General features: G+C 33.3%; 8 protein-coding genes and 1 pseudogene across 15 annotated transcripts; 5 read left to right on the top strand and 4 right to left on the bottom strand.

The window, feature by feature from the left end:
• The first annotated feature begins 6,366 nt into the window (after positions 1-6,366).
• Positions 6,367-38,372, top strand: LOC130629136 (rap guanine nucleotide exchange factor 6-like). 2 transcript variants are annotated; one of them, XM_057442242.1, is made up of 36 exons: positions 6,367-6,598; positions 13,369-13,496; positions 17,749-17,832; positions 18,350-18,422; positions 20,489-20,611; positions 21,118-21,304; positions 23,547-23,590; positions 23,759-23,831; positions 24,123-24,154; positions 24,285-24,389; positions 25,367-25,525; positions 25,652-25,801; positions 26,019-26,183; positions 26,695-27,300; positions 27,486-27,589; positions 28,131-28,344; positions 28,471-28,535; positions 29,325-29,435; positions 29,715-29,769; positions 30,388-30,462; positions 30,545-30,646; positions 31,468-31,567; positions 31,961-32,009; positions 32,087-32,165; positions 32,723-32,806; positions 33,023-33,097; positions 33,227-33,298; positions 33,719-33,868; positions 34,510-34,624; positions 34,804-34,932; positions 35,144-35,230; positions 35,583-35,642; positions 36,143-36,181; positions 36,367-36,423; positions 36,914-36,982; positions 37,578-38,372. In XM_057442242.1, the coding sequence occupies exons 1-36, from the start codon at positions 6,512-6,514 to the stop codon at positions 37,604-37,606; spliced, it is 3,936 nt and encodes a 1,311-aa protein (XP_057298225.1). In that variant the 5' UTR covers positions 6,367-6,511; the 3' UTR covers positions 37,607-38,372. The 2 variants fall into 2 exon arrangements, with proteins under 2 accessions (XP_057298225.1, XP_057298226.1); XM_057442243.1 differs by lacking the exon at positions 36,143-36,181.
• Positions 38,373-42,452: 4,080 nt separating this feature from the next.
• Positions 42,453-45,066, top strand: LOC130629197 (uncharacterized). Of its 3 annotated transcripts, XM_057442330.1 has the most exons (6): positions 42,454-43,367; positions 43,524-43,674; positions 43,751-44,108; positions 44,194-44,361; positions 44,465-44,637; positions 44,717-45,066. In XM_057442330.1, exons 2-5 carry the CDS (start codon positions 43,543-43,545, stop codon positions 44,479-44,481), a joined length of 675 nt encoding a protein of 224 aa, XP_057298313.1. In that variant the 5' UTR covers positions 42,454-43,367; positions 43,524-43,542; the 3' UTR covers positions 44,482-44,637; positions 44,717-45,066. The 3 variants fall into 3 exon arrangements, with proteins under 3 accessions (XP_057298311.1, XP_057298312.1, XP_057298313.1); XM_057442328.1 differs by having other exon boundaries at positions 42,453-43,367; positions 44,194-44,637; XM_057442329.1 differs by having other exon boundaries at positions 42,453-43,367; positions 44,194-45,066.
• A 27-nt stretch (positions 45,067-45,093) lies between these two features.
• On the top strand, positions 45,094-47,570 carry LOC130629196 (uncharacterized; annotated as a pseudogene).
• Positions 47,571-53,600: 6,030 nt separating this feature from the next.
• LOC130628820 (uncharacterized) lies at positions 53,601-56,605 on the bottom strand. The gene is made up of 5 exons (XM_057441835.1): positions 56,445-56,605; positions 55,087-55,286; positions 54,577-54,756; positions 54,401-54,492; positions 53,601-54,099 (listed from the first exon to the last, which is right to left on the bottom strand). The coding sequence occupies exons 1-5, from the start codon at positions 56,564-56,566 to the stop codon at positions 53,926-53,928; spliced, it is 768 nt and encodes a 255-aa protein (XP_057297818.1). The 5' UTR covers positions 56,567-56,605; the 3' UTR covers positions 53,601-53,925.
• Positions 56,606-56,894: 289 nt separating this feature from the next.
• LOC130628819 (serine/threonine-protein kinase PLK1-like) lies at positions 56,895-67,683 on the top strand. Its single transcript, XM_057441834.1, has 12 exons — positions 56,895-57,227; positions 61,253-61,360; positions 61,730-61,846; positions 61,943-62,160; positions 63,274-63,369; positions 63,561-63,732; positions 64,524-64,791; positions 65,047-65,139; positions 65,352-65,505; positions 65,875-66,004; positions 66,342-66,449; positions 66,992-67,683. Exons 1-12 carry the CDS (start codon positions 57,060-57,062, stop codon positions 67,211-67,213), a joined length of 1,854 nt encoding a protein of 617 aa, XP_057297817.1. The 5' UTR covers positions 56,895-57,059; the 3' UTR covers positions 67,214-67,683.
• Positions 67,684-70,621: 2,938 nt separating this feature from the next.
• Positions 70,622-80,043, bottom strand: LOC130628929 (synaptotagmin-15-like). Of its 5 annotated transcripts, none has more exons than XM_057441990.1 (7): positions 79,716-80,043; positions 76,811-77,073; positions 74,298-74,343; positions 74,080-74,154; positions 72,137-72,660; positions 71,887-72,010; positions 70,622-71,254 (listed from the first exon to the last, which is right to left on the bottom strand). In XM_057441990.1, exons 2-7 carry the CDS (start codon positions 77,027-77,029, stop codon positions 70,932-70,934), a joined length of 1,311 nt encoding a protein of 436 aa, XP_057297973.1. In that variant the 5' UTR covers positions 77,030-77,073; positions 79,716-80,043; the 3' UTR covers positions 70,622-70,931. The 5 variants fall into 5 exon arrangements, with proteins under 5 accessions (XP_057297973.1, XP_057297972.1, XP_057297971.1 ...); XM_057441989.1 differs by having other exon boundaries at positions 79,751-80,042; XM_057441988.1 differs by lacking the exon at positions 79,716-80,043 and adding an exon at positions 78,628-78,704.
• Positions 80,044-88,637: 8,594 nt separating this feature from the next.
• On the top strand, positions 88,638-90,606 carry LOC130628952 (NPC intracellular cholesterol transporter 2 homolog a-like). The gene is made up of 3 exons (XM_057442017.1): positions 88,638-88,806; positions 88,895-89,166; positions 90,503-90,606. Exons 1-3 carry the CDS (start codon positions 88,653-88,655, stop codon positions 90,584-90,586), a joined length of 510 nt encoding a protein of 169 aa, XP_057298000.1. The 5' UTR covers positions 88,638-88,652; the 3' UTR covers positions 90,587-90,606.
• A 2,439-nt stretch (positions 90,607-93,045) lies between these two features.
• Positions 93,046-99,890, bottom strand: LOC130628885 (uncharacterized). Its single transcript, XM_057441926.1, has 2 exons — positions 96,700-99,890; positions 93,046-93,608 (listed from the first exon to the last, which is right to left on the bottom strand). Exons 1-2 carry the CDS (start codon positions 97,698-97,700, stop codon positions 93,059-93,061), a joined length of 1,551 nt encoding a protein of 516 aa, XP_057297909.1. The 5' UTR covers positions 97,701-99,890; the 3' UTR covers positions 93,046-93,058.
• A 343-nt stretch (positions 99,891-100,233) lies between these two features.
• On the bottom strand, positions 100,234-102,307 carry LOC130628886 (NPC intracellular cholesterol transporter 2-like). Its single transcript, XM_057441927.1, has 3 exons — positions 102,149-102,307; positions 101,361-101,641; positions 100,234-100,398 (listed from the first exon to the last, which is right to left on the bottom strand). The coding sequence occupies exons 1-3, from the start codon at positions 102,225-102,227 to the stop codon at positions 100,315-100,317; spliced, it is 444 nt and encodes a 147-aa protein (XP_057297910.1). The 5' UTR covers positions 102,228-102,307; the 3' UTR covers positions 100,234-100,314.
• Positions 102,308-106,620: the final 4,313 nt, after the last annotated feature.

Raw genomic sequence — 106,620 nt, 5'->3', positions numbered from 1 at the left:
TTAAAACATTTTTCATAGACTACTTAGGAGACGAGGGTGCCGATAAGCCACATACGCCGTAAAAGGTGCGGGCGTTTTCGGGCGAGTTCGGCGTTTTGAAAAAAAATCAAGTATTTGCCTGAAAGCCCCCAAATAGACCCAAACAATGCCCGAAAAAGAAAAGAAAAACAGACACTAATGATTCAAAAAGCTATAAAAATTAAAATAAACTTACTATGTGGTAGCAAAGTTCTTAAAAGAACTGTTTTTGATAGTTTAAAATAAGATTTACTTGATAAATAACTTATATATAAACTTTATAAGTCCTTTATCTTCAGGCGCCTTCTTCCAACTATCGTCCTCATGGTATGTTTACAAGGAATTGCATTTCGGGAATGTTCCGGGCGAGTTCGGGAAATTGCGGGTGGTTTCCGGGCGACAACCGCCAATTTAATTTGAAAAGTCGCCCAAACTCGCCCTTATATATGCGCGCGTTTGCGGCTTATCGGCACCCTCTTCTTGGGAGATCATCTCCTATTTAGGGGCCTTCGAAAAAAAAATTTCGGACTCTGTTGTGGGATATCGACGCTAAGATTTGGACCCCATCCCCCCTCTACACGCATTTGGATAAATCTTGGAAGGCTCAGGGGCGTGTTTTGTAGATAAAAGTTATTGGAACTGATGACGAGGAATTATGGTCACGAACGACGAAGAATTTTCAGGCCACAAACAAATTTTGAAATTTCTCAATCCTTAGCGGATTTTTTTTTCAAACTTCAGACCCCCTCTCCCTTTAGCGGCAATATCCCGCTAACAGGGCCCAAAATAGAAGATTTATTTTCTTCATGTATGACTATCTTGACCACCACATCTAGTTGCGTATCTAGTTGAGTTTATTTGCTCATTAGGTAATCCATGTTCGAGCAAAATTTTGTACAGTGTGCTTTGTGGGATTAATTTTTTTTTGTCAAACGTCTCCAGACCGGGTTACCATAGGTGAGGTAAAGACGATTTAGGTTATGAGCAGCATGTTAAAAATATCCTGCAGGAAATTTAGCCCTTTTTCAGAAGCAATCTTGGCAAAAGGAAGGAGATACATTCTAACATACATTCTATATTAAAACAAACTAAGCACTAAATCTTTTGACAGTGCAAATAACAAAGAAAAATATATTTGGGCCATCAAAAGATAGTTTTATAGAATGTTGTTTAGAAAAAACAGATTGAATGTTGTTTAGAAAAGCCAGTAAAACGCTTCATAAAAGACATGCTCTGGCAAAGTTTGTGAAATACATGTGAATTAGTTTTTAATGTTAAAAAACGGGATAGAGATTCTACTTTTGGATTGCACACCATAGGTTTCATCTCTATTATCAGCAAATGTGCAATTAGGTGGAATGGAGGGTTGCTGAAGACATATTTCATGAATTTTCATGGAAGAAGTTGACAATGCAGATCATATTAAATGACAAATTGACAAGTTAAAAGGAAAAACACACTACAAATCCTGCCATTCTATAATTTATCAAAAGGAAGTCCACAATATACTCCCCAAAGTTCTCATCTGCACGACACAGCAGCAAGACTTGAGTTTCCTGATGGTTTTGATTCTTGTGAAACTGTGTCCGTGACAAGTTTTTTTAAAGCTTGCCTATAAAGGTGCGATGTACAACTCCAAGTAAAGAATTATAGTGCCTATAAGAATTGTAATGCCATTGTGTAAATTGAAAACATGATTTTGATTTTTCTGCCATTGCAAATAATGTTTTCCCTCTATAAATCAAGTTTACAATAGGAACTTCTAAAAATATTTTTTTGCCAAATTTTTTAGATTCCTCATGCTAGTGTCAGTTCTTTCCGCCTGTTTCCAAGTTATTTGGTCTTAAAATTATGTATAAGTGAACTACAATATCTCCACTAACCTTAAAAATACTATTGACGTCAATCTTTCAGAATAATTATTAAATGTGCTTGCTTAGTCACATGGAGTTACTGGAACTTTACGTTGTGCTCTGATTCTCAGGCCATTAGTTTTTGTTGCGAGTGTTGCAAATTGCATAACTAAAAGTGCGATTTGTTCCTCATTGTTTTAAAGCCTCTATACTTACTTTTTCCTTCCATCTTTATTTCCATTGTCAGATATTAATAAAAAATTAACAATTTTTACTGATTCTATGCATTACTTTGTGCAACACACAAAGCAACAGCTAAGGGAAGTTTACAAAGCAAGCTCCATGAGTACTACCTGTAAAGATAAAAAATCAAAACTAAATCCATGCACAATGAACAAAATCTTTTTGTAACATTTAAAAAATAAGCATAATGGAGAAGGGTGTTACAACAAGGACGTGTTTTTCAGTAATGAAAGTGTAATAAAAAATACATAAAATCTATTTAATAAGAATTGTTTTTTATGCAGTCAATATATTTTGCAATTAGTTAGAATTATCATAACAGAGTAGGTTTTTACGACAAGTGAGAAATAGATGGAAAACACAGCAGCAGTATTGATGAAATATCAAAGTGAGAATTGCCTAGCTATCTTGACTAGCTACCCTGTTCTTTGGCAATTTTTGGTATGTAATTTATCTTTTCTTTTAGTGGGCTTAAAATTAAGATTAAAAGATATAAATGCAGTGTATATAAATAAAGAAATGCTAGCTATACCAGGCTGCGTCATATTAGGTGCGCAATTGCGTGCACGCACTTGGTATGCTCCTCAAATGTGTTAGACGAGTGAAAAATAACTCGCCTAAAATATCAATTCATATCTTAGGTGCATGAACAATCACGTTCCTAAATAAAACTAGCGAGTAATAATTCTTAGATTTCACATTATGGAAAGAAAAAATAAAAAAAAAATGCGAGACTGCAAAATTTTTCTTTTATATAAGGTCACTCGAGGTCTAGAATATTAAAGAAGAAAAAGATTTGCGTGTTCCAAAGTAAATCGGGAAAACTCATTGATGACATTTTGAATAAACAGGTAAAACCCATTGTCATTTTTTTGAATAAAAAGGTAAAACCGGTAAAACTTCAAAAGAAAGGAAGCAGGAATAAATTTCTTTAGAGTACAGAATTGCGAGTAGCGTGGAGAGATGGAAACTGTAAAGGGAAATGGCCTTAAAAACCTTTTTAAATTATAACGTGTCAGATGTAATTGGCTATAAAACCGTTGAAAAAGACAGCGCAAAATTTTGTGTGGTTTAAGATCTGTGCCAAATTTAAAAAGGAGATACAAAATTGTTCTACGATAAAAGGGACAGCAAAAACCGCAATGCAGGCATATATCGATGGAACAAGTTTTGTGATGAAGTATCAGGTATGCATTATTTTTTTATTGGTATGATTACGTCGCAAAAAATTTGCAGACGTGACTTTGTTGTGAAATTTGAATGCCACAATAAAAAACGGTCGGTGCTATTATGAAGAACGTAAGGTACAGAGGACATTAAAGTCGGCCCCTGTCCTTCATGCTGACACTCTTATGCCGGCTGGTGCATTACACTGAGACTCGAATAAAAGACGGAAGACCATTTGGAACCATGCCACAAGTCAGTCCGACCTTCATCGTCACAGAGAATACTGCGAGAAGAGTGCGCACAAGTTAAAAATAACAAGAATATGGGAGAGGTTAGGTGTCCTGTAACTTAATACAGCTTTCGGAAAAATGTTCTCGTGATGTAATGCCAAAGAAAAAACATGTTAAATAAAGTTTTTAAAAGGGGGAAGAGAAATCAAATATTTTAGTAATAATAATAGAAGAAATTGTATATCATATTAAAAAGAAGTCCAGAAGTTCTGTCTCCCACACGACACAGTAGGCAATAAGTCAGCCCTGCCCTCGGTTTTGTGAGAAGAGATATTCTGCGAAGACTCAAACAATTGAGTCTCCTGTACAGTTTTGCTTCATGTTAAGCTGTGCCAGTGACAAGCATTTTCGAAGCATGCCACTGGCGACTTCTGCGATATACAACTTAATGATGCCCTAAACTAATGAATAAATAATTCATTTTTAAACGCGCATGTTTTTCATTCAAATTCTGGACTGTAAGTCATTTTTTTCTTTGGTTATTAGTATAGTAAATAATTACTTTATACCAAAGACATTTCAGGTCCGCATTATTGAAGTGACTAAGGTGTTTTTGGTGCGTGATTGAAAATGCTGCTCCATTGTTGCAGAAGCATGCAGAGGTGCGGGCGCACCTCAAAAGACCAGGACTGCTCAGGCGAGTGATAAATCACACACCAAAATCTCTAAAAACATTTTTTTGGAGCGCGACGTACCACACGCCTGTGTTTTTTATATGATGCAGCCTGCTATACATTTTATACGATTTTGTATGTGCAGTTACCCAGAATAATTGATAATCCCCAGTTACCCAGAATTACATATAGGTGGTAGATTTGTACAGTTACCTTGTCCTATGTTGGTTAACATAATGAAATTTTCCCATGAGTTTTTAATTAAGAAACTGTGATGTAATTCCCTTGACCTAATTTAAAAGGAATTGTATATACACAATTTCAAATAAGGATATGCCATTTTTTGCTGCAAGGTGGTGCATTCCCAAAGAACCTGTCTTGAGACATTTAGATTTAAAGATTTCCATCTGACCTTATGATATAATTGCTGATAATGTAATAAGATAGTAATATAAAATTTACTTTGGACTTTACTTCATATCTTGACAGAAAAGCTATCATATTTCATTCTGCAATGTGGAAAGCATAGCTGTATGAAGCTTTTAAATTGCTGAAGTTTAAAAGTAGAGCAACTAAAACCACTATATATTTTTAAGCACAGGAATTGAGTATCAAACAAATTATCAAATAATTTTTCTTCATTTATTTTAAAAGATACATACATTTCATTACAGTTGTATGTTTTTAAAATAGACAGCAGTTCTCACCTTAAAATAAGAAAATGTTCTGAAATCTCTACATTTTTTGTGTGAAAATATTATTATCTTTCAAAAAAGGTTAAGAATTCTCATCACAAATCTCAATTTGAATCTATAAAAAGAGTGGCAGCCTAGCAGGGTGGCCACTCTCCTAAATTACCTAAAACACTTTCTAAAATCTTTTAAATACCTAAAATTTGGACCCAAATTATTGATTTTTTCTAAAATGTCTTAAAATTGTTAATGATGACACTCATTTTTATTTTCGAATAGTAACTGTTTGTTATTGTTTTTTTTTCAAAGAATTTTTACTTACAGCGAAAAGAAGCTTAAGGGACGACATTTAATTTTAACAACATTTCGACAAGTAATTTCTCCTTATTTTGACCAATATCCACAATAAATTGCAACCCAACATTCAGCTACTTGGTATTTTATTACCCAGAGTAAGATAAATTGTGTCTTGTGTCTTTTTGAAGAGTAAAAGCAGCGTCTAGAAGTGTTCAGCATACCAGTGAGGCGAAATTCTGCCTTTTCTTTTCATGTAAGCAATTGTCGATGTGAAAATAACATATCAAGTAGCAATTTTTTGCTGATGTAAATAAATCTGAATCAGAGAGGCTGAAATTATATATCAGATTTGAGAACTGTTTTCTATTTTGTTGTCTGCCATACTCCATAATTTAGATTTTTGTCTGCCTCAAGATATACATATATAGATATATGTAAGATATATGTATATTTTTAATAACTACCCATACTACCCATTTTTAACTCAGGATTCCTTTAAATACTTCATTGTGAATATTTTCCTGTACACAAAGAGTGTAATATTTAAATGTTGCAGCATTCTCTTAAATAAGCACAATGATTAATTATGAATGTGAGGTCATCTGTTCTTCCTGTTTGCTTGTTTATATCCTCAATGAAAGTATAGTAGAAACATGTAATGTAACGTTCAGTGGACTTGTATATCCAAAACTTATAATGTATTGTTTTTGTTCTGTAAAGTAAACAATATTCAACTTGTGCTCCTTGCGGGAGTGCTTGTAATACTTTTAATATCATAATAATTTCTGTGTAGGAGGACTTTGTGTACTTTGTGATTATAGATATGTTTTTAATTCATGAACATGTAGAAACCTTTTTTTAAAGTGCTCCTATGGAAGTTTAATAATGTTTTGTATATCCAAAAAAACTTTAAATAATTTTTTAATCTAAAGAAATTTTAAAAACATTTTTAATACCCATCTTTCAAATGAAAACTAGGATTACTTGATTATTTTTAGTTTCTTTCATTTATTTTTGGTTCTTTATTTCTTTGTGGAAAGAGAATATGTGGCAGTTATTTATTTATGCTAACGTTGTTCTTTTATCTAACATTTACGTGTTTTATTTCTTCAAAGTTGTGTCAAACTGACATGACAAAAGTATTTAATGAATGTGAAAAAGCTTCTTTGTTTGTTGACAGGATATCAAGTTGAATTTATTTTTGTTTTTTTAGAATTAGAGTAATAGTAAAGCAACATTATGATCGTGTCCATCGTCATCATGAAGTAAAAAACGAAATGGAAAGTTTAATTTCACAGTGAGTTATATATATATACACAAATAAAACCGTGGATAAGATGTCCACCTACGAAACACCACCACCTGATTTGGCGACACAGTTTCGAAGAATTTTATCCATACACAAAGAACGTAGAAGCCCTGTTGTAAGTTTTCTTTTCTTCAATTTGCTTCTCTTCGTGTAGTTTACTTGAAATTATTTGTGGCTATTACGGCTATTTTTCCAAAACTATGCAGCTCTTTAGTTTGACTCGCTGAATAATTTTTTCTATAGTGTGAAATCTTTCAAGTTATGAACATGAGTCCTATCATATGACTTTCATGATAAAATAATATCAAATGACCTTTATGATAATAAAATTGACTTCTATAGTCACTTACTAAACTGATTTGTGATCTGTTTTGGTTTTAAGGGTAATTTTCATTTTGCAGGGTTTAAAATACTTTGAAATATACCTAAAAAAGGGACAGAAAAATGCTGTCAGATTTCAGTTCTTTCAATCATCATCATCATTCTCGGCTTAACGTCCGTTTTCCATGCTAGCATGGGTTGGACGGGGTATATTAATGACCCTCTTCCAATCTGATTTAGACTGTGTTAGATCTAAACTCAACTTCCTCTGTATCAAGTCTGTCCCCCTCCATTCTTTCCAAGTGTCCCAGTCAATTCAATCTTCTTATCTGGAGAACATCTTTATTTCTACGGATACTTAGCCTGCTTCTTAGCTCATCTGAACTCTTTCTGTCTCTCAGACTGGCGTTACACATCTACCTAACCATTCTCATATCATTCCTTTCTAAACGGTCAAGATCCTCCTGCTTCACTGCCCATGTCTCACTACCATACAACATAACACTTCTTACACAGGCTTTATACAACCTACCTTTTAACTCAATTGACAAGGCTCTGCTCTCTCCTCTTTCCTGCATCTCCACAAGGCCACTTTCCAACTACAAGGTCACACTTGGCTGCAATGCAACTAATCATGACTTTAGACTTTGCTGTGTTCACCCTTAGCCCTTTCTCTTCTAGTCCTTTCTTCCACTTCTCAAACTTTTCAACTAATTCTTCCATTGACTCTGCTATGAGAAGCAAATCATCTGCATACAATAACTCCCATGGACAGAATTAGAGAAAGCTTTTGATAGAGTGCAACTTAAAGTTGTTTGGTGGGCTATGAGAAAATTAAGTGTGGATGAGTGGATACGAAGGTACAGTCTATGTACAGCAATATTTGCTCAAATTTTTTGGTAACACGTCAGCAATTGCTAAGTCTTCACACTAGTTAGAAAGGCTGACCATTCATAACCACTTTTGTTGTAACTAGTTTTATTTGCCGTATCCTAACTGACCCAAACAAAATGTAATCAACCATAAAAATTGTACTTCAGAAAAAATGATTAATGAATTTTACCAAACTTTACCAAAGAATGGCCTTTGTACTTCACTTTTTCCTATTTTTTATAACTTGGAAATGCATGGGCAGACTCTTTTTCCTTCTAACTTGATCATAAAAATCTGCTCATCAAGCAATCCAAATTCTTCTTCATAACTCGAATAACTGCAAACGAGTAATTACATAAGGGTGGTTTAAATGTTTTGTTTGCTATCAGTTTATTAATTGTAGGATATTGTTATAAGTTATAAGTGAAGATGAGCAAAATGTATTTTGGATATGTTTTAATTTTATTTTAAATAAGTTTTTAATAAGATTTAAAGTTAAACTATAATGTGAATGTGTTTGTGTTTAAAAATGTTTGACATACAATCTCAAGAAATTTTAATATTGACATTTAAAATAAATAGCCGCTGATAAATGTTGATTGAGTTTTCAATGATTTTAGAACACATTTTGTTCATTTTCTGGTTTAGAGAAGAAAAAGGAAATGTTTTAATCTACCAGCTTTTATTCAAAAAAAAACTTTGCAAAAAATGTTTTAGTATTCACTTATCTTTGTTTAAGGAATATAAAGATAAACACACTTGAATCACAAATTTAATTTGTATAACGCACCTAAAATTTTTTTGGTTATATATTTAAACCACAAATAAACCACAGTGGAACCTAAGCTTTAATAGGCTAGTTTACAGGATAATGTCAAATTTTTAAATCATCTTGGTCGAGAAAAAATGAGCCCATCCTCCCATCCTCCATAAAAACATACAGAAAAACCATGATTATGTTTGCAGTAAAAATAGGCAGGCAGAGCTGTTCCATTTTTTATATTTCAATTTTATATTTCAATCATTAGTATTTCTGGTTTAGTTATGAGTTTTTTTTTAATTAAGATTATTTTGTCCATCAATGGTAGAGCAGATATCTGTACGATTTGTTTGTAAAGAATAAAGAATTTCGACAAAAGGAAATTATCAACACATTTTCTTTCACAAAAGTTGAAGTACACTTTGTCATAGCTTTTTGATATAGCTTCGTATGTATTACGTCTTCGTATTACGTTGTATGTAATTAATTCAAGCCTAGTACAGGCCTGTAAGGGGCAAGCGATTGCTCTCGCTCGTGCAAAGGCACGCCCAATTCTAAGAAATGAGATAATAGATGAACCAATAATTGCTTCCCCAGTTCTACAAGAAAAATTAGCTAGCTGAGCAATGATGAAGGAAGAGAAAAAAACAACTTAATGGGTTCTTATTATGGACCACCACCCATGTGTGCAGGAGCTTATGAACTGTCTCCTGCCCATTTAAACTTTTTTAAGAACATATTTTTAGTTACACTCGTTATTATGTCGACGATTTCACGTAAAAAAGTTGAAGCTGCAAAACACTTTTTTCATTTTTTGTTTCTTTGTTTTGTACTCTGTATTTATTTGAAACTAAAGTTGTGTTATGTTGCGTAAAAAGTACATTAAAAGCGAGTCAACATAAGTACACCAGACATTTCTTCAACTTATTTCAGCTGAGATAAAGGTTGTTAACCCTATTATCCCTTGGGGGGGGCAAAGTGCGTGCCGCAATTTTAATTGAGCAGATCCTTTTTGTGCATGGCATTGAATGTTGAAATTTTGTGACTTTTCCTAGCTTTTATTATTGATTAAAAGAAATTTGTAATAAATTTTCCTCCATTTTTGAACACATTGTCTGTGCTTCTTAGATTTTTTTTTCAGCAAGTCAATATAAAACAGTTTTGATGCATTGTTTTGTTCTAAAATAGTTTTATATATGCTAATGAATGTTTTTGTGTTACCAAGGATACTTACCACAACATGTATATAATGCAGACCAGAATTTTTTTATTATCAGGACCAGAAAATTTTATTTTTCAAAAAATCTATATCACATCATTTCTAATTCCTATGATGTGATCAATTTTTTTTTTTTACCTGGTATGAGTTCGTACTAAGACATTCTACAATTGTGCCAAGTTTCATCACTTAAGCTGAGCTATAATAGGGTTAAACCTTCAGCCTTGGGACTTTAGCACTTAAATCTTGCCCTGACTTTATTTTTTCGAAATTTTTCGTAATTTTTGTATATTAGGATCGCTCGCGCAAACAAAGTTATTAAAGCTTGGAGCATGCAATTTATTGCGCAACTCCTTTTTTCTTATTGATAGGCCTGCTAGTATCAAAAACTCTGCCTAGATGAATTACCAATGTTGACAAATGTGTATTGAACTTTCCTGATTTTGTTACATGCACACACATTCTTGTAGGGTAAAAAGTAGGACCATATAGGGTAAGATGGCTATTATTGAAATTCATAATTATGTTTTTATAATTAGATATTTTGGAAGAACAAAAGGTATGGAAATTAATTATTTTAAACTCAATTCTTAATTCTTTTTAAAAAAAGTTCCACCAATTTTAAGTGAACATTCGTTTTTAATAAATAAATTTAGTTGACTTCTGTTATCTGTTGTGTACATTTTCATACCTACAGGAATGAGTGAGCCATGTCCACTGTTCTCATTGCAAAATGAAAACATTACATCACATGAAAAGGGTTTTATACTTAAAAGTTAGCCTTCATCTTTTCCATCACCCCTTTTACTTTGGTATATAACAATTTTTTTTCTGTTCAGGAAAAAAAGAGTTGATCTATAATGTTTGGAGCTGATAGTGTTCGAGTATTTCTACAATACGAATTGAAATGATTTTGTCAATATTATAGACATATACTTTCTTATTGCCATGTACGTTTACTTACTATGATGAATTTCAATTTAACCAATACTGTCATTTTTGTTTATTATGTCAATGATATTCCAACTTAGGTATAAGTTTTCACAAAAATAAGTCAAATTAAATTCCCATCACGTTTTATTAATTTAACCATCTACAAAATTAAGTTCCTTCAAATCACCCTGTCGTGAAATTAAATTCTCACAAAATATTTCAAATTCGGGCATCCATGAAGATTAAAGTGATCATCATCATCATCATCATTCTCGGCTTAACGTCCGTTTTCCATGCTAGCATGGGTTGGACGGGGTATATTAATGACCCTCTTCCAATCTGATCTAGACTGTGTTAGATCTAAACTCAACTTCCTCTCTATCAAGTCTGTCCTTATAACCTCCTGCCAAGTCTTTCTCGGTCTGCCTCTGGGCTTTGCCCCAGGAACTATCAAGTCTCTACACTTTCTTACCCAATTATCCTCCTCCATTCTTTCCAAGTGCCCCAGCCAATTCAATCTTCTTATCTGGATAACATCTTTAATTCTACGGAGACTAAGCCTGCTTCTTAGCTCATCTGAACTCTTTCTGTCTCTCAGACTGGCATTACACATCCACCTAACCATTCTCATATCATTCCTTTCTAAACGGTCAAGATCTTCCTGCTTCACTGCCCATGTCTCACTACCGTACAACATAACACTTCTTACACAGGCCTCATACAACCTACCTTTTACCTCAATTGACAGGACTCTGCTAGTCAATAAAGGAAGTAACTCTCTAAACCTTTTTCAAGCAGAACCTATCCTGCAAGTAACACTTATTCCAACACCCCCTTCACTGCCCAACATATCACCTAAGTAACAGAAGTTCTTAACTATCTCTAACGAGCCACTGTTGTACATCATTAAAGCTGGAAATACTTCATTCTCTATAATCTCACCTTTGCAACGCTTGCATACAAACTGTATGTCAGCTCTTAACCTTCCACTAATACTACTGCACTTCTTATGTACCCAATGCTTGCAAGTCTGACAAAAAATTGAGTTACTACCAACCCCTTTCCTGCAAACTCCACAAGGCCACTTTCCAACTACAAGGTCACACTTGGCTGCAATGCTACTTATCATGACTTTAGACTTTGCTGTGTTTACCTTCAGCCCTTTCTCTTCTAGTCCTTTCTTCCACTTCTCAAACTTTTCAACTAATTCTTCCATCGGCTCTGCTATGAGAACCAAATTATCTGCATACAATAACTCCCATGGACAACCTGTTCTGAACTCCATCGACAGCGCTTCTAAGACTAGAATAAACAACAAAGGACTAAGTACAGAACCCTGATGTACACCAACATTTACACTAAATTCATCACTAAGTGAATCGTTAATCCTGACACGACTTCTAGCATTGCTGTACATAGACTGAACCATCGTAACTAGCCACTCTTCCACACCTAATTTTCTCATAGCCCACCAAATAACTTTACGTGGCACTCTATCAAAAGCTTTCTCTAAATCTACAAAGGCAAAATAGAGATTCTTTCTCTTTCCTAAATACTTTTTCTGAAGCTGTCTGAGTAAAAATATTGCATCTGTAGTGCCACGCCCTGGAACAAAACCAAATTGCATCTTATCTATATCAATTCTTTCTCTAAGTAACTTATCAATCACTCTTTCAATAACTTTCATTACTTGATCAACCAACTTCAAACCTCTATAGTTACCCCTTTCTAATGCATCACCCTTGCCCTTGAAACAGTTCACTATTACACTCGACTGCCACTCACTCGGAATAGCACCATCCTTTATAATCTGGTTAGCAAGACTTGTAATAAGCTCAACTCCAATATATCCAGATGCTTTTACCATCTCTGCAACAATACCTGATACTCCTGCAGCCTTGCCAATCTTCAATTTCCTAATAGCCTCCACTACCCATTCTGTCTTGATCTGCATAGCTGGCCCTTCTACGACATCATCATCAGACAAATTATTCTCGTCCCATTCAAACTCAGTGTTAAGCAACCTCTGATAATGATTCTTCCAAGCTACCCTTTTCTCCTCCTCTGTGCTAGCTAAAACACCTTCATCATTACGTATACACTTCTCACCTACAATATCTTGATTAGTCTTGATGTTATCATTAATTTTTGTGTCTTAATCAAAAAATATGCACAGACAAGTCAGCTACTATAAATGAAGCAGAAATTGGATTCACGCTTACTAATACAGCTTTTTGTCAAACAATAGTTTCTCTGAGAAAACATTTTTTGCCACCTGCTCCTATCTACAAAATTATTGGCTGCAATTTTTTTAACAAGTTATCAAGTTAAATACCTCAGACATTCGTTCTATTACTTCAGTTTTCCAGATTCAAGGTGTTGTTGTTGTTTTTAAGATTTATAAAGTTTTTTAAGTTGTCCATTATAGCTGCACCTGTATTTGTTTAAAGTTACAAAATGTAATTTTGTGGTTTATTTTAAAAAGTTCCTGGTTGGTTATTAAACACAATTCTAGAGTTTGTTTTTTATTTTTTGTTGGTTTTAACCTGATTTTAGTGACGTTTAATCTGTGCATAGAGATTTGTGATTTCTTTTGCTGATATCTTCAGTAGCAAAAGATTTCAAATCTTTTATAAAATTTTTATTTATCTTAGTGTTGGTCAATTTTAATTAATGTTGAATATCAACCTTCTATTTTTGGTATAAACTTCTGTGTTTGTATGCAACAGTTCTAAATCATTGTCAAGTGTTTGCGGAGATTAAATACGTCTTTATCTAGGATGTCGACATTATCTATGGCCATTTACGCGAAATACAAGCTATTTCACAATTACCTGAGTCATCTGTTCGGCAAATGGCAGAGAATGCTCGTTATCAGATCCATGAATCAAATGAAACCATGTATATGTAAGTTGTTTTTTTTTGTTGTTCCAATAGACACAACAAAAAGATTGTTACATTAGGTGTTTAAAGGAAATAGCATGTAAATTCTTGGTTATAAGCTACTGCAGTGAAATAATTAGTTTATGTGAGATTTCTGCCCAATAGATTCAAGATTTATTTTTTAATTCAACAAACTCATTTCAACTTGATCAATTGAAACAGAGATCCTAATAATTTGGTGTTGTTGGAAAAATAAATCAAAGAAGAAAAGAATATTCAGTTTAAAAATAATACCCCCTTTTAGTGTGGACTTTGCACGCCCTTATTATATGCCTGCCCTAAGTTGATGTGTTCCCTTTTACCCCAGTATTGACATCTAGACAGGTCTAGTAGGCCTGTTGTTTTTAAATTCAACGAGGCCACACAAAACATTATAGTCATATGTTTACAATTAAGCAAATGCAGCCTATGAACAGCCAGGTTGTAAAATAGAATATGATGTAAATGTATTTCCTGAGTATTAATTTGACTTTTCTTATATTGTTATGTATGGAATAAAAACCTAAAAATACAAAACACATGTTTTCCATTTTTTTTATTTGCCCAAAATATTGTTGTGTAATTAATGTAAAGTATTTTCATGTTATAATGGGTTGCGAAAAAGTTGTAAAAATTGCAACAATGGATTCACTAAAATTATACAGTTAAGGTATGGTGGAGGGGATATAATTTTGTCTTAATTTTCATGAGACCAGTTAAATACATGGAGAACAGATAGTCAGTGATTTCACTAACAGTAAAAATTTTAAGTACCTTAGCTTTGTACCTTAGCAACTAAATTCAAATCAGAGTTTTTCAATAAAAAAGAGTGAAATTTTAGTAAAGCGGTGTGATAAACGATTTTTTTTTACAACCCTGAATCTGGTTTAGTATAAGCCTGCTAAACATTTTTTTGCTTTAAATGAGTTGCTATAACTTGAAAAACCATGCCTAACGTTTTATATGTGAAAGTGGTACTCCATTTAAAAAACAATTAGCTTTATTTTCAAAATTTATATTTTTCAATTCATTGCCAGCTATTGCAATGTTGCAGTGATGAAAATTGATGCAGATAACAGTGAAGCTAAAAATCAAAGTCAATAGTGCAAAATAGATGTGTGAACTACAAGCGAGTATAAACTTTTCTCCCAAAAACAGTACAAAACTTGACTTGGATCTTGCGTATTTGTGGAACTGTATTTACTTCATTTAATACTTAAAGAAGAAACAAAAAGCATTTGAGAAAAATGAGTGGCAAGTTTAAAGTTTTTAAATTTGACAAGAGTTTGACTGTACAGTAATATTTAACTTCATAGAATATTAAAACTTGGATGCTAATAAAGGCAGTTGTACTTAGTATATAAACTCGAAAAATTTGCATGTGTCTATAAATTTTGATGCTGAATTCAAATATGTTGGTCATTTTTGTTAAAATTGATTATAAAATTTCAAACATGTTAACCTGGTTCCGAGAAGATAAGCTAACTTTGTGGCAAGTTTAACAATTTGAAGGATTTTTAATAATAAACAAAATTTGATGTCCTTGCTAATGTCCTAATGTTAAATCTAGTGGATTGAATTTGATTTTTTGACCAATATCATATTTCGCTATAATTTTCTTATTGTTAAAACTCTTGCGGTGTAAATATGACACAAAAATTATGTTGTTGCTATGTAATAAAATAAAATTTTTATTAATCAGTTTTTGTAGCATGTGCTGTGTGAATAACATTGTCGGTTTTAATTAGCTAATTAAGTGAAATTACAACTGGCGATGTATAGCAACATTTTTTCTACTTCACTCCTTCCTTTCATTTTGACAAACTTAATAAGTACTTTGTAATATGCTTTCAATGTGTCATTATTATTTTGATTCTTGAAAAAATATGAAAAAAAGATTTGTACCTTAGTACTGCTAATTGCTGGTAATTTAGTAACATTTATTATTGTTCTGAAGTCTTTAAGCAAAAAAAACTATGGCATATCAATTGAATTGTTAGTTGCGTGAGCACATCACACAAAACTGACACAGGGTTATGAATCAGTGGATCAGTTATTTTAATGAACATCATTAATTTTTTTTTAATTACTGATATTAATGTTAATTAGCATGTCATTTTTTAAAATTTTTATGTTTATGTTTACGTTCATAGACAGCTGGCTACTTTGTGTTTTGGTAAACTTTTTTCTTGCATTTTTTAATGATTATTAAATATATTTCCTTATTTTTATATTTTCTTTAATAATAAAAGTTTGCTGTGCATGTTTTAGGTAACAATCTACATCTTTCTTATTTTTCTATAATATCAATTTTGTGTGCACATATTTTGTTACATATTTCAAATAGTACATATTTTGTTGTCCGCCATTGTAGAGCCATTACAGTGGTAGTAATATACTTAGAAAATATTATCCAAACACAAATAAATTGAACTAAAAAAGATTGTAAATTTTTGCTTATGCTGAAGTTGAACTGGAAGGCAGTTATGATAAAAATTAGGTCTTGTTGCTAGTGAACATAATTTGATATTGATTATTTAGTATTTTAGGGTTACCATTTTTGAAAAAAACCCTTTAAATACTTAGTGATATATCATTAAAAGGAACCAAGTTTCATTACATTCTGTTTGGTAGTTTTGCTATGTTACCACTAAGAACAATATCAACAACTTCACTTTGCTTTCTAAATATAACCGATTCACTAAAAGAAGACTAAAAGAATTCATTAGCATAGTATTTGAATTTGTCAACATTTTGATAATATGAGCTAAAAAAAACTGAAATTTTAGTCTTCATACCAATTCATCAAGGGCATGCAACCAAATTTTATTTTTTTCCATTTGGGCAAACTACTATATCTGCTTGCTTTGTAACTCCCACAGCCTGAAAATATTAAGAGAGTTAATAAATACTGAGCAATAGATAATATGGTAGTTTGTAAGGTTTCTTGTGGTTTTGATTTTAGTATTTAAAGTAAAGTAAGCAAAGGTCTCTAGTTTGTATTCATTCAACCGCATGATCCTGCAAAGTCATTTTACTTTGAAAAAAGAATTAGTCTTTGTCACCAATGATTTGAAAATTTTGAAATGTCAACAACTAGAGATGAAGAGTAAAACTGTAGAAACTCACATGATTATATACATACGTAAAGTTTCCTGGATACACAAATGCGATTAAAAGTATGAACTCGTAAATTCGATCATTAGCCCGGTACCCTGAAACAAACATTTGCAAATAGTATTTTTCTCACATCATTCGTAGAATGGTTTTATATTAATTTTTGTAATTCAAAATGACAGCAATTTAGTTGTGATAGCTAAAAAGACCCACCCATATTTCAAATCTGTATATTTACTGAACAACTGGTACAAAAAACAAACAAAACCAATGATACGAGTTGAATTCATGATATATCAGTTGCAGTTAAAAATATATTTGGATATGGAATGAGTCCCTTGTAAAATATATACGAAAACAACTAAAGTGACTTTCCTGAATTCAGTTGTTCATTTTTTGGTAAAATTATTAAAAAATAATAAACACCAGGAAAAATTAAGATAAAAATATGCTAGTGTTAGAGTTAAAGAGTTATTAGCTGAGGTATTGGTTTAATTTTAACACATCGAACAGAAAAGCTTAAGTAGAGCACTCATTTAGAGCAAACAGAATTATTTGGAAAGAAAAAACAATTTTGTTAAGTAGGAAAACTTTTTTCCTCAAAAGATAACATTGGAGTTGCATCAGATTCGCATCAGATTTTATGAAGAGACACTTCATAAAACTATAATGGTAGCAAAATTAAAAATTTTCCGAAGTGACTCATATACGTTTTTATTATATTGAAATTCACAACTTTCAAAATAGGCGCTCGGAGGATTATTTTGACATTGCATTTCTTTTAAAAACGTATTTTCATTTTTTAAGGGGTGGTCTTATTTTACTTTAATCCTTATAAACAAGTCACACCTCACCACTTTGAATTCGCTATGATGCATAAAAATTTTCAATTAATCATACGTAAATTAAACACTTTCTTAGTTTATAATATCAAAATTTAATAATATTACAACCTATTACATATATTTGATACAGCATGCAGTTGTAAATGCAATGTTTTTAAATTGTGAAAGTGTTATGCACATTCCAATTAAAAAAAATTGTCTTTAAATTAGTAGCATAAGAACATAACATTACATAATTTCCTTAAATAAATTGTTTTTGTTTTTATTACGTCTAGGGAAGGAGATTTAGCTACATGTTGGTATATTTTGTTGTCTGGTTCTGTTTATCTCGAAGGATGTATGTACTTGCCAGGTAGCAGGTGAGTAGTCTTTTTTTAACGTTTCACACTCTTGTTGTTATATAACTTAAACTAGTTGTTAGCCTGTGGAAAATTCCACAAAAGTTTTCCAGTCGTAAAAATTTCCAGCATCATTTTCGTGCATTTTTGCTTGCCTGTTGATATGAACTTATGGAATTGACTTAGACAGGGGTTAACACTATGATTATAAATGTGATTATAATGGCGTTTTCAATTACAAAAACTCGCGTGTTTTGAACTGGCTCACAGATAGCAAGTATTATAATAATATGTTCCTATGTCCTAAGCCTGCTCTGAACATTAACAAGTTCAAAATGCGAGCGTCTCGCAGCCTATATATATAAATTACTTATGAGGCAGATCTTAATAATTTGTCAACACATGTTTTTACCAGGTTTATTCGATCACAATTGGATTATTTGGATTATTACTAAGGCTTGAGTTTTTTTTGAAAAGTTCTGTAAAATCTTTGTAATGTAATTTATCTCCACATATTTTTATTATTCTTTTTCATCAGCTTTGGAAAGCAAACAAAGTCTGGTAGAAGGGCATCAGATTGTCTCATTCTTGAAAGATCAGAAATGATTGTGGTAAGAGCAATTTTATTAGCTGTTTTAAGTACTGCTGTTCATTTGAACTGAAAAATGCAACAAATTCGAAATTATATAATTCTTTTTAGTTCTTGTTAATTCTTTAATAATTGTTTTTGTTGCTAAACATTTGTTACAACCATTGCATTGCTATGAAACAAAAACTGATCAGCTTTGATGTTATACTGTGAAAAACAAAGCCAGATATAAGGAACGTTAATAAAAAAGCCTAAACACGAAGCTGCAAAAATCTTGTTGTGTTTTTTTAATCCATTTTCAAAAAATTACTTGATTAAATGATGTAATTTGATAATCTTTAGTTTAAAGATCTTTAATATGCAATACTTCGGTTCTGTAAGCATAGATCATGTGTAAAAGTAAAAATTAAAATTAAAGTAACTGCCCATTTTTTTTAACATGATTATTCAAAACTAAACCTGATATACATTTATGTTTTTGATTTTAACAGTGGAAACTTGTAATGTATTTTTTAAAACTCTGAACACGTTGTGTACTTGATTAGTTTTATTAGCATTAATTATCCAATATGCAATGTGTGAATAAAAGAGAACGAACTTAGATATCAGTTCAAAAAATTATATCACTAGATTTTGCCATCTTATACGTTTTGTGGCTGTTTGCATTATTTTGATTCTAAACAATCGTGATAAATTTTCGTTTTCAGGCACATTTTAAAGCAAATTTTAAAAAATTGGAATAATTAAATTTTAGTTTTTTCTTATTTTGTTCATTTATTATTTATATTCTTGTTCATAAATAGAAAAGAAAAAAATTTATTAGTGAATAATTAATTGGGAGCTATTATTATGACTGAATCCCCACTGTTAATGTATACTTTGGTCTCCTCATTAATTATTTATAAAATGGTGGGTTATCTAGTAAATATTGGAGGGTTTGATCAGGCGAGAATCGTGTTGTGGAATGCATGAATTACTTACGTGTATGATCGTATCCAACGACATTGTACAATGTTTTCTATTTTTCTAACAAAAAAGATAGAATCGTGTCCAGTCTTCTATACATCAAGATTTAAATTTTTCACAAGCAACAATATCGAATGGTTTAGATAATGTTGCTAGGGGCATATATAGTTCAACATAAAGCACAAAACAAAAAGGTAGATTATGCATTGTGTAGTTAACATATTCAAAACACTGCACTCTGCCAACCAATGAAATTTTATTACTAGAAAATTTTTAATTATTTTCTTGATTCTTGAGTTTGGTACCTGCAAACATTTTTTTATTATATTATTTTATTATTATTTTTACTTTGCAATAAAAATTAGCTTCTAGTTATTTAGCCAAACAAAGCTGAATTTGGTACCTGTAATTGTTTGCTGTGTTTTTTTAAAATAAATTTCTTGGAAGCTGTAACACTTGCAAAATTAAATGGATGTTGCAAGATTTTTACTGTATTCAGTGTGAACTTTTTTAGCTATATCTGAAAATAAAATTCTAAAAAAAACTTTTTACACCTTGTTATCACTAGTATCTGCAAGATTCACAACATGTATCAACATTGATTCCAGAATCCAAGTTGTTTAAATTGATTGTTTTCAAAGTTCATTAATATTGTTAGAATTTTACCAGTAGCCTTTGCCAGGATAAGATCCTCTCTCGGTTCAAAAATATTGATTTTCCCTTTTCCTGTAAAGTGGCCAAGTTTAGCCATCAAGAGGATAGTTTTGCAGCAAAGACAACACAATCATAGGTGTAAAACAACGTATCAGACAAATGTGGCATGTTTGTCTACTTCTTGGAACAGTAAAGTATCCTTGTATCGACCCCCAAATATAGATGGTCTTAGAAAGATATTCTGAGGTCCCCTAATAAATACTTTTTACTGTCATTTGTGTTTTTAAAATTTGAGGTGCAATGCTTAGAAACTAGTTATTACTGATGTTAAAACGAACCGTGCAATATTAAAAAAGTTTGATCTATGTATCTTATGATAAAATATTGTTATTCATAAAGGGTTGATGTTTATTGTGAATCTACAGACACGTATATTGATGTATTTATACAGACATTTTATTCTTTTAGATTGACTACCCAAATGACAATGTTGTATCTGTCAAACAGCGTTCATATTCAAGTGATAACTTGGACGAATTGATTTCATACGGCTCTGTTCAAAAGCAATATCAAGACCGAAGTAGCGAAGAGGTATGTTTTGTAGCGGACTGATCATACAATCTATATACTTTGTTATTTTTTTACACCTGGATGTAAAAACCAACCAACTATTTTTGTTGTTTAGCTTATCTTGTACTTGTTTGTCCCACATAAGACTTTTTCTGAGAAAGCATTTCAAGTGTTTCAGGCATGTTTTTGGATGTACTGCATTCGCCAACATCCTATAAAAACTGGTGTTTGTTACGTGCTATCAATGACTTGTCTAAATCATTCTGCGTTCTGTCCTAATAATCATCCATGGTTTTTTGAAAAAAGTTTAGGTATAAACATTAATAAGGCATTGATTTTTACTATTCTTCTCTGCACATAAAATCAGCTAAAAAAGTGGGTCTGTATTTCTCCCATAACTGATCAAATTTGCCTGATGCCATGCTTATCTTATATTAGAACTGATATTTTTATGGAAATAATAATTTGACTTTGATAAAAAGTTAATTTATTTGATGGTTGACTATAAATTTATTTTCTTTAAACAGGAGTTGCCTCATCAGTTACGTCAAATGAAAGACATGCTGCAAAAAAGCGAGCCCTATCTTGATCAGATGGGTAGGCAAGACAAACATGACACAAATAAGAAAAATATGTACAACGCACGTAATAGCAAAGGAGGAAGTTCGTTAGATGATTTCGACTTGGATTTATCTGGTTTAAAGGAGACAGTGGGTAGGTTGATATTTTCTCCATCAATTTTTAGAATACCTTTTTTGGTTGTGTTAACCATGGTATAAAGCAGAAAACAGGATGTTAGTAAGAGCAAAGAGAAACCACTGTTTTGTATGCTTCACTGTCAAGTATTTAAAGTATCAAAAGTCAAACCTGGTCCACCACAAAAATAATTTAAAGTAGTATCCCAACTCTGAAATTGTTTTTTGACATGTTCAGCAAATATTGTCATGGTGCTAATATGATAATCATCAGAGGGAAAATTTTCTTTTTTAAATACTGTAAATTACATCTAGTAACTTTTTTGTTTCTTTTTTTTTTATTATGACAAGATAATACACAGAAATGTTGTGGTCTAATTCTTTTCATTGTTATCATGCCAGTCATTCATTTTTTTTGTTTTAACTTTTTTATTTGTTTTTGTTTAAGAGCAGGAACTAATTTTGTTGCCTTAGGTGTATCAACTACTTAAAGAAATAATAAAATTCAACTCCTGTGATATTTTTATTGTTTGTAACAAATCATGTAGTTAAATTGAAATAATTTCATTAGCTAAGAACTAGGTTTCCTTAGCTATTGTATTCTACTTTTTAGAGACTTTTTTTTAAAACACAGGGACTGCTTTGTTATAAATTAAAGTACAGCCAATGTCATGGGCATATTATGAACATTGTTATTGTTGCTGCCAATTTATTTTGCATTTTATTCAATGAAATTAACAGCCAACCGTTTTGTGATAAACACAATAAATTGTTTTGAGTAGATACTTTTATGAATTTAAATAACTGTTTAATTATTATTATTGCAGTTTGTATCACAAAACTCATAACACCTTGTCACTCAGTTGAAAAGACCCTAGTTAAATTAATGCATGATAAACATTACCTCCAGCCTAAAAATTATATTTATTTATTTGATAGTTGTTATACTCTTTATGATTTCATCTTAGGACTTTAGATGATAAATGAAAGTAAATAAATGAATGGCCAACACAATACTTTACTCCTCACTCCTGCATAAAACATGGTTTCAAGGTTTTTTAAAAGATAAATAAACCTTAATGAGCGCATCTTTAAACATTAAATGTTTATGTTAAATAATTCTCTAATAAATCAATACACAGTCAATGCAAAACTTTTCCTTGTCTTCTGCATAAAAAAATAAGTTTTTTAAAACCCATATAAATCTTACATAATCTTATCGTAGACATCAGATGTTTAAATGCTTACACAACTTACTATGGTTGCTTTAATTGACATTTTAATCCTGTTTAACATTCAGTTTTAACCACAAACTCTTAAAATTATGAAGTAGTTTTTTTATACTCAAGTGTGTTAAAGCAAGAATGAAAACTCTTTGCGTGCGTGTACAACAAACATTGTGAAGTTTTGAAAATTATTTTTAAATAGACAAAAATAAAATTGGTATAAGCATTCATGAGACATTGCAGAAATAACAAACTGGTGTATGTATCTGTCAAAAAAGGGTTATGTTTATATGTCTTTGTTTATGACAAGAACAAGTTTACGGTGGAGAAGAACAAAATGATAATATTTTTTTTTGTTATCAAAGACGCTGACAAAAATAACTAATAGAGGAAAAAAAATCGATTGATGCTGTTTTTTTCAAATATATCATTGTTGTAAACAAACGTTGTAAATAATTGAGATGGATGATGTGAAAAAACCATCATTACGAAGATTCAAATCACAATCTTTTCGACGTGCAGCAAACTTAAACACTCGAGCAGTGAAACGGATTAAAAGTTTATCCTCATTTGATGCTGCAAATACAGGACTGCATAATATATATCCTTCCTTAATTAACCTTCAAGTTAAAGTTTTAAAAACATTACATTTGCGACAAGCTAGAAGTGTGTTTAATGTTTATTCTAATGAATCCAGTACGTTTCATGGTGTATTCCTACAACTTTATATTTGTTTTACAAGTGGTTTTAATTCTTTGTCATTGTCATTGGTTGTTGTTTTTGTTGGTGTTGTTTTTAGCTGTTTAATGAATTTTGTAATAGTTTCATTGAAAATGAACTATTACAAATTTTATTCATAAACAAGTTCTTACTGATTGATCAGTTTGCATTTTACTTCATGTATTCTGCAATCAGATTGCTCTTCTCTTTCTTAGTGTAGGACCTCTTACGTTCGTGTATGGCCCAAAGTTTTTAGCTATTCGTTGTATTGGAGAACTAACATAGATAACGCCAAATATATAATTTTTTTTTTAGTTGATTTGGACTCAGAAGATGATGATGAGATTGAACCAAGTGAGGTAAGAACTGCTGTCTTATAATACAAATAACTTTATGTTATCAATCAGTTAAATCTGAACACGAATTGATAAAAAAAATTTTGGTGGGAATAAGGATTTCTTCAGGTCATTTATAATTTTTTTTGTAAACAAATGATTTATAAAGTGTTTCACATTGGTTTCGTTTAGTCTGCCGTTGTCCGGGATATTGTTAGGGATTGTTTGGAAAAGGAACCGTCTGGAAGAACTGAAAATGATATAAGTAAGTTAGTTAGTTTTCACCCAAACCAAACAAGTAGTTACGGGTAAATTTCTCTGCAATTTTTCTTAGGCTAAACACTAGCATAAATGTTAAAAATTGTTTTTTTTATTATAGTTCATGCATTTATGTATGCTCTTTATAGAAAACACGCACTTTGCGCCAGCTCTCTAAGTTGCAAACCGTTTTTTTCCGAGGACTGTTTGTTTTGTGTTTTGTTAAGTCTTGTTTTCTTAAGTAAGGAACAATCCTTGGAATTAAAACTTACATTTTCATCACATTTTTCATTTGTAGACATATTGATGGATTTCATGCAACATTTACCAGTGAGTAATCTTCTTTATTTGTACTATTGGTCATTTTTTCCCCTTAAATTGATTGAGTTATAAGAAGCAATCCTAAATAGTGTATTTTGTTGTCAAAAATGATTATAGTGTTATTGTTTTTTACGTATAGGCTTTTAGCAAATTAACACACAACATTAAAGTGGAGATGTGTAAAGTAATGGTATTTGCAGTTGTTGATAAGGCAGGAGCTGTTGTTATGTCTGATGGAGAGGAGGTAAGCTGTGTGTTTCTATACCAGTTCTTTACATGTTTTGTGCTATAGTGTCTATGATTAAGCCAAAGCATAGAATTCAAGGTGACTTTGAACATGATGACTGCAGTTTATAATGTTCCCCAATTTTTATGCACAACACAGAAAATTTAAAACATTTGAAATCATCATCCTCGGCTTAAAGTCTGTTTTCCATGCTAACATGTGTTGGATGGGGTATATTAATGACCCTCTTCCAATCTGATCTAGACTGTGTTAGATCTAAACTCAACTTCCTTTGTATCAAGTCTGTCCTTATAACCTGCCAAGTCTTTCTCGGTCTGCCTCTGGGCTTTGCCCCAGGAACTATCAAGTCTCTACACTTTCTTACCCAGTTATCCCCCTCCATTCTTTCCAAGTGCCCCAGTCAATTCAATCTTCTTATCTGGATAACATCTTTAATTCTACGGATACTTAGCCTGCTTCTTAGCTCATCTGAACTCTTTCTGTCTCTCAGACTGGCGTTACACATCCACCTAACCATTCTCATATCATTCCTTTCTAAACGGTCAAGATCTTCCTGCTTCACTGCCCATGTCTCATACAACTTACCTTTTAACTCAATTGACAAGACTCTGCTAGTCAACAAAGGAAGTAAATCTCTGAACTTTTTCCAGGCAGAACCTATCCTACAAGCAAAAACATTTGTTAAGTTACCCTTGTGACTAATTCAAATTCTCCTAAAATCTCCCAATTTTTTCTATAGCTTTTCCCCTTGAAAAAATCTCCTAAAAAAAGCTAAAATCCTCCTCAATATCATAAAAAAGTTACTTGCAAAATGAGTGGAAACCCTGGGGAAGGAAGGTGTAGTGGCATTGGTAGAAGGATTTTAAGAAAGAAGTGAGAATAGGACAATTTGAGCGATCATCTAGAAATATGAGAACACAAGCTCTCTCCACACTATGCTGATAAAAATGTAGAAAAAAAATTATTCTTTGCAGATGGATTCATGGTCTGTCATTTTGAACGGTTCAGTGGAAATTGTATTTGAAGACCAGTCAACACAAACGCTGCATCTTGGTGACCCATTTGGAGTGGAAACAACACCTGAAACAATGTTTCACAAAGGAACAATGAAAACACGCGTAGATGACTGCCAGGTAACAAGACTGCCTAATTAGACATACTAGAAGTGTGTTTTTTAGCAACTATAACATGCATTATTGCAAATGTCTTCGTAAATATGCTACAATGAACTGCATAGTAATGATCTGTTTTTTTTTTAGTTTGTATGTATTGCACAAAATGACTACTGGCGAATCTTTTCACAAGGAGAAGCCAGTTGTCATACAGTTGAAGAAGAAGGCGAGGTAGTCATGGTTACAGAACACCGTGTCACTGATGGTGGCAGTAGGCAGGGACAAGTTGTTATCAAGGTAGGTTTTGTGAACTGACTAAAAATATTTTAATTCACTGTTTGGGTTCTGACTTAAGCAATGATGAAAATATTAAAAACCAGGACTGTATGTGAACGTCATAAAAAGTAATTGTACGATGGTGATAATTAAAAATCAAAACACATTCACTATCATTTCTTTTTCTGTATTTTGATGGACCAACCTAATCATGGAATTTTATCTCCATCTATTTTAGGGAACACCAGACAGACTACTGGATCATTTGATGGAAGATCATTCAGTTATCGATCCAACTTATGTTGAAGACTTTCTCCTCACTTTCGTTGTGTTCTTCAACAAGCCTCATGATATTGCATCCAAGTTATTAAAATGGTTCGAACGACCTCAACTAAAGGACAAGGTGGGCAATTACTTTTTATTGGTATAAAAAGTTGAAAGATGTCCATCGGAAAACTTATAGGGTGTGAATTTTAGTAATTGAAGACTACAAATAGAAATTGAGTTTGCAGATCCTGTCTTCATTTTATGGGTTTGGCTGTATACACTCTGCAAATTATCTATATTATGATAACTGCCATGCGTTTAAAGTCGTGGATCTTCCCACTGGCTTAAAACTAGTCTCTTACTATCAATACTATTGTTTTTTGTATGTGTGTTCAAAGTTGCTTCAAAGCTGCTTAAGCTGCATAAAATAGCATACAATGTGAGAACCGCGGATCTTTCCAGGGGCTAATAACTAGTAAACATAATTAAAATTTGGTCACCTGACTCACAAAAATGGTAGTATTGTTATCGACTTAAAATCAATTAAGATATTGTATGTGTCAACAATTTTTTTTTCTGTTTGTTTTTTAAGGCGATAATTTTTTTTTTAATTATTATAATCTTTTTTTTCTTTTTTTTTCAAACAGGTCACCAGAGTCATGTTGTTGTGGGTAAATAACCATTTCTCAGACTTTGAAGGCGATGGTTTCATGGAGGCTTCCATGGAACGATTTGAATATTTACTTGAAGCGCGAAAGATGGTGGGACAGTTACGGTTATTAAATATGGCATGTTCAGCCAAATCAAAACCACGAATTATTACGTTGCAACGGCCGTCCAAAGAAAGTAGACTTGATTTCTCCATATGCGGAGGAAAAGATAGAGGTTTTGCGATTTTTATATCCAAAGTTGATTACGACTCCAGAGCATCGGACCTCGGTTTAAAACGAGGTGACCAAGTACTAGAGGTCAACGGACAATCATTTGAAAATATTACAGGACCTAAAGCGATAGACGTTCTAATGTCACACGCCCATCTATGTTTAATTGTTAAAACGAACACGATTGGCTTTAAAGAAGTCATACAGCCAAGTGTACGAAAAAGTCGCAGCAACAATAGTTTGGATGACAGCCACAAGTCTTCTGGTCGGTTATCACTTAATGAATTGTTGCCAGGCAAGAAGAGTGGTGGTATCAGTAGAAGCGCGTCTGACGTCAATTATAATAAAGGAAAAAAGGGTTTAGAAGTCCCAGTAAGTAGTATTATATTGATATTTGCAATTGCAGTTTTTTAATTATTTCTTCATACCTGATGGCAATGAAAGTTTAAATTTAATTGTCTTGTATAATCCATTATGTGTGTATTTCAATGACGTCTATAATCTCTTTTCACCTTCTTTCTCTTTGATATAAAAATTCAGAGTATGCTTTTTTTCAGCACGACACATCAACACATTCGTCAATATCTGGCAGCTTGACGCTACCCAGAAATAGCAAGCTGCGGAAAGCAATCTTAAAACTAACTCATTTACCTAGGTCGTCGTAAGTTTTGTTTTGTCTTGTTTATTTCTGGGTTTATTTTCAATATTCCTTCCTTCGTAACGAAGATAGTACGAGAAAAGATGTTGTCTCAGATGTTTTACTTGGTAACAATTACTATCAGTTTGTTTTGTTTAAGCAGAGTTTTTCAGGAAAGCTGACAGTAAATAAAGGCCTGTTGCTAGATCTGGATGGTAGTCCTTACCCGATCAATAAGTCGCACCTGACTGATAAGGAGTTTTAAGCAGGAAATTAAGACCCCGTTTTAAGGGGAAAAAATACAGTATCAACTTACTATTGTGAAGACCAAACTATGATTTTCACAATAAGTACTGCCATCTCGCTGTCTGTCTGTCCATGAGCCAATTTTAAATCGGATTTTGTAATCAAAAACGCCATTATAATCGCACCGCATAATCATAGCGATAGCCCCTGTCTATGTAAATTTTATTACTTTATTTTACCAAGTGGACAAGGCTGCACGAAATAGTGATCCAGAGGATGGACAGCAGTCGGGCTAACTACTACTATTTTTGTTACGTAGGAGCGAGAAGGAGATTAACAAGATAGACATGCAAAACGATAATGGTCAGCAATTCACACGTTACTTCACGAGGCCTGCTTCTGATAAAATTAACCAACACACTTCAAACGATTCTAACTCACACAATGCTGGGGATGACACTATGGATTTAAACAGCCACGTTATAAAATGCTATAGAGGAGACCACACTAGTCGCTTCTTCGTACTGACCAAGGTATGAATCTCCTCATTATTAGCCTGTGAAATTATTGCAACTTGTATTAGCGTGAAGGAGTTAGAATTGGAGTCAGATTATTTTTTCCTTATTTCGTCATCATGTGCTTTTCTTATGCTATTTCAGGATACCATAGCCAGAGAGGTTGTTGCCACTGCTATCGACGCGTTTGGTATCACAGATTACGCAAGGTAGGAATTGTCCCAACACAATGTATTTGTGATGACTGAAGATGAGAGGAAGACAACCTACCTTAAGAGAACAAATTACCTAGGGAAGAAATTTTTGTGGCAGTTGTTTTTTGCGTATGGGTGGTCTTAAAGTGCTTCATTTTGTGAAATATTTTTTTGCGAATGACTCACGTTTCTTCAGAAACGTGTGGAATTAATTTTAACACAAATTATTTCGCCCAATATAGCATTCAGAAGTAAAGGTATTTTTAAAATGACCAACAAAGAACTCAATGGCTTAAGGCTGTTTTCCACTTCGAAAAAATTTTCTGCGGAAAGCAACGGGCAGGGACAGAACAGAATAAAAAAATTGCACTTTATATTGTTGCGCACATTTCAACACAGAATGTAAACACACTTTGCGCAATTCTCACGAAATAAAATAATCTAATTGGCTAATAATTTTCCGACTGTCGTTTCCGCACAGAACATAAAGAAAAAGTTGAACTCGATTCTACTTTGTTCGGAACGGAACTTACAAGAAAGTTTTCCGTTCACGTGATGTAAACATTTTAAGTACGCATGCTCAAAAGCTTGAAATTGTTGCGAATACAAGAAATATTTACGAATAACCGATTTGCGGAAGGTATTTTCGGGAATTTGAGTCAAGTATCCGCCAAGAAAACACAGCAAAAATCTTTTTCGTAGATAATTTGTTCCCTTTGAATCCTATCTGACGTGGAGTTCTTGGAGTCACTTTCTTTCTTTTTTGTCTGTTTATTAGTTATTTAAATATACTTCCAATTTCAGCAAAGCATACTTTCTCTGCGAAGTGACTGTAACAGAGGACGGATTAATCAAACAAAAACGGTTACCCGATGTTGCCAACAACTTGGCTAATCGAATTTCGTTAAACGGCAGGTAAAAATATCTTTAAAGAGACTGAACGTGTTATTTTTACTTACCTATCATATAAGTTGGATGACCAAGCATTTTTATCCCTCGCTTTAACCCTTATTGTTATGGAAGTCAATATAATCAACACCTGTTTCTACAAATTCATTCGAATATACGGTTTAACTAAAAAACAAAATTGGCGGCTATTTCTGTGCTATTTTTTGTTTCTCAAATGTATATTCATGAGATGCTTTCCTTCTTTTGTGTCCCGTCTATTTTAAACCAAATAATTCATGCGTTTAGATATTATATTAAGTCCAGTATATCAGAAGGGCCGATATCAGATGAAGTGGCACTGGTGAGTGTGTTCTTTCTAGTTTGCATTTTTTGTTGGTGAAAGCGATGCGATATTTTAGGGGAATATATCAATAGATAAATAAACATCATATGAACTTAGATTAAAATCCAGCGTGTGATGAAGGAGGAAGAGAGTGTGATAATTTTGTTAGCAATAATTTTGGACCAAAGGAGATGCTGTGGATAATATCTTTCAAGAAAGTTTTTTACATAAAAAGTGGACTGGAAAAGAAAAATTTAACTAATTTTTTTTTCTATTTATTGTACGGTGGAAGGTCTTTTTAAATTTTCATTTGAATGCAGTATTCTCAACCAAGGGATGTTTGTTTTACCATAAGTATTTACCTGAGGACTCATGTTAAACATGAGAAGGAGATGTTTAAGAAAGCTGTTGAATAAATAAGCATCCACCTTTTTTAACCAAAACTAAAACCTTACAAAAACAAAAAAGCAAGAATTAAAGAATGAAGTTATAATAAAAGGATAAATATAAGAAAAAAAGTATGTATCACAAAAAATATCTCCAATCGCTTTTCTACAAACGCAAGGTCGCCAGCTGAAACTAATGATATGTTTACACAAAATAATTTTGTTAAACATGTTTATTCTTTTTTTCTAGGAAATATCAAGAGAAGCTAATTTGACATTGTTTCAGCTGTCTCCATTAGATATCGCCAAAGAATTGACACTCCAGGTTCGCTAACTTTGTGGAATTCGTTTCCATTGTGGCATGCTAGAAGCTGATAACACATTCACAAAAATTATTTATCTTTCAGGATTTCGAACTTTTTCGCAACGTGGATTCAAGAGAATACATATACAATTTGTTCGAATCGAAAAACGAACGAAAATCGAAAAACTTGCGATGTGTAGAACAGGTATAGAAACTTCTAGATAAAAAAACAATTTGTCGAGAAAAAGTGACGAATTTTTCTTGACTAATTCATTTTCTGACAAATAATTTAGTCCAACGAATGTACTGATAGCTTATATAGCCTAATGAAAACAGGCTTTTTCTTATAAATTGACAAAGTAGTAAAATTGTAGTGATTAATGACTGAATAAAAAATTAAAAAAAAATTGAAAAATCGCAAACTTAGATGCTTCCCTGGAAAAATTTTCGTTGGGAAAAAGTCACACAATAATTTCCTCGCGACAAAAATTTACCCAGATAAAATATTGAACAGGCTGACTTATTAGGTGACGCGGAATAATACTATTTCGTTTCACCCAATAACAAGAGAAAAATATCGTTGGTTTAACTACTGTATTTTTTCCAACACCCACATCCTGGTCGTTTAATATTCTTAAGATTTTTGGGGGGCGTTTAACAACGAGGGGCGTTCATATAATATTTTCACTTTTAAAGGGGGCGTTTATTAGAGAGGGGTGTTTGAAAGAGAGGGGCGTTTATCAGAGAAAATACGGTATTTTGTTTAAAACACGATAAAATCATCACAAAGTAAACATATGAACCAGAACAGTGCATGGACAGGGAGGGTATAGATGCATGTCTTTCCCATCCCGTAATTTCTAGTACAGAACTTACAAGACGCTTGATTAGGTGAAGCAAGCAGCTTTGTTGTCTCACTTAACTGTAATCTTCTTATAAGGGTTTACACCGATAACTTTGCCGATTGAAGCGATATTATATTAACCAATGACATACATTTATGTTTTTATATTTTTTGTATTATAGACAACCAACACAGAAATGTTTTGGGTTATTAGCGAGATATGTTCCGAAATGAATATTACTAAACGAGTTAAACTGTTAAAGTACTTCATAAAAGTGGCCAGTAAGTATTGTTTTTTTTTAATGTGTGCACTTACGAAAGCGCTAACCATTATAAAATCTCATATAATTATTTTTTTATACTACCTTATTTGCACTATTTTTGCATAAAAAGATAACTCCACAGTTTGCATAAAAGAAATCCCCTTTTAACTGTCTTTTCCTTTTAACTTGTGGGAGATTTTAAACTTGCGCGAAAATAAATACACGCGAAATATGTTCAAATTTCCATCGCGCGAAAATTAAGGCGCGCGGGATTAATTTTTATGCTGCGCGAAGATTTGTACGAATAAGGTTATTTAAAGTGTGCAATGAAGCGATTACATTCGGAACAAAAGTATGCCACATATTACAATGGACTGCGCCGTTCTTTACCTAAATTTATATTTTTTTACAGAATTCTGCAAAGACTTTAAGAACTACAATTCCATGTACGCCATTATAAGGTATGTATTCGCATTTACTACAATTTCTTCCTTTTGTAGCTGTATTAAATTGAAGATCATGTTTTATTTTGTTTCAGTGGACTCGAAAACTCGTCTGTAACTCGATTAAAAAACACATGGGAAAAGTTGCCACAAAAATACGATAAAATATTGCAGGTAGGTTGTTGGTGCTGAGACCAAACAACTCCTTATAGCTTTCTCATAAGTCGTGATGTATGATTCTATCCTTTTCTTGGTGTTAAATAATAAAACTTCAACTAACAAAACCTTAAACTGTCTCAAACTCTCTTTAAAAATCTGAAAAATTATCTGGGAAAAATTATCCCATTTTTTTTTCTTTACTATTTCTTGTTAACCAGGAAAAGTTTCAAGAAACAGAATTTGGTTTGTTTTGTGCGTAGTATTGGTAGAGTTGAATATATATTCTGCATGTTAGTAGTTGTGTTTAACTCACCCCTAGGTTCTTTTTTTATTTTCACTGTCGAAGTATATACTTGGACTCGTGAAATGACCCTGTTAAAATTGTATTCATTTAAGGAAAAACCTCAGGAAAACTGTCTGTTAAAATTTTAGTACAACTGCTTAGTTTAGCTCATCACAATCAACTCGAACCACCATACCTGAAAACTCATTGAAAAAAACAGTACAAGTTTAACGCTCGTTGGGTGTTTCTTTTGTATATATTTTCATTATTCCCTTTTGTTATATATTAGGACTTGAAAGAGTTAATGGATCCGTCACGAAACATGTCAAAATACAGAAATTTATTTAATGGAGATAAATGTTACCCACCATTGGTAAGTTTTTTTTATCTGCTGTTTCGCCCAGCACCCCTTCTCACTCTTTTGCCCAACGCCCTCTTTCACTCTTTTTCCAACGCCACTGGTCTTCTGGTCGTGCGATGTGCTCGACGTTCCATTTCAGCTGGTGTATTGAGTTTTGTATCTCGCTTGTTCATTATTTTCTTCTTAATAATTGACAAATTATATAAAGCAAATGATCGTCTTTTATAGATCCCTTGGTTTCCTATTGTAAAAAAAGACATCACATTCTTACATCTTGGTAATGATACCAAAGTTGATGGTCTGGTAAGGCTTTCTATCTTTTTTTTTCTGTTTTCTGGTTTGTTTTTTTGTTTGTTTGTGTGTTTATTTTGATATTTTTATTCTTCTTGAAGTAGTGATAATTTGTATAGCAATGAGTTCTCTTTGTTATAGATCAACTTCGAGAAACTTCGAATGATAGCTCGAGAAGTACGAAGAATATGTAAATTCTGTGCGATCGGCTATGTGAGTTGGTTTCTATTTCTAACTGGTTCGATACTTCAAAGTAGAAAATTCAAACATCTTAAGGGCGAATAATTTTTATGTGAATTAAATTCTGATCATTGTCTCTAATTTTTAAAATTAAAACTGTATGAAATCCCAGACAGGAAAATTGGACTTCAAAAATTTCTCACCTCAATGTAATTAATTCGTGACGCTATTCATTAAATTTGTTAGGAACTTTGGTGTTATCTCTTCCTTTTTATCTTGTTTTAGTGAGACGTTTTCTAAACTATTTGCTACGTCGATATTATAGTACTTCATGTTCAAAAAAGCCATTATAATCGCACCCATAATCATAGCGATAGCCCCCGTCCAAGCAATTTCGTCACCTAACGGGATTACGACTAGTTTACTATACTTTTTGTACTCTCACTCTTGTAGGACCCTTACAAAATGGACACCCTACAGGACAACCAGGGCGATGGCTCAAACGTTGCTTTATCTGTTGTAAGCATCATGTCTGGTGCTCCCAACAGAAGAAGTGGACGTGGTAGTATAGCAATGAATAATCCAAAGAAAGCATATGAAGAGGTAAGATGGGTTTTAATCAGTTTTGTAAGGTTGCCACTGGGATTGAAAGATGGAGTTTAATCAGTTTTGTAAGGTTGCCACTGGGATTGAAAGATGGGGTTTTATCAGTTTTGTAAGGTTGCTACTGGGATTGAAAGATGGGGTTTAATCAGTTTTGTAAGGTTGCCACTGGGATTGGAAAGGCTAAAAAGCGTATACCGGTTTAATAATCTTCAGGCTCGTCATTTTCGTTTCAACTAAAGTTCACCTAAACAGCTGTCCAATTTCAGAATGAATAACTTGACGTATAAATATAAGTTTTTGCAAACATACATTTTACTTTTTTACTTTTTATGTTTACGGTTTTACAGAGGAGTTGCAAGTACCTCTATTGTGAGGTTGTATAGTGCAGTATTTTTTGGAAACCAGTGTGCCGCTTAAAAAGGCTGTTTATAAAGCGTGTGAATGTTTCTTGTCTTGGCACCTGTCTGAATTTTTCTTTTCTGTTACTTTTTTTCTTTAGCTTTCTTCTTTTTCTTTAACTGATTAGGACTGCTCAAACCATGTTGTTCTTACTAGATCATATTACTAAAGCAATTATCAACTAGCAGTATAAGCTACTATAGGACGAGATACTTAAAACGTTCTTCGTTTGTTTCTAGTTTCAAACAAGTCGTCGCATTCGCCAGTACTTGGAGAAGTTGTCGTTCAAAGAGTACAACGAAAAAGAACTGCAAGAACTCTCCTATAATTGTGAGCCACCTCCGTCCTTAAACAGTGAGTGAAATTTCCATTTTCATTATTTACACGAAGTACCTACCTAGTACATGTTTGTAAATTAATTAAATGAAATTATTACAACAAGTATCTTCGTAGCATTTTTTTGTAAAAAAAATTCTTATAGTTACTACGATGAATTCCTTACTCAGCCGTCCTTAACCCTGTTTTCTTTTCAGCGCCTGTTAATTCACAAAAACGAAAACCCATGTCACCACTACCGTCGCCAGCAGATCATAAACGTAAAGAAGAAAAACTAACGAGCAAATCATCGAACGCTTCCATCAGCAGTAGAGACAGCCGAGATTGTAATTTTTTATTCTATGTTGTCTTCTCTTCGCAGAGTGAATTTAGTATCGTGTTGGAATTTCCATAAGAGCTTCATTCTTATTTGATTTAGTTGGTTAAAAAAGAGGTCATTGAATACATAAAAAACCTGAAAACAGTAATTTCCCCAAAAAACTTTTAGCTGTTGTGATTTCATGGAAAACATTGATGTTTTGGTTCTTATATTTTCAGCTGACCGTATGTCAATCATATCAGCTTCTGCGCCTGCGCCAATGTCACATGCTTTACATACACCACCCACACCACGTGCTGCTTTCGGTGAGTCGTTTCTATTTTCTTCTATTTTAATTTTCTGTTGATTTATTATTTTGATTATTTAACCAGATAACTCTTTAGTTCCTATTGGTATTTTTATCAATAGCGGCCCTGTGAAGAGGTTTCCAGTGCTTGAAAGCCTCGAATTGAGAAAAGAAAAGCTATAAAATGAGTGCAATAACAGCAACCGCTAAACTAAATAACCGTTAAGGATATCAATCCTATCCTCATGCCGAATACACCAAGCTTATGATTCATTGATTCACACTTCCTTTTTTTATATTTTGGCAAATAATTCCTTGCTTACTCTAAAATTGAAATGTGGTGTGGGATTTATAGTGAATTGTTGTTTTAGGCGAGGATGATCATAAACACGATAGTTTCTCGCCACGAAAGAAGCCACTTCCAAACTCTAGTAAGTAACTACTGAACAGCAACACTTCGTAACTACATCACTTACGTACAACGGGTTTACTTACAATTCGGACAAATGTACAGACAAATTTTATTAGGAGAATATTTTTTAATATTTCGCGGGGATTTGATTTTGCGGATTGGCCCACTTTGATTTTATATTTTTTCTTGTTTTAACGACATTTTTCTTTTAACATATTGTTTAGCAGTAATAAAAATATTTTTGTGCGAATTTTTTTTCACGGTTGGAGCCAAAAGATTTTTTATGGGACTGTTTTTCGCGCATTTTTAGAATATTCACAAGTTTTTTAGTTTTGTTTGCCAAAAATTTGTATTAATTCTACTGTTAATCGAGACTATTAAAAATAGCTTAACTTAACTAATTTGTTACCTGGCGTTCTCGCTTATTAATTGTACACCACTAACCACTACTAGTTAACTCGATTACCTGGAGTTCTCGCTTATTAATTGTACACCTCTTATCACTACTAATATTTCTAGTTGACGACACAGCAGCGCATAGACCGTTTCTTTACTCAGGTAAGTACGAACAAACTCTAATTGTCAACTCGTGACTAACATTAATTTTGTTAAAGTTTTACTTTATTGTGGGGAAAAGTTTACTTTAGCCTATTGTGGAAAATTAATTGACCCTGGGGTTAGCAGTGAGTTTGCCCCTCTGTGGTTTATGAGAATGAAAATAAATTGAGAAACTTTTTTTACAGATTCTTCAAGTACCTTATCGTCAAGAAATGGTTCAGTGAAATCAATCGCTTCTTCAGGTACTTTCAACTTTTTCTCTCCCTCATATTTATTTTAATTTTGATTGGAGTACTGATCCACTCGAATTAAGACCATATTCTTTAAATGCAAATCTGCATGCTCCAAATGTGGATAAACAATAGCACTAATCTGAATTTATATTCTATAATTTGTTGCATGGTTTAAATATGTCGCTAGAAGTCACGTTAATACTACGTCACATCATAACAATACTACATAAAAATTTAACCATCGTAATTGCAATTTCCTAGTTGCTTTTTAAATTCATCCATAATCGTATAGGTTTTCCGAAATAACCAAATTAATTGTGAATGGAGTGGTTAACGCATTCAGATTTGAATTTTGGGTACCAAAGAAATCGCCTCTTAGTCTCTAAAGAGATTTGTTAAATGTAAGAAGGACTATCGTCGCATTACATAGCCCTGTCTTTTTCGGACATTTCAAAACAAAACAAAAAGCTCAGGTTAAAAAGTTATTTATTTTTTCTAGGATATCATCCTTATCCAGAATTTGTCGTCGATACAGACCAAATGGAATCTCCGACACATTTTGACGATGGTACGTTAATATGTTGAGCTACCTCTGTCGACACAAACTGCTTCCTTCTTTTGCATTTCAAGAAGCAGCAAAAATATATGCAACTATCCTTTGTTAGTGTGTTGCATGATAAAGACATTGAAAATTGATGGTTGGCGCATATAAAATTCGATTAACCGAAGTTCTACTTTGTTACAAATTATAGTGTCGTTTCTCAACGAAATACGATAATTCCTTTGTTCTTAGATGGCTCTAAGAAAAACAAGCACGGTGTCCTCTTTATACAAGTGATAAGCTGTTTCAAATCAGGACCGACGGACTGATTTTAGTTTTCGGATATAATGACTAAGAAGAGCCCGACTATAGTTAGGGCTGTATTATAAATAACTTTTTTAAAAGTTTAAGACCTTAAGATTGGCTGAAACGCTATTTCAGTTCTTAAATTTTACTGTTTTAGAATGGTGAAAACAGTGCTTTAAAAGCTATCTAAGATAAGGCCGTAGCCGTCCGACCTTATCTGTTTTTTTTTTTATCTTGCAAGCGTCCTGCTCGTGTACTTTTTGCTTACGATCGTAAAGTTTGTTTTTTCTAAATTTATCCTTAACTTTCTTTTTAGATGATCACGGACAAGTATCGATGGTGTAAAACGTATCTGGGGCACAAATCTTTCTACTGAATGCTGGAAGCGTTGCCCAAGATCAGCTGGAGCCGCCCACTGGTTCTGTTACGCAAAAAAAATAAGAAATTTGACTTGTGCGACTCTAATGCTACGCTACTCGGAGATGGTCTTTCAAATGAAAACATATTGTATATATCGAGACAAAACAATTTAAGAAAATAAACTCGATTAACCAAACAGTAAATATGATTTTTAATTACGCGCCAATTTTTTTGTTTACAAAGCTGTGAAGATGTGTGCGACAGTCAAAACACGAATTATATTTCTTGAAGATGACGTTTTTATTGTTGGAATATTAGATTTATATTTTAAATGAGATTATCAACATTGCCGTCTTTTTTAACCCATAAAACCCATGCTTAACCGTTATGCTTAGATGACTACAAAATCTAGGAACCTTTCGTACCGAAATCCTAATCTTTTGTTTGCTCTTTTTATTAACGGTGAGAGGCATAAACGAAGTTGTATTGTCTTATAGTTTTTTATGGTGTGATTGCTAACTCTACAATCTAAACACAGTGTAGCTGCTAACTTTGTTTGAAGTAGTTTCCTGGGTAACGCCAGCATCACACACTTAATTAACATCTGATGTGTTGAAAGTTGTGAAACGAGTGACGCGTACAAATAACAATATATAAATAGCTAAATTTCATTATATGTGTATCATATGTTTTAGCAAAATGGAGTTGGTTTTATTGTTGACTTGGCAAATATATTTTTGTATAGAAATAATCAATTTGTTTTTTCAATTTTTTATCTTTTCCATTTTTTATGTCCAAATCTTGCCCCCCAAAACGATAATTACATAAACGGTCGCCAACATTAACGAACAAAAGCCGCCTTGGTTCGCACATATTTTGTTCCTTTGTGACGTCACACTGCGTACATAGCTTAACAGGACTTGTGAAGATACTCTCACTTTTGGTCTTTCCTAGAGTGACTAAAATTTATCGCGAGGTTCGAGCTATTAAGAAGACAAGCTAGATTCCAGTAGAACAACATTGGAAAAACAATTTTCAAAAATTTAACAACATGAAAAACTTTGAGATTGTTTTTGTTTTGTTTTGCTATCACAAATACGCTTTTTCCTTTAATAGATACGTCATTTTCTTCTGTACAATTTTGCAAGCACGTAGACTAAAGGACCTGATACACTTAATATCATTGAAATATACCTGATAATATCATTATAATTTCTTAAAATATGTTCAAAATATGTTTAAAATATTGTTATAATTTCAACACCTGGCATGTGCGTCATAACCTCATAGTTTGCTGCATGGCTATAATATCTGAATAAACTCAAATATATATGGCAGTTATATTCTTGCGAAAAAGTTTTATTTGTTGATTGAAAATTTTAGTGCCCCAAAAAATTATGTGTAAGGTGGTCTGGCACAGCTGCAAAAGAGCAGCCATTTTAGCAAAAAATGCAATAAATGCCTCCCATTGGTTTGATTTTATAGCCATAATATGTTGCAGAAAAAAATGATTGCTGCAACATAAATTTTTGTGAATAAAAGAATGCTTTTGAGACATTGCGAATTAAGACTTAACAACATGCATTTGCCACACGTTATTCCAGTTTGAGGTTGTTATGTAATGTATTATGCGGTGTAAACTATTTTGATTTCTCTCAGATTGTCACAGGTTTAAGCTTTTAGAAGTTCTCATTCTCCAAATGTTTTGTAAAATATTTTTTATTCAATATTCCACTAAGACAATATTTCAATAACATGCAGGTTTTTTTTCTATGTAAAAAGGTAACTTAAGTCTAGGAGTCATTTGAGTTTCTTGACAAATGTTGAAAAATATAACATACTATAAAATTCTAATAAATGCGTGTGGCGTTTATTCAATTTTCAGAATTTCTAGGCAGCGTTTACTGGAGACAGCCGTTACAATAATATTCCTCTTTAACACAAACCTATATTTTTATCATAAATTCACATAAAATAAATTTAAATGCACCTTTTTGAATAAAGAAATGGTCTGTTTATTAGAGCCTCAACGTTGGGGGAGTGGGTGTTTATTGAAGACAGGCATAAATAAAGATTGGTTGTTTAATTAAGCATTTACTGTTTTCTATCTTTTCAAACTCATAAGTTGGTGCCCCAAAGTTCTTTTATATTTCTTTATTCGCAACAGTTTATGCCTCACAACATGCCTCGACATACTAAAAACAGGTATCCAAGAAATAGCTAAAGGCTGGTTTCCATACAACTGCATTTTGCGCCCAGTCGTAAAAAGCGCCGTGACTTTTGATCTACGTATGCGCATTATCAGAATAATGCCGCTGACCTCGCGCTTTTGCATGCGCTGGGGCGATTTAAAAAAAGTTGAACAGGCTCTACTTTTTGCGAGCTACATTTTGCGCTTCAGCTTAACAGCCAATCAAAAGGTAGCAATCTACATGAATTACGAAAGAATTTTTAATTAGATCATTTCAAGATGGCTAGCAACATCTCGTTTCTGTGTTAAATTTTTGTCAAAGCCAAATGAATGTAGAGAATCAGAATATATATCAATCAAGTGAAGTAGATGAAAAACAAAATAACATTAATGAGTCTGTGAGGCACAAAGAAACAAGATTGTAAACAAACTTAAAAAGACTACTCGTGATCTGACGACATAAAATCCATAAGCAAAACGTTGTATAGTCCTTTGATTCTTTTTTCTATGGAAAGTCGTATCATCCACATGTTTTTCTTACGTATTTTACAACGTTGTTTATTTCTACGCCATAAAAATATTGCTAGGACTACTCTCAAATTTTGCAGCAACAAATATCGTCTGTTTACATCAGCCATGTTTTGCAAAAAACACGTGAGCAAAAATCGCTTAATGGAAATGGTTCGGTATATGTGATAAAAGTTGCGGCGCATTTTACGACTGGGCGAAAATGTAGCTGTATGAAAACCGGCCTTAAGTGTGGGACAAAATTTTGTTCCCCAACTTTTTTTGTGCAAAAAAAACTAATTTTCTGAAGTTCTTTGAACATGTAGAACGTTTTTCCTATCAAGGCTAGGTGAAATTCTATAGTGGCCATGTTAAATTTAACAAAATATTTTTTAAAAAAACGTGTTTTATCACAGACCATAATTTTTTCTAAAGAACTGATACACTTCAAATTTATATCTTATCGGTTTCACGTAAGCCTCAACTACCTTTTTTAACTAAATTTATTGCCAGGATAACTTCGTGTTTACAAGAATTTAACAGGATTGAGAGGGTATCTGTTTTCATTAAAAAAGCACATAAAATCTAAGCTTGTTGTGGTAGCTGATAAACAAATGAAACTTAATAATTTTTTAAAAATTTTATTGATAAATGAATAAATTTTTATTATCAAATCTCAGTTTTAAGGTTTCAGTGTGTTTAATGGGTATAAAGCTGTATTTAAATAAAGGTTAGCTAGCCTAAGATATGTTTAAATTTTAACGGATCTCGCCCCAGTCCTAATTCAAAAAAATGTTTAGACATGCGCAGTCTGAGTTTCCGAAATTTTGCCCGCTAAAACAGCCGTGACTTGAAAATGGGTGTATGACACCCGAAACGTCGTAAAATGTTGTTTTAATTTGTACACATACACATGGATGTCTAAGTTTAACATAAAATATTATCAATCGAATTTCTAATGTCTCGTGTAAAAACAACAAGATCTGAAGCGGTTTGAACACTCACACAGAACTATGATGATAAATAATAACAATGTATTTATTAAAATATAAAATATACAATGATTGAAAAGTATTAAAAGTTGTGACTATTTTTTGATAACTAAGATATGGCTGGAGAGCACACAACTCGAGTCAATTTCGAACATTATAACATTGTCAACATACAGTAAATCAAAACAATCATTTCAAGACAATGAAACCCTCATTTGATGCTAGATTTCTCGAAATTCAAATAGAATAAATATCTACAGGTTTTATTATTTTGGGTATACTATATAAAGCTACACGATAATAAGAAAACAATAACAAAACGCTGCTATACGCGAAAAAAACAATACATAAACTAAAACTTTTGGTCAATATAGCGCACTATTTGTACACATGACAGACCGCAGCCCATACCAAATCACACATTTCTACGAATGTGTGAAATTATAAGTATATTGTAGAAAAATTATAACTGTATTATTGCCGCCCCATAAGGGGCGGCTCTTAGTCCGCTAGCGTGAATAAAACAATTTTTTTGCTGAGCGAAATCTTACGTTTCGTGCTGTGCTACTTGATTTCGTGTAAACAAACTACTTAAGTAGTACTGCTTCGAAGTAGCACAAACCTTAAAATAAACGAATAGAGCCTAAGAAAAATTAATTGTGAAGCTGTACTTAAAAGCCAGGTTTGTGACATCAAACTGTCATGGCGGCGACCATACCATAGAACATGCCGTTAAATACCGCAGCTGCTCCGACCAAAAATACTATACCAAAATATATGTATCATATAGTACTTGACTGATAGCGTGTGTATATATATACACTACCCCGCATTTAATAATGCGGGTGAGATGTTCAGGTGTTTGTTTCCATTTAATCTCCGCGGGAAAGTTCCAAAGCGCACGTGTTTTCATCGTTCATAGAAACTTTTTTATCAGAAAAAAATGTATTATATTTATTTTATTTATTGCGACAATCGCCTGGAATTCATTTTCCAAGATCAAAGAAGTAAACATGGTAAGAGACTATTAATTCTTTGTATAAATAAATAAAATTAAATTGTCTTTAAATTTAAAAGCTTAGTAGGAGTACAACGATTTGTTTCATAATATTAATTATTAAACAGCGAAACAGGTGAGTCAAATTAAAACCAAAACAAGATTTAATTAATTATAGTATTCTCAACACAATTCAAGGCATCTAAACCACAAAGAATTAATGCTATGTAACTCCATTCCTAAATAATAAATAACATAACAAGCTATATAATATAGATTTTTATTTACACAATCGCCTGTTTTTATTCTCTGTTCCCGTGGGCAATTAGTTTTTATTTTATTTTATTTTATTTTTACACATGGTGATTTTGCACATTTTCTTTCTTTTGTTTCGCTTGTCCATGATTTTTACTTGTATTCCCTTGGGTAGAACATTTTAATTAAATCAATTAATTATTTTATTGTAGATATTTTGTATAAAGGTTTTTAGCTTAGGATATTTTTATCACTTGAAAATGTAACTCAGTTACGAAAAGCTTCGTGCTACTTTATAAATTAAAAATAAAATTTTAACATGTGTTTTTAAAACTTTTCTTATTAGCTTCCAACACGCATTGCATTTCTTTTAAACGTTGGAAGTAATCCACGCAACGGGGAGACTTACATTGAAACCTGTGAAAAGCCTGGAAATCACTTTGCAATTGCAATAGTTTCTGACAGAACTACCTGCACATATGGTGATTCGTTGGGTTGGATGGCCCCAATTGAATTAAAGGATCTCGTTGACCAATACTGCAAAGTTCTTTACGGCGAAGGTGATGTTAACATCGTGGAATGTCACAAGCCACATTCTGGTAATGGGAAACACAAATGCAATACTGGCTGTTCTGTATTTTATCCTCTTCAGAACGATGGAAACATTTGTGGTGTGGTAGCTATCGTAATTCTATCTATAGCTGTTTTATGACCAGCATATTTCAGAACTTTACTTGGATTCGATAAGAAGTCTGGATCAAAACTTCCCTTCATTTTTCTATGCGATCCAACTAAATACCGTCGGTACTGTTAACCTTTTTTTCAATTTTACTTTTATATACTGGCAAATATCTATTATCTATGTTCTTGCGATGAAATATTACGTGCAGTTAAATATTGTAAGGTTTGCGCAAATTAATTCGATTTTTTTATTTCGTATTTGATTTACTTTTATTTCAGTTATTTTCGCTCTGTAATAATGACTTGGTTTAGCGAAGAGAATATGGATGTGTCTTTTGTATTGCCGAATTACGAGGATGATGAAGCAATATCAGATTCAGTTTTGGACAGCGAAATTCATCGCGTTGATTTAGGGCAACAGGTAGCCGAGGTGAGTAGTTATATTTTACTAACCATAAAAAAGGCCAGAGTAATAATTTTTTACATTCCCCATGTTGTATCTCTAGATTAAAGAAATTGATCCAAATAAGACCACGCAACAAACAAAATCAAATGGGAATGATTCAATAAGCGATACAAAGAATAAAACTAAAAACGCTGTAAAAAGTGGAACGAAAAACCAAGCGAACCTTAATGAGTACAAATGGCATGTTTGCGGCGTAGCTGCATCAACTCGATTCAACTTAAAACGTCACATTTCTCGGTATCACAAAAAAGAAGATGTCGCGAAAGCGCAAGACGGAAATTGCATTTGCCTGGAGTGTGGTTATAGGTGTCGATATATTACAGACCTGAGAAAACATTTACACAAGCAACACTTAAAAGTATTCCGAACAGAAAGAATCACTTTTGATGACAATTCTGGTAAAAGATGTTTTTTAAATTTACGTGACTTGTAAATCCTACTTTAGTAATTCGGTATGTATAATGTTTACACTTCTTTCCGTAGCATTTCAAACGTGGAAAGATGATACTGAAACATCAAATCATTGCAGTTTTGTTATACTCTCGGGGAAAGTCAAAAACAAACAAAATGAAGCTCAACAGTATTACCAATGTAATCGGTGTGGACAATACAAACCGAACAGGAAAGGAAAAAGACGCGTTAAGATGTCAGGTACGCTATCTTTCATACCTATATTGTGCGTTGGTATTAAACATATAACAATGTTTCTGAAATACTAGGGAAATTCTAATTTCATTGTTCTCTCTTACTGTAGGAACCTGCAAAATATAATGAAAAAATAGTACCATCACGATCAAAGCTACTTTTCACGCTGACGGTAAAGTAACGGCAGACAAATGCTACACCCACTATGGCCATGAAAAAGAACTAGAACATACATGGATACCAAAGTCTAGCAGAAATAGTATTGGATCCAAATTACAACAGGTATATTATAGCGCCTTTACGCACTAGTGTTTTCCCTTTTCTGGATTAAGATCGCCAAGTTTATGTTTATTAACTACAGGGTGTTTGGCGGGATAAAATCCTGAGCGATATTAGAGAAACAGTTACAGATGACGGACTACATAGAATCCATTTGACATCAGCACAAGATCTTGAAAACTTGAAAAGAGCTTTTCAAATAAACGACATTCAGCGTCACGTCAATGACCATGAAAGTGTTTTGTCTTGGATTCAGCAATGGAAATCCGATCCGTACAACCCTGTGCTGTACTATAAAATGCAAGGAGAAGAAGACAAGGAAAAAAAATTAAAAACGGATGATTTTATAATAATTATTCAAACGGAGTCTCAAAAGAATATGTTTCAACGATTCGCCAAGAACGGATTGTGTTGTGATTCTACGAATGGAACAACAGGCTATGATTTTGGTTTAAGCACGGTACTAGTAATCGACGAATTCGGCCAGGGCGTGCCAGCCGGATGGTGCTTATCAAACCATGAAGATTATGCTTTTATGAAAATATTTTTCCAAGTAGGAGAAATATAATTTATTATAAATTTAAAGTAGTATTTCTATGTTGATCCGACTTGGTTGATCTACATATCTGATTTTTTATTTTATATTCATGTATTCTATGTCACGATGTCATTGAGAAGTTTGTTTACTATTTTTTAGGAAATCAGGAAGAATTCCGAAGTTATGTCACCTACGTGGTTTATGAGTGATTTGGCCCCTCAGTTCTATAACGCATTTTGTGATGTTAACGAATGCACTCCTTTGCAACTATTTTGCAACTATTTTGTACGTGGCATGTGGACAAGAGTTGGAAAGAGCAGCTTCGAGAAAAGATCGGAAATCTGGATGTGTACAAGGAGGTTTACAAGAGATTGAGAACCGTGCTAGAAGAACCAAATTGTTCGATCTTCGAAGACAGAGTGGCCGTTTTGAAGGAACATCTTTTGCAAGCGAATGTAACTAAGGATTTTGGAAGATATTTCGAATCCTTCTGGATGAGCAAAACTCGTTCATGGGCTTGTTGCTACCGTAAAGGTTATGGCATAAATACAAATATGTATGTGGAAGCGTTTCACCGTGTTTTTAAGTACGAATACTTGAAGGGAAAGATGAATAGACGTGTCGACAAATGCCTTTTAAGTCTCATTAAATTTGACAAGGACAAGGCATTTGATCGTGGTATCAAATTAACAAAAGGAAATGCAATAAAAAAGTTAAAAGATATCCAACAAAGTCACGATGCTAGTTTGACCTTGTCTTTTGATAGCGTATCAGTGATAAGTAACACAGAGTGGAGGATTACTAGTGGAAGTTCAAAAAATACAAGTTATACTTTGTATCTATACTATTGTATTGTATTTATGCGGTGATTGCAATGACCAAGCTTGCAAATTGAAATGCATTGAATGTAATATCTGCTGTCACAAATACACATGCTCTTGTAACGACTTTATACTAAAAAAACAATTTGTAAACACGTGCACTTATTGGAGAGGTATAAGAGAAAAGATAATGTTGATCTACAAGATAAAAAAGAAAGATCTATTGATTTAACAGATGATATAGACGATGTAGTTGAATTAGTCAAAGTCGTCCGCCCAAAATTGGAAACTTTAAAAGACAGAGCTAAAGTGCTATTATCTACTCTTTTGGCAGATGTTAAAAGCGCGAGTGTTGACAACAACTCAGACGCCTTCGAACAACTAATAAAAGGTTTAGTTGCTGCAAAATCTACCTTTAGTGCAATGGTGGAAAATACGCCTACAGCTGTACTGATGCCAACTGTAACTGGTCCACATAACAAAAAATAAGCGTTCAAAGAAGATTTTATTCAACGAAAAAAAGGAAAAGGACATCAAACGTGCGGTTTGCAAGACCAACTTTGGACGAAAATTCATCTTTTAATGATACACCCTTCTGGTTAACTATGGACAAAAAAAACACAGAAGCAGGTTTCTTCGTGATTTGATTTATTTATTAATTTATCAACACATCTCGTTTTCCTTTTTCAATTTAAAATAACTGTGTTAATAATTTTTTTATAATTTATTCTTCAGAAACTTCCTCATCTACCAATGCTACCAAAGACAATAAAACATTTAAGAATAAACCAAGCAGAAGTATGTCATTATTTCATGTAGCGAGTATCATTTTTAATATTTAAACGTGCAACTAAATATGTTTACTATACCAGAGCACCAACAAAGATTTTATCTTAAGCGAATTGAAAAGATATTCACAGAAGAAAACTTTTTTTGTCACGAAGTCTTCTTTGGATATGGATGCAGATAATTTTCCAGATCCTAAGTTGATAAACGTAACCATCAATCATCTTCAAGCTTATTTCGATAAAAATTGTTGGGAAATTATTACAGATGCAAGTACGTAAGTTTTGTGTCATTATTTCATCAATACTGTTCATTAGTTCTTAACGATCAGCATATTTTTGTTTAGTAGAGATATTAAAAGAGACGTGGAGTTGCAGCATATGTACAACAAGCAAGTACTCCAATATGATAATGTGTGATACTTGTCAACAATGGTTTCACTGGTAAATTTTAGATCACCTACGTATGTCATGTTTTTGTATTTAGATTATGAAAAAGTAATAGTAACATTTATATTTTAAGGGATTGCACCAATGTTTCAAAATCTCATGCGAAATAAGAATGGTTTTGCAAGAAATGTCAGCAAAGAACATGAAAAACTATACTTCTTACTTTAATTTTTTTATTTTATTGTACATATATGCTTTAGGTAATATTTGGTTATGTTAGGTTTTTTTAGTATTTTTTTACCTGCTTGCAATTGATTAAAAGAAGAAGAAAATGTTTTACTGTGTTTTAATACATTTTACAGCAGTAGAATACTTACTATCACAAAAACATATTTGTATTCATATTGTTGTTTACGACTTCATTTATTTTTCAAAAAATTCTTAGCGCTATACTGGCGTTACGTTTCACATATCATATAGTAGCATATACTATATATACTGTATATGCTCAAATATATGCATTTTTGGTCGGAGCGGCTGCGGTATTTAACGGCATGTTACCATAGAAAGGTTTAAGTGAGTATCACTGTGTAACTGACACTGATGCGATGATGACAGTGGTCTGGAAGAATGTTTTAATGATGACAACTTTATACATTCTTGTATTACATAGCTGTGAAAAACACTTGTTAATAATGTTGATAGCTAGCTAGCTAGATCAATTTCCATGCCGGATTCATCATTTGAACACTGCTAAAAAAGCCTACACCCTGGAGGTAGCTAGGTATATGTCTATGTAATGTAAGTAGCTGCAGTATTTTAATTGTTTTTCTTTATGTGAAGTTCTGTAAAGTCCTTCAAAGTAGTCACCTAAATTTCAGCTGTGCCAAAAGAATGTGTAAGTTTGGATTTGGGGGAAAGAGCACTAGCATTTAAACCTCAGAAAATGCAAACAAAAAAAATTAATAAAATATAAACTGCAACACGGTTACGCACTTACTCACTGAGTCCTACTCGACATTCTCATTCTTTGTGTGTATAGAAGTGCGTATTTGCGTTTGCAGCTTTTATATGATATTTGGTACGATGGCCCCTATGGCTCACTTCTCTTCTCAATAAAAACACTTCTCTTCTTAGTCAAAACACTTCTCTTCTGTATAACAAAACTTCTCTTCTGTATAAAAAACTTTTCTACTTTGATACCCAAAGTTCTCTTCCTTTCGAAACACTTCTCTTCCAAGTGCGAAACACCTCTCTTCCAAGTGCGAAACACTTCTCTTCCATAAGCTCGAAAATTTCCCAGACTGAATCTGGTCCTTAATATATGAATTTATCCAGATCTTGTTTATGAATAAATGGCACACCCCGGGTTCTGCGCATAGGAAGTTTTGTACCCAGTAAAATTTGCATAAATTCTTACGGGGGCATATTAACGTTTTTACAAAATTAGATTTTTCGCGGGAAAACTTTGCGAAATTTCAAGCTATATTCCTTTACGGTCCCAGAAGCGTAATACGAGATTGCTTTTTTTATCTAGTTTCCACTAACTTTGAACTATTATAATTGCGATTCGGCGAAACTAGAACGTTTTGCGGCTTAAAATTGACCCTACTTTACCCGGGAATAAACATTGATTGTGATGTCTGTTAGGAACAGAACTCGTGGTTTACAAAAACCAAGATATTTTTTTGCAGCAATAAACAATGTGATGTTTGTTGGGCAAAGAACTCATGGTTTTCAAAAAAGAAGATATATATTTCTAAAATCCAAGCATTTTACATTGTTACAGGTGTTGTATTACATATATCTTTTGACTGCACAAATCAAGGCGATATAATAATCAATAGCTTCTTGAGCTGTATCTGGCTTAAGTTTGGAGAAACCCTCTATTGGAAGAACTGTTACCGCAAATTCAATAAATTCAGGCTCATTATCGTGATCTGGTACAGATAGTTGGCTAAATTCTTCTAGCTCATTAAGATCTAAAGTTTTTTTAAAAGACTCGCAACCATATAATTCTCAAACAAAGTACAATGTATCAGGCCTTCCACGGGGAGCAGTAGCACCTTTGCTTGGTGCTAACAGATGTTGATTCCAACGAATCGCAAATTCATTAAGGTTCTTTCTGATCAAATCCATAAAACAGTAGCGTACACATTCAGCAATGAGTGCATCACCAGCATCTAAAAATCCTAAGTCTGCAAGTTCTCTAAAAAATAACCTCTATCAACTTGGTCTGTCTTTTGAAAGTTGTGACCAAAAAGATTCGATTCTTTGATTAGCTGTTGATGTACCAACAATAAAACTGCCAGTGCCAGCATATTTGTCATTATGCTGAGATCTTAATGCAATCTCAACAGCTTCCAAAATACAGTTTTCAGTACCATCATCAGACCTTATTCTTGTTGAAAAAATAAGTCACATGGCGAGGGGACTGATCCCGTGTAATAAACCTCACAAAAGGTTAAAACTACGGACCAATGATGTAAAATTGAGGACCAGATTTTAGAATTCAAGTTGTAAAGAGCCACATGCAGAGAAATGTTAAGTGCAGAAGAGAAGTGTCAAAATACTGAAGAGAAGTGTCAAAATACAGAAGAGAAGTGTTTTGTTATATAGAAGAGAAGTGATTTTGATTTGGAAGAGAAGTGAGCCATAGGGGCAATCGTAATTTGAAGATTTTTGTTTTTTTAAAAGTGACTATCTGCATTTGCAGCTTCTATATTATGATAACCAAGATTTTGGTGTACAAATTCTAAAGCTGCTCCTGGCGTTCTTCATGAAACCACCCACCCATGACGACAAATGTCCATTTAGCTCTGCTGCAACAACGGTTTATGGCGTTGTTTACAAAAAGTAATGTAGCTAGCATGCTCAAAGAAAAAGGAGGCAGATAGGTAGTCTAAAAGCGTTTCAAAGTGTACAAGGCGAAAGGGGTCTTTAAAGGGCTTACGCTTTAAAATATTATTCCATTTTTTTTGACTTGCTGTAGTTACCCATATTGTCCTTTTTTCAAGTAATGTGTTATAATTAATAATCATTAAGTTGATTTTTCGGAAGGGTAAGTCAAAAGCAAAGCATACAATGGAGTATAAGATTGACGATTTATAGTACGTATGCATTTTTGAATAGACCCATTATAGTAGTTATTGACAAATGATTTTTGTCTGTTTTACCCGCATGTAACTGATTAATCCTTGAACCATAACTTCATTTTTGGGTTCCTTAGTTGATCAATAATATATATATATTTTTTTTAGAGTCAAAAAGAATAAATTTGATGGAGATCCTAACTGGAAAAATAAGGGACGTACTTGTAAATGATTAAAGGAAAAGTCCTTCTCATACGTTACAACCACAAGGTTTTTTGGCTTGAAGTTGCAGAAAAAACTTGCCACCATTAACATGAACTGATGCATACATCAATAGATTTTGTTTTTGCAGATTTAGTAGTTTGTTTAGAAGATTTTATAGATTATGCCTTCAAATAAATATTAAAGCTGCAGGTCTACTATTATGGTAACCGTTAGCCTGATTTTTTTATGTTTTTGTTGTATGATATATACTTTTACGTTTTTATGCGTGTGCCTGAGCAAAATGTTATTTTGTCCTAAAATCTTATTTTTTGATTGGAATTTTTTAATTTCTTTTTTATATAAATATTTATAAAATTTTATTTAAATGCTTCACAGACTGCATTTTAAACGTTTTGAAAGTATCAATTGTGCATGCAAAACAGTATAAATATAATCTAATTTACAGTGAGGTAGGATGTAGCAAGAAATTCAGCCGTATTTCACTGTATATAATATATACTGTACTGTGCAATAAAATTCTTTAAAAAACTTAACTGGAAATATTTATTTATTCTTTCCGGATCCCAATAATTATAGACTGTTTGCTGCTCTTGAAAAAATCCACTAGAAACAAAATCGAATGTGCATGTAACTTGCAGATTTAAACATAGCATAGAAGCTTGCGGAGGTAGAATGTGCACACGTGATCAGATAAAACGCACTGCGTATCCTTTCATTGTGCACTTCGCCTGTTGGTGCAACCTCGACCCCAGGGTTTATAAAAAGAGAACCAGCCCTGGGGTCAAGGTTGGTGTTGGGGGTAATCATCGCTTTGGAAAATAAGGGGTGCATATGTATCATCTTTGAAAGAACAACTGTCGTATCAGGGTAAACAAGGGCGGCAAGTAGTTGCAACTATATACTAGTAGAATATAATTAATGATATTATACAAGTGTATCCTGGCCTTAAAGCTATGTTCAGTAGAACTAATTAATTATTCATGAATTTCAATTTAAAGAGGAATTGTTGAGGCTGAATATTTTTGGTGAAAGATAATGTATTATAGCTATAAAATTGTGTTATAAAAGAAACAAGACGTATGATATACGCAAACAACCTCGCGAATAAAGTTTACAAAAAGCTGTCTATCAAATTGTGATTTTTGTTACGAAGTTAGGCACGACATATTTTACTATTCAGATACGCAATAATACTACGCAGTTATATTTCAAAATTGATTTGTGAGATCTTCTTGAACGGAAAATTCCTCGATATTTTAATTTTCGATGGGTCCGTCTTTGGTGAACCCAGGAAGAAGAAAGACCACAAACCCCACCTAAAATTTGCTAAATTCAGTAATTCAGTTAATTCTGCCTACATTCACTTTTGAAAAGTTTGGTACAAACACCTTTACTTTACCAGTTAGTTAAATAAGGCTTTTGAACCCTTTTCTTATCTTTTTAAAAAAGAAAAAGGAAAAAAAAAAAGAAAAATAGTTACCAAGTTGAGATTCGAACACACGACAACTCCCGTGTCGGTGCTCAGAGAGGCAAAAATTTCCATTCTTGTAGGACACATTTGCGTTTTAATACAAGCTCACGAGCTTGTAAAAATAAGAATATGTAGTCTGAAAATAACATTTCGTAACTGATTATGCAAAAAATTGCTACCACCTTTAAAGATATTTTCCACGTGGTTTTTCAGAGAAAAAGAGAAAATAGGTAAATTTTCAGCCTTCCCGTTGTTCCTATTTTGTTTTTGTTGTTCATCAATTATTATTATTTTTTCTTTTAAAATCGTTCTTATAGAGAAATGAAGTGTGTGTAAGTTAAGTTAGCTATGATTTACAGTTACAATAATAATCAAAAATTAAATTTTAAAATTTTAGAATGTTCAATGATTTTGTTTCCCCATATTACTCAGTCCTCTTTAAAGTTCAATACTTTTTCAGATTCTTTCTAATGGCGGAAATCTTTAAGCCGCAGGGCTTCTTGTTGTTTTTTAAGATGATGTTGTTTTCATACAAATTAAAGGAAGAAAATTTCATAATAAATTTAAATACACGTAGCTAATGTTTATTATTTTCTATGTAGTAACTCATACTGCGAAAGATATTTACTTCAAACATAAAATTACTCTTAGACAATCACAAGAGGCACAGTTTAGCATTCCCTCGCTTCGTTTATTCAGAATACGCTTATATTCTCGCAGACTTACGTCACACAAGTTAGTATTTTACCGAACAGAATTTCCTGACCGACACTGTCACGGCAGCGGCCGTAGGACTACTTTGACCTTAAATATCTTGAGAACAAAGCTCACAAATATGCTCGCACTATAATAAACACTTTAAGCACGACTTGTTATCCGTCGTTTTTATTCTCCTTTAATGTGTTTCTTTTATGTATAATCATTTCGAAAATATGTATAATAATCACTACTACCCAAACATTACCGCTAAATTATAATTAGACACGTTGGTTTAAAAGGGTGGAGAAATTGACCAAAATGCTACTGTTTTCACAAAATTTGACCTTTTATTGTCGTTCTGTAAAATTTTAGAGCAAACTTTCAAACGCGGAAACTATTGCTGTTTTATAGATTTGCAGTTTGAAGTGGTTGTTGTTAAAGTTGTTTTGAACTTCCTCCGTCCGTTGAGTAGATAAAAAAAAATATCATGAGCCATAAGCATTTTTAAGCTTAAATTCTGAAAAAGATAAGAATATTTAATAATAATAGAATAGTATTGAACCTGGGTTTTCAAATCTACAAACCCACCTCCTTGACTCCCCTAAATTTACATATCAGCTACGGCCACAACATGAAAACCATAAGCTAAAATCAAGGAACCGTGAAGTTTTCAGGTCAGTGTGAAAACGGGAAGCACAGGTAATATTTCGGTATATTCAACTTCCTGGCGATCGCATTTTCTCACTTTCTGAATGTATACAGCAAATACCGTAACGAAACGATCAGGCGCCATTTAACCATAGATTACTTGCCAATGTTTACAAAAGTTTGCTGAAAATTGTAGAAATTTGTATATGTGCAGTAACAATTCTTTCAAGGATCGACTACCTGTTCTTCTTTTTTTTTTAGAAGAAATTACACTTATACCATCAAATGAAAAATACATTTGCAAGTTAATTAATTATATTTCTGATTTCTAATTACGCTATGCGCATGTACCATTAAAATGTAAAATTCCATGAAAAATTCACTCAAAAAAAATTTTTAAATCCAGATAAAAAAATCAATACGTATGGTCTAAATAAAAAGTAGCGAAGGAGAAAGGAAAGCCTATTTATATTATGGATCACAGACAAAAGTGAAATCTCACAATTTTTTAAAAAGAAAAGCTGAACTGTATTGCTCAAAGGGAATAGTAAACCTAGAAAAATTTCTTTTTGTCATTAAAAATATGTTTCTGTTTTAACACATTAAGTCTCCTAAATAAAACTTATAATTCTTCTTTGATTTCTTCTTCTTCTTGCTCTTCCACGTCCTCTCTGTCATCACCATCATCCAACGCAGCAGCTGAATGTTGGTACTCTTCCAAAGAAATCACGCCGTCTTTATTCTTGTCGTCTTCTTGGAAAATCTCACTAACAATAGTTTCCACAGAATTTTCATCCTATAAGAAATAGTTTTAAGAATATATCTGAAATTTGTATCATATCGCCCCTTGCTCAAATCACATGAGGGTTTTGAGTTTTCTTTTTCATTAAAATAACAACCAAAAAAAATATACTTTCATAAAAATATGATGATATCAATCTTTTCATATGAGTAAAGAAATTGCTGACAGGAAATGCCATATGCCTGCCTGCTTTGTCATTAGGTCAGCATTCACATTGCTGAGTCCTTACATAAATAAGGAATCAGAACATCACCTTTATTTTCATGCCATGTCTTTTATATAAAATTTACCATACCTCTCCTTCACCTTCATTTCCTTCATGAAACTTTTTTATATAATTTGCCATTTCATCACTGCTTATGACTTTATCACCGTTGGTATCAAGTGCTAGAAATTACAAAGGAAAAAATTTTCAATAACACTCTAGCCAGCACACAAGATAAAGAAATAGGATAAAGAGTACACATTTACATTCAAAAGAATCAGCATGTTCATGTTCGTGTTCATGGCCCGGGTCTTCATCATCATTATCACTTGGTTCTTCCTCAGCTTGCTCTTTTTGCTCTTGTCCCTTGATGTTAATCAGTTCGATTTCAAATACTAGCGTTGACTTTGCAGGAATGATGTCTCCAAACCCAGTATCCCCATAAGCTAAAAATAGACAAAAATAATTATAATATATACCTTTTTTTATTTTAACCCTTAGGATGAGCACAGATCACATTTATCTACAGTCAAAAACTGGGCAACAAAAATATTGCAGTTATGATCACAGTTTGACTGCATAACTCTTGGGGACTAGGTTGTCATGAAAAGTTACAGAAACGGAATGAAATGGAACAACCTAAGTGTTGGAATCACGACACTTGACTCCTTTGCCATCAATTGCAACAGTAACAAATTTTTTTCAAGTTTTTAACAGGTTTTTTTCAAATTTTATTTAAGGAATAGGAAATACATAACAAAAAATGTAAAACAAACCTAACGATGGAGGGATAGTTAATTTTCGTTTTTCTCCTACGCACATGCCAGGAACACCTTGTTCCCATCCTTGAATAACCATGCCCTGTCCAAGTTGAAAATCAAAAGGTTGATTTCTGCTATAACTGCTATCAAACTCTTTACCACTAGTCAAAGTTCCACGATAATGCATGGATATCATGTCTCCAGGTGCAGCTTTTCTACAAAAATAAAAAGCAGGATATATATGCATCTTATTTGATGCGTGCTCAAAAACAAGTATTTTCTACTGTTTTTTGTGTTAACTGGTGTTTTCATTAGACTGTTTTTAAATACATTAAATTACACCTGCTTAATATTTATCTTTAATAGGTGGAAATAACTGACAACGCCGTGTTTATGGGTAAAAACATAGGACCAATTTCTCAAAGCTGGGTAAATTCACCCCAGGTTGGTAATGTGACCTAAAAACCTTTAAATCTCAATATCTCTACCGTTCTTAATACCGTCGTTATTATGTGATTATCTAGAAAAATTGGCTCTAATTGATGATCTAGCAACTCTGTTCGCTATATAACTTTATTTTGACTATAAATAATCTCTTGAAACAATTTGCAAAAAATCTGTGCATGGGACAAGTTTCGGTTCAGTGAACTTAATTTTGACGTTCACATAATACGGACATAATCCTATACCTTTTTTTGAATCTGCCTTTTAAGCTCTACAAAATACAGGCAACAGGGTAAGGCCGTCATCAAAAATATGTTGTGTTTGCGTCCTCCGACCGACTCACTTTTGGTAATAAAAACCTGAGTAGGTAAGTCGGAAAAAGAGCGGGAAAAAATTTTGCGAGATATTTTTCAAAAAAAGAAATTTTTTTCACCAGAACTAATTTATGCAAAAATGACAAAAACTTGTGATAATTAATTTCAGTAAAAATTAATTCCTTTAGGGCACTCCTGTGGCTACTAACAGTTTACATGGCGCGGAAAAATGGTCTACAAACGATGTCGAGTGGCGCTTTACTGTCTTGGCCCTGGGAACGAATTTGCTTGCTCCGATCTGATAATCCAGGGAAAAAATACGCCCGACCGCCTCATTTTTCAAGGGTCTTTAAGACGCGAACACAACATATTTTTGATGGTGACCTAATGAATTTTAAAAATTTATTGATGGGTCTTTTTGCTTTGCTGACATTTTTAACCCTTATTTCTCCTTAGCATTTCTTCGAAAGCACATGATTCAATACTTTTGATCAGAGTCTCAAGCTCTTCACAATAAATGTTAACACGTTTCTTAAAAAATTGTATTTGCACCCTGCAGTTCAGTTCACTGCTGAGGGAATCTTACAACTAGTTTTAAAATAAATGATTAAGTACCTAACACAATTCTTTGGAGGCTCCTTTAAAACTTCTATCTTCATAGTTGGTTCAGTAAAAACCAAGGACAGATTACATAGTAAAAATGTCAAAAACAGGGACATTGCTACTTTGGTCGCCATCTTTTCGTTGTAGTGTTGTGGAATGAACAGGTAGAAAGCAAAGTGGATAAAACAAGCACCAGTGAATTTTGTGGACCATAAAGTGACAAATAACTTTTTTTATTAAACAGTTATTACAAAAAGTAGAACTTTTTTTAGCTGTATAGTGATATTTAACTCTTTTTCTTCTTATGAGGTACTAAAAATATTGTATTTTCACTAAAGGAAGGAGCTATATTTTGAATTGTGGTCTGCAGGAATTTAGGAAAGGAAATAGCGCCATGAACATTACAGACCGGAGTAATCACATGACTTTTACTCAGATTCTGATTCGCTAATATTTGCAGTTTGGGCTTTCGGGCAACGGTGGCGAACTTTTTTGAATCTGACAAAAAATACCAACCAAGCTGAAACCGTGCTGAAGTAGAAAGTTTGGTTGCAAAATTTAAGTAGCATAATACTAGCATAGTTATTGCTTTGGATTTGTTAGCTTATTGGCTTTTAAAATTAAAATATGCATAAAATTACAAGTAAAGATCGGTATCATGGAAAAAAAATGAACGATAAGCCAAAAATAACTACATTACCACCTGATAAAGTGACTCCTGCTCCTGAACTTTCTGATGAAGTTATTGACCCTGAAACAAAAACAAGATATAGACGAGGAAAACTGCTTGGAAAGGTTACTGTCATTTAGCATTTGTTTTAATGAGAAAGAGATATTAATAACACTTTAGATAGATAGATCACAAATATTGAGGGGATAGCTAGCTATACCCTGTCTATTATTTCCAGGAGGGGCCATGGCTTAGATGAGGAGTCCTAGAGTATTTAATGCTTATTTAGAGCTACACAGACCCAATTAGGGTCTCCTCTTCACTAGACAACTGCCCGCAACATCCAACAGCCCACACAGTGTGCCATTTTCCCAATTTCCCTCACATGGCTTGGGTTAACCCAGGGCTATGGTAACAATCACTAATTTGCAGTTGGTCACACTTGGCAGCATCCATACTTATGTTGCATTTGATTTTTGTTGGTGGGTGGGTTTATTTTGTGACAATTCGGCCTTTAAAAACCTGTCATAAGGAAAAAAAAGTATATATACAATAAATTTTTCTCCCTCTGGTTCCAAACTTTATCTCCATGCTAAATTTTTGTTGTTGTTTAAACACCACTTTAATCGTGGACATGTTCAGAACTGGCCATGAATAAATTTAGCAAAGGTGGCACAGTTGCTTTGTGTTTATACCTCTTGCACTTGCTGGATTGGGTTCGATTCCCCCTGCTGGGCAGTGATATTCTATATGGGCAAGTCAATAATACCATAGCCAACCTAAGTTATGTGAGGTAAATTGGAGAGATAGCACACTGTGTGAGCAGTTGGATGTGGCAGTGAGTTGTCTGGTAAAGTGAAGACCCTAATTGACTCTGCATAACTCAAATTGAAAATTTAATAATCTAGGACTAACCATCTAAGCCATGGTCCATCCTGGAAATAATATTTGTGAAGCTAGCCATGCAAAATATGATCTATCTATCTCCTGCTTCATGTGTTGGACAGGGTAATTTATTACTGTAGAAAGTTTATCATTTCTTGAACATTATAGTTTAGTAGGCGACGTTTCAGGAGATCTTTCTCCCATCATCGGGCAAAGTAAAATGATGTTGAGCATGTATTTATATAATTGCAGAGGATCGAAATTCATAAAAATTAATCAATCAGAAACAAGCTGATAATTACAGTTAATTACGGTAATAAACATTTTCGGACCTAGATGTAATTAACTACTTCTTCTGTAGGGCTGGTAACCAAATCTCAGGAAGTTGATATGAGATGCTGTTTATGTGTTTTTGTACACTTGGTTTCTTTAATCTTCCTGGCCGTTGTTCTGGATTCTCTGTCAATGATTTTTTTCTCATCCCAATTAAACTAATGAATTTTGCTCAAGCTGTGGCTCGCAATTGCTTTGTTCTTCCAGGTTTATTTTGTCTTTTGGTTTAGACAAAGTGCTTCTTAGGGTGTCTTTAGAGTAATCAAAAGATTTCATCTAGAAGAGTTCCATGAACACATCAGCGTCCCACATCGACAAATCAAATTCACTGTTTAGCTTGAACACGATGGAAGTTTCACTTTCCTGGACACTTTGGTCAAACGCAAGAATGGTTTCGTTTCAGTGTATCGTAAGCCAACACACACTGACCAGTACCTTAACTTCGAATCAAACCATCAGAAATCTTGCAAAGAAAGTGTCATATCTTCATTACTGAATCGTGCCAACAGTGTAGTCAGTGACAAACAGGAGAGGAAAGAAGAAATTTGACGTGTAAGAAATGCATTAATCGCAAATGGATACAGTTATAAAGTCATCACGCAAGTAGAAAATAAAACGAAGAGAATGCAACTGTGACAACAAGGAAACATCAGAGGAATTTATTGCATCAGCATTCCTATCCTTCGAGATCCTTCGTCGAGTTTTAAAGCAACACAAGATCAAATGTATTCTTAACTCTAAAGGCACCCTAAGAAGCACTTTGTCTAAACCAAAAGACAAAATAAACCTGGAAGAACAAAGCAAGGTTGTTTACGAAATCCTGTGTAAGGATTGTGATGCAGTGTATATAGGTGAAACAAAAAGAAAGTTTAAGCAACGAGTACAAGAACATATGTGCGCAGTGAGAAACAGAGATGTGAAGAAAAACTAAATTGCAGACCACAGCTTGAGCAGAAGTCATCAGTTTAATTGGGATGAGAAGAAAATCATTGACAGAGAATCCAGAACAACCGCCAGGAAGATTAGTGTACAAAAACACATAAATAGCATCTCGTATCAACTTCCTGAGATTTGGTTACCAGCCCTACAGAAGAAGTAGTTACCTACATCTGGGTCCGAAAATGTTAATTACCGTAATTAACTGTAATTATCAGCTCGTTTCTGATTGGTTAATTTTTGTGAATTTCGATCCTCTGCAATTATATAAATACATGCTCAACATCATTTTACTTTGCCCGATGATGGGAGAAAGATCTCCTGAAACGTTGCCTACTAAACTATCATGTTCAAGAAATAATAAACTTTCCACAGTAATATGAATACTGAACAGACAAACCGAAATAATATCTTTAATAACAGGGGTATTTAGAGTAAAAAATAATTTATGTTTTGCATATTTCAACAGTGGACAAGTAGGCAAGCAAAAAAATTGTAAGAAAGTTGCAACAAAGTATACAGCTATTGTGAATATTTCATGGTTTGCTGTTGTCATGCATTGATGTTTTTGGTTTGGTGGATGGATTTAAGAAGAAAACTTAAATTTATGTTTCTTGTTGCAACTTAAGTATGGACGCTGCCCCTAAGTTTGTCAAAATTGTATTAAAACCTGGCTAGCTAGCTACCTGAAAGCTATGCAATGTGTAAATTGAATTATTTAAAACCACCATTCAATCAACACTTAGCAGAATGCATAAGGCCCAAAAAATCACTTTTAGCAAACTTTAAAGCCTGCTGTGTTATGCTTGTTGACTACCAGAAATGTGTGTGTAAACCCTTACTACATTCTTTGTTAGAATGTGGTTAGTCAGGCAACAAATTTTCACAAAAATAGGGAAAATCTTTGACAAATTTTCTGAAGCAGGTACCATGGTTGGTTGCAAGGGAGAAAATTGGACATTCTAGACCATTGGAAAACACATAATTTCACAGTTTCCTTTTAAATATTTATTTTCTTTGTTACAAGGATGTTCAGTTTATAAAGAAAGAAAACTGTTTATAAATTGAGGATTATTTATCAGCACACTTATAATGCGTTATGAAAGAACCAGAATGGCAGCAATAGTTTTTGCTTATGTCAGCACTTTTTCTGTTACATTAAAAGTTGAAATCCACTAAAATTTAACATTGTTTCAAGTTTCTGATAGCCAAAAAGAGTTATTTACTGTTTTTGCCGTTTTTTACATAGTTCGCATGAAAAATTGTCAAAAATCGATTTTCAGGTAACTAAAAAAACAAAACCCAGAGGAATCACGGTAATCATGTTCAAATTTCTTTAACAAAATGAAGTTGTGTTGTGAGTTTTATGTTCTAAGGATGATCCAAAAGAAACTTATTATATTTTACTGATGATAGGGGTTTTGAGGTTGTTGTTTAATTGCCTAGTAAAATTATATAACAAAATCCAAAGTGGATTTTCCACTTACGCATTTTTAGACTTAGAGCTGAACAGAAATCAACTTTTTAACAAATTTGATTGGTTATAATTTTGTGGCCTGGCATCAAAAAATCAATTTTCACTGTTTAGAAAATGTCTTCTTCTGTGTGCAGGAAAATTTACCTTAAAAAACAGTATGTTTCAATGTCCCTGGGGATTATGGTATATTGGGGGTGTACCCCTACTTCACCATTATCATTCTTGGGTAACATAAGTTGGTGGGCATACTGGTTACCATCCTTCAAACAGATCTAGACTGTGTTAGTTCTAAGCTCAACTTGCTCTACATGAAGTATGTCTTTGTTTCCTCCTGTTTCTTTTTCTAAGTGTACCTCTGGGGTTTCTCCCATGAACTATCAGGTCTACACATACTTACCCATGCTCTTTATTTGGTAAAAATGCAACTAGCAAGATATTTTTAATTGTAAAGCTGTTTTTTACTACAGATGTTAAACTTTGTGGTATAATGTTTTAATAGTCTTACTTTCTAATCATTAGGGTGGCTTTGCAAAGTGCTATGAATTGACAGACATTAGCACCAATGTATTGTATGCTGGAAAGATAGTGCCAAAGTCCTTACTGGTTAAATCTCACCAAAGAGATAAGGTATATCATTTTTACAGTTATTGATATAAGATTGTGTGTGGTATTTTATGTGAGCGTATAGCAATGTTTTTTGTTCCTTTGTGTTCCTTTTCCTTTTATAAACTTTGTTGATCTTTTGAATTTTTGTTGTTGTTTTTTTTGTTAGGATTAAAAACACCACATTAAAGCCCGAAATTATTAATCAAATGGCAATTATGACTGTTATTTGTTTCAATTCGTCAATCAACATTTTTTTATTTAAACAATCTATAAATAAATTAAACAAATTTTATTTTTTTCTTGTCTCAAAAACAAATATCCAGATTTGTTTTGCTTCGTAAAATGTGAAAAAGCCATGGGTATATTTCCTCACATATTCTTTTTTTCTAGATGGCCCAAGAGATTCAAATCCACCGTGAACTGTCATACAAACATGTTGTTGGATTTGTCAGATATTTTGAAGATACCCATTACGTTTACATTATTTTGGAGTTGTGTAAAAAACGGGTAAGTCAAATAAGTTAGTTATTGACCAGATTAAAGATGTTTAAAATTATGTGCATATGTATTTCTTTGGTTAACAGTGTTCTTTAATTTTTTCAGTCTATGATGGAATTGCATAAAAGAAGAAAGGCGTTAACAGAACCAGAAGTGCGGTTTTACATGAAACAAATTGTTGATGCATGTGTATTTTTGCACAACAAGAATATCATTCATCGCGACTTGAAATTAGGAAATTTGTTTTTAAATGATGATTTTCAAGTAAAGATTGGAGACTTTGGATTAGCCACAAGAGTAGATTTTGATGGCGAAAGAAAAAAGTAATGGTTGTGTACTTTGTTTTTGTACTTTGTTTTTGTGTTAAATTAAGAATAAGTCGAGAATAACTTTTACTCTATTCCATATCGTAGCAGCGGAAACTACCTTTTAAAATTGCGAAAAAATCTGGCATTCTATTAGTGTAACTTTGGATCACAAAAGAAAATATAGTTAGCCTATTTTTATTGGCTTTGTATACATACCTTTAGACTTTATACAGTTATAATGGCCTCAAAAACTTAAATAGCTGTTAAAAGCACAGCTCATAAAATAAATATATTATTGCTGGCAGTTAAAGTGGCTGCCAAGAAGTTAAAATTTAAGTCATTTTTTTGGTGGTAAAAAAAAATCAAAATTATTGTGGAGTTAAAGTGACTGGGGTTAAATATTTAATTCAACCACTGGCAAGAAAGAACAGCGTTTTTTACCCAATAAGTGATATGAAACTATTGAAGAAGAACTACTTTGCTCATCACTAAAAAAAGAACTATATACTTGCTCATCACTAAAAATATACCATGATAAAGATTTGCCTATGTATAAACATCATGCGGATAAACTATCTGAGTTAAATAACGTATTGCCACATGTAGTGTAGTGTGTTCGTCTTCAGCTTTCAGTTCTTGGGATTGAATCTCGCTCGCTGCCAAGCAGTATCTTGATAAGAATTTAGTTCTTTTTCAATATGACCTACACAGATTATAGTCGCCCGTCATGATTTGAGGTCCAATTGGGGTTAAACATTCTTTGTTGAATAAAAATATGGAATTGCTATGATAAAGATTCAATCTATAATATGAAACTGTTCTAAATGATCCATTTGAAGGTTGATGCAAATATATTTATTGATTGTTTATTCTATTGAGTTAGGCCTTGTTTTGCCCTATAGCTATGCTTTGGTTAAACAGATAGATTTTGGATTCTGGATAATTTTTTTTGTTGCTAAAATTTCAGGAGCGTCTTTTCGCACATAAAAGGCACGATTAGCTGATGTTTAATTTGACCGTGTTTTTAGCATATCTTGCTATTATGTGGTGTAGAATGTGACTCCAGAAGGACGTTAGTTTTGTTTATGAATACAAGTATGTGAATATTTTTTTGCCAACTGTTTTTAGAACCCTATGTGGAACACCAAATTATATAGCACCCGAAGTTCTTTGCAAAAAGGGGCATAGTTTCGAGGTTGATGTCTGGTCTGTTGGTTGTATTTTGTAAGTTAAGTTACTTATTTTCATAGTTTTATTTCTACACTTAGGTTCTTTTCAGCATATTTTTTCTCAGATTTAATTTATAAATCTAGTTTATGTCCTTGCAAATTTGTTGAAGACTTTTAAGACTATTCCAAATTTACTAACCATCAACCTAAAACACCAACAATAATTCTACCAAAACTTTTATTTAGATATACTTTGTTGGTTGGAAAGCCACCATTTGAGACTACTTCTCTCAAAGAAACGTATCACCGCATCAAAAAGAATGAATACTACATTCCAGCTAAAGTTTCGCAGGCAGCTCAGATTCTAATAATAAAAATGTTACGTCCTGATCCTAGTACAAGGCCTTCCATGAAAGAGGTACTATTTTGAATTGATTAGCAAAAACCTATTTCTTAAAGCATCATGCTTTTATCGTAACAAAAAGCAGAACTAACAAAACGTTACATAACACAAAACATAGGACTCACTTTCGTAGATGGAAATTGACATATAAAGGATAGGGTGCTCTTGGTGGAAAAACATTTTTAACCTATCGGCCATTTTCATATCTTTTAAAGCATATTTTAATTGCTAAGGTTTGAATTGGAGTACTTGCTTTGTTATTATAAAAAAAGGCTTTTTGAGAACCTGGTATTGGACTATGCAAAAAACTTTAACTGGAAAAAATTGATAATACAAAAGTTTGCAAAAAGCAAAGGAACATTTTTGAAATTGATGAAGGACAATTTTTAATAATTTTTGAGAATAAGGAAATCAAATGTTTTTATTTTAAAATAGTTTTCAAAACATCTTAAGTAGTACAATATATACATGTAACACTATAAACAAACCTTTCGAACAAATCAAAGGCATGCGTTGAAAAGAGATTTAACCCCTTCCTATTAACACCCTCCCAAACTAATGATTTAAAGAATTTTTATTATTGCCTCCCTCAATTAGGTTAACAAGAGTATCCCGCCTCAGATTTGCCACAAAATATGGATATTTTGCATGCATAATACTGATGATAAGTGGTCGGCATGTCTAGTAATAAATAGGTGGCAAAACCCAGCTCAATGGATATAGTGAAGAAAATATCAAGTATTCTCAATTTCTGTGGAAACAATTGAAAATTCTCATCAAATGTCCTCAAATTTGTTTAATTATAGATTCAAGAAGATCGATTTTTCTCAGATGGTTTTACACCAGTTAGTTTGCCAAACAGCTCTTTAACAATGGCGCCAAGATTTTCTTCGTCACACTACTCAACCGAGCGTCGTCCATTGGCTGATTGTAATCGAGATATACTTTCTGCTATTCCAGAAATATCAAAGCCAGCTTCAAAAGGTCCAGAGAAGAATAATGTCAGCCGTGCCGTTTTTGTTAAAGATGGGATGGGTCATGACGTCGATGAAATATTGGATTTAGATGGAGATGGTACGTTCTCTAAGCTGTTAAGGCATCAAAATAATGCACAATTTTGTGTGATTTACGGTATATCTTGTTAGAAAGTAAAAAAATGCAAACCCAATAATTTTTTTCGTAAAATTTTTTGTAACCTTAATAAATAGGTTTTACTCTTGAAAGCTAGATCCTGATTTAAAGCAAATGTGTTTATCATGTCTTACCCTGTTCTGTTTGTTTGTGTTTGTCCACGTGGTCACTACTTTATATATTTTTTATGTATGTTAGGTGAACCAGATGACTTCTACTTAACTGATCTTTTGAAACTTTTGGATCAAGTGTTAGCAACTGATCCAGCTAGCAAGACTAAAATTGATATGGGTAAGTTTACTGCTTGTTAATAAAAAAATGGATAATATTTTTTGAATCTAAAATCTAAAGCAAGTTTTAAAATGTTTTATCCGCATGCACAATTTATACGTATTCCATGCAAAAATGCATGCCACAGGGTTTCTTTATAGCTGGAAAAAGATCTGGCTAAAAAACATACTCATATAGATAATTACTTGACTGTTTTACTTTTGGTTTCACAGATGAAGCAGAAGACCCAACTTTGACGCCTGTGTCTTGGGTTAGCAAGTGGGTGGACTATTCCGACAAGTATGGTTTGGGTTATCAGTTGTCTGACGGTAGTGTTGGTGTCTTGTTCAACGATGCAACTCGACTCCTGATGAATGAAGATGAGCGGTAAGTCCCCTTTTTTGTTTTTGTTGAGTGTTTCTGAGAAATACCACTTCAAATTAAAAATCTTTTGCGGAGTCTTTCAAAAAAGGCATGGAACATAATTTTTAACATGTATGCATATCTATTAACTCAGAGAGAATCTGTACGTAACTGGGATTTTTTTTTTCTTTTGTGAATTTTTTTGTTTCGTCTTTTTGTCATGTGAAAAATTGCTGTTAGCACATGATGTCTGATTAGGGAAGAAATTTTGTTACTTTAAAATGAAATTAGGGAACCGTTAGCATTTAAATTTCTTTTTTTTCAGACACCTTTATGAGCAGGCATCTTTTGTTTTTCTCATGTGATTGAGGATATTTTTTAATTCTGTTTTAGCAATCTTCAATATATCGACAAAGCAAACAAAGAATCTTTCTTCACTGTCGACAACGCCCCATCCGAGCTGTACAAGAAGAAAACTCTGTTGGAATATTTCCACAATTACATGAGAGAGCACTTGCTAAAAGTAGGTTTGATGTCAATTGCACTCTATTTTTCACGTCGTAGGTTAGTGGGACAACAAAAATTAGCCCAATAGATTGTTTTCGCGCGAAATTTAATCAACGTGAAAATTTATACGTATGGAAATATACTACTGCAGTTGTCATAAAAAAAAAAAAGTATTTAAAGATCCAGAAGGTAAATACTTTTCCTTGTAACTTTTGAGGGAATTTGCGTTAAAATTATTGCGCGCAAAATGCGTTCATGTTGGCTTGGTGTTAAAATCAATGCACGCGAAGATTTCTTCTCGATGCGCGAAAAACTACGAATAAGGCATTAAAAATCGTTTTGTTTTGTTTTAGACTGGATCTGGTGTCGAAATAAAAGAAGGTGGACGTCTTCCATTTTTACGAGCTTGGTTTAGAACACGCAGTGCAATTGTGCTTCACTTGAATGTTGGAATATTGCAGGTAAGATGAATACAGAATTTTTGTTTAAATGAGTGCTTAGGATGCCTTATTAATTTTGGAGCATTCAGAAGGGACGCTCATTCAAAGGGTGAAGTGCGGTGAGGGCTCATTAAGTATATTGACAGAATCAAAAAAAAAAATTTGTAGGTAGAATTTTCATTGTTTCTTTTTTGTGTTTACGTGTAGTTTTTTAGAAGCTAGTGAAAACTATACATCAGGCTGGAATATGCTTATGTGAAAAACACAATCAGGCTTAGAGTATGCTTATGTTGTTAGGCTTATTGCTAAAAGCAAATTAAAAACTTGACTGTTGCCCTATAAGTTAAAATGTTGTTAACTTGAACAGCGGCAAAACTAGGTACAATGACAGAAATTCAGACTTAATATAGTAGTATTTAGTCTTTATAATACCGGTGACACAAGCAAAAAACACAACAAAATGCTTTAAATATGCTTATAAAATTCCTCTATCTGAACCTGGATGTGCTTATAAGCGTTATACATGTAAGCTATTATTACTTTCCGATCTTTTTTTTTTTCAGATTAACTTTTTTCAAGATCACACCAAAATTATTTTATGCCCAAAGATGGAGGCGGTTTCGTATATTGACGAACATCGCAACTTTCGCACGTTTAAATTAAGCGCTATTGAGAAATATGGCTGCTCACGTGAAGTGTTCGTTAGATTACGGTACGCAAAGACCATGGTGGAGAGACTTCAAAAGAAATTAATCGAAGAGAGAGTAGAAAAAGAAACAGCGTGATGGAGAGGGAACTTTTTTTGTAATTTATACAACAGCTCTCCACCTCGTGTCTGTTTTTTGCATGGATTATAGGTGTATGTCCGTTCTGCGATCTGACGCTGGAACAGTGTACAAAAATATAATGGCTCGTTTTTCATAGCATTTAGACTTCGATACGTCAGTGAATTTTACAATGGCTTTGATGTGTACAATATGATTTTGTATATACTGTGTGTAGTTAGTTGGGTGTAATATGCAGTTCCCGTCGTTATAATTATTTTAAGTTTATAATCCCAGTTATAGTTTTTGCACGAAGTTATTCGCGACTAGCAGAGGGAAAAGAAAGAAAACTTTTACTTAGTCAAGCTTACTAAACTTATGTTCCTCGATTTATTAATTGTAAAAACTTACTGTAAAAGATTTGAAGTACTTTTTTATAATTTAAATTGATGAAATTGTAATAGTTTTCCCAAATATAATGTATCCTTTTCCCTGTTTTGTTGTTTTTGTTATTCTTCTAATCTTCATACTCGTGTGTGACTATTGAAGATTTGGATCTTTTTCCTGTTTTCCAAGTAGTGGCTTTTTATGTATGTTAGGAAAGTTGAGGAAAAGAACAAGTCCTTTTCCTTTTAAAATCTCTATAATAATAGCCGTCGTCTGTCTGTCTCTGCGCGGACCCCCCGCTGAATCAGAAAATGATGTCACGGAAACACCAATATCAAATGCGATATATTTTTGTCTACTTTGTTGCGACGGGTAAATTTAAAGGACGGGCAACCCCGTGGATTTTTCCACGGGCTAACGACTAGTCTCTTTAATAATAGCCGTATTTTGTCTGTCTGTCCGCGGAAACCGCGTCCTGTTACAGAAACACGAAATGCGATATATAAAGGACGGGCGACCCCGTGGATTTTTCCACGGGCTAACGACTAGTCTATATTATAATACCCGTATGCGTCTGTCTGTCTGTCTGTCTGTCACGCAAAATGGTAGCTTAGCTACGCAAGTATAAAAAGTACGAGGAACCCGTGAATTTTTCCACCGGCTAACGACTAGTAAACATAGAATGTAGTAGTAAAAGTTTCTTAATTTTTGAATTGATTCTACATGTAGATTTTTTCTAAACATGTTTCTTATAAAAAGAAAAAATGTATATATATCATAAAATCTGATTGTTGGCTGTCATATAATTGAAAAACACTGTTTTCATTTTACCAAATTATTTCGGAGAGTGCTCCTCCCCTTTATTTTTTTGCTACGGCCTTGCAAACGGAAAGAGAAGGTTTTTTTATTTTAGGAGTTTGGACAGAGGCTGGAGATAATTCCCGAGATAAATAAGTGTGACGTGCAAGATATTACGTAAGTGTGGCTTGGTAAACCAAAACAAAAGCCCAGGACTTTTTCAAACAATTTGACTGGAAATCCCAGGTTGCAATTTTCAAAGACCTGTTTCAAAAATTTTTTAAATTTACGAATTGAATTAACGCTATAACAATATGTACAAAATGAAGGGGTAAATATAGCCCATCAAAAGACAGTATTTAGGAAACTACCATTTAATCATAAAAGACAAAGTTGTTTCTAGAGCATCTTGTATCTTTTCTGAAACGGTAATACGAATGTCAGAAAAGATACAGGATTTCCCGAGGACGAGGTTGAAAAAAAACTATTTCTTCTAGGATTATTATTAAAAATATTTTTTTCAAGACTTCTTTCCAATTTTCCACCTTTTCCTGGATTTACCAAGCCCTGTCCACCCAAGATTAAGTTGTAAAACGTAGTTAATAAGACAGAGTAAGTTTATACAAAAAGGTCCAAATTTTGTTCTAGTGACTACAGAGTTTAAAGAATTTCTTGTCCTATTACTGTATAAAAAGAAAAAAAAAGCTTTCAAAGCCGCAGCATTTTCTATTCAAGTTGTAAAAAACATATAGGAAGTATGGGTAGAAAACAATCACTCTCCTACGCATTGTCACTTTTTATCCTGGGCCTCACAATAAACTGCCTAGATAGGGTGATGGGCATATTATATTAACTAGAAAATTCAGGTTTCTCATTTTCTAAAAAACTGTCCAAAAGTATTTTATTTGACCTTTTAACTCTCCGAAGTACGCCAAGTGGCGTCTCAGCAAAGCCGAAATACCGATATTCCGTCTATTAGCCATAACTCGTAAGATATCAAGATACCGAGCCATACAAAAGAGAATTGAATGTCCCATCTGACACTGGTCAGATGCACTAACTTTAAGGTGTAGGAGGTGGCCAGAAATCAGATTTAAAGTCGAAAGATAGGAATTTGAAGTTCTTCGAAAAAATGATGTGCAGTATAAAGAATAGGTAATGACATAAATTTATGGATCTAAAACTGATACAGCGTATTTGCAAACTTTTTATGCATTTATGTATTTTCTAACCTTTCTTGACTTTTTAACATTAAAGCTGACGGTGGATTTAAGATCACGCAAAAAAACTTGGGACGAAGTTGCTATTTTCCAATTTTGATTCAATTATACCAATTTTTTCATAAATTTCCATTTTTCTGCTCTTTATTCAATCAGGATGTTAAATGTTATGACGTGCCATCAAACAATGATGGCGAGTAACATCTACGATGGAGACCTGTATTATAGGACTAAGATTAGTTAAAAAGGGTTGGTTGCTTTTGGTTATACAAATGTGCAGGGTCTTGCGGCCTCTGAGCCGTTATTACGGAGTGGCTTCATCAATAAGGCAAAATGCCCTGGGAACGAGGTTGACAATTTTTTTTTTTAGTTTTATCCTTACAACAAAAAATTTTATTTTCAATTTATAATTTTTATTTTTTATAAGCAAGTGAAGTATTACTAGAGCTTAGCATATGAGTTTCTCCACCTAAATATGCTTACAAGCGTTATTCTTAAAAAAATGGAACGCATTACAACATGATGGTAAAGTTAAAGCTAAATCTCACTATCAAACACAAATCAATTTCATCCTTTAGGACTTCTTTTAGGCTCCTTTCGTACGTTTTGTGTTTCACTAAAATTACGATTATTATTTGCGCATTTTTTAGTTTGCATTTTACTTTCAAAGAAATGGTTAAACAAGACTAACCATGTTTTTTGTACACTCACGATGCGTTGATATTCACCTTAAGGAAATTAATTTTCGCAGGTATTACTTTTCCCGAATTCGCGAGATTTTCGCTAAAATTGGTTCCCGCATAAATAATTGGGAAACCCACTATTCGCCAAATTTAATTTGAGGGGAATAATAGATTTCGCGAACATCGAAATTAGTGCTCGCAAAAAATAAAAAAGGTATATGTCACATGACTATCCAAGATCAGATCCTTGTCAAGGTTCCATTCCGATGTGAAAAAATAGGAAGCATTGAGGGAGAGGTTGTTCGCAAGGACAACATAAAGGCCACGAAATACTGCTTGAATTAAATTTGAGTCTTTATTCAAATGGCCTGCATTTGTGTTTTTATCTACAAGAGGTTAACATTTGTGTAAGCATAAATATTTGTGTAACCGTAAATAAATAAATATATATTTACAAATAAATAATTAACTTTTGAAATTCAGAACTAAGTAGCTTGATAGACCAACTCCAATCCTGTTCCCAGGATACACCAGAATACAAGGAAACCTGGAAACGAGGTTGCACCAACTCCTTGTCCACAAGGTAAACATGAGCAGTGAGACAGAAGGAAGGATTTAACAAGACGTCTGCGACTAAGAGCAAGTTGTTCGTTATAAGAAAAGTGTGTGGGTCTCCATTAATTCTTCTACTGGATTCGTGAAAAGTTTCTCCCATTGCGAAAGAGACCGGTCGGCGTGCTTCATGTACGGGCCGATGACAGTCTTTCCGGTCAGTGTTTTTGTTATTATCATTTTCTTGCTAGTATGTTTCATATATAATTGAAAAACTAACGAAGTTTCTTTCAGCTGTGATGACGTCAGAGGTACAGTAAACTTTTCGCGGAATTTCAACTCAGGCGTAGCCTTCACTAACGGTGTTTTATATGATTTATGTTTATTGCCAGAAATGAAAACTGTGATTTTGACGAAATGATCTAAATGAAAGAAGTGGTTGTATAAACGTTAGATTTTTTTTCATGTATGGAAGCATTACCAAAACTCTTTTTCTTCTAGACTTGCTATCAATAATCTTTCAGCATATCTCTGATGTATGGTTTATTTTTTGTATTTCATTACACTGGTTTCATTGGGGCCTTGTTATGCGATCATTTTTGCCAACCCTATCCCCAAGACAACTTACGTTTTTTTTACATTTGGACAAAACGTATGAAACATAAGAACAAAAAAAGTCCTGCGAACGAGGTTAAAAGTTGTTTTTGCTCGTATCTGATTAACTTTCATTTCCATTGACTTTTCTGTAAGTAAAAATTTGGGACAAAATGGTAGCAATGTGAAACTGTTTATTAAAAAACAGAATTTTTAAGAAGATATTGTACGGCTGAAATGTTCCCTTTTAAAAAAATTCTGAATGTTTTCCTGAATTTAGGCTCAGTCTTAAAATTCTTCACTTGTCCAGGCTATTCGGTGTTTCCAGGTTGCTGGTCACCTAAGGATGTTATTATCTGGTGTCAACAAAGACAAAATGACTGGAAACGAGGTTTAATTACCCTCGTTTCTAACTAAATATGGCAACCATGTTTAAACATTCGAAATTTTTAAGCTTTACCTTTTCCATCTACACCATGTGGACTTTTTAAATTACTTGCTTGCCCAACTTTTATTTCTAGTCTTTTTGCAGTTGATATCCAAGAAAGAGAGACAACAAGGTTACCTTTATTAAATCCCGCTGGCTAAAAAAGCAAGAAATATAATTCTAGTTTAAAGAACTCTCGTTCCCAGGGATTTTTCATTTTTTGCTAAAAATTTCATGAAAGTATCGTCACACACATTCACAGTCTACTGAAAGAAGTATATACCTGTGAATACGACGTAATTTTCTTTGAGTGTATATTCAATCGATCTATATTTGATACTTCTCGCAGCGGTAACAGAGCGTGGCCAATTGGTATCTTGCTGTGCTTCCGTCTACTATCATATATCGACAAACGTAACGTTTTCTCGGTTACATCGTTTTTTTTAATATCCAATAAACTCGTTGTCCCAAGCGTTAATTCTATTGGTTTCTTTTTATCGCTTAATATATCGACCTGTGTTATGGTATCACACACCCAGTTACTACCAAGCACTGAAGCACTAGGTTTCAAACAAACATCAACAGACTTTAATATAATCTTCAACTTTTCTTCAACTTCGTCATACGCTAAACAAAACTTGACTTCTCCCAGTTTCAGACCACCTTCTTTTAGTTCCTGAGCTTCTTCGTTACTTAAATATTGTGTTACATCCAGAGCTCCTAAGCTTGCAGTATCTTTGTGGTGGATACTGATTTGCTTTTGAAGTATTTGGGTTTTTGGAATAATAAAATCACATTTGTCTAAATCTATAAACGGAAATAAAAAATGAATTAATATTTGTGTCTCTCCTATCCTGTCCATTAGTTATGACGGTTTGGCACTTTTGTGTCCCCAGGGTTTGTTGCCTAATTTAAAAGCCGCTAGCGCTTACTTGACGGCTAACCTTCATGTCAAAAAACCCTGGGGACGACGTTGATTTCTGTATTTATCAATTGATTTTATTGCATTGGGACCGGCGAACTCGTTCTTAAAGAATGGGGGAGGGGGTCGAAATAACTGGTCGCGTATATCTTAGTACTACATAATAAGTTAATGACAAAATTTTCGCAGTCCATGTCCTGAAAATTCTTTTGTAAAGATTTTTTTAATTTCGCAAATGTTTAACAAATGAATGAAAGAAATCGAAAGGGAAGGTTTATTTTATTAAAATCAACAATATTTTTCAAACTGTTTAATGTAGTGCTTTTCAGAGATCTTTGCAGGGTTTTAATTCTGATTTTACACCCTCAATGACTGTTAATTGCGTCAGAGCAAGATCGACATACCGACATAAAATTCCATTTTTGAAAAATTTTGCGGATTATATATTTTTTTTCAATATTTGTGTCTTTTAACAGTGGCTCCCGCAAAGTAGACGGTTAAGGTATCCCAATTCGCACATGCATAAGTACCTGACCGGAAAAAAAAAGTGTCGCACAAAATATTTCTCACTTTTGACCTTTTTTTACACAATCTCGTTCCCACTGTTTTTCCCCACGCCGGGATGCGCTTCGAATATACAATAAACAGACAAAAGGCCGTTGGATCAAGGTTGATCACATTTTGTCGTAAGAACAAAAACTTAGACTATAATTTCAAGGCTAAAAGCTCCAAGGCTTTTCGAAAAATTAAAAAATGTGTTTAAATCGATTACTTTCTCAGAGCACTAAAATGTTAGATTCCACCATATAATGCTTAGCTTTTTGCTTAAAAACATCTACTTTGCTGGCGAACTTTTCGTTTAAAAATTAAAGTAGGGACAAATATTTTTTAGTAAAAGACTCTTTCCCGTTTTAACGTTTTCATTGAATTAAGAAAAGGTTAATGTTTAAACAGCGGCTTCAAAGAGACAATAGCTGCGCGTAGCATAACAGCCCACCCATAAATATTTTACAGAACAGTAGTAATCAAAGACTACATAAAAGATTTGCCTTCACCACAGCGGTTGCTTAAAACTGACCAATAAGGTTATTGTTTAAAAAATGCGTCCTCGTTCCTGGGGTTCTCTTAACGCCTATTTTACAACATCATTCCCGGGACTTTTTGTCTCTCATCTGCGCTACGCGTATTGATAGGGCTGCGACGAACATGCTAAAAGAGACAACAGGTCCTGGGGATCGGGGTTGACCTGTTTAACAGACGAGACGACAACGGCTACAAAATGTAACGTAAGAATAAGGAAGTACCTGTTCTTGACATCAAGGGACTTGTTCTTAAAGAACTAGAACTTCCATTTAAACTTTTCCGCGATTCTTTTCCATCTAAGCAAGAATTGGTATACTTTTAGATTCTTGATCACAGATCCAAGGGTTTCAGCAAGTGCGAAATGCTCGCTCCAGGTGCCAAGTAGTACAATTAAAAAATTATTTTAGGAAAGTGTGGCCAATGAAAAATAAGTATTTACCTTGCGCTAGTGATTCATCTGAAGTCCATGGTTTCACTTTGAAAAACTAAACGAATTAGACAAGCATAGTAAAAACACATTGTTCACTACAATTCCCAGGACTCATTTTTCTTGGAAAGAACATGATTCAGCATAACAACCTCATTCTCAGACCTTCTATCTGATGAAAAAGCCTAAGAAGCCCTGGGTTAACATTGGCATTTACCCGACGCTTGTATTTTGCAGCCAAATAACATTCATGTGAAGGAAGTTCCATGTCTTTTCTGCTTGTCTTCAATTTTTTTTCTTTCACTTCTTCTTCCTCTTACTTTTAGATTATATTTTATTCCAAACTCTCTTTTTTTACACTCCAGTCAAATCTTTTAATTTTCTTTATTTCATTTCCATATATTTTAATTTAATATTTGAATGAATTATTGTTATATTAAGGAGACCCTTTTTTTTCTCTTTTTTTCTTCGAAGAAAGAAAACACTACAAGTTTGTACATCAACTTTGAATTATGCCTTGATATTACTTTAAATAGAATATTTTCACCTTCTGTTTCACTTATATTAATATTTGTTAAGTCTTATATTTATTTAATTTTTTAACTATTTTTAAATTGCTTAATTGAATAATACTCTTTTGTTTAAGAGAACAAATTGTTTTTCAAAGTATACGTCAAAATCTATTTAATGAAGTTTCAGTGGATGCAAATGAGTTGATTAGATCACGTAATATACACATATTATTTTTATTCGTTTAACACGTGGTATAGACGTCGCCTCTTGTGTACGTCACAAGTTCGTCTGTTTCACAACAGTTTCAGATTTGCGGCTTCATTCTTAAGTATGCAGTGATGATTGGCGAAGAACATAAAATTTAAATGAAACTTTCCATTGACTGAAAAGATCCCACGCAAACACGTCATTGGTTGATACATTAACCAATGTATTTTCTTTGTTTCCTGGTTTTAATTGATATGCTCTGCAGGCTCTAGCACGTATCGCGATAACTTTTAATAAAGATTGCGTGAAACTTTAGGCTGCTTGCTACGCCATTCTAACAATTTGGTTATTCTATGGAAGTAGAAAGCGTATTGCTATATTGCATTTATATTTATCTTTGCATATGAAATGAGAATTAACCTCGTTCTAAGTTTTGCTTTCATAATAGGATAAGTAATTTCGTAAGAAGGTCTGGAGACAAGGCTGTAAAATAAGTTTTGCAGGTATTAATCATTAGCTTTCAAATGATGAGGGAGACAAGGACTCCTTTGAAATAATGAAGCTTTAGAAGGTGTAAAGTATTCTGAATGCTCATACATGATAGCCACTTTAGTGTTGGAAGCGCTGTTATTAATGTGAGACCTGTGCTCTGAATACATTATATATACATTGGCATTGCCTAGCTACGTTTCCTCAGAGGGCATGCGTTGACCCGTTGGTGTAGCTGCAAATGAAAGACTTGCTGTGCTGGCTCTGACAAGAAATGATTGCGTGCAGTGTTACTTCACCCAGGTCGACGAAGGAGGACAAAGTTTGTGTTCAACCGACACACCTTTTATTAGTAATATTTTTACTACCATCTTTGATACTTGTAGCTCTGTAACTGAAGCCTTGTAAAAGAGGAGTTATACAGTGACACGTATAGTGTGACATGCGACGCAATATTGAACTATGTTACGCACAGTACGGTAGATGACGCGGAAGTGTGTTACGTACAGCATGGTGTGGGAGACAAGATTAAGGTCTGATACGCACAGTGTGGTAGGCGATACAAGATTTATGTGCTCTATGCACAATATGTATAGTTGAAGGGTGTTACGTACAGTTAGGTGGTACAAGACTTAGGCGTGAAATTGTTAATACTACGGGTGTCAAGTTAAAAGTGTTAAGTACGCAATTGTATTTTTGATGACAATAAAACACAAAATCGCAAAATGTAAGTTCACAAACCGCCCTCAGGCGGTCAAGCACAACGCCTTTTACCTAAGTAACTTTTCCCAAACTCCCTTAACAGATAAGAGATGACTTACTAACTCCATTAGATTAGTTTCTTCTCTTAATTATACAATGATAATCAGAAGTTTTGGAAACATTTTATTAGTTAAGTTTCTACAAAAAATATAAACAAAAAATCCTATTGTTTTTTCTTTTCTTTTCTTCTTTTGCAACATCATGGTAACAGTCGAAATTTAGAACTTAGAATTGAACCAGGGGGTAGTGATAAGAATATATTGCAATTCTATAGAAATTGAGGGGAGATGGGAGTAAGCCTCCTTTTTTCAACAATTATTATACCGATGCTTGTAAGGTGTAAAGAGATTGTTTAAAACCTTATTCCCATATCCCTTTAAAAAAGATCCCAGGAAGCCTGGAAAGAAGGTTATTGACTTGACTGTTTGACTTAAAAATAAAATAATAATAATAAATATAGATCACTCTCAACCCTAGAGCTCTCTTTGAGACGAACCTACTTTCAAGGTTTGTCTCAAAGGGGTCTGGGGACGAGAATGAAATATAGATCTTACAGCGTTAACGGCTTCGATCTGAGCGATACTTTTTCTAAATCTGCCCAAAGGACTTGCGTCTACTTTGCTTTTTGTGTCCACTTTGTCGTCGTCTTTCCCAGGAAAACTATATCTTCTTTGCTGCTCCCTATACATCAACGCATCTTTAGGCGAACAAGGGGGTTGGTAACTACCTCTTCTTGTGGGACTGTCGAAACCAGGCTGTAAAAGATTAGCCATGTTGATTTCCTTCTGTCTTTGTCTTCTTCTTCTTCTTCTTTACCCTAAGAAGTCAAAGCCAGAAAGTACAGTTTATGTATTACTCTTCTTATTCTTCTTTTTTTTAATCACACGCTGGGATTATTTCTTTTTTTTATTTTAATTCTAAAGTTTTCTTTTTTTGTCAGTTTACTTTGAATTACAATTTATGTAAATAAACCGCCAAACACTCTATCGTAGAGTGTACGTTTCATGTCACGTGACTAAAGAAATTGTCTCTTTTACTCAGCTGTTGTGCTATTCTCAACGATTCCTTCATAAAGTCGGTTTCGTGTAAATTTAGCAACTAAAAATAAATCTCTTTGACTATTTTTCTCACGTGGTCGATGCAACAACGCCTACGAATATGTTATATTTAGGCAAATAGAATTTTATTTTTATATATAATTCTAATTATTATTAGACTTTTTAAAGAGAAGTTATAATTTCAGCCTACGCGCACTAACGTCACAGTTCTGGAGGTACAGTAATGAGCAAATCAGATTTCCGCTTGTGATATATTTTAAAATTTTTTTTCTTTTTCAGATTGTAAGTTACGCAAGTTTATCGCAAGATGACGCATGCGACATTTTGAACATCCAAGCAGTTGTTTTTTTCTACACATGCGAACATACAACAATTAACGAATTTTTCTGGAAAGAAAAGTAGTCTACAAAAAAATTGGTCCTAAACTAGGGGTTGTTTGGGTGTAGAGTGTTGAAGGAGCGGGAGGGTCATTCGTTGAGATCGATTATCGTTGTTGTTTTGCAATTCTTGTTTTTAGCATATATTTCGACCTTCTTATTAAATACATGGTTCCTTAGCCTTAAAAAACAACATATTTTTAAAAAGTACGTATATATATATAAAGTATATTAAAAGTATATCAATTATATTACACCATTTTAAACTTCATTTCTATTAAAATAGTTGGGATAATACCCCTAGCTCCTTACCCGGTAACATCTGATATAACTTAATATAGCGCTAAGAAGGCAGCAGAAATCTCGATACTAACTTCCTCAAAATTTTCTCTATCCACACTTTTTCTTCTTTGTGTTGCCTTCTTCAGCATTAATTAACTAACTTCTATACTCCTAAGCTCTCACAGAGACACACATTTCACACCAGCGTCTTGTTTTGTCGCGTTAAAAACATTGACAATGCTGAAACTGATTGGTGGAACAATTGATTAAACTGAGCAACTGTTACTTGCTCCACACCAGCTAGCACTGATACTTGCATATGTTTATCTAGTTTTCAGAACGATGGGTGGAGGTGGGAAAACTATAGTGTTTAGATCTATGGGCTTACTTCGTCGAAGCGAAACCCAGTAAACATTCAGGGTCTTTTATGGTCTTCAGTACCAAACGAAGAAAATCTTAGTCACGTGAAAAATATATTCGTCACGTTTTCCCCTTTTGAAGTTCTTGTTTATTTTTTTCTTTTTCATTTTCAGCCTAGACGGCAAAAAATAAAGTTATTTTTCCACCTAAAGTATATACAAAAATGTCCAGTATTATTTCCGGGCTAAAAAATAATATCAAAAAGTTATCGGTTGAAGAAAGGAATTCACTTACGTTGTTTCTTTTTTCCAATCATATATCTTACAAGCTATTTTTACGAACTTTTGATTCATCCTTATATTTACAAGTATATATATATATATAAATTGGCTTTAATTATAGAACATTAACAAATAAAAATTAAAAATAGTAGTGTTAATGTTAAAGTAAGAACGCCTTGTTGCGAAATTCCTTATTATTTCTTATTATTTTTATTTATATTATATAATACTTTTACATGTAATAAAAATACGTAAATGCAGTAAAAACAGCTTATTACGAAACTGTTTCTGAGAAAACAAAAAATGCGACTATTCGCTTTTGGAAGTGGGCGGAGGTGTTTTATTAATGATTATCTGCACCCACAAACACCTTAATTCAATGGCGAATATACTTAAAGAGTGGCTATTTTAAGATTTATTATAAAAGTTTCACCTGTGAAGCACATCAGCTCGAAACATGCCTTATGAAATAATGTCTCTAGCAAGAAACATGTTTCATGAGATATATCTCTAGCAAGAAACATGTCTCATGAGATATGTCTTTAGCAAAAAACAGGTCTCATGAGATATGTCTTTAGCAAAAAACATGTCTCATCAAATATGCCTCTAACAAGAAACAGTCTCATCAAATAATGTCTCTAACAAGAAACATGTCTAATAAAATATGTCCCAGTAAGAAAAATGGCTCATGAAATATGTGCTAGCAAGAAACATGTCTAATAAAATATATCTTTAGCAAGAAACATGTCTGATGAAATGTGTTTCACGAGGAACATATGTAATGAAATATGTCTCTATCAAGGAGGTTACATAGCAATTTTTCTAATGAAATATAACTCGTACTCTTCAAAACCTAAGAAGACAAGATTACTATGAAAACAAAAAAATAAATTTAGCATAAAATTACAAAGCATAAGTTCGAGTTTCGCAGATAGCAAACCAGATAGCAAATGAATTAACCTGTCTGTCTTAATACTAGAGGTGTTCGTTTCTTATATTCAATGTTGGGCGAGAAAAAAGAGAATGTTAAAGGAAGTAAGATTTTAGCCGAACGATGTTCGTGTAACAGAGCTACATCTTTATATACAAAAACTAACAGACCTGCTAAATACTGTATTTGTCTCAACATGTTTTACCTCTGCCAAATATTTTCTCTTTTCATTCAACACATTTTTCTAGGATTTTAGCTGATTGAATTCATTGGCGAGATGAATAAAACAAAGTTTGCCAAATAGAGTCAGGTTGAACCAGCTGTGCGTAAAGTACTTTTTAATTAACGTCCTTTTACAAGAGTACACCGCTACAGAGACTTCCACTGACAGGATCATTTTTCAGACGCATAGATACATATACATTTTCAAATTTAGCTTTTGCCCCAGTTCTCCGGTCACGCTGAATTCGAAACTACACTTTGCCATAACGAGAAAAATCGGGCATTCACTGTCCTTATTAGCCTCTACGTAGGAGACCGTAATTGTTTTCCCGCGCTTGTAATTAAAGAATATAAATAACACAAGTTTGCAAGATTTCATTTTCTTTTAAAAGAAGAATTTCACACATCTATGCTAAAGGGTTGTGCAAACTTTTGTAATACATTTTTTTCACGTTGGCGATAATTCTCTGGCAGCTGTACATGCAGATATAAACACATTCGACCTGGCGTGTTAAGAACCTTGTGAATCATCATTTTAAAAACAATTTGTTCAGCCATGCCTTTATCGCGTTTTGCGTCTATCAATCGATTTTGTTTGGTTATGTTTTCCATGTTCAATGCTACACTCGGGTATTTCTTGCATAAAATGGAACGATTAACTTGTGACATGCATACTTAAAAATAAATAGTTAGATATAGAACCAATAATTTGTCCCTTGCTTCTTTTGTTGTACCAGAAACCAAAACATATATTACGTAATGCTTTAAACAAACGTCCCTCCTAAGTTTAAACTCTTACTTTTCATTATTATTATTTTTTAAACTCCCCATCTATCCAATGCCGTTTGTATAAGCCGTGCCCTGCCACACCAAATTCAAAAAATATTTGTCACGCCTCAAGGGTCGAGCCTAACCGAACTGAACCCCATTAAAATTTCCAAATTAGCTGTATTTACCAACAATATTTTACGGTACAACTGGGTCCAGCACGGCTGGATACAGTTTTTTAAGCTGTGCCGAGCCGGTATATACGGTATATATTTGATAAGTTCGGTTACGCACGCCACAGCTTAATGGGCCTAATGGCACCTACTCAAATAAATGCCCCTTTTAGTAGAGAAAATCTTCAAAATTATTGTTTTGAAAAAACTTATATGCGTATTTAACCCTAAGTGGCATGAGAGGAGAGGCAAAAAATGCCCGCGGAAAATTTGAGTTTTAATATCTTCAAGTTATTACGAAACTTTGTGACTATTAATAATTTTATGGCCAGATCTTTTCCAAAATTATTACTCCATCTGGTGATAACGTCACAACTTATTAGACATTACTCAAAACCACCATATTAAACTCTTTACAATGTAAAAATACTATAAATTCTAAACTAAAGAAAATTTCACAAATATTTATGTTTTTAATTTAAGAATTTTAATTATGTTTTGCCACCTGTCGAATCCGTTTTTCTCGATTTTCACGATTCTTACCCAATATGTATGAAATAAATCGCTTTTAGGGGGATTTTGCCAGAACTAATCCACTATGTGCAAAAAACGAAGATATGTTGTAAACCATTCATATTATTAACAGAAAATTAAAATAGATACAAAATATTGCTGAGAACATTCTCAGCCACGATATTTAGAGGTAATGATATTTTCCACAATCTCAAAATTACTGATGAAGCAAACAAGAAATGCTGACGTCAAAGAGAAATAATTATGATTTTAAATTTTGTCTTAAACTATGATTGCGTAGTTAACTATTCTGTCATCATTTATGAACAGCGGGCACTTTTTGTATCCCATAGGGTTAAATAAAAATTGAACAGGGTTAAAGGGGTAAAAACGTTCTTGTCGAGCAAATTTAACAGTTGAAGACAATTCAAAATTTATTATTGTTTGCATATAATAAGCTTACTTAACCTATTTTGACTTTTTTTTGTCATATTCGAGTAATTGAACGAAGTAATTTAACAGACTTAAGTCTAGAATTCACAAGAAAAACAGGGTATTGAGTATGAGATCATCGCGCTTTTTGAAGAAATAACCTTCTTATGGAAAACTTCCTTTATAGCAGAGGCCTCCCTACAACGGTCACTTTATAGGAATGTACTAATAGTGTCAAGCTTCTCTAACAAAATCTCTATATATTGGACATCTCTCTATAGCGGACATCAAGTAAAGATCTCCTAGAACTGACCTGTCAACGAGGGACAATTCTTAGAAGTGTGCGAAAAGAGGTTAAACTTTTATAACACAACCCCCTTATAGCGGACATATAGGAACTCGAATAAGCTATTCACAACAAGATTCTTTTTTTAACCGCACCTGATGGCCTAAAAACCTATGACTATTGTTATACAGTTAGCCCCCAGTAACTTGAACCTCAGATAACTCAAACAATCATATCATAAACATCAGGTCGAACCTTTGATAACTGTAATTCGAATTACAATCTAATTTTTAAGTAAACTCGACTAACGGGGACTTCGTTTATCTCGAACTTTCGTCAAGTCATTTTTTTTCCTCAGTCCTTTAATCGAAGGGAAAAGGGTGTGATTTACTTGGAAGCGGCGAGACATTTTTAATTTGAAAATTTAAACGGGTTTAGCATGTTTTAAGATGTTCTTAACTTTCAGGCTAGATTTTATTTATCCCCAAATCTAGCACACATTTTATTTAGACCCTATCTGGTTTATTTTAATCAGAAGAAATGCTTTTAATGTTTTCCGCACAAGTATGATAGTAGTAATATTTTCGGCTAAATTTCGTCAAACCGGCCAAAAACTAGATCATATGAAGTTTCAAGTCATTATTTTAATTTTCACTAAATTTTAACTTACAAGAAAAATACGGTTTTTACGGTTGTCATTGAGTAAATCTGTGAAAATATTTAGTAAAATTTAAACATTTTTTAATATTATTAAAAGTCCTAAAATGATATATCACAGTAGTTAGAAAATTAAGCATATCCAACACATCCATCCGAATTTACACGGTCGCAATGGAAAAAAGAGTATCCCATTTTCTCGCACTTTTATTCCTAGATTCAGAAAAAAAACGTCACAATATGTGGAACACAGGGAAGTGAAAAATTACTCCAATAACTAAACGTGTTAGCTCGATAAACGATAAATCTCCATTATTAGCACTAACTTTTGCGAAATAGCAATATACGTATTTCGCGTGTATTCATATTTGCGCAATTTAGATTTTTACCTAAATAACAAAAAAAAAAGAGAGGAAATTGGAGGACAAAAAACAAAAGCGTTTTCTTTATATAAACTGTGAAACTATTTCTGTTGCTTATTATTAAGAAACAGGAAAAAAAGAGAAGATATTGGACGCTTAGAACGCCTTTTCACAATCTGTTTTTTTCCTTAAAAGGGGCATAATTTTGCACGCTCTGTTTTTCGCGCAATAGTCAAAGCGAATTTGCAAAAATAAGTACGAACAGGTTTATTTCAAGAACAGATTTAAGACTTTCTTCGCCTAAGAAGCAACTTTTTACGTAGTCAAGAGCGAAGTACATTTAACCCTTTTCCTACTGGGAAAGAGCTCATTCGGCACCCCCCTGTACATTATCATTTGTCATTTTTTAAGTCTTTTCTCACGTGTACTGAAACTTTTTGAGTTTTGATATTTCCCTTTCTCTCAACTGTTATAAATTTTTTTTTGAAAAAAATTGACTTATTGGTCACCGTCATCATTTTGTCATCAATAGTCATGGGACATAAAAACATAGATTTAATTTAACAATTAGAGAGAAATTAAGTAGGAATTATAATAGAAAAGGCTTTGTAGCTTTTCTTAAAAAGGAATTGCTCTTTAAGCACCTTCCCGGTTTTATCACAGATTTTTGTTACTGGTAGGATCAGGGTTAAGGTTTTTTGCCAAATTTCAATTGGCTATTGGATGACAATGCTAACTTCTGGTTATCGAGCTGCAAATAACCCAGTTATGGAAACAGAACATCATTACTGCCCACGCAGTTAAAGATACCTTACTTATGTACAATGTTTGACGCATGCGCATAGTCAACCCAGCAGCTCCATGCTATATTAATTTCCCTCACTGCGACACCTGCCTCACTTGGGTAGAGTAAGCAGGAGAAACAGACTGTTTATTATAAGCGAGTTTGAAACGATCATGCCTTGATGTTGGTTGTTCAGAAATTTTTCTTTCATTTTTTAGCAGGAATGATCTGATCGTCAGCGGTTTTTCATATGTACGAAAAGAACAAATAGACACTCATTTCCTATGTATGTAAACACAGAAGACTTATAATAAAAGAAAAGAAAAATTATAAAAAAATATTGCTTTAACGTATTATCCGAGGACCAGCCTTGGTTTGTTCTTAGCGTGCTTTTAAATAGCTACACGAGGCTCGTGTTCTTATAAAATTTTCAAGCAGGTTGACATTTAATTTATATACTTAATTTTCACTTTCCATTTTTCTACTTCTTCAATAAGTTAACCATCTTCAAACTATTGAAAGCTGACTTGTTTTAACTTGCAAAGCGGAAAATACAGGCTACAAAACAAAATTCAAAATACTGAACGCTGTTTAAAAACGCTTAATTGAAATCAGATACGAACGACAATTCTATATTACAGGTGCTTAGGAAGTATCACAATTTCATCTGACATTACAGGCACATGACAAAAGTGAGACTCAAACCCCTGAGGGTACCTAGGACCTGATGCCCTTTACTCTGAGAGAAAGAACCGAAACCCGAGTCACGCGTATGAGTATCGAGTCCCTGGTCTTAACTATCACCTGGGGTATCTGGTCTCACTTTTCTCATATGCCAAGGTGACATAGTTATGTTTCCTTTACTTATGTTTCCTTCTTCAAATTTTCTTCCCCCCCCCCTGGTGTATTCACTTCATACTATAGTGTTATTGATATAATACTTATATACTTACGTCTTAACAGACGTGTAGTTTCCACGAAACAAAATAAAATTTCGCCATATTTTATCTTTTTTTAATCGTACATAGACAACTTCTCACATGTTCGCGAAGTTATTTCAACACTGTTTTTATGTGGGTGTTACATGAAGCAACTGTTTAACTCTCGAACGTAGATGTCAATTAACTTACATAAAAATAATAGGTGATTAATTATTAAATAATTATCATTAAGAAGGAGAGCAAAGGTATATGAACATGTTTTAACTTTTCGTGAATTCGTTCTTCATCTGCTAAATGACAGTTGCTAAGCAGCAAATAGTAATTTATTGATTTACTTATACATGCAGATTGTCAGAACGTGCTTGTGAGCATTCCAACTTTTAGCACGTCATCAAGCTTGACCCTAGTACCCGCGTCAACGATAAAAAAGCAAAGTGCCATTGATAGGGAAACAGTCCTGGGGACAAGGTTTAGTGCTACTTTATCAGCCTTTATTCTGTCGACGATTCTTTAGGTGCCCTTACACTGCTAACTTTGGAATTTGGTTAAATGTCATTTAGGGCTATGTTTTTCACTACTAATTAAGTAAAGAAAGAAAAAACACGCGGTTTAAGCAGAAATTGACAGTGAATAAGAAGAAATACTACTGCAATTATTGATAAAAAGAAATATTACTACTAAATATTATTGAAGATATTATTTCGGTTTGTCTGTTCAGTATTTATATTACTGGTGGAAAGTTTATCATTTCTTGAACATGATAGTGTAGTAGGCAACGTTTCGGGAGATCCTTCTCCCGAAACGTCGGATCTCCCGAAACGTCGCCTACTAAACTATCATGTTCAAGGAATGATAAACATTCCACAGTAATAAATATTATTTATTAGTAAATACTACAATCGTGGACAAAAATATTGAGCCTAAGGTAGTTTTTTACTCGTTATTCAAATATGAACAAAACAGTCGAATAGTCAATACTCTGCAGCCGGCAGGCTGCAAAGTCGCTACTTTTGCACACAAGTAGGCCAGGCAGAAAGGCTTGAAAAGTTGCTAGTCACATTCGTTAGCACGCCCGCACACGAAATAATTCACGTCTGGGACCACGAAGGCCCTGAAATTCGTGATTAATAGCTTTGCTCCTAATCCTAAGTCCACTCTGAACATTGATAAGTGAACTTTGACAAGTTCAAGATGTGTGAATCTAATATAGAATGAGCCTACGCAATTACTTGTGGTGGCGAACTTCGAAATTCGTTGTCTTGTGCCAACATATTGTGACCACGATTGTAGTCGATGGCCGGGGAAAAATCCACGGGTTTGCTCATCTTTTTAATACTGCATTGTGTGCGTCTCGCTGTTTGCGGTACCATCTTGCTTGACAAACAGACAGACGTATACGGGTATTATAATATAGACTAGCCGGGTAAACCCAGCGTCAAAACGTCGGGGTAAGCCACAAGTCAAGGTGAGAGCCGGCGTTGAACATTCTGTGGAGCGCTTAATAACAGCCGTAAACTGCGCCACACAATCAGATGGAGCGCTTTAGTACAGGTATGCAGTATGTCGTCAATCGAGTATAGCCGAAATAAAATTTATAAAAACACAATTTATAAAAACACAATTTACAACCTTTTGTTACCCCGTCATAGGAAAAGTTTCAGTAAAGGTTAACAAATTAACTGTGGCACTGGACTGAGCACTTAGTACAGGTAAACCGTATGCGTTTAGGCTTAACACCCTATTCAAAAAAACTATTGCAGTTTTGGTTTAGAAAACACAGGATACACTTTGTTGAAACACCGGGTTAAACCACAAGTAGCTGTGTTACCCGGCGTTCAACACCAGAATGAGTGATTAATAAGAACCGTCAACTGTGCCGCACATTCCGATTTTGGCGTGATTCCGAAATTATTCCGAAATTAAGCTGCGTCCAACCGAAAAGCAGAGGTCCGTAAAAATCGGGCCCTGTTATATTTTTCCGAAAAAGCTGCGCGCAACCACTTTGAACACACAGGATACGGCTATTATTATAGAAATAATGTTCAAGAATGCCTGTATTCTTATAGTTTATCTTATGGCTAATAGTAAAGAAAACATTGCGCTTGATTTTTTTGTAACACTGCCAAGAGATTTAATAGCTGACATATGTCAAAAACTATGATTATAGTTATTTTCCCCTAAACTCACCCAAGGCTTTTTTGATCCAAAGTTTGTTGAATTTTATAAAAAATTAAAGCTTGCTAGAATGCTATGAATTTTTGGCGAAATTGTGGGATACGTTTGTTGCACAAAACAATATTAAGAGAAAAATTAACACAACCACCAAGCTATCTAGCTTTTCTATTCTCTGTTGCATTTCTGTTAACAAACCTTTTATTTTATTGTCTAACGTTTGACTCGGTTTAAAAAAGGTAAAATTTTTAAGATAAGTTCTCACTCACTTGTAAAGAAGGTCACACCGTAAAGGTCGCAAAACGCCCGTAAAGTTTATTTGATATCCACAGGTTTTAGAGGGCGTTTAATAAAGTGCTAAGTCCATTGCTTTGCTTATTTTATAAAAGAACGTGCATTCCGTCACCGCAGATCTTAAGCCTTTCTCAGGTGAGTATTTTGAGTATTGTTTTTTATTCAGGTGGGTGGGGTTGGTAATGGTAAATTAGCACCACCATAGAACTTATGGCAGAACAAATACAGTAACTATGAAACACATGGCACAGTAACTAACCAAAATATAAAAGTAAACACAAAATTTTAGCTGAGGCTTGATGTTGCTTAAGTTCTGGATTTTCCGATAAATAGATATATTTGACCTAAATAAAATACATTAAGAATAAAAAAGATAACAAAAGCGAGAAGACATCATCATGTCTTATCACTAAGTCACTTTAATAAGCTAAACAATATTTACAAACATCTTACAATCGCTACCCTTAAATATAAAAATTTGGATTTGAGCTTAGTCTTGCCAATCAGATTATAAAGGATGGTCTTACCTCGAGTGACTTGCAGTCGAGCGTACTAGTTAATTGTTTCAAGGGCAAGGGTACCGGTAATTGTAGAATTAAAGTTGGTTGATTAAATAATGATAGTTATTAAAGGAGTGATCGATGATTTTCGTACAGAAAGAATTAATATAGATAGGTTGCAATTTAGTTTTGTTGGAGCACTACATATACGGTATTGTTACTCAGACATCTTCAGGAAAAGTATTTAAAGAAGAAAAAAAGTCTATTTTGCTTTTGTAGGTTTGATGAAAGTTTTTGATAGAATGCCTGCCTGTCATAAGTTATATGGTGGGTTATAAGAAAATTAGGTGTAGTTGAGTAGCTAGTTAATGGTACAGTCTATGTGCTGAAATACTAGAGGTCGTGTTAGGATTAACGATTCACTTGGTGATGAATTTAGCATAAACTTTGAAGTATTTCAAGGTTCTGTATGTCGATGTCGATGGAGTTCAGAACAGGGTGTCCATAGGTTTTTTTCTTAGATCAGATTGAAGAACGTTCGTTAATATACCCCGTCCAATCCATTCCAGCTTAAAAAACGTCAAGATGAAAATAACGATTATGATGTCGTATGATGCCTATATGATGAACAAGAAAAGTCTCTGAAATTATCATTGTTATTACTTTTTTCTTTTCTTTTTTCACTTTACGATTGCTAGTGCTCAAATTTGCTTTATGTTTTGAAGGATTTAAGCCTCGTGTTGCTTTAAAAGGTGTTGCTTATGAAAAAAAAACTGTGTAACTGAGAATAACTGCTAGGTCAAAGTTTGTTAAGTGTTAGCTATGAACACAACCACCTGAGCTATCACAGATGGCGTGATATAAAACTTTGTAAACAATACGAGATAGTTGAAAACATAGGGGTTCTATTTGTCATAAAGAGAAACAAACTGCAGTAGTTGTAACGACCTATGTTTACCCCCGTTTAGTGCGGATAAGTGGTATCGTACGATGGAACCGAAAAATGCATAAAAAGATGTGGAATCATATCGTTAAACTTGAATGTATATCGACAGAAATGTTTGAAAGCAAATTCGACATGAAGACTCTTTTTGTTTTGTTTGTTTTGGTTGGAATTGCATCATGCATGAATGTGCGTTACGGCCCATGCGCCAAAGGTACGGTTTGTTTATTTTAAAAACTCCACCAAATAATGTTTTTTCTTAAATAAGCTCCGGAGTGGGTAATCTTTACCTTTTTTTGCAGGCTCAGCAAAAATAACTGCTGTTTCTATCGAGCCGTGCACAAAACTGCCATGTATCTTACATCGAGGTGCAAGCTCAGCAATTTCTATTAAATTTACTCCAACTGTCGACATCGAATCCTTGAAAACCGTTGTCAATGGAAGAATTGGATTTTGGGTGCCATTCCCCTTGGATCAAACGGATGCATGCAAAGGTAGTGTTTCATGTCCTTTAAAGGCTGGACAAGAATATACATACAAACTCTCACTTCCAATTAAAAGATTCTACCCTAAGGTGAGTTCTCTTTGAATGTTATATTTTGGCTTATATTTACTTGTTTATATACGTTATACCATAAACCTGCAAATATAAGGCCTTGACTTATACAAACCCTGGATTTATACAAACCATGGATTCATACAAACCATGGATTTACACAAACCATGGATTTACACAAACCATGGATTTATACAAACCCTGGATTTATACAAGCCCTGGATTTATACAAACCATGGATTTACACAAACCATGGATTTACACAAACCATGGATTTATACAAATCCTGGATTTATACAAGCCCTGGATTTATACAAACAATGGATTTATACAAACAATGGATTTATACAAACCATGGATTTATACAAGACCTTGATTGGTTCATAAGCTTCTCCTGGTAGGTTTATATCAAAATAGCATTCTTTTATAATAAAATTATTGAAATGAAAGGAACAAAAACATTAGCATCTGATTTAATTAGTCTTTTAACCCAAAACTCGGTGTCAACATCTAAATACCCATTTTTCCCTTGAATATGAATTTTCACCTCCAAAATATTATTAGCTTTAAGGCATCTTTATAACTTTTCAATAATTATCTGCTGGATTTTAAGATTCGATTTACTTTTTTATTTCTTCCTGCAAAAGAAGCTTATGCCTCACCCTGGCGAATCTGAAAGAAGCGCATTATATAAAGTTTTCACTTTGTCTAAAGAGTAATCTTGAAGGTGTCATCAACAGGAAAAAGGTTTGCTTGACAAAATAGATCATCGAAAAAGAATCATAAGATATATGGCTGTTCTGAGAATTTGCTAAAAATTCTACAGTAAAAGTCTACGGAAAATTGAAAAAAAATGGCAAAATTATTGCATCTTGTCACAATCCGCCTCCATCAAATTACCAGTAAATTTGAGATGTTTGACTATTCGCCAAATTAATCTGCGGCAAAAATTTAAGATAGGCAAATTTTAGATATAATTTTTAATCTAAAAGAATAAAATATAAAACTCTCACTTTGTTGGTGATGAACTTAGCCTTCATGTTGTTTTAATTTTACGTCAATTGACACCACTATTAAAATAAATCAAAAAAACAATCATTGAAATTGCAAGAGAAGGAAATCAGTGCGTTTGAACATCCCACTACATAAATGGTATTTACTTGAAGAAGTCTCAGAGCCTGGGGGAAGGGATGAATGGAGGGCATGCTCCCCATAATTGAAAGATGTGTTTTCTCAAACGAAGCATTTTAGTGTCATTTTTTTGGAGGGTCAACAATATGAAACTGTTTACGGCGCCATTTGTTTTAAAAAACGTCTGTTCAACTTAATATTTTATTGTTTTATTTATTTTCAGCTCAGCGTTGTTGTCAAGTGGCAACTCCAAGACAAAAGTGGCAAAGATGTTGTTTGTGTAATGTTCCCAACAAAACTCCAATAAATAGTACATATAAAATTTAATTGTGTGCTTTTATTTGTTTCATGATGATCCTGCTTTGTGATTCCAAATTGACCAATCAAAAACCTTCGCATTATTATTTCACTCGAACTTGCACCGTCTTACCCAGATAGCTGAATTGCCGTCAAAAGCCAGTAACTTCAGCAGAAAAACCCTGGTCAAGTCAGAATCTATCCTTTCTGTTTATTGTTCAGCATGAGAATAGGATACATATCTTAGGCAAATTTCTAGTTAAGCGATTGCTGTGCTTGCATGGCTTTCGTAGCTCAAATGGGAGCTTCAAATGTACTAGGACCCTCTTCGCGGACCTTCGTTGATAGCAATGCCACTAGAAGCTAAAGAGATTAACCCGGGTAAATAATTTTAGCACCAACAGGGACCGAAAGTTACATAAATTCAGTACCAATACATATTCTGGTTAAGTAACTTCAATAATAAAGAAAGAGAGCGGCGTATGAAAAAGACTGGAGCTTAACTCTGTAGAGAGATAACGACAACAACAAAATGTGTTAAAATTGGTTCATCGGCTAATCTGTTAGCAATTAAAACATATGTTAGTTATAATCAAGATTAAAATTAAATAAAAATAGAGTAGGAGATAAAAATATAAAAATTATTATTATATACCCGTAAGCAAAAACAGCCATTGAATAAATAATCGTATTCCACCCGTATTATTCAATGCTTGTGACGTAACAATAGTTTTGACAAAAACATTCAAAAAAAAGAAATTAACTTTTGTCTCTTTGTACCGTGTCGATTTCAACAACATTTCGAAAACATGTCGATTTCACAAAAAAATGTTTCGATCTACACTATAAAATGAAACGAAAACAAAACACACACAAAACAAAATAAGTAATATTAATTATAACAATCTCTTTTGGGTATATAATAAAACATATATACAATAGGTAAACATAGGTTATTGGATTTATTAACCCTCGGTGATATTATATTCAACTCCGCTGCGCGTCGTTGAATATAAATCACCTCGGGTTAATAAATCTCAATAACCTATGTTTACCTATTGTATATCTACTTATTATCAAATTTTTTATGTAAAAATTTTGAAACAAATAAAATTAAATATCAGTAATATACAAAATACTCATGCCGTTCTGCAAATTGAAAGCATAATTTTATTGTAGTTATGCAAATTGAAAGCATAATTTTATTGTAGTTCTGCAAATTGAAAGCATAATTTTATTGTAGTTCTGCAAATTGAAAGCATAATTTTATTGTAGTTCTGCAAATTGAAAGCATAATTTTATTGTAGTTCTGCAAATTGAAAGCATAATTTTATTGTAGTTCTGCAAATTGAAAGCATAATTTTACTGTAGCTCTGCAAATTGAAAGCATAATTTTATTGTAGTTCTGCAAATTGAAAGCATAATTTTACTGTAGTTCTGCAAATTGAAAGCATAATTTTATTGTAGTTCTGCAAATTAAAAGTCGCACCTGGTGAAGTGATAAATGATTAAAATTTAGGCAGCGTTAAGCATATAATTCACTGGACACAAGTCATTTCGTTTAAAAAAATTGGTTGTCGTAAAAAAATTACAGTTAAACTGGTTGTCCATCCTGAGAGTTGAAAGAAAACAACTTTCAGAGTATATGGTCCACAGTAGACTATTTAGTTTTTCTGCAAATTAAGCTATTTATTTTTTTGCAATATCAGCTGTTTGTTGTTCGACATTTTACATGCTTTGTTTTCTGCAATATAATCAGTTTCGTTGTTCCAGTTCATGCAGTCTAATAAATCCAAAAAGACACATGCTTTATGGTTAGTCTTTCCAATTCAGCACTTTCAAGACTTGATTATTCAAACACGTATAACAAACTTTGCTTTTTTACACGTTACTTTCTCTTGTCAGATGTTGACCAAGCTGTTCATCCACATCTTTATTTAATCTTCTTTTTATATCAGCTCGGAAAACATTGGCGGAATTTAATTCGGGTTTGAATAATATTATAAAGACTTTGTAGATGTATAAAATTAGAAAGTTTAAAGTTACTAGTAAATATATAATATAATACAGAATCACACTTCTAGTGACGTGGCTTTGCTGGCTATAATATATGACGCCTAATGAGGCTAAAACAATGCTTGACACGAAAGAAGAAAGGGCGATAAAACTGGTTTCTCGAAAATGTTCCGGTAACCGACGGCTTCTAAATCCTTGCACTGCGTTAAAGATAAACAAGACAAAAATGTAGAAAAGCTGCAGGAAAACCTGCCAATCCGTTGCGCAATATAACTCTCTACTTTGTTCGGAATGGAATGTTGTTAACTCTACGTGACCGAAATGATGGATTGATATAAATATAAGTATGACGAGGCTTGTGCACACGAGACTAACGATTGTGTACGCTTCTGCGCTTCTCGTCCGCATTGCTTCATTTGCTGACATCTTCGTAATACTTTTAAACACATGAAGTAAAGACTGGACCTTACTCAGAGTGGTACCTGTTGCTATGGTAAGAAGTACACCAATTGTTATGGGTCTCAATGCGCATGACCATATATGTGGCCGCCCAATAAAAAGAAAAGGCAATGTTATTAACAGAACAAACTGGCAAGATAACTGTAAAAAAGTCAGTGGTTTTCATGACTGGTGTTAAGCGGTACTTGGAAAACAAAACAATGGTTGATGCTATAGCAACACACGTGATAAACGAAAACAATAGCATCATAATGCTCTTGGTATCACGATAGCGTATGTAAACCACCCTGTACGTATCCTCGCAGGTCGTTTTATTAGCGTTAGCCTTGTATCCTCTCTCACAACGAATACATTTGGTGTTACCTTCACAAGGTTTCACTGTGTTTCCTTCACATAGCCTACAATGCCAGCCATAGCTGATGTTCCAAAACTCTTCTTTATAAAAACCATGCCTTAAAAACTTTCCTGCATCGCAGAGGACTGTATCACATTGCGGACTTTCACCTTTCAAAGATACTCCTAACGCTGTTCTGTCTTTTTCTATTTGATAGTCGTACCTGTTAGTTGGTAGAGCAGTTTTTTAAGATATTAAAAAATAAGAACGACAAAATCTACGACATATCCAAATATATCTTTCAGCAAGCTTTCGCCAACGCCCAGGTTGGCATGTTCACACTGCTTCTAAATTTTATTTTACAAGTTAGAGATAAAATACTAAACATAATAGGATATAATAGGAAGAAAATAGAGCTATTATAATAGTTCTAAAGGCATAGATTTTACGGTGTTATTTAAAATGGGACGGTCACGCTCAATTAATAAGCTCTCCATCAGAGTAAGTTTAAAATCTTTAAACTCTTCCGCAAGTACTGAGAAGTTGTGAAACGATGCTGGAGAGTAATTACAAAACATTAAATGTTCGAGAACGGCACCGGCCTGGGGACCAAGTTTAACGTGTTTACCTGTAAGTGCAAAAATACCTAAATGCTCAGACATACGGACTTTAAAATGGCGTTTTGTTTTGCCATAATAAGTGGCGTTGCAGCCACTACACTTAAAACAGTAAACGAGTCCGGAGCGTAACGATTCGGGTATTCTGTCCTTAAAGGCAAAGCAGCTACGTAGCCTCCTCTTAGAAAAAAATATAAGTTTAACATTACAATGTGCCAGTTTCTGCTTAAACAAACGGTGCAAACGTGTTCTAATTTGTAAGGTAATTTTTCCTAAAAAGGTAAAACAAGGACTAACTCTTTCTTAGGAGCAAGGGACACTTGTTCCTTTGGTTCGTAATTTCTGCTCTTGAAAATTCTGAGACAGAATTCAAAAACCTTTGAAGGGTATCCATTCCTTCCAAGAATAGTCTTTAACTGAGATATTTCTACATGAAATTTATTAAGATCTGAACACAGATGGTAACAACGATAAAGTAAAGAAAAAATCAAGCCGTGTTTATATTCCATGGGTATGAAACTAGAAAAGTTAGTATAAACCCCACTAAATGTTGGTTTCCTATATACGTTGGTGACAAAAGAATCACCTTCACGCATGACGCAAACGTCCAAGAATGGCAAAACCTTAATTTCGCTATCCCCCTAAAGAAGTTGGAATATGCAAGCTATCTCGTACCTTTTGAACTTTTGATGAGAGATATCAACAGAGACGACCTGTCTAACGAAGACAAAAACTACATAAAAACAAGACTGAAAGATACTGCCTTTTCATCTTATACTCGTACAACAGTAATCCAGAGAAGCCCAGCCTTCCTGCTAATGAGTTTAAAGCATTGCAAGACCTCATGAATCGTGATGATATCGTAATACAAAAAGCTGATAAAGGAAACACAGTAGTATTGTTGAACAAAGATAGTTATTTTGTAGCTGTTGAGTCCCTTCTCGATGATGATACAAAATTTGCTAAATTGAACATTCCTCCTGGTAAGGACATTAATTATATAATTAATATAGAAAATAGATTGAGGAATTCCTATAGATCTTTATTAAACAATAATTATATCGATGAAACTACGTACAAGAAACTTTGTCCCAGTGGGTCCTATCCTGGTGTTTTGTATGGTCTAGCCAAGGTACATAAACCTTGTGTTAATGGCGTACCTAAGTTTCGTCCTATTCTTTCTGCTATTGGTTCTCCCACGTACAAGCTTGCAAAGTTTCTTGTACCTAAGCTTGTAAGTCTCACTATCAATGACTATACCGTGAAAGACTCCTTCAGTTTTGCGTCTGAAATTGTTCAGCAGAATCCTAACTGTTATATGGCTAGTTTTGATGTTAATTCACTTTTCCCTAATATTCCATTACATGAAACGATTTATATTATTATCAATGAGATAGAATCTAATTGTATAGATGGTATTCCTAAGAAAGATTTGAAACATCTTCTTACTCTAGCGACTACCGAGTCTATTTTTGTTTTCCACGGCGTATATTATAAGCAAATTGACGGTGTGGCCATGGGGTCTCCGTTAGGGCCTACACTGGCCAAAATTTTTTGTGTCATTATGAAAACATTTGGCTTAAAAATTGTCCATCTAAATTTAAGCCGATCTATTATAGGCGATATGTTGATGATATTTTTGTTTTATTTGAATCACGTGGGCATGTTCAAAAATTTTTTATGAATATATTAATTCTAGGCATCAGAATATTAAATTCACATTTGAAGAAGAATGTGATAAGGTTTTGCCATTCTTGGACGTTTGTGTCATGCGTGAAGGTGATTCTTTTGTCACCAACGTATATAGGAAACCAACATTTAGTGGAGTTTATACTAACTTTTCTAGTTTCATACCCATGGAATATAAACACGGCTTAATTTTTCCTTTACTTTATCGTTGTTACCATCTGTGTTCAGATCTTAATAAATTTCATGTAGAAATATCTCAGTTGAAGACTATTCTTGGAAAGAATGGATACCCTTCAAAGGTTTTTGAATTCTGTTTCAGAATTTTTAAGAGCAGAAATTACGAACCGAAGAAACAAGTGTCCCTTGCTCCTAAGAAAGAGTTAGTCCTTGTTTTACCTTTTTTAGGAAAGATTACCTTACAAATTAGAACACGTTTGCACCGTTTGTTTAAGCAGAAACTGGCACATTGTAATGTTAAACTTTTATTTTTTTCTAAGAGGAGGCTACGTAGCTGCTTTGCCTTTAAGGACAGAATACCCGAATCGTTACGCTCCGGACTCGTTTACTGTTTTAAGTGTAGTGGCTGCAACGCCACTTATTATGGCAAAACAAAACGCCATTTTAAAGTCCGTATGCCTGAGCATTTAGGTATTTCTGCACTTACAGGTAAACGCGTTAAACTTGGTCCCCAGGCCAGTGCCGTTCTCGAACATTTTTTGTTTTGTAATTACTCTCCAGCATCGTTTCACAACTTCTCAGTACTTGCGGAAGAGTCTAAAGATTTTAAACTTACTCTGATGCAGAGCTTATTAATTGAGCGTGACCGTCCCATTTTAAATAACACGGTAAAATCTATGCCTTTAGAATTATTATAATAGCTCTATTTTCTTCCTATTATATCCTATTATGTTTAGTATTTTATCTCTAACTTGTAAAATAAAATTTAGAAGCAGTGTGAACATGCCAACCTGGGCGTTGGCGAAAGCTTGCTGAAAGATATAGTTGTACCTGTCAAAGAATCTTCCTGCACCTTGAGGGGCTTCGATTAGTTCAACTTGTATACGAAACGCCTGATTTACATATCGTTTTACATTGCAATTCGAGCTGTTGACATCTTCGACGATAGAGATATTTATGCAATAGTCCCTTATTGCGTAAGGATAGTTTAATTCTTGAAAAGGAAAAATAGCGTGCTGTCTTCGATCAGGAAGGTCTTTTATCCACAAATCATAATTAGGGAAATGATTATTAAGGAGATATAACGGTTCTGATTGGTTTCTCTTTAGGGAAGGGTTTCCTGATAATTTGTTACTTGAAGTGAAGAGCGGTTTTGATTCGTGGTTAGGTTCAGGAGAAACGTCTTCTGGATTTCTTGGTATTGCGTTAAGATCCATTATACGATTTCGCACCTCTTTCATTGTGTTCATGTTTATAATTGAGAATGATTTTTGTTTGAAACATATGTCTGTTCTCTCTGTCAACCTATCAAAGTTCGTTACACACGAGGTAGTACCAAGGCATATATCAAATATAAACAAATTTCTTATCCTTGACTGAATAAGCCGTTCTGTAAAATACAACATAGGTTGATAAGGAAACAAAAACATTGTTGCACTCCCCCGAGGAGGTGGAAATATCTCCTTATCCGTAAATGCGATGTACCTAATGTTTTGCTGGCTTAATACAGCATGTGTCAGGAGAGTCAGCTCTTCCGACAAATGCGAAAAGAAAGTAAATGTTTTCTTCTCGTAGTATGCGTCTAATAAAAACTCTAAAAGTATAGAAAGAAGCTTCTGTTTGCTCTGTTTGATATCGTATGGAATAAATTCGTTTCTTTGCGATGTTGAAAATATATATTTGAAATACTTAAGTTCAGATAAACTTTGCATATCTATTTGGCTTTGATCGTTTTCATCAGTAATGGAGAATAAACCAATCACAAAGTTATTTTTTGATGCAGCAGCTAACTTTATTAAGGCAAAAACGAATAGAACGCCATTAAATGCCATATCATAAGATGCTTCAAAACAGTTTATGATACTGTCTTTATTTGGTTATGATACTGTCTTTATTTGGTTATGATACTGTCTTTATTTGGTTATGATACTGTCTTTATTTGGTTATGATACTGTCTTTACTTGGTTATGATACTGTCTTTACTTGGTTATGATGCTGTCTTTATTTGGTTATGATACTGTCTTTATTTGGTTATGATACCGTCTTTATTTGGTTATGATACTGTCTTTATTTGGTTTTGATGCTGTCTTTATTTGGTTAGGATCCTGTCTTTATTTGGTTATGATACTGTCTTTATTTGGTTAGGATACTGTTTTTACTTGGTTAGGATACTGTTTTTACTTGGTTAGGATACTGTCTTTATTTGGTTATGATACTGTCTTTATTTGGTTATGATACTGTCTTTATTTGGTTATGATACTGTCTTTATTTGGTTATGATACTGTCTTTACTTGGTTATGATACTGTCTTTATTTGGTTATGATACTGTCTTTATTTGGTTATGATACTGTCTTTATTTGGTTATGATACTGTCTTTATTTGGTTATGATACTGTCTTTACTTGGTTATGATACTGTCTTTATTTGGTTATGATACTGTCTTTACTTGGTTATGATACTGTCTTTATTTGGTTATGATACTGTCTTTATTTGGTTATGATACTGTCTTTATTTGGTTATAATACTGTCTTTATTTGGTTATAATACTGTCTTTATTTGGTTATAATACTGTCTTTATTTGGTTATAATACTGTCTTTATTGGTTATGATACTGTCTTTATTTATTTTTTCTTTGGTTAATGTCCCTTCTGTGAACTTCTGTGATACCTATATGATAACGTTTTTTTCAGTATGCATAAATAAAACCAATTTCAAACATAAAATCAACTAAGCGGTGAACCAGCAAGCAACGTTGAAGATACGTCAAACGACGTAAATAAAATACGAAATTTTATTCTGAAAACGACCTTCAAACTCAGTATCCATCTTTTGAAAACATCACAGGTTTTATCCTTCCAATTTTATGTTGGTATCTTGACATGCAATAAATATCGTATTTTAATACCAAGAAGCCTAATTTCTTTTTTTTTTCTTTTCTTTTTTCAATGTGCGTGAATGTTACAGAATTTTAAAAATACACTTGCATGGATGCATTTAAATTTTTTAGTATTTTTTTTTAAAAAAATGTTAACTATCAATAATTTACATGAATTTATGTAAAATTCACACATCATCGATTATATTAACAAGAAAGTAATTATTATTCCATCCATGCATATTGGCTTGAATGTGAGTAATTATTTATAATTTGATAACTTATGTCACGTGTAATTATTTTTTAAGCAACGCATGTTAATATACAAGGAGTAATTGCTCCCATGGGTGAGAAATAAGGTAATAGATAATAATAATTTGGTTGCAAATTAAAAAGAAAACATCTTATAATAATGCGTTTACAAGAAAATTGAAGCCAGTTTGAGTCATTTCAGTCCCAGGTGTGATTCTCATGTCCGTTTGGCTATATAAGTTTTTATTACTTCAGTCATATGAAACTCAATTCGGGTGGTCAAAGGGAAGTTAAAATTCAAACCAATGCAGGATCTTATGTAAGCAATTTACCCCGAAGTGAAATGCGGTTTCCGGTCAGTGCGCATGCTGTAAAGTTACGAGCACAATAAAATCGGTCCTCTCACGGGCAACAAGTTCGGGCGTTTTGGCCTTTAGCTCCAAAAGTATAGTACAAAACTTGGCCAAATGTTTGTCAGAGCATTGGAGGACAATTGGAATAAAATATTTGAATGGCTCATCCAGTCCCAGATTACAACATCATAAATTTCCATGCCTGGAAAAAGCTAAAAAGGTGGAACATGAATTTAAGAAAAAGTTTATGTGATGTGTAAAATTATGTGACAAATAAATAAAAAGGCCAAAATAGAATCACCATTAGAATAGGCGTGACGTCATACTAATTTTTTTTACTGTCCTGAAGCTAACTAAAATTAAGAAGTTCAGAAATGATCCCTTGATTTGTTCCTCAAAGCCCAATATTGAAGTTTTACTTTGTTCTCAAACTGCTGACATGCAAAAACGTATACACTCTTTTTTATAAGAAGCAGAAAATTTCAGTAAGCTTCAATGTTCTCATTCATTTCCATGACTTGAGCCTCAATTGTTCTTATTTGTTTGGCATCTTAATAAACACAATCCGTTTGTTTGGAGAGGTGTAAGAGGACTATATGAAAACGGATGGTTTCACGGTAAAGTAATTTATTATAATGAAAAGCTTGCTGAGTTTATTATTGATTATAGAAATAAGTCGAAAGAATTCGGTAAAAGAAGTGGACTTTTGTGCAGATCTGTAATTCTATAGACGCTTGATGACATTTTGAGACTATACCTTGTTCTTAAGTTGTTCTTATTTTTTTTACTCAGTCTGAGCCTCATTGTTCTTATAAAGTATGTTCTTGACGCAAATCTCCAAAACTTGTCCTTGAACGAAACATTTATTCCGTTTCACTATGAGTAATTATTTTGTTAGATTTATTTTTTCACAGAAAAAACAGGAAACAAAATTGTTAATATATATTACAATGATTTATATTAGAATTTATTCGAGTTTTGTTGGAAACATCACACACACAACATCTTTGCCATTTTTGTCTTTCAATTCCCAACTGACAACAACGCTGAGCTATAAATGAATAAATAAATAAACAAATGAAACATAAATTTAAGAAAATAAAAAAATGATTGAATAAACGTTAAAATATTTTCAGCAATCATATCTCACTTTTAAATGTTAGCGCTTTTTTGGAAACATTCTGTACACCGTATTCAGGTCAAAATAAAAATTCTCAAATGTTCTTGAGAGATACACAGCTTGTGACATACAGTAAGCTCCCAATTTTACAAGTATCTGATAGAACGAACATCTCAATTTTAAGCAGAAGCCTCTCCTCGCCGTTCTTATGCAACCTCTCTTGTTTTAACGGAATTTGTTATTTCTCGTTACATCGAAAGTTTACTGTATCTTAAGCCGTGTATCTTATCTCATTATTTCAACTGTTTAAATACACGACGAAATTTTTAAATTTTAAAGTAAAAAAAACCTTCCCTCATAAAAAAATAACCGTTAGCCCGGAGCAACTCGAACACCCGACAATTCGAACTTTCATTATCTGGAATCATTTTCTTGGATCCCTTGAACTTTAATTAATACTTTATTAGAAAAAACTTTGGTTAACTTGAACCTCAGATAACTTAAACATTTGTTAACTCGACCCATTTTTCATCCCCCACCCTGAGGCTACTTTTTCCGGATAGGTAAAATTTATAAATGTCTACTCTTAATATTTTTTTAGTTTTTATTAACTCCTGATGTAATATAGATATGTTGTCTGTCGAGAAAAATTCAATTGACAAGGGACTTGCATGCCTTTTTTATCGCCAAGATTACACCCTTTACCGATAAGTACTGTCCCACCTCTTGAAAAAATTGCTTTAATTCGAACAATAATAAAGTCATTTAAGACCAAATTCAACTTAACGGGAGTTTCATAAATCCGACATTCGGTAAGTCAAACTATTTTCCTCGGTCCGTGAGGGTTAGAGTTACCGGGAGTTAACTGTCAAATAAATAGATAGTACATATACCTGAGGATATGCAGGCTTAACCGGAAGTGAGAACTTGTACGTATATTCTTGTCCGGCTTTCAAAGGACATGTAACGCTTCCTTTGCATGCATCGGGTTGGTCCAAGGGGAAGGGTACCCAAAGGGGTCCGATTTTTCCCTTCACAACGGTTGTCAAGGAATCGACGTCGGCGGTTGGTGTGAATTTGATTGCAATTGTAGAGGTTGCGCCTCGATGCAAGACACATGGTTCTTCGGTGCACGGTTCGATAGAAACAGCGGTTATTTTTGTTGGATTAGGATCTAGAAAATAATATTTAATTTGTATTTTTATTCGTATTTTATTTGTATTTTTACAAATTTAGCAACATTTAAAGATTTCTAAGGTTTTTCTGCTATGTTTGTTTGTACACTGACTTGGTCTTAACAGCAACTCAAAATTATATGACTGGTAAAAGAAATGGAACAATGTAGCCATTATATTCTCTAGTGGGAAAGAAGGAACCAGTCATCACTATGGATTCCTGACGAATTAGAATTTATTTTTCATGCTTTTATTGGAAAATATTCCACTTTGCTAAAATATGGTTTTGCAGCGTCGCCGTGATACTATTTAAATTTCCTTTCCCATATTCTTTGAATTTGAATACTAAAGTTTTCTTTTCAGGATACAATTTAAAGAAGTGTGTTCATAGAGCTTAATGTTCTGGTTCTGGTCACCTTAGTGCATCCACACCCTACAAATTATGAATGAAAGAATGCAAATATAAATTCAAAACAGAAAACTAAAACAAGTAAAAGACACATCACCTTTAGCGCAGGATCTAAATTTTACATCCATGCAGTTCGCCACTGCAAACAAAACAGACAAAACTATAAGTGACTTCATCTTGATCTTGCTTTCAAGAATTCCTTGATATCTTCCAGCGCAGCCTCAGTGTTGAAAAGAATACGACATAAGGACGGAACTTTTTATACCTTCTTCTGCTGACATCGTACGATACGATTGATATGCTACAGACGGGGGGAGCTAAAGATAGCTTCTCAATGTGTGAAGATAGAAACAAAACCTATTTTTAAGTGTACTTTATTAGATGAAGATTTACTTAATAGCAGCACATATATTGTTTTTAAGAAAGAATTTAGGAGTGTCACATGTCTAATAATCTTTTCCTAAAACCCTGGCATTTTAAGATTGTTAAGATTCAGTAAGCAAAAGCGTCATGCGCCTGAAATTTCTGTTGTTAAATATTTTTTTGTGCTTTGTAATTTCAATTAAAAAATACATTTCTTGGCATTTCCACTTATTTATTATATATTATAATATATCTTTCATGTTTTTCGAAAAGGTAGTATGACATAAGAAAGAATAATTTTGTCAAAGATATAGTTATGCTTAAATCAGAAGCAACTTCACCCCCTCTCTCTCACCTTCCTTTTTTATTTACTTGTTTAGAATTCCATATTTGTTTACACACAGCTGCACACACATCATCTGTGATATTCCAGTTGGTTAAGTTGTTTACAGCGATTTTGCAACAACACACATCAATCTTAACTTCAGCTATGTATTAACACCAATGTGTCTCTTATCAGTGCATAAAATTTAGTCAATAAACAAATTCTTTTTTTTATAAAGCAAAATCAGCTCAAAATTTAAACCGAAAGCTATTCTCTTAATCATATCATAATACCCGTACACGTCTGTCTGTCACGTAAAATGGTAACCGCAGTAGCGAGACACACAAAAAGCGGTAAATGAAGGACGGGCGAACCCGCCGATTTATCTACGGGCTACCGAATAGTTTTAAGGCATTTTGAATCTTAGCCGGTTGTTCAGGAATTTTTTTTTTGTCAGTACAACATATTTGTCACCGAGCCAAATTGTTGTTACTTGTTAGATTGATTTATTTTAACGGCAGGATATAAATAAGTAACATATTATTTTTTTCATAAAAAATTGAAATTCCAAAATGACGCTTAAGGATGCTTTCGAAAAGTAGTTTTTCAGGCTCAAAATATTCTTAGGTTATGCTTAATGGCAAAAAGATTTATTGGAAAATACTTATAAAAACACACGATCAGGCTCAAAATATTCTTATATTAAAAAAAATATTGCATTTGAATTTTGAACATGAGCAGTTATATCTCACCACACACTCGTTAATTCAGACATAAAGAATAAAAAGAAAAACTGCTCACGAAACACAACACAAACTTCACAACATTTTCTTCGGCTTCACATAATGCTTACCATATGCTTAAAAAATGGCCAAATTTGCTTATAAAAAAACATGTATTCTTTTTTAACAATTTTTTTTTTGATAAATTTAAGATAATTGAAATTTAATTAAAAATAAAAAATAAAACTGCCAAAATTTAAAAGGAAGCGAATGTGAAGTTTTAGATTTATAAAGTAAACGAATTCAGGGGAACAATAATTTTCAATCTGTTTTATTTTTTAACTTTTCTTGTTGTTTTTTGGAGAAAAAAAATTCAAATCCGAATCACCTAACCAATAATCATTTCAAGCTAATAAACTCTAACATATTATATATTATAACTCCAACAATATTATCTGGGAGCATTTCTGATCGAAAATTGTCGTGAAACTTCCCTCCATTTTTTAATGTTGTGGCAAGTTTTAAGTTGCACCTGACAGCTGTAGAAAATTAAAAATCCAGCGATACATGAAAGTGAAAAACTATAATTTTACATAAAACCCTGTTTTACATTTTACGCCCACAATTATAGGGTAAGAAATTAATAAAAAGAGTTAATACGATACAGCCTTCTGCAATAAACAAAGACTAAAACACGAGTTTAGTTAACCAAAAATAATTTTTATGGTCATATAGTCCAAAAAGAAAACATTTTATTGTAGTTTATAAATTCACATGAGCCAGCTAACAAGAAGATTACTTCATAAAGAATGGCACTAGAGACTGTTAGTGAATCGTTCTCCTCAATCCAAAATCTTTTGCTTCAAGCTGTTCTGTGCCTGTTATCGTACAGATAAAATCAAGGCGAGGTTGCCATAATGTAAGAAAATTTTTCACAACTTGAGCAGTAAAAACTCAGAGCATCGCGTTGCCATGAGGATATATTAATTATTATTTCCTCGACGTGGTTGCTATTGAGACTTCGCTACAGTTATTGAATTCAAATTTACCGCGAAACTGTTGCTATGTATTCGTGTATTTATTATACATAAAATGTTTGTTTTTAAGAGCAAGTTATTTTATGAAGAAATGGATATCAATTTGAACTTTAGATCACTTGGAAATCAATTTCGTTCCCAATCCTTTTTTTGTTTCCTCGAGACAAAAAAATATAAGATCAACTACGTTTCCAGTAATTTTTCTTTTGTTCTCTTCGGACAAACTACGAATTAGAAATAAGACATTGTTTTTTTAGAGCAGTCGCTTGATGTATTTTTGGCGAGTTTACTGCGGGTAATTTTTTACAATATGATATCATTACGCATTTTGTTGTGGGCAAGAATACTTTAATAACTGGAATTAGTTGTGACCAACTAGAAACATATTTTATTTGGGTTTAGTAACAGTAGACAATTTTACAGAATTAGAATTGTGCTATGTGCCATTTATAGTTTCTCTTTTAATTTTGAGTTAAATGTTATGGGGCGCTGTTGTGGACATATAAAACTGTTGGCTTAAAATATTTTTATAATCAAAAATATTCAAAACCGTGAAAGGTTTTTTAGGATTCCCTAAATGAATAGGAAATTTAATCCAATTTTTCGTCAGCCTTAATCTTTCGTTGGCAAAGTTTGGGCCAAAACGGTACTTCTGATATTTTTCCTATCTTTGACAGTTAGGCCGTGTTAATGTTTGTGGCTCAACCTTAATGTCGTTTGTTGGCTATTTGCTTTCCTCTGTCGTATCACACTTTGTTTTGACGACCTTGATCATGAAAAAATGATACACCTTCAAACGATGCAATAAAATACATTTAATCTCTCATAGGAATCAAAGTGTATATTTCGCAAAACTCACAAAAACTACAAAAAAACTGCAGAAAAAGTTTAAAATGTAAAAAATCGTTATGCAAAATTTGACAGGGGGCGCTTGTTTGACAGGGGCAGTTAATTCAGCATAATAATTGTTTTCCAGAAAAGCAAATTTGTTAAACTTCATTCTCATAATCTTTATGATTAAAAAAAAGAAATACTATAAAAAAGAAAGAAATACAACAGCAATAATGGGGATTCTTCTTAGAGCAGGGGCGCTTATTTACAAATTCTTCCCTAACCATGGGGCGCTCGCTCGACAGGGGCGCTTATTGGGTAATCCTACTTCAAATCGCCTACTTCAAACAGAATACGGCAAATCGTACTTTGTATCCACCCCTACTGTTAACGTCATGACCATTTTCATATACTTTGCTTTTTCTTTTAAAGCACGCTAATAGCATAAACGGCTGTCAAACGTTTTTTACCTAAAAATGCTATACATTTAAGGGCGATTTTGGCCTATGCAATCATAGTCGAGAGTTAGAGGAAAATACGACAGTTTTAGGTGTTTTAAGATGGTCAAAACAGTATTTCTTTTAATCTCGCATTGGGCTTCTAACTTGCAATCGATTTGCGCGTTTTTGTTTTATGTGAGTTTTTCTTGTTTCACTTGTTCATGCTTTCCCCATATTTTTTCTGTTTTGCTATTTCATTATATGCAGATGCTCTCAGAGATAAAAAATAATATGTACAGTACATAAAAACCTACTTCATTATGCATATCTGAATCAACCAATCAATAAATCTGCTTCATTAGAATAATTACATCACCATGGCAGTTAAGAAAACACAATTCACCACAAGGAAAAAAAATTGAACGAAGAGTCGTTTAAATAAGATGGTGGAGTTATAAATAATTAAACTCGATATGAATTCATTGATTTCGTATCCATAACACAAAATTCAGTTTTATACAAACGAAAGATAAACGAATAATGTTCAATGTGCTTCGGTCTATCTGACAGAAGATAGAATTCGTTGCCATGTAGGTAAAGTAAGCAAGTGTAGCTATATACTTCAAATGATAGAATGATAATAAATGAGAGAGTTTAAAAGTTGCGATTCTATTATACTACTTGTTAAGCTTATATAATGTTGCTGTTTGGTGAAGTTTAACTTAACAAATTGTATTAATTGAAGGGTTTTAAGCTTGAAGAAAACAAAGGAGATATCTGCATACATTTTAGTTGAGATAATTTTATCATTACATGGCTCAGAAGTAGAAGTTACATGATTAAAAAGTGCA

This window comes from Hydractinia symbiolongicarpus, chromosome 15 (genome assembly GCF_029227915.1).
Source record: "Hydractinia symbiolongicarpus strain clone_291-10 chromosome 15, HSymV2.1, whole genome shotgun sequence".
NCBI lineage: Eukaryota > Metazoa > Cnidaria > Hydrozoa > Anthoathecata > Hydractiniidae > Hydractinia > Hydractinia symbiolongicarpus.
This window is presented reverse-complemented; position numbering and strand designations above follow the sequence as displayed.

Coding starts and splice junctions, on each gene's coding strand:
- LOC130629136 (XM_057442242.1), top strand. CDS start 6,512: ATGTCCACCTACGAAACACCACCACCTGATTTGGCGACACAGTTTCGA. Junction 24,390..25,366: donor TTATGTCTGATGGAGAGGAG/GTAAGCTGTGTG, acceptor TATTCTTTGCAG/ATGGATTCATGGTCTGTCAT. Junction 32,166..32,722: donor AATACGATAAAATATTGCAG/GTAGGTTGTTGG, acceptor GTTATATATTAG/GACTTGAAAGAGTTAATGGA.
- LOC130629197 (XM_057442328.1), top strand. CDS start 43,543: ATGACTTGGTTTAGCGAAGAGAATATGGATGTGTCTTTTGTATTGCCG. Junction 43,675..43,750: donor TAGGGCAACAGGTAGCCGAG/GTGAGTAGTTAT, acceptor TTGTATCTCTAG/ATTAAAGAAATTGATCCAAA. Junction 44,109..44,193: donor CACTTTTGATGACAATTCTG/GTAAAAGATGTT, acceptor TTCTTTCCGTAG/CATTTCAAACGTGGAAAGAT.
- LOC130628820 (XM_057441835.1), bottom strand. CDS start 56,566: ATGGCGACCAAAGTAGCAATGTCCCTGTTTTTGACATTTTTACTATGT. Junction 54,493..54,576: donor ACATGCTGATTCTTTTGAAT/GTAAATGTGTAC, acceptor TGTAATTTCTAG/CACTTGATACCAACGGTGAT. Junction 54,100..54,400: donor GAAATGAAGGTGAAGGAGAG/GTATGGTAAATT, acceptor TATTTCTTATAG/GATGAAAATTCTGTGGAAAC.
- LOC130628819 (XM_057441834.1), top strand. CDS start 57,060: ATGCATAAAATTACAAGTAAAGATCGGTATCATGGAAAAAAAATGAAC. Junction 61,361..61,729: donor AATCTCACCAAAGAGATAAG/GTATATCATTTT, acceptor CTTTTTTTCTAG/ATGGCCCAAGAGATTCAAAT. Junction 66,450..66,991: donor TGAATGTTGGAATATTGCAG/GTAAGATGAATA, acceptor TTTTTTTTTCAG/ATTAACTTTTTTCAAGATCA.
- LOC130628929 (XM_057441990.1), bottom strand. CDS start 77,029: ATGGCTAATCTTTTACAGCCTGGTTTCGACAGTCCCACAAGAAGAGGT. Junction 74,155..74,297: donor AGATGAATCACTAGCGCAAG/GTAAATACTTAT, acceptor ATTCTTGCTTAG/ATGGAAAAGAATCGCGGAAA. Junction 72,011..72,136: donor AAATTACGTCGTATTCACAG/GTATATACTTCT, acceptor TTGCTTTTTTAG/CCAGCGGGATTTAATAAAGG.
- LOC130628952 (XM_057442017.1), top strand. CDS start 88,653: ATGCATAAAAAGATGTGGAATCATATCGTTAAACTTGAATGTATATCG. Junction 88,807..88,894: donor TTACGGCCCATGCGCCAAAG/GTACGGTTTGTT, acceptor CTTTTTTTGCAG/GCTCAGCAAAAATAACTGCT. Junction 89,167..90,502: donor TTAAAAGATTCTACCCTAAG/GTGAGTTCTCTT, acceptor ATTTATTTTCAG/CTCAGCGTTGTTGTCAAGTG.
- LOC130628885 (XM_057441926.1), bottom strand. CDS start 97,700: ATGGCATTTAATGGCGTTCTATTCGTTTTTGCCTTAATAAAGTTAGCT. Junction 93,609..96,699: donor GCAGGAAGATTCTTTGACAG/GTACAACTATAT, acceptor ACCAACTAACAG/GTACGACTATCAAATAGAAA.
- LOC130628886 (XM_057441927.1), bottom strand. CDS start 102,227: ATGAAGTCACTTATAGTTTTGTCTGTTTTGTTTGCAGTGGCGAACTGC. Junction 101,642..102,148: donor ATTTAGATCCTGCGCTAAAG/GTGATGTGTCTT, acceptor ATTATTTTCTAG/ATCCTAATCCAACAAAAATA. Junction 100,399..101,360: donor TTAAGCCTGCATATCCTCAG/GTATATGTACTA, acceptor ATTCATTTATAG/CTCAGCGTTGTTGTCAGTTG.